General features: G+C 33.7%; 15 protein-coding genes and 4 long non-coding RNA genes across 22 annotated transcripts in view; 9 read left to right on the forward strand and 10 right to left on the reverse strand.

The window, feature by feature from the left end:
* Positions 1-217: 217 nt before the first annotated feature.
* Positions 218-1,106, reverse strand: LOC105769256 (ethylene-responsive transcription factor RAP2-1). The gene has a single exon (XM_012589766.2). The coding sequence runs from the start codon at positions 943-945 to the stop codon at positions 484-486; it is 462 nt and encodes a 153-aa protein (XP_012445220.1). The 5' UTR covers positions 946-1,106; the 3' UTR covers positions 218-483.
* Positions 1,107-4,691: 3,585 nt separating this feature from the next.
* On the reverse strand, positions 4,692-5,669 carry LOC105769258 (uncharacterized). Its single transcript, XR_001125989.2, has 2 exons — positions 4,984-5,669; positions 4,692-4,888 (listed from the first exon to the last, which is right to left on the reverse strand). It is a non-coding gene; the product is annotated as an uncharacterized LOC105769258 (long non-coding RNA).
* Positions 5,670-9,612: 3,943 nt separating this feature from the next.
* Positions 9,613-12,141, forward strand: LOC105769259 (uncharacterized). Its single transcript, XM_012589767.2, has 2 exons — positions 9,613-10,761; positions 11,303-12,141. Exons 1-2 carry the CDS (start codon positions 9,855-9,857, stop codon positions 11,800-11,802), a joined length of 1,407 nt encoding a protein of 468 aa, XP_012445221.1. The 5' UTR covers positions 9,613-9,854; the 3' UTR covers positions 11,803-12,141.
* Positions 12,047-15,232, reverse strand: LOC105769260 (SUMO-conjugating enzyme SCE1). The gene is made up of 5 exons (XM_012589770.2): positions 15,024-15,232; positions 14,830-14,913; positions 14,072-14,224; positions 13,880-13,993; positions 12,047-13,748 (listed from the first exon to the last, which is right to left on the reverse strand). The coding sequence occupies exons 1-5, from the start codon at positions 15,090-15,092 to the stop codon at positions 13,686-13,688; spliced, it is 483 nt and encodes a 160-aa protein (XP_012445224.1). The 5' UTR covers positions 15,093-15,232; the 3' UTR covers positions 12,047-13,685.
* Positions 15,233-28,162: 12,930 nt separating this feature from the next.
* Positions 28,163-36,867, forward strand: LOC105769262 (kinesin-like protein KIN-4A). Of its 3 annotated transcripts, none has more exons than XM_052631163.1 (26): positions 28,163-28,723; positions 29,191-29,337; positions 29,419-29,568; positions 29,953-30,206; positions 30,654-30,838; positions 30,924-31,048; positions 31,436-31,472; positions 31,614-31,705; positions 31,841-31,942; positions 32,132-32,245; positions 32,353-32,443; positions 32,548-32,663; positions 32,830-32,925; positions 33,012-33,125; positions 33,220-33,336; positions 33,456-33,536; positions 33,734-33,805; positions 33,892-33,985; positions 34,129-34,160; positions 34,250-34,347; positions 34,440-34,538; positions 34,841-35,062; positions 35,207-35,363; positions 35,619-35,772; positions 35,857-36,173; positions 36,527-36,867. In XM_052631163.1, the coding sequence occupies exons 1-25, from the start codon at positions 28,598-28,600 to the stop codon at positions 36,075-36,077; spliced, it is 3,096 nt and encodes a 1,031-aa protein (XP_052487123.1). In that variant the 5' UTR covers positions 28,163-28,597; the 3' UTR covers positions 36,078-36,173; positions 36,527-36,867. The 3 variants fall into 3 exon arrangements, with proteins under 3 accessions (XP_052487123.1, XP_052487122.1, XP_052487124.1); XM_052631162.1 differs by having other exon boundaries at positions 28,165-28,723; positions 36,518-36,867; XM_052631164.1 differs by having other exon boundaries at positions 28,166-28,723; positions 32,551-32,663; positions 36,518-36,867.
* Positions 36,868-37,937: 1,070 nt separating this feature from the next.
* LOC105769263 (probable inactive receptor kinase At5g67200) lies at positions 37,938-41,123 on the reverse strand. The gene is given in 4 exon segments (XM_012589780.2): positions 37,938-38,678; positions 39,347-40,075; positions 40,078-40,143; positions 40,146-41,123. Coding segments are annotated over 4 exon segments (1,959 nt in total). The 5' UTR covers positions 40,741-41,123; the 3' UTR covers positions 37,938-38,109.
* Positions 41,124-45,561: 4,438 nt separating this feature from the next.
* LOC105770270 (probable WRKY transcription factor 7) lies at positions 45,562-47,658 on the reverse strand. Its single transcript, XM_012591392.2, has 3 exons — positions 46,654-47,658; positions 46,412-46,537; positions 45,562-46,064 (listed from the first exon to the last, which is right to left on the reverse strand). Exons 1-3 carry the CDS (start codon positions 47,442-47,444, stop codon positions 45,905-45,907), a joined length of 1,077 nt encoding a protein of 358 aa, XP_012446846.1. The 5' UTR covers positions 47,445-47,658; the 3' UTR covers positions 45,562-45,904.
* A 5,687-nt stretch (positions 47,659-53,345) lies between these two features.
* LOC105769271 (uncharacterized) lies at positions 53,346-58,271 on the reverse strand. The gene is made up of 2 exons (XR_008196370.1): positions 58,102-58,271; positions 53,346-53,894 (listed from the first exon to the last, which is right to left on the reverse strand). It is a non-coding gene; the product is annotated as an uncharacterized LOC105769271 (long non-coding RNA).
* A 5,509-nt stretch (positions 58,272-63,780) lies between these two features.
* On the forward strand, positions 63,781-66,877 carry LOC105769270 (cysteine proteinase mucunain). The gene is given in 6 exon segments (XM_012589792.2): positions 63,781-64,185; positions 64,188-64,469; positions 64,940-65,178; positions 65,298-65,438; positions 65,903-66,355; positions 66,469-66,877. Coding segments are annotated over 6 exon segments (1,401 nt in total). The 5' UTR covers positions 63,781-63,995; the 3' UTR covers positions 66,565-66,877.
* A 3,313-nt stretch (positions 66,878-70,190) lies between these two features.
* LOC105770288 (uncharacterized) lies at positions 70,191-72,235 on the reverse strand. 2 transcript variants are annotated; one of them, XM_012591417.2, is made up of 7 exons: positions 71,958-72,235; positions 71,777-71,830; positions 71,556-71,687; positions 71,363-71,471; positions 71,223-71,261; positions 71,061-71,117; positions 70,191-70,976 (listed from the first exon to the last, which is right to left on the reverse strand). In XM_012591417.2, the coding sequence occupies exons 1-7, from the start codon at positions 72,107-72,109 to the stop codon at positions 70,362-70,364; spliced, it is 1,158 nt and encodes a 385-aa protein (XP_012446871.1). In that variant the 5' UTR covers positions 72,110-72,235; the 3' UTR covers positions 70,191-70,361. The 2 variants fall into 2 exon arrangements, with proteins under 2 accessions (XP_012446871.1, XP_012446870.1); XM_012591416.2 differs by having other exon boundaries at positions 71,223-71,264; positions 71,958-72,228.
* Positions 72,236-73,885: 1,650 nt separating this feature from the next.
* On the reverse strand, positions 73,886-75,613 carry LOC105766027 (uncharacterized). The gene is made up of 2 exons (XR_001124955.2): positions 75,286-75,613; positions 73,886-74,069 (listed from the first exon to the last, which is right to left on the reverse strand). It is a non-coding gene; the product is annotated as an uncharacterized LOC105766027 (long non-coding RNA).
* A 1,998-nt stretch (positions 75,614-77,611) lies between these two features.
* On the forward strand, positions 77,612-79,214 carry LOC105769273 (extensin). The gene is made up of 7 exons (XM_012589795.2): positions 77,612-77,707; positions 77,784-77,888; positions 77,999-78,125; positions 78,208-78,279; positions 78,354-78,399; positions 78,488-78,770; positions 78,930-79,214. The coding sequence occupies exons 1-7, from the start codon at positions 77,665-77,667 to the stop codon at positions 78,962-78,964; spliced, it is 711 nt and encodes a 236-aa protein (XP_012445249.1). The 5' UTR covers positions 77,612-77,664; the 3' UTR covers positions 78,965-79,214.
* A 1,927-nt stretch (positions 79,215-81,141) lies between these two features.
* LOC105769274 (mannose-P-dolichol utilization defect 1 protein homolog 2) lies at positions 81,142-84,527 on the forward strand. Its single transcript, XM_012589796.2, has 8 exons — positions 81,142-81,402; positions 81,709-81,862; positions 82,414-82,486; positions 82,594-82,660; positions 82,880-82,939; positions 83,591-83,651; positions 83,738-83,779; positions 84,169-84,527. The coding sequence occupies exons 1-8, from the start codon at positions 81,256-81,258 to the stop codon at positions 84,270-84,272; spliced, it is 708 nt and encodes a 235-aa protein (XP_012445250.1). The 5' UTR covers positions 81,142-81,255; the 3' UTR covers positions 84,273-84,527.
* A 325-nt stretch (positions 84,528-84,852) lies between these two features.
* LOC105769272 (F-box protein At1g47056) lies at positions 84,853-87,060 on the reverse strand. The gene is given in 2 exon segments (XM_012589794.2): positions 84,853-86,397; positions 86,400-87,060. Coding segments are annotated over 2 exon segments (1,602 nt in total). The 5' UTR covers positions 86,680-87,060; the 3' UTR covers positions 84,853-85,075.
* An 8,682-nt stretch (positions 87,061-95,742) lies between these two features.
* Positions 95,743-98,184, forward strand: LOC105770296 (protein DCL homolog, chloroplastic). The gene is made up of 3 exons (XM_012591430.2): positions 95,743-96,141; positions 97,135-97,249; positions 97,745-98,184. Exons 1-3 carry the CDS (start codon positions 95,834-95,836, stop codon positions 97,913-97,915), a joined length of 594 nt encoding a protein of 197 aa, XP_012446884.1. The 5' UTR covers positions 95,743-95,833; the 3' UTR covers positions 97,916-98,184.
* A 6,685-nt stretch (positions 98,185-104,869) lies between these two features.
* LOC105770145 (cyclin-D3-1) lies at positions 104,870-106,956 on the forward strand. The gene is made up of 4 exons (XM_012591222.2): positions 104,870-105,617; positions 105,722-105,923; positions 106,080-106,210; positions 106,310-106,956. The coding sequence occupies exons 1-4, from the start codon at positions 105,138-105,140 to the stop codon at positions 106,589-106,591; spliced, it is 1,095 nt and encodes a 364-aa protein (XP_012446676.1). The 5' UTR covers positions 104,870-105,137; the 3' UTR covers positions 106,592-106,956.
* A 13,393-nt stretch (positions 106,957-120,349) lies between these two features.
* Positions 120,350-122,197, forward strand: LOC105769860 (probable isoaspartyl peptidase/L-asparaginase 2). The gene is made up of 4 exons (XM_012590796.2): positions 120,350-120,601; positions 120,900-121,133; positions 121,315-121,401; positions 121,529-122,197. Exons 1-4 carry the CDS (start codon positions 120,440-120,442, stop codon positions 122,015-122,017), a joined length of 972 nt encoding a protein of 323 aa, XP_012446250.1. The 5' UTR covers positions 120,350-120,439; the 3' UTR covers positions 122,018-122,197.
* A 626-nt stretch (positions 122,198-122,823) lies between these two features.
* LOC105769861 (probable carbohydrate esterase At4g34215) lies at positions 122,824-124,448 on the reverse strand. Its single transcript, XM_012590797.2, has 2 exons — positions 123,734-124,448; positions 122,824-123,237 (listed from the first exon to the last, which is right to left on the reverse strand). The coding sequence occupies exons 1-2, from the start codon at positions 124,331-124,333 to the stop codon at positions 122,944-122,946; spliced, it is 894 nt and encodes a 297-aa protein (XP_012446251.1). The 5' UTR covers positions 124,334-124,448; the 3' UTR covers positions 122,824-122,943.
* An 18,388-nt stretch (positions 124,449-142,836) lies between these two features.
* LOC128041216 (uncharacterized) overlaps positions 142,837-142,839 on the forward strand; it is a 1,763-nt gene continuing 1,760 nt past the window's right edge. Inside the window, exon 1 of the long non-coding RNA XR_008195911.1 lies at positions 142,837-142,839. This exon is cut by the window's right edge and continues 54 nt beyond it. This is a non-coding gene — a long non-coding RNA (uncharacterized LOC128041216).

The raw sequence follows: 142,839 nt of genomic DNA on the forward strand, positions 1-142,839 counted from the left end.
AGCTGGTAGGCCATCGCCCCCCCCCCCCCTTCCCCTTTTTTTTTTCATGCCTATCCTCTTATTGATCACACGCCCTCGGGTCCTTCATCTCTTACTTCGAATTTCCCCAACTTTTTTTGTTGAAAACATATTGATATTAATACAAGGAAATTGAATATAAAGATATTATTAACCTAAACAAAAAGCACGGCTGGAACTGATCAAGGAATTAGGAGTATTTACTAACTCAGCGATATATATCCCTGTTTCATCAATATCCATTCATGTTAAAAGTTACATGCCATAAACTAAACTTGTATTCCCAAAGTAAAACATTCATAACCTTATCAAACAGAGAATCAATCCATTTTTTTATTGATTCTATTCTTTGGGCACTTGCTATTCCGTGAGAGAATCAAAAAGACATAAGTGGGGGAAAAAAAAAGTGGCGAGTATGAACAGTTGTAGGTTTTTGGGTTATGGTAAACTATTATATTGTTTTTTTCAATCTTCACCAGAACTGTCAGGGTACTTGTTCAAATCAGGTTTACGGAAAACTCGAGTAGGGTTCGATGATTCCGATGATGAAGCAGAAGCATGATGGAGTGAGGTCTGTAAAGCGTCGACTTTAGCCCCCACCTCGGTTGCTTTCTTGCGTATGGAAGCGGCTGAGATATCCCTAAGCTCGTCTTCTTGGAATATGAGGTCAGGGAAGTTGAGCCTGGCGGAAGGACCACGCAAGTAGAAAACGGCGGTGTCATAGGCACGAGCGGCGGCTACAGGGGTGGTGTAAGAACCGAGCCAAATCCTGGACCGCTTGTTGGGTTCTCTGATTTCAGCGACCCACTTTCCCCACTTCCTCATCCTTATCCCTCTGAATGGTTTCTCCTTTTGCTGTGTCCTATGCAGCTTTCGCTTCTCTCCGCTTGCTGGACTTGATGTTAAACAACAATCACCTAGCTCCATGACTCAAAAGATAAAAGAAGACCAAAATCCTAAAACTAAATGGATTTTTTTTATTTCCCCTTGTTTCTGGAAACTATTACTTGTAAGCCATAAGAAGAAGGAGAAAAAGAAGGGAACAGATTCTAGCTACGTTTAATCAACGAATACTCTTTGCTCCAAAACCAATTCTCTATTGTTATATATAAGTAGAAAAGGATATATAAATAAATAATAAATAAATAATATATTGAAGATAGAGAGAGAAAGAGAGGAAAGAAGCAGCATTAGTTTCCCACTTGGCTGCTAGTCTGTCGTCTGGGCGCGGCCGCCACGTTGATCGATCTAGCTTTAGATAAATCCAAATTGGGCCGACATAATCCATCACTTCCAATATATCTCTAAAAAAGCCTATACAATTTATGTATTATAGCCATTGCACTACACATGCATATTTCTCTCTCTTGCTCTCGCGGTTATCGGTTTGTAATGGTAAGTATGTGACCAGCCGACGTGGTTCTACTATATTCCAAGCACCCGAACTTCCTTGTTTATTTCCATCTTTAGTCTTCTTTTTTTTTAAATTATTTTTTGTCCCTTTCTTTTTTAACTTCAAATATGCTACTGTTTCATTACAAAATCCTGAATAACAAAGTCGGCATTTCCTACAAACAAATTAGTCTTAGGTCAGTTTCACCGGTTACTGGTATGTAGTATGTACTCTACAATTATTAATTACCTTAAAATAACTTTATGTTTAAACCCCAAATTTTCTTCTTCTTCTTTTTTTTTTTTGAAAAGAAGTAAAAACTGGATATTTGAAGTTGTTTGTTAGTTTGTTATTTAGGATATCTAATAATAATAATGGCCTGGATTGAGGGTTTAGGGTGGGTAGCTAGTTTGGCAAGTCAAGTGGGATCCAATTTGAGAAATGGAGGCAATAGAAAAAAAAAAGTCGGGTGGGGATGGGGATGGTGTGTGACTTTCCGTCCAGTCCACGCAATAAAAATGATCATCCATTCCTTCCTTGGGCTTCCTTTTTGGTAGTGGAATGAATGAATTACCAAATTGGTTTAATTAGTATGGGTGCAAACCCTTGATTCTTTTGGTGTCAAATCTCAATCTTTATCATCTGATTAATGACCCCCCCCCCTTTTTATATTGAAAAGAGTGGTGTTAAGTAATTTCCACATCTTCTGAGTGATAAATCCATGATGTGGTATCTCTTCATTGGTTCCTTCATTTTTCAACACTGTTAAAAGCCAACCCCTCACTTTTTCATTTATTGACTATTAACCCTTCAATCCAACCAGCCGGCCGGCCAGGTTTATTTAAAACCAATTTTTGGGAGGGGGGGAGGTGCAACATTCCAACCGCCATTTGAATTATTACAAGACAAAAAGTTCTATATTGATACAATGAAACAAAAAGTGGAACCATCAGCTATTTTGGCTCCAAACTCCAAATTAAAAATATACACATAGTGCAAAAGGAGGGGAAAATTCAGGGGCAGGCAAGGCATCGTTAGCTTCTTCCACTTGGCTTCTACAGCTCATTTCACCCCGTTGAATCTTTACCTTTATCAAAGACTGCTGCTTTCTTTTTTAAATAATAGATTTTTCCAAAGAGATTGTACAATCTTGATAATAACATACTAGAATTTGCATCGTTTTAATCAAACATTCTTATCATGTGTGCTTAAACTCACCCAAAACTAGATCTTTTTATATATTTAGTCGGCAAATTATTTATATACGTGGATGCAATTACAATGCAACAGTAATATGGAGATTCTATGCAATAAAACAAAACAAGATTAGGTGTATCAGATTTTGATCTAATTATTAGAATTAAAACCCAATACTGAGTCAACACATCACAAAGTTATTATCGATTCCATCCATTTAATTTTCTTTTATTACTGTTTCTGTTTGTAAAAGTATTATGTATGTAGAAACTATCATTAGAAATATACAGCTCATTTCGGTCTATTGAATTTTCAGTCCAAATATGTCATTTTCACTTGCACATATCATACAATAAAATGAAAACATTCCCATAATCTTACCAACTCTACTTGTCAGCCCCAAAATAATAATGATAATAATAACATAAATAACAATGGTTAATATATTAAAAGATCTAGAAGTAATTCTTTCAGGTTTATGATCCCAACCTTATCTTTACATTTCTACCATCAAAAATCATTCTCCGAGCAGAGCTGCAACCTTGGGTTTTTTTTTTTTTTTTAATTTTTAAATTCTCATACGGAGCAGTACACCCTATAGCAGCTGTGTTGGTCCCAAAAAAGATATAGTCAACTGTTCAAACTTGTCTTAAGTTAAGACTGACTTCAAACATGGTGTTAATAAAAGGTAGTAAAGAAAATAACAGGCATATTCAAATATAGGACATCTTAAATCATGCAACAGAACCAGAGATCAAATAATTTTTGACAGTTCAATTGGTAGGTCACCAGTGGAAATCTGAGGTCTCATCCTATAGTTTCAGGTAAAGACGCCATGACAATGTCCCACTATGCCATGATATTATGGATCATGATTGGGAACTAGACTAATTATTAAGCATGCTACTTCTTCAAAGCAAGAGATTCCTATTGGTCCCAATAGCAAAGCTGTCAAATCAAAGATTGAATATCATCAGGAATTGAGGTCTATATTTGATCCGTGAGTGGTTTAGGGCCTTTGTTTAGGTTGGAATATACATAAAACTAATCCTCCTACATTTAGGCTTCTTTATATTAAACTATTACTTATTTACTATTAGAAGCCTAAACCTAATGTTTTCTTCTTGTTTTGTCTAACAAGACTATCTCCATACTATGCTTTAAACCGTATAATATCCATCACCCGAGCTTCAAATAGAACACACACGCCAAAACTATCAAATTGCAACCATAACCCCTAAGCAACGGGTGCTAGAACAAGGCTGCGGCATCACCTAAAAAGCTTTTCCAACAGATACTAGCGACAAAAAAATCTCTTTAAAGGCCCTAATTCTTGTCAAATTAATGAATCATTGTGCAGACCTAATTTCTTGCTTGGACAAAATAACTACCAAGTTCTTGTCAATTTGAGGCAAAACCCATCCCCCCATACTTGTCCTACATAAGCTATGTGATTGGAGGAAGTTCACTGAGTCATTGGACCTGACCTTAATAACTTCAATTGGATGAGCTACAGAGAATGAAAAGGACCTTTGCCAGTCAGGGGCTTTGAACTCCCGGGACGAATTAACAACAATCTAGTTTTCAAGGACTATTGGAGCAGTACAAACTTTTCATCCCATTAAATCTCCTCATTTGCTGTTTCTCGTAAGATGAATCTCACAAAATCAACCTCAAAACCTTCTCCACATTGCATCTTAAATTCACACTACCAGAACTGTAGTCTACATACTTCTTGCGCGTTGAAATAGAGACAAGCACAAACGCGCCTCTAAGAACAAGAACTAGATAATTCAATCAAGAATCAATATCTTCTTATTCTCAACACCTCTGTTTTCTTTCTTTTTGAACACCTTCTAATAACTGTATTTCTAGTTCAACTCTAAGGCTACTGCACAATCATTTCCATCAGCCAAATGATACACATAAAACAGTAATGAAGCAACTTCATTCAGGTAAACAACAATGGGGATAGTCCTTCGACGTAGCAAGGCAACAGAAATTCGATCTTAACACCCTAGAGAAGCACTAATTCAAAGTGGCCATTAGATCATTTGAAGCCTCCATAAGCTAATCCAATCAATTAAAATAAAAAACAAGTCAGCAACCATATTCCACTACTGTCCATTGATCAAGTTCAAGATACACATACAAAGCGGCTTGTCCACCAACATAGATGAGCCACACATACAGTACTATATTGTTGATGAAAGAGAAAATGATTCTAAACCCATTATTGTGCTGCAGTTTCCCTCTTGTTAATACCCATATTACATGCCCCTGAACCACCAAAAGCAAATGATACAAAGGCAATATGAGGCAGATATATATACCCACTTGCAAATCTTAAGACAATGGAGGACCACATTATATACCTTTCCTAACACCGCTGTCGTTTCTTGCCTTTCAACAAACTCTTTCTGTTTCCCTTTTATGTAATTGCTTGAAATGTTATTTACAAATCCAAATTTGTCTTGCATTTTAGACCGCAAACTCCACATGTGTAAGGTTCAGAAGGAGCTACGGCTCCTTTGCGTTCGAAGATGTCGAGGCTTTTCCTCTCCCGACCTTCTTGTAAGATCACTGAGGTAAGTGGATAAACGCGTGACGGTTAGCGTATGCTGACATGTCAACCATACCCCCGAATGTTCGTCCCACTTTTCTCAACTGCTTCTCACCAAGTCGATTTCTACGGCGTTGGCGTCGGATTTGATGGTCAGGTGCCATTGGCGTGGTGGGGATTCCGTTTTGGAGCGTGTGGCAAAAGTGGGAGAGAGAAAAAGAGGGTTCTGGCTTTCTGTGGAGAGGAATCGAGTTTATGTCAAAGGGGTTTTAGAGGATTCATTGCTTCATTCATTTGTAGGCTTTGGTAGGAACTCTACTGATATAGCTAACCCAAGACATTTGGACAACAAAAGCCGAAGGTCTAAATATCAACAACAAGTGAGCTACGGGCCATCTATTGGAGAGCTCATATGTTAAGGCTTTTCAAAAATTTGCAGCTCAAAGTATGATAGTCTATAGGCCTCCGTATTTTGTGAACGATAGATTTGGGCCTACATACTCGACAAAATCAAAACAATCATTCAACTTCAAGTTGAAGGAAGGAATACATGCATGCCTGGCCTTTTTATCATTTAACTAAAACCAATCAAAGTGGATAAACATGTCGATTTTTCGAAATTCTTGCTTAAAGAATGTTGGATTTTGTGCCTGATGCAAAACTAGACACTGGGACATGTCAGCTTTTGTTTGTGAGGTCCCAGGATATCCCCCCCAAAGCAACCCCTTCAACCGATCATTCTCAGTGTGCATGACTGTCTGCGACATCATAGACAGATAAGATGGAAAGAAGCTCTTACTTAAATGGTTTTGCCTCATCAATCATGACAATCCTGCCAAAGAAAAAGCTTTCCTTTAAAAAAAAATTATTTTGCAGTTTATAATCACCATGCTGGCTTTACATTTTCTTCATCCCTTTATTTCAGATTTTTCTTTTCAGCTTTAATATATATATATATAAGCTTTTATCATTTGTGAGAAATTCCTACAAAAAAATAATCCAAATCCAAGCCCAAATTCTACCAATTCTTAAGCTTCGAGTACTACCCTAAAATGGAATCAGCATCCTTCTTTTTATTTTATTTCCCTGTTACCCGAAAAATATGAAAACTTTTTTAATTACTAAAATAATATGGGTTGAGCATGGCAGCTGACGATTTAGGGTAATAATGATACAATTATTCTGTGGGAACTAAATATGATTACATCATAAACCCAAACCGTCAATCATCATATCTATTTTCTCATTCACAATCCAAATATTATTGCAAGAGAAGTGTACACTGACTGAATAGAAAATTTTATTTTTTTTCCTTCCTACTTTTCGAGGTGATTTGAATTGCTTCTTCTTCTTCTTCTTTTTTAGTATTATATGAAGAGAAACTTAAATTAACATGTCGATTAACGGTTTAGGTTTACAATGCTGCCATATTATCATCCCAAATCATCAATTGTCATGCTAATTTGAGATTTTCATACTCAATATATATTATTCGAGTAATTTAAAAATTATTTTATTCTGATAATTTTCTTTTCCAAAAAAACTATTTTAGTTCTGCATTTTGGACAAGAATGCAAGAAAGTATTTGCAAAATATTTATGGTTCCTCCGTAATGATTTATCCCTTGAATTATGGCAATTATCTTATGAATTATGATCTTTACCTCTTGTCTACTATTACCAACACATGATGATTGCCTTTATGTTTTATTCTGATACAGGAATGAAATAAATGAATAAATGAAGAACTAAGAAACCATATTTTTTGCATTGATTGGTAATTGTTAGACCAATGTGCCAATGTGGGCTGATGTAATTTTATTTTTATTTTTTATTAAAAATTTTACTTGTTAGATCTGTGCTTTTATGAAACATGTAGATTTAATCTTTATATTTTAATTTGATTAATTTTAGCATTTTTACCTTTTCGAATCAGTCAATTTTAGTTCTGTATTTGTGAATCTTGAAATTTCAGTTCTCACCCAAAATAGTGGCACTTAAATTCAATTACTAGTCTTGTACTAAGTCTTCGTACTTTTTGAATTTTGTAATTTCAGTCTTGACACAAATAATAATCGTTGTTTCATTAACTAAAATTTTAGGGAGGATTGAAAATTTAACTTAAAAAGTACAGGGACTACAAATGACCAAATTAAAATACAACGACTAAATGGTTGTTTCATGTGCGTCTTACTATCAACGTTGAGAATTTGTGACTATCCCTCCTAATAATATTGTCTGTAAAGTTGGATCATGCATTTTCTTTTATTCCCTTGGGAATGCAATGTACTATCTACACTCAACACTTGTTGATTTTCTTAATCAATATTGTTCATATTGCAATAATATTAAATTTGTAGGTTCGGTTCAAGGATATTTAAATGTGTAATATATAAACTATAGGAATTTGAGGTTATAGAAAAAGAAAATAAAATTTATGTGGCACAGTTTATAAGTTGTCATTTGACACATTAATAGGATGACAATTGTAATTAATGATTTCATTAAAAATTTTATAGGTTACCATAAAGGCAAGTTTTCATATTGAAATAGAAAATTTTAGTCTAATATTATAATATTTATTAAAATAAAAGGTAAAAAAGAAGAAGAAAGATTAAGCCACAGTAATCGAAGATTACATAAATTTTCATAAAGATCGTGCGAGTTTATTTTACAATGTTTATTTCAATCATTGTTTAAAGTAGAGCAAAGGTAAATATAATATTATAAAAAATTTAATATTAATAAAATTAACATTAACATAAATTAATTTAACAATAACTTATAAAAATATTAATAACATTATTTAAATTACAATAAATTAAAATTAATATTCAAGCCATAATGATGTTCTATATTTTTTAATATTAAATATTTTTAACATTAAACAAAGTTAACATAACTGATTCTAAATTTGTTATATATTTTTGAAAATATTTTGAATTACATTAATTTCTCCAATTTTAGGAAATTAATTAACGATGTTAAATAAAAAACATACACAATTGACTCATGCAATGCACGGAAGTACAAATTAATATCCTCTAATTTAAATAAAAACATAAAATAAAATTATAAAATGATTAAATATATCAAAATTTTAAATACAAATAATAATACAATATTAAATGTATAATGTTAAAATGATAAAATATTTCTTGCTTAATAGTAAGAGACATTTTGAAAGGTTAGAGATTTTAAATTTGAATTCATCTTGTAAGTCTTAGTTTATTAAAGTTTTTTTTGTTTTGAAGTTATAACAATTTTAGTAAAATCAATCATTATAAATATTAAATTGAAAAATTAAGTAATCAAAATAAATTTAAAAATAAAATTCCAATCTAAAATATCTAAGATTTCCAAAATTTCAAACTTACCATTAAACTTGAAGGGAGAGTAAAAATGATACATCTATAATGGTGGGTAAATGAATGAGCTGGGATTTAATTCATTGCAGTCCACTACAAAAAGGCCTTTGTGTTTGGTTAATGGTTACCCAAAATAAATGATATTAAAATCTTGTTTTTCTATTGAAATATGATAAGTACAAAAGGGTCAACATAGATTTTCTTTTTCATTTTGCTTCAAAAGGTAAGGGGAAAAAAACAGTTGGTATTTTAATGGTTTTCCAGGAAAATGGAGGCCTCCCACTACTTTGCAAAATGAAACATATTTAATTTGGCTGGCAAAATGACAGGGAAATCACACAAAATCAGAATCCCATTTAAACATTCCCCAAAATACTCATTATTAATTAAATACATATATGGGTTCCTATATTGACACCTAATATGCCTACCTCATTTAAAAAAAAGATTGGCCCTCAAACATATAATCCTATACATGTCCCCACCATGGAAATAGCCTTTTGTTTTCCATGGCCAGAGAGGATGCCTTAAATGAGACAAATATTCAATGTGCAAGTGTCATGTATTTTCTCTCTCAGGACCATATACATACATTTTTGTTAATTGGATAATATTATTTCATTTGTACATGAGATAGAGTGCTTTTTTGAGGTGATAGAATGTCATGTGTAAATGATAATATAAGAATTTTGTAATGAATTTAGACTCTCCAAAGATCCATATTATAGAACAGATTTTACATGGCATTAACAGTCACTCGACACGTAGGTACAATAAAAGCCATGCTCCCTATTTTCTTGGCCACTTCGCCCTTACAATATTCCCCGCTTTGGCGTTTGCTCGACTCCCGAATGCTTAATTGTCTCCTATAGAAAAAGTTTTGAGACTTTCAATGGTTGGTTTTCTAGAAGGGGTTTACAGTTTTACTGACGTCGAAACAAGCAATAAACACACCCCTTCTTTCTCTCTCCTTTGAAAACACAAAATGAAAATGAATTAATAAACGCGTTTTTTAATGAAGAAGGATTGTCGGTTCATATTAATTAAAGAATGGACCATAAATAAAGGAAAAATAAAAAAACGTTAATTGCCCATATCCCCTCCTCCCCACGAAATGGTTCCCTCTTTACTACCATACCATTTTTGCTTATTACCATTGCCTCCTGCCTTTCTTGAACCAGTCTTGGTCCACTCTTTCCTTTCCTTGACGTTTCTTTTATTCTTTTACTTGTTTCTTCATCACCCTTTTCTTCTCAGGAAAAAAAAGGGAGAAACTTTGTTCATTTGTAAACAGGTTGAGGAAATACTACAGAGAGATGCCTGAATGGGTTCAAATAGCGGTAGCAGCGGTGGGCGTCGGAATCCTTTTGATGCTTTTGGTTGTGTTTATACTTCGGTGTTGTTACCGTAAAGATAATATTGACGACAACAGGGCTGTTGTTGGGACTGGAAATTTGCAAGACGGGATTTCTAGACTTCACCAGCCGAGTCTGCATCATCATCATCAGGTTGATTTAGATATCAAGAGAAGAGGGAATTACTATGTTTTCCGACGTGGGGTTTCGGCAAAACCTTTGTTCAATTGGGCTGATCATCCATCTCTCATCACCGATGCAGTTGAAAACGGATGGTCTCGTTTTGGCTTCACAAGATACACGTCGTCTCCATCTACGAGGTCTAGCCTGTTGGGATTATGTGCAGCCGGTGACCATGGAAGAGGGAACGATGTAGAGGTGAACTGGGAAGTATGCCAAGGATCGGCAGATTTCATGCAGAAGATTAGGCTAAATTCCGGGTCAAAGAAAGGGACTTTAAGCCATCATTCTATGGAGGCAGCATCTGTTATTAGAACAGCTTTGCCTTTGCCAGGGCCTCCTTTGGGGAACTCTGCCTTCCCTCAAGAGGCCTATTTCGAGATCACGATTTTATACTGTCCTGGAGATAATCGTGAGTCAAGCGGCAAACTAAGCGAAGGTGAGAAGACAAAACTCATCCAAGAAAACTCGAACTCGAAAGCAAGTTCAGAATCTTTGGTCCATGCTATTGGCGGTCATGATTTTAACACGATTGACGAATTAAAGCTTGCTACTATAGATGATGGGAAAGGTGAAGCAGTAATGTTATCAGTGGGACTAACTGCAGGAGACTCTCTTCCTTTGAAGCTTCCTGGTAGTTATCCAGGATCCATTGGTTTCAATTCGGATGGTTCTGTCTATCTAGATGGTAACTCATTTTTTTTAATTTTCAATAAATTTTATATATGAGAAACCCATTTTTTTAAAAAGATTAATGGAGATTAAACACACTCCATTTACAGATAAAATAGTACAGAAGCTAGCCTTTGTGTTTATCAATAGAAAGAAAAGTGCCAACTCTCCACCAATGAACAAATCTCTCAACTAAAAGGTCTCCAAAATTAGCCTGACCCTGAAGTAGTTGAGAGAAAGGCCCACTGCCACATGGTCATCGTTTATGTATAGAGAAGTATTATTTTATTATTTAGGCTAAAGACCACTGAATTAGTTAATGGTGTCACCCTTCACAGTATCTGGAGTAGGTGTAAGCTATTGACCCCAAAAGATGCATCATTTTCCTCTAATTTATTGCTGTATTATCTGTAACTACAAAACTTTAGGCTAAGCAGTTCAACTTTCTTAGTCACATGCCACTTCTTCATTAAGCTTTTATTATTATTTCTATTTTTTAATTTTTATTTCTGATGAGCACCTGAACTGAACTGATGCTATTTTTTCTCATATTCCAGGGATTAAACTAGTGTTTGAATCAGAGAAAGAAGAGTGGGGGAAAACAGAGAAGGTGATAGGTTGCGGGTTCGATCCTAGGCAAAAGAAAGTGTATTTCACATTAGATTCGGAGCTGGTACGTGTAATAAATTGCAAGACTGAGGAATTTGGATCACCCCTTTATCCAACTCTTGCTGCAAACGATGATGTTCTGGTCCTTGTTAATTTCGGACAAAGTGCCTTCGCATATGGCCCCGCAAATGGACAACGGACACCAAATCCATGCTTCATTGGCCCTCTCGTAAACTCCCCTGCCGCTGCTCTCGGCTATGAAGACAGCAAAGAACTGTTTTCGATGGGAAGAATTGATTCCCAATGGTTTAACAGAAGCACAACCAAAGGCAGCCACAACAATGGAACTAACTACTATTCAACGTCGGAATTCGATGAGGAATCTGAGGCCGATTTATTCGAAATCATCTTGGACAGTAATGGAAGATCCCCCAACTCGGTTTTGTAGCCTACAAGACTGACAATTTTGTTTCTCCAAGTTGTCTGGTTTAGGCGTTGAATCAAGTGTTTCTCGTGAGAGTGACATCGTTTGCCATTGGAAGGATTAGAGTTTCGATAGGAGGTTGATTTATTTTGACTTGAATGGTTGAACCTCTGCAATATTTTTAGCAGCTTGTTCATCTTCGAAAATACAGATACATGAAACTATATGAGGAATTGGGTGCCGAAAATAATTTTAAAAATTTACAATGTTGACTGACAATTGGGCTTTTGCCATGTATATTGCCTTCTCAACTATATGTAATTTACACTGTATAGAATCAAATAACACTTGATCCTTTCGAAACGGTTTTGCCTTTTGGTTTAGACAAAAAAACCTAACGTACGCTATCGTTTAACAGTTGAATTATCAAAATCAAGACCACCAGGAGAAAAGTCAAAAGAAGAACAAAGATAGAAGAAGGGAAGGAAGAAAACAAAGAAAGACCCTGTAATAGAAAAGACAAAAAGGTGAGATGCCAAATGCCAAATCTTAGTCACCGTTCAATATGCTTAAAAAAAAAGGGTGGGGGGATGTTGAATATATATTTGTCAATGGATTGGATTCAGCAACAAAAACAAGTGTCGACAGTCGCGTCAAGTTTTTGTTGGTGTAGGGGTCAATTTTCTAGATTAGATGCTTCCCAATGCGATCGTTGGAAATGCTTCTAACTTGATGCTCCCAATCGCAAAATTCCCAAATCCTAACAAAATTAGTGTTAGATAAAATTTCATGCAGTTTTAATATTATGATGTATATAAATGGTTGGTAATCGAACAAAAACTTGGTGTGAAGGATTGCACATCAATTACGGTCCTTCACACCAAGTCATGGAATCCTCTAATAGATAATAATATCAACAAGTTGAGAAAAGCCTGCACATAAAAAAGTTATTCACATCAAAGGTTGCTTGGTGGAGAATGTCAAAACACACCATTCACACTATCATTGTTTGAAAATTAAGTCTAAGCCAGCAATATTTGGCTGCTGAATATTTTATGTATTTAGACAAACAAAGCAAAGTAACTTTAGATTAAAATTTGGAACGCTGCACGTTTTACTGCTTTCTTCTAGAACTTGAAATGTAAGACCATGGTCAATGAATTTTATGTTGGAATTGTCATAGTAAAAAGAATCGTGCTACAGAATTTTTAGATCAAAATACTAAAATAAAAATTACTGTGTTTGACTTGGGATACATATCTATAAGCATAATATTTGCCACGGACATGAATTGAAGGAAACGTACCGGGGTTGACTTGAATGATAGGACTAGGATTAAGGTACCGACTATCTTTATGATTAACTTGATTCATGGGACACTCTTATAATATATTGAATTCCTTTTCTGACCCATCAAAAAAAAGACATCAATACATAAATCAAGCAAAATTTGCATCAGCTCAATTCTACTTATTGCCTCTTTATATTTCCTTCCTTGCTTCTACCGTGCCTTTTTTCTTATTAGACACTAATCCATAAATATAAACAAATAAACAATAAAAAAAGTGGATGAATCTCTTATTAGACACTTGTCATTCTCAACATTGGGTGCAGCAAGCTCCTGTTAGATCAAATACAAAGGCTGAAAAGGTGTGGCTCAGGATCAAAGTCGAGGGGCATTTGCTTATTATAAAAGCAAACATTAATTGCCATTTAAAATATGGAAGACATTTTCAGCTTGGATTTGTTAGGTAGAAAAGCATGGATCTAATTTCAATAATGTAATGCATACATCACACTGTCTGTAAATTAGTCATAGCCTGGATTGTCGATAAAATTATAGGTAACAAAAGTGAAGTCGAAAAAGCAATATGAGTTATAACAGTTCAATCAGATCTAGCATGTAACTAGAGAGACGGTGGATATTGCAGGACTTGCTGTTGAACTCTTTTCCGGTACAAATCTGGGTTCTGTATTAGCCAAAGGTAGCAGGTCAGTTCAACGAAAACAAAACTATATAACATGCTACCAGCAGCAACAGAAATGATTAAAGGGTAAACTTTTGTAGTTTTTTTTCCTTTAAAAGGGTGATGCTACTTACAGATACATAAACCCGATATCCCTCTGTTTGTGCATAGTCGCTAGCATTAGGTTGATCAAGCAAATCTTGAATGCCCACAAGGATTTGCGTCACTGTAATTGAGGGTCTCCACCCCTTGGGGGAGGAAGACAAGGTTTTGCTTTAGCAAAATAACATGCATTTTAAATCAAAGTTTGGTGTGAAGTTACTTACATGGCGCTCGCTGAGGATAGATAAGCACACATTTCCTGAAGGATAAACATTAGGGTGGAAGAAACCATTTGGAAACTTGCATATAGGGGGTTTGCTAGGGTAGTCCTCACTGAAGTTGATAGTAAGAGGAAAGTAGCCACCTTCCCAATCAGTCTGAAAAGTTCAAAAAAGAAAAAGAAAAAAGGAACATGAATGGACTATATATAAGCTGTTAATGGATAAAAGAGCAGTTTAAAAGTTAACTTGATGAGATTTTGTTTTTTGGAAACAGTGAGTTGTTCTAACTATGATAAAAATGTTGAAAAGTAAACAAGAGAATCCATTAGTGCAAAATATTTAACTACTTCCAAGCCATGTAAATTCTCTTTCAATGTGTTCTTAGTTAAGTTGAAGCATCTAGTTATTCCTCAGTAGCTGAATCTAATGTATTGGCTAGTCTTCCAGTGCAGAATATACATGTTTTAATGCATAAAGCGATCAAAACCACACAACCCTTGATCAAGAGGGAAAAAAGAAGAAGAAAACGGGGGCAGAAATTATTTATACAAAGATTTACACTGCGTGTACTTCAATCAGATCTTTGAACATTGTGATTAACTAATAATTGATCATATAAATTTCAGTTCAAATAAATCGCAGCCTTACATACAACATAAGAAAACAAAACGTCAAAAGCCAACAATCGAAAACTTCAAAAGTCTAAACTTTGCTTAATAGAAAAGAGAGAGAATTTTGTAGTTTAAAAAGTAAAGACTGACCCCTATTTTGCCGGGAATAACACAATGCCAAACCAACAAATTAACAGACCCATCTGGCGCTGACATAGGCTTAGCCACAAAACCCTTCAGAATCACCACCAACAAAAAAAACAATAATATAGGGAAAAAAAAGAGTGAAAGCGACGATATAGAAAAAAAAAAAAAAGAGTGAGAGAAGGGAATAATGTTGATACATGGGGATGATTTTTGCGCCAAGCTTTTCGTTCCTCCGCAAGACGGCTACGCGCGATACCGTCGGACATGATCTTTTAGGGGGGGACTGTTACTTTGTTTCTTTGTGTTACTTGAGACTTTTAAGAAGATCTGCGTCTTGTCCAGCAATCTATCTCTATACAAATTTTTGTTGGATGTAGAGATTGGACTGAATTTGGTCTTTTAAAGCTGACTTGTGAGTTGTGAGTTGTGACCCTCTCTTTCCCTAACCGACCCTTTTTTGTTTAAGGTAATTAATACGAAAAAAAATAAATTATGATGTAAGTTATAATATTTGTATTGGCAGGGGTTTTGAGATTTAATTAACGATTAATAATAAAATTTTTCGGTACAATCATAATTTTTTTTATACAATTATCAATTAACGGTGTTCAAACGATTAACCGAATCAAATTAGTATTAATTAAATTAATTGAATTTTTAATCTTTTAACCGTTGATCGAGTGAAATTTTCAATAAAATTAACGAATCGAAATATTTTGGTTAATTCGGTCGGTTAATCGAATTAACCAAAATTTATATATATTTTGTTAAAAGAAATATAAAACATATAAAAATAAATTGATAATGTTCATTTGACCAAATTAGTAATAGCTTAATACATATAATTTATAATATCATTTATTAAGTTCGGTTAATTCAATTAATTATCTAAATTCAAACTGAATTAATCGTTAATTGAAATTTTAGAAGGATTTTAACCGACTTTCGACTAAACTAGATCGGTTAATCGATTAACCGAATTAAATTGATTCAATGGATTAATTAAATTTTAACCAAGTTTGAATCCTTACTATTAATAATAATTTAATATGCTTGTATGTACGAGGTTTGAATGAAAATACATTAAAATCCAAGTGACTTTTTAGCTTTCCCTTTAATTTGATTTTGCTCGGTTTGTCCTATCTCAAATTCTCGCTATTTTAAATTTTATATAAAATAATTAATATATTAGGTTAAGAAATGTTATACTGAGTATACACATTAATTTTATAAATTTATAATCTCAATAGCTATAATTTATAAAATTTTAAACTAGTAAAGGAAAAATTGTATTTTGACTTTAAAAAATTAAAAATAATTTAATCATTTAAAAATTATAAAGATATAGACTATTAAAATGCTGAAATAAAAAAAGTGAAAATACATTTTACTATGTAAAAATACAATTTAATTCCGCTAAAAAATTTCGACTTTGCCCATGTATAATGCCATACAAAATTTTAATTTTGTGCGATTTAATAAATGAAAATTTGATTTTATTCAAATTCAATAAATCACTAACATCATTTTACGTTGATATATTACATGCATGAATAATTATATTGATTCAATGTGAAAATAAATGTATGTATTTATTTAAATCAAAATTTTATGTATACATATGAACTGCCATTCTAGTTTTAAGTGTATAATTACATCAAATTAAAGTTCATGTATCAAATTATACATTAAACCAAAATTGATGTATAATTTTGATATTTATTTACAACAATTGTAGCCATACACAAATTATAAGATGGGGTAATAATTCTAGGCGGGCTTGACCTGTATAAAATTTTCTAAAGCATAGACGGCCTGTTCCCCAGCCGAGGGTGTAATTGCTTTAAGGGCCTGTTTTAGCCGGGCCTTATGGAACAACCCAATCTTTATTTATTTTCCGGTATGTTTTTCCCAGAAAATAATAATTTTGATAAACATAAAAGGATAATTTAGATTCATTCAATTCCAACTTTTTGGATAATTGACAGATGAAAGAATGCTAAAAGTTTGGTGTTAATGGATAAGCATGATCCCTTTTCTACTAGACAAATCAAAACTTATTTCCCAATTAAATCATTGTAAAAAGGTGTTTAGTTGAACCCAGCTCATTTTCAAGCCCAAGAAAAGAAAAACACTCAGAGATGAATAGAGAAGATAAGAGAGAAAATAGGGCTGGCCCTCAGTCTGGCTGGAAAAAACCGTCTACTTTGTAATGAATCTTGGCAGAGCCAATCATCAATGCATTTGATTGTGATTTATGACTAGATATTAACAAATGGAGCATCTTTCTGAAGATGAATATACCCCTCCAGAGGCCCAAAACCCCACAATCTTATTGCAAAACATTGAAGGCATGCATGCGCATGATGAAGGCCTAGACCCTGCACATGTTTCTGTCTCCAACACATTGAAAATAATAAAAACAAAAACAAAAAAGCTTTTTAATTTCATCATCGAAGTGTTTTTACAATACGAGAGCACAACAAAGATCTTTAGCATTAGTTTTGGTGTTTTATTAGGGACAAAATCATGATGGAGTGGACAAGAAAAACCAAAAAAGAAAAAAAAGAAACACAATTTAGATTTGATTATTGGCTTTCTGGTTGACACTAGTGTATTGACTGTAATAATTATGCCCTCAAGAATCATAACTTTTCTATGAAACCTTAGATCATGTTAAAAGTGTACTTGGAATATTTAAAACCTAGTGCACTGATTAGCAAAAAAAAAAAAAAACTAAGTGATTAGACAGTAGGAGGATAGTCCAAATTAGGTTAATGACTGTGTTAATGATTCTAGTTCATAAAGGGTAAAGATTTATAGAGTTTGCTTGTGAGAATGATAGAATGAAAGGAGACAGAAAGATTGGTGCTTAGATAAAAAAAAAAAGGAAAAGGAAAATATAAAGTAAAAGCTTGAGAATAATTTTTTAGTGATGTAAAGGAGGTGGGAGCATGTGATGCAAAGCTCCACATGGGGTAGAATGAAAAGAAATTAAAAAGAAAGAAAAAAAAGTTGGTGCTGGGGACTTGGAAGTGTGGGAATATTAAAGAATAATGAATGCTATCCGCACAATTGCAGCTATCTAGCTAAGCATTCCTGAAATTAGTTATTAATTAATGAAGTTTTTTTTTTTTTCATTTTTTCATAGGATAAACATATGTGAGAACTTACATAGTTGGAAGCAGATTGGAAGGACCAATTGGTACCGATTCTATTATTTCATGGATAGTTGGTGCAAATGTAATCATTCATTATATTATTATAAGTAGAATAAAGGCAAAGAAGAAAACAAATGCAAGATTTGTGTCCTTTTTGGATGTTGCTGGTGTTCATTGGTTGTATGAAATTTTCTCTATGTTAGATACTATGCAAAATATAGATGAACAGAAAGATAAACTATAGTGTAATTCTTTAATCAATATTCCCTCTCTTGAATGAACATATTGATGAAGTTTATATACTCATATAACAGACTAACAATCTTAACAATCTTTATACTATTGTTTAACATTCACTCAGCTTCTCAATGGGTATGACCCTAAGTAAACTTCGAAAACGAGTAAACAAAGAGACAGATAATGGTTTAGTAAGAATATCGGCAATTTGATCACAGGTTGGCACTTCACCGACAACAAGAGACCCATTAGCCACCTTTTCACAAACAAAAAACAAGTCAAGTTCAACATGTTTGAATTTGGAGTGTAAGACTGGATTAGCTGTAACAACGATCGCACTTGAATTATCACACCAAACTGTAGGAGGATCAGCAGAACTGATTTGTAACTCTGTTAACAGAGATATTAACCACGCAATATCACTAGAAGCTACAGCTAGACTTCTATACTCAGCCTCTGCTGTGGACCGAGCACAACTTGTTGTTTCTTAGAACACCACGAAACAGGTGTATGACCAAAGTAGACATAAAACCTTGTAGTAGACTGGCGATCATCAAAATCAAGACCCCAATTGGCATCAGCATATCCAACCAAAGATAGTCTGTCGGATCGTCGAAAAACTAGCCCATGAGTGATAGTACCATGTAAATATCTCAGGATGCGTTTTAAGGCTATCAAATGAACCGTAATAGGGGCATGAATGAATTGACAGACACGATTTACAGCATAGGTAATATCCGGTCGAGTTAGAACCACAAACTGAAGAGCACCAGCTAGACTTTTGTATTTAGTAGGGTCAACAAGCAGGTCACCGTCATCTTTGGACAAAGTCGATGAATTAACCATTGGCGTATGAACACTCTTTGTATTAGCCAAAGAACTCCTGTCAAGAAGGTCTTAAATGTATTTGCGGTGGCATAAATGAAGACTACCAGTGGAGGGCCTATTGACCTCAATCCCTAAAAAATAATGAAGCTCACCTATATCCTTTAGAGAGAACTTGTTATATAGTTGCTGAACAAAACAATTTATTTCATCGGTCGAACTGCCAGTAATAACAATATCATCCACATAGACCAAGATATAAACAGTGGACGTGGTTGAAACTTTAACAAACAGGGAGGCATCAGTTTTAGATAAGACAAAACTAGTAGAGATAAGAAATTGTTTCAATGTTTCAAACCAGGCACGGGGAGCTTGTCGTAATCCGTACAAAGGGGTATTCATCAGACGGCACACCAATGGCTCACCATTTGGTCCATATTGAACATATCCTGGAGGCTGTTGCATGAACACTTCATTAGTCATGTCTCTATTTAAAAAAAAACATTGTTTACATAAACTTGACGAAGTTTCCAACCATTAGACACAACAACAGATAAAATGGTTCGAATAGTAGTAGGTTTGACCACTGGGTTAAATGTTTCTTTGAAGTCACACCTAGGAACCTGAGAATACCCCTTTGCTACCAACCGTGCTTTTCGACGACTAATCGACCCATCATGATTCTTATTGATTTTGAAAAGCCATTAGCACCCAATTGCTTTCCGACCAGGAGGTAGAGAAACTAGCTCCCAGGAAGAGTTGGCCATTAAAGCATCAAATTCAGCTTGAACTGCGAATTTCCACTCTGTATGAGCAAGAGCTTCCTCAACAGATCGAGGCTCAAAATTTACAACGTTAACTGACAGAGCTTTAGGCTTAAAAATTCCTACATTAGACCGAGTAACCATAGCATAAGTATTTCCTGCAGGAAGAGAAGGAATAATTGGAGACACACTAGATTAGCTGACCAGACTAACTTCTGTAGATGAACTTGAAAGACAATGTTTCCTTATCTTATTCTCACGTTCAACCGGTGAATCAACTGAGGCGGACTCACTGGGATGACACATATCTAGTAACTTAATCGTAACAGATCGATCAGAATTGTAACTTGGATTAGGAGGCAAAGGTACAGCCGGGATGGGACAGTGGTGCTGTTGGGTTCTATAGTAGACTGAACAGAAGAGGTCCGAACAACAAGAACATTTGTGAGAGAACGAGAAGATGACTGAACAGTGGCTAGGGCAGATGAATGAAATAGAAATCGACGTTCATCAAACACAACATGACGAGAAACAACAACCTTACCCTCTATTGTGAGACAATGATAACCCTTATCCTGAGAGTTATACCCTAGAAATGTACATGGCTGTAAGCAAAAATCCAGTTTGTGTGACATAAAAAGACGTAAATATGGAAAGCAACAACAACCAAACACCCTTAAGTGATCATATGTAGCCTCACGACCATAAAGATTCTGATACGAAGACTGACCTTTCAAGACCGAAGTGGGCAGTCGATTAATAAGATGCACAACACTGCAGAATGCATAGCTCCAATAATTCATAGGTAGATTAGTCTAGGCCAAAAGTGTAAGACCAGTCTCCACAATGTATCTATGTTTGTGTTCAGCAACACCATTTTATTCTGAAGTATGAGGCAGGAAAAACGATGAAGAATCCCATAGCTAGCTAGAACTGAAGCAAAAGCACGAAACTCACCGCCCTAATCACTTTGAAATTTCTTAATAGTCTTCCCAAATTGAGTGCTGACCATCTTCTGAAACTGAAAAAAATATTCAACTGCTTGAGATTTACATTTAATCAGATAAATCCAGGTAAACCGACTACACATATCAATAAACGAAACATAATACAGATTACCCCCACAGTCAATAGAAGCTGGTTCTCACAAATCGGAGATAACCAATTCAAACGATTCCATATATTCAGTAGTAGAGTGTGAAAAGGGCAATTTATGTGATTTCCCTTTCTGGCAAGCAACATAAACGTTATCAAGATATTTTTTATTTGAAATAATTTGACACTTGTTAAGCACAAGTTTAACAATTGCAGAAGAAGGGTGACCAAGTCTTTTATGCCACAGTGAAAATACATCATCATCATCCAAACGATAATCTTCGATCCCAGTGTTGTTAATAGAGGGAATTGGATCAGAAAGGACAGATGAGTCGGCCAAAAATTGATGGAGACCATCACGAACTTGGCTCCACAGTAAAATTTCCTATGTCTAGATGTCTTTTACGTACAATAAGAGCGGTGAAATTCAAAAATTACATTGTTGTCAATAACAAATTGAGAAACATACATAAGATTTTTTCGGATACTTGGCACGCACAAAACATTAGAAAGATGTAATAACTTCTTCTTTGTTGGTAGAACAGTATTCCCAAAAGATAAATTTTAGTGGGAGCCCCATTTCCCATTAAAAGAGAAGTACCTATATGTAGAGTGAAGGCTTTTAAATCAGACGTATTCTGACATACATGATGAGTGGCCCTTGAATCTGGATACCATGATGAGGTTCCTATCAGCACAGGAACACATGAGTTAGTATTATAAAAGTTGGAATCATACTGTGTGGCATCCGAAATATCAGATGCATGAAAATCAGGGATTCAAGGTAGCCCAACACACTGTGAGGAATTAAAATCAAATACACGTGCTCGTGGTTTAGTCTGCCACGTAACTTCAAGAGCATTATCTTACATAGAGCCTTTAAGATCAACATAATTAGCATTAGGCCCAAGTGAATTGAGTCTAAATTTTCGGCTAGCATTGACTTGCCCGCTATTCGACCCATTATTCTGTCCACTAACAGGCCCAAGAGATTGACATGCATTCGACCCAAAGTGCTACCCACTATTATGCCCAAGAAACTGGCCTGCATGACTCGGCCTATGTGCCACAGCAGAAGGCCCAACACGCTCAACACAGCGCTGGCTCAAATCATGCCCCACATCACTCTGCATATCATGTCTAGCATATGAACCATAAAAACCAGATGGGCCACCAACAGACCCAAACTAAGCACCATTTGATTTACTAGCAAGCCTAATTCCATAACCAGTTTCGTTAGGGTAAAAATCCTTAGCTTGCGGCGGATAAAAATCTCAATTTTGAAAGTATGGCCAGTCTCTCCAAAAATTACCACTAGATCCAGAACCACCAAAAGAACCAGAATGACCAGAGAAGCCATCACCTTATAGCCATTGTCCATTATGCTTAGAAGAAAAAAATCGCGTCGTAGTAGAAGCATTCAGACCATTATAGGTGCGATTGAAATGATAGAAGTAGCGTTACACCAAATGACTGAATCTGTTACAGATTTGACACTGTATTCGTGACTAGAATCCACGCCCACGCGAACCTACTGTAGCACGCCCTCCACGCACATCGCGTGAAACTGAGTCGACCATCGCAACAACCAAAGGTGGTTCAACTAGATGGGCATGCATCGAAACCTCATGTGCCACTCACATCTGTCAACTTTCAAACTCCATGAAAACGTCGACTAATCGCTGAAAGGGAAGAGGCTCCGTCGAGAATGAGGCCAAGGTCAACACTGCGTCAAAATCTGACGAGAGGCCAGCTAAAACAACTTTCACCTTTTCGGCTTCTGACACCGCTGATCCAAAAGCTGCAAGTAATGCACTAATATTTTCTATTTTTGCGATATATTCTTTTACAATTAAATCACCCTTTTTTGTAAAGTGCATATCATGTTTAATACGGAAAATTTTCGCACCAGTTGAAGCAGCGAAAAGACAATTCTCTGTGCTCCATATTTCCCATGTAGATTTAGCAGATGTAAAACATGATAAAAAAGATGAACTAATTGTAGAAAGGATCCAAGAGGCTAACAACTTATCTTGTTGATTAAACACAGACGCATCTAGATTTGGAGTGAGTGCTCCTTCTGGAGACGCGACGAACCTAGGAGGAGCAGACAACGTGCCCTCCAAGAATCCTTGTAGCTCATATCTCTCTATTATCAACCGGATATGTTCTGCCATTGGACAAAATTTCCTTCCTCTAGCTTCACCGTGTCATGGCGAGGGAAGGATTGAACCAGGCGTGCGCTGGAAAATATGGACTCGTATGATCAGCAGAGGTAGAATCAACTGATGGTGCCATATGCAAAAGCGGAAACACGTACCAGGACTAGGCGACTGATACCATGTTAGATACTATGCAAAATATGTATGAACATAAAGATAAACTATAGTGTAATTCTTTAATCAATATTCCCTTTCTTGAATGAACATATTGACGAAGTTTATATACTCATATGAGAATAACTGCTCCTAACCAACTACATAACAGATTTGATAACAGACTAACAATCTTAACAATCTTTATACCATTGTTTAACACTCTATCCGCAAGATGGGGAACAAAACTTTTTGGTTTTGATATATAATTCTTAGGATCATCTCTTCCTTAACTGTTACTTCGCTCGCAAGAGCAGTTTGGTTTGGATCTCCTCTAACCCTTCAAACTAAATCTTTAAAATGTATCCTCATTTCAAGATGGATTTCAGGAAAACGATATCTCTGCTGTCTTCTCAAAAAGTATATATACAACTATGTCTTGTACCCTATGGACCATTTGGAAAGCAAGAAACAACCTCATCTTCAGAGGCTCCAATCCATCCCTTTGAAGGCAATCAAAATAAGCTTAGAGGTGACTCAAACAATTCTCAACTCTTTCTCAAACAACACCCTGCCCGTTCTTAATGAAAGAACTACGACCTCCTCCCTGGTGTTTACCTCCACCCCACTTCAATGGTCCCTCACCCTTTGCATTATAAAAAACAGGCTAAATAACCTTATTGAAGGAGTTGCTATGGCCCATAACTCTAAGGGATCACAAATTATAAATGTGCACAGCTTCAGAATCGACAACAATTTATTTGTGCACATTCTCATCCTTAGAGTTGCTCTCTTACTCTTCAAATACTTTGGTATTAAACACTACAGGTTGGTTATTCAAATGGAGGAACATCATCATAGGACGCTCCAAACTTGAATAGAAACTACAACGTGCCTTTGAAGACATCAAACTCCTCCAAGAGATCAAGATTGTGTTACAACCATCACGCAATTATCACATGGAGAAAGAAACTTCCTATTAGTCTAGAACTTCTTCAAAAACTCTTATTAGTTTTACGTGGCATTAATTTTGTGTTCTTACCTTGCACCAAAAAAAAAAAAAAAAACTATCTTTGCGGAAGGAATTCGTGTATTGTTCAAAAAATTGTACGTGTGCATCACTCGATTTTCAGCATACTTGCTAAACCTACGTAAGTGTATAAGTCTACAATGGATAATGTAACAAGTGTCCAATCACCAATGAACGGTTGTTACATATATGTGTATTCAGCTTGTGATCAGCTTATGACAAGACATACAAAAGTGCGATAGCAACACAACATACGTACAGAGGAAAACCCAAAAATAATTGGTCGTCGGATATTAAAACATAAACCATCTAGAAGTAGAAACTGTTCCAATCATATTGGCTTGTTCCAAGATATTGCCCTTTTTTTTATAGTTAAGATGTTAAATTATTAGTATTCATAACTGCATTTTTTGAACCCTTTTCAAGGTTGGTAAGATGGGGTTATCGATTTAAAATATAGGGCAAAAAAATCTCAAAGAGTAACAACAAGTTTTACTCAATGTCACGCCATTTTTTTTATGATAAAATAAGTAAGCACCAACAAAAAGGGACAAAAAGAAGTGGGGTTTGCTTTAGTTGCTTGGTATGTATCCAATCTAAACGGTCGAATTGGAAAAAGGAAAGAAAAAAAAAATCCAGTGATATGGTGAGTTAGGTTGAGGAAAAGGAAACTTGGGGTTAGGGTTTTTGCATCAGCTTTTGATATTGGGAGTGCTGTTTTTCCCTGGGTCATTCCTTGTAAATGAAGGTGTTCGACATGTGCCTCAAAGAATTGGTTCGATGACAAGTTTGCTTTAACTTACAGTCTACCGCATCAAAAAAAAGGTAAGCAAGCAAAGCAAACGGGTATGTGTTTGTTTTCTGTTTTGTAATAATGATAATAATTAGTCTCAGTTGTTCAGCCTTAGCTAAATGTCATTTGTTATAACCTAATCTTATAAAATTAAAATTCCAACTACAACTAAATAGGTTTTTTTGAACACCCTTTTGATAGAAATTCATTGTCAAACCACTTTTCTTTTACCAGTAAAACTGATGGGAAATGTTCCTTCAACTGGATTAGTTTGTGCTTAGCTGTTCATGTATCTTTTGGGATGTCATAATTTAAAAAGATTTCAACTTCAAATATGTTAAATAATCAATTTTGAAAATTAATTATCTTATGATAAACTGAATTAAACTCTGAAATAAGAATAAATATATTGTCGACATGAATTTTCAGCTACGGCCCACAAAAGGAGGACTGCGCGGTAGCACGCTACCTTTGGGATGGTGGGGAAATCTTATCAGTCCCTTATCAATTGCCTTATTTTGCATACACATTTTATGAAGCAAGCACTTACAACAGTAAAACAGGGGAAATTATTACAGCAACCCTTTCTTTTTTGGGTATAAACACCAACCCTTTCTCAACTTGATGGGAAGAACCCTTTTCTTTTTTCTTTTTTGTAAAGAAAACCCCTTATAGATAATCCTTTAAATTCATAGTATTCCAACTTGAAATTTGTAAATAAAGAAGTAGCCAAGAATGCATGCCTTGCAAGGGGAACCTTTCAATCCAAACGCTGCCGTCAACCTAATTATACAAGCCCTTAATTTTGACGTTATATTGGTATTGTTGACAACACTTGTTTATCTACAAATTTGTAAAATATAATTATTAATTAGGCAGTACCTTTAATTATTTAACGACTCAGCGATGCAACAACCACCGGCATTAGGTGTGGTACTGTATGTACCGTTTTTAACTAGGACGGCTTCAGCTCGCCAAAGACGCCCAACCGTAATGACATATACCTTCTAATTAAGCCCTACAAATCAAAGGGGTGATGGACTTTTTGTTGTGTCCTTTCGTTTTCAAACATTGGTTATTAGGAATAAAAAGCTAATTTCTGCTTGTTTTGTTGTGTTAATGATGTTTCACTCTAATTTGGTAGCTCAGAAGGTATACGTATTATACACGAAACAAGAAATATAATTAAAATAATGGATACTTAAATATTTTAAAATTTATGTAATATGAAAAGAAAAAACAACCAAGAGTTTCACCATGATTTAAGTTTTGACTTTTAATTTGAAGTTCCTTTTCATATACATATATAGAAACTCAATTTAGCTGAATATTCTAAATCACGTCTAAATTTAACATAAATTTAGTTTCATAACTACCCATGAGGGACTAATATGTCTGAATTTAACATTAAAAAATAAAATCATTTCCTTTTTGTAAGATTTTATTATAGTAGGATTCTGAAATTTTTTTAAATTAACCGTTAAAATAAAAAGAGAGAAAAGAAATATCAATCAACCATTAATCAATGAGTTTCAACACAAGAGGAGAAAACAATTAATTTAACAAGTTTTAAATCACTAGCACAATTTCCTAATTTCTGAAATAATTTGATTAAATGGTTATAGTTTTTCATTTCGTCTTTTAAATTCAATCGTTGAATTAAAATGAATCACATCATAATAAGATCAAAATATTTGGCATCTAAATAAATATTTCATTATAGTGGAGTTATGCGATCATTTTAAATCGAAGGTTGAAATTAAAATAAAAATATAACAATCCATCGTTGATCATATCACATGAAATTTGCATTGAAAAATTAAGTTTGCCTTTTAACCAATTTAATTTGTTTTAGCATTAAAGAAGGGAATAAATTGGTTTTTAGAGAAAAAAGAAACAAGGTAATAAGTTTTTAATCATTGATACTATTTTCTAATGATTATAGTCTCTTCATTTTTATATTTTAATTACTTTAAAAAGAAACTGCGGGGTATTACTATAATAAAATCTCATCACCATTTTAATGGAAAAAAAAACCTCTTCATTTCATAAATATGGCAGCCAAGGGCCAACATGAGCCACACCCCTCAGGAAAGGTTCATGCAAAAGAGAAGAAGAATTAATTAACTGCCACAGAATCAGTAAAAGGTAGGACCATACATAAGTCTGACTAAGTGAAGGTGGGGTCCACTTTAAAGGATTATTATTTATATTTAGACAGACCAAAAAAAGGGCCATGTGAGTGTGGGAGACCACCAGCTGGCTATGTCTATTTTGTGGGTCTTTTTCCTTTCTTTTTTAAATTTATTTTTCCTTATTTTTTCTTCTTCACCATTCACGGGTTAGCTCTCAATATGCAAAAAAACACATAAATATTTTTCTTTCATTTTTTGTCCTTGAAAGAGACTAGCTTTTTGTTTTTGTTTTTTCATGATCAAGTTTATTTCTTCACTTAATTTTAATTTTTAACATATAATGGAGGTGGATGGTGGTAATTTGATTTCATCTGTTTTATCATTTATACATCAATTTATTATTTCAGTAATTATATACAACGTGATCTTTTAAAAATCAAAACTAGTGGCAAAGAAAAGTAACACTATATTAATACAGTATTTATATATGATCACATGCAAAAGATTAATAAAAAAGTACATGTATTGTTAGTGTACAAAAATATGTATGATCCATTTTTTCCCCAGAAAATCGTAGATGATTCCTAATCACGTGGCTTATGTGCTGTGCCATCCCTTTTTCCTACCATATTCTGGGCATAATCATAACTGTTCAGCATCATAATATGTGGTTTTAGGAACACTTACCTATCTTCTTTTTCTTTTCTTTAGGGGTGGGGGATTAAAAAGAAAACCCAGAAAAGATTGGTGGTGAAAAGGATATACTTGGAAAATAAGAACAAAAATAACGTAGAGAGGGTCAAAAAGAAAATTCCATGAACAAGGATGGTAAGGACCAGAGAGGAAGAGAGAGTAAGGGAAAGGGTAAAAAAGGAAAGAGTGTTATGAAAGTTAATTAATTTATATTTTTTACAGAAAGATTTTGTAGTGAAGGCTAAGGAAAATGATAGTGGTGGTTGTCACTGCAGTTAACTTGTTGGCTGTGTATTCTTGTATTGTAGTGCCACCCCACTGCCTCTAATTCCTCAACTACCCTTCTCTTTATTTTCATTTTCTCTCTATCTCCCATTCTCTCTCTCTCTCTCTCTTTTGTTTTCCCACAACGAGAACAGCAGCAACCCTTTGTCTGGAACTCACTCAGCTTTCTAATTTTTTTTTCATCGTTAGTTGTTGCATTACTTTCTTTGTCCTGAAACATCTGTATTTTCAGACAATGAGAACTGTTTTTTAGAAGGGAAAAAAAGAAAATAAAGATTTGATCTTTTTTAACTCTTTAACATAAACTAAAATAAACTTACCCCCCCCCCAAAAAAAATAATAATCACTTTTTCTTTGTTTTTGGGTTTTTTTTCTCCTTCTCTCTTCGTGTTTGGAAATTGTGGAAACATTTTTTCCTTTGTTTCTTAGCTGCTTCCTATGGAAGCTGCTGCAGCTTCTGAGGATTGTTGTGTTAAGGTTGCGGTTCATGTAAGACCGCTTATTGGTGATGAAAAGCTTCAAGGTTGTAAAGATTGTGTTACTGTCACCCCAGGAAAGCCACAGGTAGAGAATGTCGGTGTTTCACTGTTGAGTTCTTGTTCAATGGGTGATTTATTGGGTTAATTTTAAGTATATGGAGATCTGGATCTTCGGATGCTTGAATGCTTGATCAGTGAGAAATTCACTGTCTGGTTTTTGGATCAGAATTTTTGTCATCGCTTACTATTTCTATAATTGGGATGCTATTGGGTTGGTTTCTTTTACCCTGGAAGTTAAAATATGTAAAATTAAGCTGAATTCAGTTGGTTTCTATGATGGTTCTATTTTTTTATTTCCATTTTTGGGGTTATGACTTTATGATCCTTTTATAAGTAAGCTTATGAATTATTAAGTGGAACTAGTTGATGCTGGATTTTATTTGCTCTGAAACTTCTGTTTAGGTGAAGTAATCAATTTTAAAGGAAGGAGGAACCAAATTAGAAAAAAAAATCGTTTTGCTTATGAAGTTTCATGTTGGTTGTACATTGCAGGTACAAATTGGGACACATTCTTTTACATTTGATCATGTCTATGGGAGCACAGGTTCTCCCTCATCTTCCATGTTTGAGGAATGCATTGTTCCCCTCGTCGATGGCTTATTCCAAGGATACAATGCTACCGTTCTTGCTTATGGACAGGTACAGCTGAATCTCCCACAAGACACCACTAAATATTTGCATTTTTGTTTTCTTATGATTGAAGTTCCTATAAATTTGCAGACCGGATCGGGTAAAACGTATACTATGGGCACAGGCTTCAAAGATGGTTGCCAAACAGGAATCATTCCTCAAGTAATGAATGCTTTGTTCGGCAAGATTGAAAGCCTAAAACATCAAATAGAATTTCAACTGCACGTTTCCTTCATCGAGGTTTGTTAAATAACCAATCATTTCTTTTTGTTTCAGTTTCCAGTTATGCTATTTGCAACGTAATGAGCAGTCCAATTGTTTTGCAAGCATAATTTTGGGGATGCATCTCCTGTAGGACTTGTTTTCCAACAAGCTTTTAGTCTGGTCTTTATGTTTTGGTTAAATTAATCTAAGCATTGAATGCTGGAATCTAAAACACCATTAAGGAAACTGTAACACATTTGCCAAAATAAATCTAATTCCCAGATCAAACATACATGTTATGAATGTATCTTCTGGTTTATGTTATCCTGAATTCTCCTTCAAATGAATACAAATATCATACCTGTTTTGAGTGTCTATTTATAGTTTATTGTTCTGAAATATGTAATTTTGGTTTGAAAGATTCTGAAAGAAGAAGTGCGAGATTTGCTGGATCCTACTTCTTTGAACAAATCAGATGCTGCAAGTCCGAATACAGGGAAAGTACATGTCCCTGGCAAACCACCAATACAGATTCGTGAATCATCAAATGGTGTTATTACACTGGCAGGATCTACGGAAGTTAGTGTCAGTACATTAAAAGAAATGGCTGCTTGCCTAGAACAGGGATCATTGAGTAGGGCAACGGGGAGTACAAACATGAACAACCAGTCAAGGTTAAATTCATGTTCTATTCTTTAGTATTTATGCGTTTTAATTTCTTCAGAACTGTGGAGATGCTATCTGGTCATTCTTAGTTCTTTAAATATGGGAAAACATTATCCGCCTAGGATCATTATTTGTTAAACCTGTAAACTATTGATGCCCTGCTATGCTAAGGTAATGTCATTACCTTAGTTTATGACGAAAGGGTCATATATTTCTACAATGGTAAAGTTTTTCCATGAAAATCTCGAAATTTATAGATGCTTTTAGAATAAGGCTTGTCCTAAATTTATTTTTATGAAATTCTTTATCTGATGTTTGTAGTTAATAGTCTTCAAAAGAAATAAAAACTCTGGAAATGTTAATGCTTTCCTGACTTGTTTTGGTTTTACCTCTTTCTTATTTAATATGCTTTTCTAAGTACAAAATTTTGATAATCTATTTATGTGGTTGTATAGTCGCTCACATGCAATCTTCACCATCACCTTAGAGCAAATGCATAAACTCAATCCTGTTTCTGGAGATGGAAGTCCTAATGACATTATGAGTGAAGAATATCTTTGTGCCAAGTTACATTTGGTTGATCTTGCTGGATCAGAGCGAGCAAAAAGAACAGGTTCCGATGGTATGCGTTTTAAAGAAGGTTAGTGACACTGCTTATCCTGTCTTTATGAAAGTATTATTCTCCAAATCAAACATAATAATTTCCATCTTTTTCATCTAAACAGGAGTTCATATCAACAAGGGTCTGCTTGCACTTGGTAATGTCATCAGTGCACTTGGTGACGAAAAAAAGCGAAAAGAAGGCGTTCACGTTCCATATCGAGATAGTAAACTTACTCGGCTTTTGCAGGTATCTTTTTGCCAGGCATTATTTATCCTTATTTTATGCAAAAGTGTTAAGAATGTAAAATTGAATGTTTATTTTGTTGGAAACTGTCTATTTAGGCTTAAAAATCAATTCTTTCATCTTTCTAAAGCTTGATTGCATTGGAAAATTGAGATACATTAAACATTTTACAAGATATTTGAGCACTTAAAGTAGCCTAGCCAAGAGAAGAGATATGCTATCATTCAGTCTTGAACATGTTGTACATTTTGTGCCTCCTTTTTTATCTCAAAGCTCAACTAAGACTTGTTACGGAAAATTATCTCCTCAATTGGTCAAGGACTGTTCCTGCATTTAGTTGTTTGATCATAGTTATGCCCAGGTGTAATAAAAGCTTATTTCTTTGGGCAGGATTCACTTGGTGGCAACAGCAGAACTGTGATGATAGGTACTGCCATTTCTTCTAATTATTTAACCTGCTCAATTATTTCTTTTTTTTAAAAAGATAATAATTTGGCATATTCATGTTCAAGTTCCTTCCCATTTTGTGCACTGTAATCATTGTCCTTAACTCTTTCTTTATGAGCAGCCTGCATTAGTCCTGCTGACATCAATGCAGAGGAAACCCTTAATACTCTAAAGTATGCAAATCGTGCTCGTAACATCCAAAACAAGCCCGTTGTAAGTTGAAGACAAAAATTTTCATTACTTTCAAAAGTTTCCTCTTTCTTTTCACTCCTCTGCAGATTTGGATGTTAGATGATATAAAAGGTAGTTTCCATACTGAACTTTCACTCTTGTTTTCGATTTAAATAGGTTAACCGAGATCCTATGTCCAATGAGATGCTAAAGATGCGTCAACAATTAGAGCATCTGCAAGCAGAACTTTGTGCACGTGGGGGTTCTGATGAAGTACAGGTATCATGGTACTCATAACTACTTAAATAAACTTAACAATTAGTTATGATTGTTTCTTGGGATCTTAAGTTATATGGTAGAACACTTTGTTATATATGTCTCAAAGATTGGTTTGGTCCCGGGTTTCTTCTTGGAGATAAGTTATATAGGATTAGTCCCTCGGGTCTTTTAATAGGACTGATTTTGTAGGTTCTCAAGGAAAGGATTGCTTGGCTTGAAGCTGCTAATGAGGATCTTTGCCAAGAGCTTCAGGAGTTCCGTAGCAGATGCACCATTGTGGATCAACGTGAAACCGATGCTCAAGTAAGTGAAGGAGACCCTTATTTGAAATTTCTTGGTTGATTTACTTGCAAGTTTTTATCATGAATTGTGTTTTCGAATGTTTATTAATGAAAAAGTTCCTACTTCAGGATGGAAGTCCTTGTTCTGTCAAAAGTGATGGGCTTAAAAGAAACTTGCACAGTATAGAGTCTTCTGACTATCAAATGGGTGAAACCATAGGTACAGACTTAACCAATCCACACAAGCTGTATAGCATTTGTCTTCATGATTTATTTATTTTTTCTCAAGGTGTTTTCTTCACTTTAAAATCATGGCTATTTTAGCAGCTGATTCTAGAGAAGTTGATGAAGCAGCAGCAAAAGAGTGGGAGCACACACTTCTACAAAATACTATGGACAAAGAGTTGCTCGAGTTGAATAGACGCTTGGAAGAGAAAGAGGTATATTTTTTATGTCTTCAACACTTTGCAATATTGTTCATAGTTATTATTCACAAGTCATATTCTTAGGGGTCTCTATTCTTGATAAGTATATAGCATGTCTGGTTTTAGCAGACTTGGCAACTTATCCAACACTAGCTAATTCTCCTATTTTATGTTTGAGCAGTCCGAGATGAAACTTTTTGGAGGTGACACAATTGCACTTAAGCATCATTTTGGGAAGAAAATTCAGGAATTAGAGGACGAGAAAAGAGCTGTGCAGGTTTAAACAGACATCTTTTAATTCTCAGACTTTACTCGAAGAAAAAAATGGATTCTAACATTTCTTAACCTATTTCCTCCCTTCAGCAAGAAAGGGATCGCTTATTGGCCGAAATTGAAAATCTTTCTGCCGGTTCTGATGGACAAAAACAAAAAGTACAAGATATCCATGCTCAGAAACTAAAATCCCTTGAAGCACAGGTGACAAGTTTAAGTTAAATGGCATTCATTGTTGGACTGAAGAAAAGGGCTAATTCTGATTTCATTGTTATTGTGTAAAACTTATTTGCTCCAGATTCTGGATCTTAAGAAGAAACAAGAGAACCAAGTTCAACTTTTAAAGCAGAAACAGAAGAGTGATGAAGCTGCAAAACGACTACAAGATGAAATTCAATCCATAAAGGCGCAAAAGGTTAAATCTTATGTTTGTGTTATATCGTTCATATGATTATATATTCACTGTGCTGAATCTCCTCACCTTTCCCCCTGCCCTTTTTTTCTTTTCTTCCCTTGCCTATTCTGTGGTTGTAGGTTCAGTTGCAACATAGGATAAAACAAGAGGCAGAGCAATTCCGTCAGTGGAAAGCCTCTCGAGAAAAGGAACTGTTGCAGGTGCCTTCTTTGTTCTTTCTATCAACTTACACAATTTATAATAATCTGTCAGATTATTAACTATTGCACATATTATTGTGATATTACATGAGCGACAGTCATTTACTGCTTGAATTATATCTTGGATTCAACACTGGTATTTGCATCCATTGTTTGTATAATATGCTTAACTGGCTTGATATTGCATGCACATTCAGTTACGGAAAGAGGGCCGGAGAAATGAGTATGAAAGGCATAAGCTGCAAGCTTTAAATCAGCGCCAGAAAATGGTAAGCATATTTTTGTTTCTTGTGTGATGAGTATCTACCTCTGATTTGTTTGTAGAGAAATAATTTGCAGCTATACTAACTTTCAGGTTCTCCAAAGGAAAACTGAGGAGGCTGCCATGGCCACCAAGAGGCTAAAAGAGTTGCTGGAAGCTCGTAAATCTTCTGCCCGTGATAACTCGGGTAGGTTTTTTCTTTTAAAGGTCCTTCTGTAATGCCTTACGCCAGATAGTATAGTTTTTTATTGAGGGAAACATAAAGTATTCATATTCATGCCTTCAGTCACTGTTATTTGTTCAAATTATTAATGTTTTGGTATCTTCCAGCTATTGCCAATGGGAATGGAACAAATGGTCAGGTAATGTTCTCTTCCTTTTGTTTGGGAGGGGGAGGGTAATTTTCAATATTCACGCCTTTCAACCAGTTAATGTATCTTTACTTCTGCAGACCAATGAGAAAGCGCTACAACGTTGGCTAGATCATGAGTTAGAAGTAATGGTGAATGTGCATGAAGTTCGCTTTGAATATGAGAAGCAAAGCCAAGTGTATGTAACGAAATCTTATTTGTATAATAAACCTGGTGCAGAATATATAGACTATTCTTATGTAACTTTCACTTATCATGCATTACCTCCAGGAGGGCTGCACTAGCAGAAGAGTTAGCTGTCCTGAAGCAAGTAGATGAGTTTGCTTCAAAGGGGCTGAGCCCTCCAAAAGGAAAGAATGGATTTGCCAGGTATTAGTTGTCCAAAAGCACTGTACTTCATTACTAGCAATTTACTCCTTTTCTTACCCTTCCATAATATGGTTCTACGGCCTGGTATTAGTAAAGAAGCTTGCATAAAGCATGCTTGGCATATAACCAACATTTGTACTCAACATGCTTTTCCTTTCCCACACTAATAGGTCATCCGTGGTTGGAAGTTTGAGGAGACTAGTTAAATACTTAAATGCGGTTGTAGATATGATATTTTCTCCATTGTATAAAGTGCTCCAACCTCTCCTAACATTCCTTGTATACGTTTTTCTGCTTCACAGGGCATCCTCCATGTCACCAAATGCAAGAGTGGCCAGAATATCTTCACTTGAGAATATGCTCAGCATATCCTCTAATTCACTTGTAGCAATGGCTTCGCAACTTTCAGAAGCAGAAGAACGGGAGCGCGCCTTCACTAATCGTGGACGTTGGAATCAGTTGCGCTCCATGGGAGATGCAAAGAACCTGCTTCAGTATATGTTCAATTCTCTTGGAGATACAAGGTGCTTTCACTCACCTAATGTTGTATAAATATACATGAAAGTAGGTAAAATGTAATGGCCTAATCCTTGAGTTCGACAAGAGGAAAACGAAAGCAAATAAATTATGGCTCAAAAGAGTCTCTGATGTTTATATGATATAAACAGGTGTCAATTATGGGAAAAAGACATGGAAATCAAAGAAATGAAAGAACAACTTAAAGAACTTGTAGGTCTGTTGCGGCAGAGCGAGCTACGAAGAAAAGAAGTTGAGAATGAGCTAAGAGAGCAAGCTGATGCCATTACATTGGCTACGGCAGCTACGGTTAGTTTTATTTAAACCTTATTAAGGTTTTACAGTGTGGCTTTATTTACGTTTTCATCTAAAGCATACCATAACAGTCTAAACTTATTGGTGGAATCTCTAAAAAGGAATTTCAACTAAAATAGGATTTTCTTTTGAAGCAAGATAAATAGAAATTTAAGTTTATTGTCCTGGATCTAGTTGTTATCACTGTTGCCTGTTTCAACATCATTGCAACTCCTAGCATTGCTTTTGACTAAATGTGTCTATGAGCAGGGGAACTCTCCAAATTCATTGAAACATGTTGCTGATGACATGAACGGTTCATTATCTCCAATGTCTGTGCCAGCACAGAAACAGCTGAAATATAGCCCAGGTATTGTTAATGGCCCAGCCAGAGAGTCTGCAGCATTCATAGGTCAAACACGAAGGTAACGTCATTCTCCAATTTTAATCATAGTGATGCAATATGCTTGCATGCTTAACTAAGGAAAATTGGATTTGCTTCTTGTCCAGATGTTACCGCTTGGGCAGTTACCAATGAAGAAGTTAGTAGCTATAGGACAAGCTGGCAATGGCAAACTGTGGAGGTGGAAAAGAAGCCATCACCAATGGCTCCTACAATTCAAATGGAAATGGCAGAAGCCATGGAGACTTTCAGAATGGATCAGACACAGTGATGAAACAATGATAAGGGCAAGGCCTCGTTCTCAAGCTCTAACACATAGAGTCTGATATTTGATGTTTACCAGATTACATTGGCCATAGTAATCTTGGTTATATGTATGTTCCTAATCCAAGGTGCAGGGTGAAGCCTAGAAAAGAATGCAGGTAATTTCTTCTGCCTTTGTATTTTCATGTTGGTATAACCTCAAATCATGTGCTATTGATGCCCTTATTACAGTTTCTTTTAATTAGCATGGTTTCTAAGTTGTTGAGTAAAGAACCATTAACAAAGCCAGCCATGACTGAAACAATGAGACAGTACTTACAGAACAATTAACAAAGTAAACTGATGGACTGCTAAGTTGTCCACAGGATAGCCAACTCTAATACAAAATGTCCTAGTTGATGAACTGCTTGGTTGAGCTATATTTTCATCTGACTTGAGGGAATTGACTTAGCAAAACCCTGTTTGCCATTGATCAGTGAGCTTTACAGTATCTTTTTATTAGTTAATGCAGTGTACTGGAACTGGCTGTTGGAACCTGCATATGCCGAGTTGGTTTAGTTGATTTTTTTGAGAATGTCAAAGTATAGGTTTGTAATATTCCAATTTTTTGGGGGGCTCTTATTACTGCATGCGGAGCATCTTGTAAAGAAGTGTTGATGCTGCCAATGGGGTTCTAAATACGTTGAAGACATTAGCATGAGATTGTTTCAACGGTGATAAAAATAAGTATATTGGATCTTGCTTGAGCTGTCTCTTAAGGTTTTGGTGTATGTTCCATCAATAACACACTTTTAGGGAAGAAACTGTTTGTAATTCATAGAAATTTGTATGAAAGCTATAGTCTAATTGTAATTTTCTTTTTCAGTTTTCCAATTTTTTTACCCAAATTTATAATTTCTTGGTTCATATATTTCAGCATGTGTGCAAGCTTGTTGTTAGTTTTGTTGAAAGATTGAACTCTGTAGCATTTTCATTTGTTATGCAAGGAAAATTCTCCTAGTCTTTTGGATTCTCATGGAAACTGGTTTTGAGCTCTTTCTTTTTTTATTAATGTGAGCCAATTAAGAGATAAGCACAGCATTTCTTTATAACCCACAGCCAAACAGTAAATGAACTGACAAAGCAGGGACCGCAGAAACTCTATTATGAAGAAACTAAGAAGCAGCTTCTTGTGTAACAAACAGAAATGGAACTGGCTAAATAAAAGCCTAAGAAGGCTTGCCTTGATTACGAACCACTGTGAGAAGTTACCTTCCGTCCTTACATAGTGTTGTACTTGCTGCCGTGGGGCGGCGGCAGCGGCATGTCGGAACTCATAGCAGGTGGCATTTAACCTTTCCATTCTCCGTCGATAAAATAATGCTTTATTCTTACTTGTCTTAATTCACTGGAGGATTTTGGCAAAATGAAGACTGCACTTTTTTTGAGTCAGCTTTTGGGATTCTTTTATCGGGCCCATCCTCCATGGGTTTCACTAAGCTCAATCAATGGTTTTGATTTGGGCCATAATGTTTTAAATTTCTCTACGAATGCCATGCAAAGTGCGAGGAAGAAAGTCGAGAAACTATGAATTGTGGGGTAAATTTCTATTTCCACTTCTATTCATTTAAAGGAATTTAGGAAAAAAAATTATTTGGAAAAGGAGAGAGATACCAATCTCCTTTTTTAAGCTTGGAAAATGGAAATTGACACCGCAAAGCAGCCAAGCATGAAAACGAATTGGCAGAGGCAGCGAGTTAGATACACTTTCCAGCTGGCGGACCGACTACCATTTAATTATTTCACAAAAAAACTTACACAACGGTGACCGGTCATCAGCCCATTAACATCAACTGCAACTGGCAGAATGATGATGGTGATAATGAAGTTCTTGCATATGAGATATCGAGAAGGAAAGCGTGGACACGGAGGCTCAAAAAAGGTATCCATGAAGGGTCCAACACTATGAAACGACGTAAATAATGTCAGAAATGAAGATCCAAATGTAGCAAGTAGCAGCAATTGCATACAGTATATATAAGGTGGTTTTTCATTTCTCTATTGCACATCACTGAAACTATAGTCCCTACAATTACATGCTATTAAAATCATAAATTAACACGTCCTAGAAAGTGGGTCCAATTCACCGTTCTCCATTAATACAGCTTCTTTAATCTCCTGTAACATCTTCAGGATTTGCCACATCGTGGGCCTTTGTTCAGGAGAGCTCAAACTACAAGAAATGGCCACTTCAAGCAGCATCCCTAACCTTTCATCATCCCCTCCATCGTCTTCTCTACAGGACCTAAGCCAATGCATCATCTCATCCGGCGCCAACAACGGATGCTGGGAAGGTGGTTTCCCTGACAGAAGCTCCAACAACAAAACCCCATATGTAAAAACGTCGGATTTCGATGTCGCCTGGTGATTCGAATTGCGAATTTCCGGAGGTTTACGTGCGATGCCATCGGGATCTTCTTCGTGTATAGAAGTAACTAGGGCTGCCAGGCAGTAGTCGGCAAGACAGGCCTCAAAGTCAGGGCCGAGAAGGACGTTAGTGGACTTGAGATTGCCGTGGACAAGCCTCCATGCTTGGTGAATATAGGAGAGACCTTGCGCTACGTCCTCGGCTATCTTCAAGCAGGACGTCCAGTGGAGTGGCTTTGCCCTTGTTGATTTCGATCCTGCACGTGCAGTTTTAAGTTAACAAATTGAGCCTTTGAATTTCTAATCATTTAATTTTAGTCCCCATGATGTTTTTGAGAAAATTTCACAACTCAATCGAAAATCTAAGTGGTGTTCCTATTAAATAGTAGCCAATCGGTATTGAGACACTCGGGACTTTGGACTCTGACGGTACGACTCCGTATGCGGTCCTAAAAATGTTTGACGTAGACCCGTCAATATGATCCAACGATCATGTTACAGTAACAGTGCTTCACGTAGAGACAAAAAGGACAAACCATTAGAATAGAAAAAAAAAAGTGTTTTATTATTAAATTAACACGAACTAATAATATTGACACTAATTAATTGACATCAAAATCATATCAATTCCCCATGTAGTGGGGGTCAGCTAGATTCTCGGTGTTTGCAGGATACTTGGATACCTCATAAATGAAAATTATGTAACGGACCAAAGTATGTATCTTTATGCTTTTTTACTACAAACCCAAGGAATCTGTGATTAGGAAAATTTATTAGTAAGATTAAGCAAAGCATTTTCTCTTACACGTGTGCCTTTCCCTGAATGGGTGGCAACCCGAGTTAACACCGACTGAAATCGCTGCCTATCTCCGAAACAATGCAAATCGTTCAATAATTGAATAAAATGAAAGCATAAAGTTATTACCGTGAATGAGGGAGAAAAGACTGCCATTGGACTGAAAATCATAGATAAGAAGCCTCTCTTCTTTGGCTTGGAAATAAGCCCTGAGGGGGACCAAATTGGGATGCCTTAAACCGCCAACTGATTCCATGTGTTGCTCGAACATTTCCTTCGTCGTGGCTGCTAATTTCCCGGCATCCAGCCTCTTGACCGTCACCACCGTACGATTATCAAGCACTGCCTTGTACGTCGTCCCTACGGTTCCCCTCCCAAGCAACTCAGCTGACGCTCTCATCAGCTGGTCCAGCGAATACAACTGCGCCTCACCCGCACAGAATATCAAGTTTCCGCTCTTGGCAACTTGCATTCCTTGCACTCTCTTTACTTTCTCTTCTAACTCAGTTTCTTGTTCCATTTGAACCACAGCCGCAGCTTGTGCTGCAGCCGCCCCATCATCGGATTCAGCCGCAGCAGCTGATTGTTTTTTATCTGTCTGTTTCCTTACTGCCAAGACGAAGCAAAGAAGTGAACCAATAAGAACAAAGACCCCAGTAGAAAAACCTATAATAATCGCGGTCCTTTTGTGTTGCTTTGAAATTGGCTGAGGCTGAGCCAACTCCACTCCATGCTCTTCTGCACTTTGACCAAGAACCACCGTAGGAGGCGGCGCCACAACTGCGGCTGTGGGACCGAAGAAGTGGGGCCTTGGATGACATTCTTTGTGAATAATCTCTCCACAAAGACCAGGGTTCCATAAAATGAAGAGAAATCAAATCGTTGCAACGTTGGGGTCACTGGAATTGCACCAGTAAGGTTGTTCCTGAAATGTTAAAGGTTTTAAGGGAAGACTGGTTAAACGGAGGAATCGTTCCATTAAACCAGTTCCGGTCCAACCGAAGGTAGTATAACCGGTCTAAATAGGCTAACGAGTTTGGTATGTTGCCAGTGAGGTTGTTGTAGGATAAATCAAGGGTTCTTAATCTGTGAAAGGAAAGAGTCGAAACAGGGAAGGAACCAGTGAAGAAATTATGATCGAGAAAGAGGGTTTTGAGATTGACGAGGGCTGAAAGATCAGGAATCGGACCAGTGAGAGAGTTGTTTTGGAGACTCAAAACCCGGAGCTGGCCAAGTTGGGACAATGTGTTGGGAGCAAAAACGCCACCGAGACTTAGATCTTCCAGAATGAGACGTACCACTTTTTGCTGGTAACATGTGACTCCCTGCCAATCACAAAAGGGAATGCTTGCATTCCGTGAGAACCCGAGATGGTTTCTCAGATCGGCTTTAGACTGAAAACCCAGAAGAGCAGTAGCCTCAGGTGATGTCAATAGCTTTGCAGCTTCACCGCATAATACCAACAACAAAATGGAGAAGAGCCTTTGAAGAAGAAGAAGAAGACGAAGTCTTTCGTTCAGCATTTCTTGGGATACTTGTTAGCGCTCTCTCGGTGGTTTCTACCCTTGGTGAATCTCACTATGTCTTTTCCAAAAGCAATAAGCTTTGTTTGATTAAACTGTCTCATTCCCCTGAATCTGATAGGGCAAAGGGGGCGGAGAGAGATAGAGAAGAGTACTTTGAGATGGCAATAGGAGCAAGCAGAACGTGACAAAAGCATGTAATATAGGTAGCGGGGCAGCTGTCCGACTGCAAGCTCAGAATCACGTGAAGGCAGGGGAAAGAATAGAGAGACATGGGCTATAAAAATATTAATAAATGAAAGCTATCTAGGCATCTCTAATTTCATATTGTGTCAGTAATATATATTTCTGTACGGTTGAAAACTGGCTCTTTATTTGCGCTCTTAACGAACCACTTCCACTCTTTCGATCAAAAAACAAAACAAACCACTTCCACTCCAACTAAACAAGTAAACTATAACTTTCCATACAAGTCTTCCCAGTGAGTTCATTAACATTCAAATGTCTGTAATTGTGCATTTAATATCGGGTTTAACTTTTTTTTACATGTTGTGGTGCCATACAGCTGCCACGTGAATTCACAGTTCTGTAATCTTTGTGATGGCCGACGGGGGATTTGATCGAGCTTTTTAAGGTCAAAAAGAATGTGGTGTGTGATCTTGGGGTTATATAAAGTTATTTTGTCACATTCTTAACACAGGCCTTCGCCTTACTGGATTGCCTCTCATGGAAGAAAGGTACTTTTTACTGTCATCGGGGATTATGATTTATGGGGAAACATTTCCTTTTTTTTCGCATAAGAAACATTTCTTAGCAAAAAAAACAAAATCATTTAAGGTTGTGGATTTTTTTAGTCTTAATCAAGATCATGTTTCAGTAATCAGCTTCGACCTCACCTGTTATTTTTTTCTTAACCACGAGTAATCCAATCGGTTTAGGATAGTTCACTTAAAAATTTAAACCCTATTAAACTAAAGCTTTAATTATTGTTTTAAATATTCTTTTAATAATTGAATTGTATAAAGTAAATTTTTATGCAAATTAGATATTATAGGAGGGCAAAATAAATTATCGAATTTGATTTTAAGTTTAAGAGTGTAAAAAATTCTCAAATTTTTCAAAAAAATTAATTAAGTCTTTTTTTTTCATTCAATTGGATACTTGAACTTTCAAAATGTATTAAAAAGGCCGGGTAGATTTTTATAATTTTTTTATAATGTTTAATCAATTTTAAATATTTTTATATATTTTATTAAAATTTAATATTTTTTATAACTTTTATTGATTTTTATCCTTTATAAATTTTTTTTGCCACATGCCACGCCGTGGTTGTGACACGGGGTGGTTTTAACTGAAAAAAATTAGAGGCAATTAACTTTAATGGTCAATTGTTAAAATTAACGATCGAAGGGCTTTTTTGATGCATTTTGACCGTTTAAGTACACAATTGAGTGTAAAAAAAAGAAGTAGAGGCTTAATTGCTTTTTCTGAAAAATTTTAAGAGCCTTTTTAATTTATTTTTGAAAGTTCAAGCACTCAATGAAAAAGAAAACAGTGACTTAATTATTTTTTTGAAAAAGTTTGACCCTTAAGCGTTAGTTTTATTAAAAATCATGATTATATAAAACTCACCGGACGGGTTTAGCCTAATTATAATTTGGGCTAACACGTTAACTCGAAAGTTAAAAGCCTTTTATGGGTTCTGATAAAAGTGGAAGGTACATTCAACATGAATGCAGAGCCCAAATAACTGTAGCTGTTGAATGACCCCAATTAGCACACAATAGAACAGAGAGAGGGCCCAAGGCCCCAAGCCTTGATTAGCATATTTCAACCGCCATGAAAGTTCAGAAACAGTTATCTGTGACAAAATTGAGTGTTGAAAGGTACGAAAATTGTGAGATCGAGTGTTGTGTTTTCTCCTATTTTTTCATCTTTGAACAACTGTCGTCTCCTTTTGCGCATACCCCAAAGTTCATCGAAACAAAATGTGAGATGGGTTCACCTTTTTCCTACAGAATTTCAAAGCATTACTTCCCGTATCGGTCATCTCTATAGTTTTAACTAAAGTGTGGCAATGGTGTGTGTGACTCGGTACAAGTACCGCTTAAATATGATCCAACCAAGTTCTGCTGCAGTAATAAATGCATTAATTTACGAAGAAGAAAAAATAATACAAAGAGCCGATCCAACGTCACAATCTTGAATGGTAAATGCAGTGCAACGTCAAAATAATGCTTATCCAAAAGGGTAGATGAACGCTTCGTCAACATTAAAGCGTAGGTAGCTAGCTAGGGCGAGACGAAGAAGATTTATTGCAGCAATCAAAACTATTCTGCTTGTGTGAGACGAAAGAAATATATGGTCTTAAAGTAGAAAAGGACCCAAACAGGAGAATGCATGGCTAAAAGTTAATGCTGCATAAATCATGAATGGCCATAGGCCATGGCCGGGGCAACGGTTATTTCAGCCCATAAATTCGAATGGGCTGTTAAGGTTAGTTGATGAATGTAATAAATGGAAAATAAGAAATGAGAGAAGCAACTTTAATGGAAGAATTTAAAAGCTCAACTTGTGTTACAAGCATCCTTCCAAAGGATGAACATATTTTTTCTGATACAAAGAGCAATACAGTAAACTTTATTGCCCTGTCATATTGAAACATAGTACCTAATGATGAGTGCAGATATGCAAATGATACAAGTTCAAAAGCGCACCATATCCTTTCAGAGCGGGATGTATTCATCTTTAAAGTAATTGTATCACAGTTGCATATATAAACCCATAATCAATGCGCACAAAATAGTCTAAAAAGGTCAATTAATTCAATTGAACTTACATAATTCACTAGGATTTGCCTGATATTTAAAACATTATGGGAAACCTATCTACTTGAAGCCTGGAGATCCAGTGAAATACTCTAGTAATTCATAGCTATCATCGTAAATTTGTAGATAGACTTTAATTTTATCTGTTGATGTAATTTAAACTGTACCATTAGATGTAGAAAAACTCAACTATAAATAGAAGTATTCCTTTCATTTGTATTCATTCATTCAGTTTTGTTTAATCAAATTGAGAGAACATTTACTTTAAAATTTTCTTGAGCCTTGGAAACAAAGTGATAAATTGTATGGTAGATGATAAGCACGTAACTAGGAAACAAAGCTAGTGGACGGGTGACAGGCTCCGAATGGTGTGGTGGTGCTGAAGTTGGAGGAAGGCGACAAGTTTAGATAAAGAGGAAGAGAGCCGCTAGCTTTATTCCATCCTTCTATTATTGAAACAATTAAGGTTTGAAGTTCATGTGAACACTGTACCTTAGCTACAACGTCTCTTCACTTTTACAATTTGGTTTGAAAACGCGATGCTGCTAGCTTTAGGGATAAGGAATAGTTTACGTACAAGTGATACCCTAACAAAAAGAAATCAAAGTGCTCTGTTTGCAGCGCTTTACTCTTTCTTTATTTCCTTGGTTTCAAAGTAATGTTTTTGTCTTTGACATTCTAATTACTTGGTAGACCAAATTTCTAAGGTTGTTTGCAAAATCATAACCCAACCTAGAACAAGAATAACTTCAAATTGATATTGTGCGCATCATTTTTCTGACAAAACTGGTGTTTGAATTGCAATTGTAATGTCAAAGTTTTAAACGTTGAACAACTCTACTTTGAGTTTTCAAAATGAACCCTTTCACCATAATCGTAATTGACAGCTTAACTGCTCAAATCATAATGGCAAACCTAAGCCTCAAGAATTTTACTTGTGAACTTATCTTCTTTGGCTTTTAGCTTGTGACAGATTAACACAATTTCCACTTAAGGTTGTGTTGTTGGTGAGTGGAGATTTTTGTGTTGTTGGTGAGTGGAGATTTTCATTTCAGTAGGAATAATGAAGGAAAAAAAGGGGGGAAAGTTGACTTAAAACCAATTAAATCAATGATTCAATCGTACCAAATGGAGAAAATAGTACAAGGAAAGCTCTTATTAGAAGTGAAAATAGGCCAACTTTGAGGAAATGTTCCTTGTATGGTTTAAAAAGATAGCAATGGCAAAGAAGTACCCTTAGTCAAGCAATCTAAATATGGTAAAATTACGTTCAAAAAGAATATCGTAAAATAATTTGATACAGCTATAAATGAAGAAATTCAACATCCCATTTCTAATTTTGACTAAATGCCAACGTAAATTTCAAAAGATTAGTTGTAACATTAAAACTTAGATCCCTCCTTGAAGCATAGGTAAGCAAAGGGCAGTTTTGTGAATAAATAGTAGAAGTTTGACCTAAATAGTTTAAAGCATGTAATAACAAGAACAAAAGAAATGCTATCTGAATTTTCTCATCTGAAAAACTTGGAAAAGCAAAGAATTTAGACACTAGCTGATGATAACTGAGAGCAAAAAGAGGGTGGGTGGGGGGAGGGGGGGGGGGGAACAATAATCAACATGCCAGACCAGCTAGTTTGACTTATTATTATTCTCCAAATTGAAAATGGACATATCTCCCAAACAATAATCAACAATATAGATTCTCTACCACTACCAAATCTGACTATAAAATCCCATGATTGCAACTTGAGTCTACAAAACGAACCGAAATGTAGCTTGGGGAACAATCACAAGCTAACAAAAGAACCACCCACACCATTCTCTTTTTTATTTTCCTCATCAAATCAAACTCCACTCAACACTAATTAAAATCAGCATCACCATCCATTGTTAATAAAGTAATGAAAGACTCTTTATTTGTTTATTGACTGCAACACTCATTTGCCTTCAAATATAAAAATAAAGTTATCAGAATTCAGAGCTTTGGTGGTCATTGGAGCAAATTAAAGTGATACTATCCTCGACAAGATCCACCACCATATTTGTATAATATTATATATGAAATGAACAAAAATTCTGGTAATCGAGTATAACAACTTTAATAAGTAGAACGATGAAAAGAACCCACCCCCTACTAGTCCTACTTAACATTGTCTTTTGGCAAAACCAAGAATGGGGAATCCTATATTGTCCTTTTAAACAACTAATATTCCCACTAATCAATCTAATTGTCTTGTTGGACAGTTGACTATCTGAACAACCCTACTTGAGGGGCTGGCTCGATTTAGATGACCATTGAAAGGGGGGGGGGGTGCGTCCGATGGATCGTGACGGGACTAAGATGACTCAAGAACCAAAGGTGCTGGGGAATCCGAGATGTGGCTATGATTGTGATCTCCTTCATAGGTTACAATCAGCATCATTGGGTCGTCCATAGCTCGCTCTACATGTTTCCTTGCAGGGCAGCCTCTTACGCTGCTACACTTATAATAGCCCCTGAAATTGCCCAAAGAAACGGGTAAGGGGAAACTCGGGTCTGAGTTAAGTGGACTGAAAAGCCTAACTAAATGAACTAACTCAGTGGGCAATTCAATGTACGATGCAAAAAAGTCAAATGAGATTTAAGGCCACCCACAATATGACAATTGCAGTTGAAAACAAAAACATTCAATGCAAACTTGAATTAGTTTGGAGGCTTTTGGTCAAGACGCAAATAAGTGAAATATCAGTTAATAGCCCATGATAAAAAAATAAAATAAAAAAACTTGAAAGGTAAAAAATTGAATGCAAAAAGAGAAGATATTAGCTCTTTGATTAAACAAAAAGGACAAAAAATTACACACCTTGGATGAGGAGAACCTTTGATTGGTTTCTGGCCATACTTTCTCCAGGAATAATCATCAGGAGGAATATCAGCCATCTTGGTGCTAATAGCTGGAACTCTAATGACTCTCTTCACTCTTGATTTCCTATATATATACCAGGAATTCAATCGCAAAGTTAAAACTTGAGAAGGGAATCGATTAAACCATCCAAATTAGTTTACATGAAGAATTTGTATGGATAACAAAGATGGAAAACCAACCTTTTTTTGGAGCAGTGGCAACGGCTAGAGGAAGATCCACACTTGAGAGCAGCATCGTCCTTGGAATTACACTTTCTCTTCAAAGAGGAAGAAAAATGAGGTTTACCAGAACAAGGGATATGGGAAGGACTAGTGAATTGAAAACCAGAAGACAAAGATGGATGCATGCTATCATTGTCCCCTGTTAATGAAGACATAAAAGAATTCCCATCAGACAAAGGCGGCGAAGATGAAAAATTGATAGCACTGGCCGTTTCATTTCTCTCCAAAAGACCAGTCTTTGGCACCAAAAGAGAACTGCTTTTACTCTGGTGGTGATTGTGAGGCAGAGGAGGCAACCTATGACCCAGACTTGAACAAAAAGGCTTAAAAGCAGACACCTGATTTTTGGCTACTTGAAGAGAAGAATCCCCTGACTCTGGTATCTTTTGCCGAGGTTGTCGTGCATCTTGTTGCTGGTGTTTCACCTCTTGGTCGAGATGACTAAGAGGAGCACGTCTAAATCGAGCATGTCCGGTTCTGGGCTGCCCCAATAAAGAAATAACCTTCTTGAAGGACTTAACAGTCTTATCTGTAATAGCTTGGAGTTCCGTCGCCGGCTCCGAACCCGACGGAGAAGAAGTTTTAGAAGAAGCATCTTGATTGTAAAGCTGTTGACTTTTGGACATCAACCTTATCAATTCTTCAACACCTTGAATCCCAGCAGTTGTAGCTTCATTCAAAGCAGTTTCCTCTATTCTCCTTACAAAACTATTACCACCATCGTACCCCATCATCAATTCCACAGCCATCTCTGTTCATCCAAGCAGAAAACAAAATTCCCAGCACCCCACAATTTCGACAAACTCAAAAGCTAACACAGTTTTATAGATAGAAAGAAGGGAATAATACTTGATAGAGAAGAAGAGGGAAACTGAATTGAAATAACGATGAAAAAGAACTGAAAAGGCAAACAAAAGAACGTGAAAGATGATAATGTTGCATAAAAAGGAAGGGAATGAAGTCAAACAGATGCCCTCCCTAATGCAAGGGCATTGGTTGGGTCACTGACCTGTTGCCTCTGTTACGTATTGCCCGTCAACCTTACCCTCCAATCAGATACTCCCGCGTATACAAAAATTTGTCAGCACGTTGACAAGCAGTTTTTAAAAGTGGGGTCCACTAACAACGGGCTAAAACCGGTTTGGAAGACCGTGTCGAAATGATGAAAAGAAAAAAGAGAAAGAGAGGGGACATAAGGTCAAAAGGTTGTGATTAGCCGTTGGATTAAAATCGTGAGTTGGAGACAGTGAGGTAGAGTTGACCTTTTGCAGGTTTTTCAAAAATAAATATAAGAAAGTCAGTATGGGCTCCAGTAGGAACGGCCCCACCTTCTTTTACCTGAAACCGAAAGCAACGTCAAACTCTCGTCCCACAAGTCACATTGGATTCTTTTATTCTTTTCAATAATCAAACAGTTTTTAATTCTATTATTAAAATGATTGTAATTTTAGTACCTACGATTCTAATACAAAATATCCAACCTAATTGATATCCGCCCTGTTGGGTCACATCACTATAAAATCTAAGAAACAAAGGCCCAAGCAGCCCAAGACAATTACCTTAGAGTATACCCAATAAATGGCAACCAACCATGAATTGCCAACAAGCCGAGGACAGGTATCAGAAAGAAAAAATGAAGCAGAAAGGCCTCCAAGAATCTTCACAGAGTAAATTTTTTCACTATTCATCATCTTCTTTTATACCTACAAGATGACTTTGGTTTAACTTAAACATCGAACAATAATTGGAGTGTTAACTCTTACGCCTTATAATTTACTCTTTCTTTCATTTTGCAGGATCTCTCATTTTATAACCCCAAACTCAAATCTATATCCATATCGAATAGAGCATGCATTTTTTTTTCCACTAAAATGTTAATTGTCACTAAACTATTAATTATCGTTAATGGTATAACGGTAAGCTGATGTGGCACGTTAAATCCTCATTCCAAACAAATATTTTAGGTTATATTATACAATTGGTCCCTATATTCTCCCATTTTGAACAATTTAATTTTTCTTTTTTTTATGTTCTTTTAACTTTTTTCATTCTCTTTTACTTCTCCTCTGTTTTCCTCGCTTCTTCATTTATTTTAACGTAGTTTTCTCAATTTTCGATTTGTTAAAAATAGTCCTTATACTTTTTTTGAACAATTTGGTTTTTCTTTATTTTCCTTTTTTCTTTCCCTTTATTTTTCTTTCTTCACATATTCTTCGTCAAAAAATATAATTTTGCCCATCAAATAAACCAAGTTATTGTTTCATTCACATGATTTCTAAATTGAATTTCACTCAAAATCGAATACCAATAATTTTTAATCAAGTATCGATTTGAATATAACCTAATCAAATATATAAAAAAACACATCCTTAATCAAATCTAAACATAAATTGAATTATTTATATTTTTAAAAAAATATGTTACCAAATTTTACAAAATCGTGTAAATTATTCCTTTCCATTTCTTTTATTTTCTGACGAATAAAATTAAACAAATGATAAAATTGATTCAAGCCTTTTTAGATATTCTCAAGCAAACTTGATTGGAAGCCAAACATGGATGAATCGAATAGAGAAAGGAAGCATGGAACCAAACTGGTTTGAGTAAAGTTGAGGGTAAGTTTCATATAGTGGTCGTTTTACTCATTGAGAGTGTAGAGCTCGTTTGAAGAACCCGTGAAACAACATAGTTTCAAGAGGGCGAGAATGTTGTAGGTAAGGTAGATAAGGTGGGCGTAGGGGTTGCTTAGGAGGTTGAGGGAACAGGTTCAATAAACTTTGTTGATGGTGGACTGCCATAAGTCACGACTAGCGAGGTCTTCGAGTGAGGCGAGCTTATAGACTAGGTCATTGAGAAATCCAATTTGATTTGTTAAAGCAGTGATAGACAATTAGAATTTGTAATTATGGGGTGAGAATATGCAAAACAAGTTTTGTTTTGGTTTCAGCTTTTGTCTTTTGTTTTTCATAAACATAAAAAAGTTTTAACAAATGGAAAATATAAAAAAAATTATGTTAAAAGAGATGGAAAAAGGAGGAAAACAGATGAAGAAGCAGAAGAGAATGGAAAAAAAAAGTTAAAAGAACATAAATGAAAAAAAATTAAATTACTTAAAACAAAAAAATATAGGAACCAATTTTATAACTTAGCCTAAAAATTTTGTTTGAAATGATGATTTAACATGCCATGTCAGCTTACTGTTACATTGTTAACGACACAATTAGAGGCTCGATGACTAAAATGTTACAACACGATAACATAAGTGACTAAAATGTAACTTGAGAAAAAAATAATTATTTTAGTAGTTAACCCAATTTAAAATTAGTATGCATAGTTAAAAATGGAATGCATAACGGTTTTTCTTCTTTACAAACATTTTTAGAACGATAGATGTAGTTTCTCAACACCTGAAAAACAAAGAAAAGGAAGGACAATGGAAAGAGGCTAAGCCAAAGTGGCCCATTCAGAAACAGAATTTGTATCCAAAATGAACAAAGAAATAACACGAAAAACCAAATGCCAAGCCCCAACCCTAAGTGCTGCGAATTCGAGGGACTAGAGAAAAATATTTAAAAAATGTTAAATTTTTCTATTAATCATTATACTAATAATATGCATAAGTTATTCTATTTTAATTTAATCACTTTATGTACTTGTAACTTTTAAATTTTAAAATTACAACCCTTATCAAACTTGTAGTTATTAAATTTTTAAGTTCAATTATGCTATTTTCAAATTTCGATGCAAGAAATATATTACTATATGTGCAATGCCATGTCAAATTATTATTTCTACATATTATTTATAAAAAATTCAGTTAATGTATGTAAATGTTATCATTTGCATAAGGATTGAAATTTCAAATTAAAAAGCATAAAGACTAAGAACGATCCAATTGAAAAACATGAAGTAAAACTTTAATTTTATACATAGCATAAGATTAATGGTAGAATTTAACTAATTAGATTTAATTGCTACCATGTGGATCAGGACTAAAGTTTTAAATTTTTAAAAATATAGGAACTAAATTTGACTAATTTAAAAAGTATATAGACTAAAAATGGTCAAATTAAAGTATATGAATTAAATCCATGACTAACACAAGGTATAAGGACTAGTAGCAAATTTTAACCAAAAACCCATATAGAAAAACAACAATGCCCAAATGTAGTTTCCCTTTTAAGTCAAAATATTGGTCCGAGAAATCCACTTAGGCTCTACATGAGTACTACACATTTGAATGATGATAAAAGTAATTGAGTAGATCTTAACTCCCATTTGGGCAGGCGATGAAATTGAATCTGGCGGGATTCGTTATTATAGTTATGAGTTTGAATACTGTAGTGGGAAGATTAAAATAATTATCACATATGCATTTGGATGCAAACATAACGATGGCAATAAAATGATAAATAATAATGAAAAAGTAAAATAACTATTAAATGCGTTAAATTTAATATATATTAAAATATAATATTAACATAAGAAATTAAGTACATAGATTATTTTTTTGTAATTAATATTATTTATAAGTATTTTATTTATATATTTTATATAAGAAATTAATATTATTTATATATTTGTAATTAATATTAGCAATGTATTTCAACCAAAAGATAAAAACATATAAATTTTTGCTAATTCGATTAACTGATCGAATTAATTGAAATATTTCGGTTTGATCAATGATTAAAATTTTTACATTTTGAGTATTTCGATTTAGATATTGACCAAACCGACCATTCTAAGTGACGGGAACGAGAACGAATATATAAACTGTGTTTTATTTCTTATGTTTCTATAAATTAAATAAATACTAAACATGTTTTCATTATTGAAAATATTTTTTTATTCTTATTTATCAATGGTGTTTTTAATTTTAAAATAAAAATGAAAATTGTTTTTGAAACAAAAGATATATATATTTGATGGTTTTTGAGCATTGAAAATCTGTTAAAGAGTGCTTTCCAAAACTGAACTCAACTTAATTTAATCGTTTTACCCGATCTCTTTGATGCAGACATGTAAGGAACAGTATCCATGTTATACGCACCACCAACTTGCATTGAATTTCCCAAAATCTTGAATGCCATTCAAAGAATAACTAGCAGGGAAACCCACGTTTGAGAACCATCTAGGAACAGCTGAACCAAACAATGATACGCAGACCAAATCTCAATTGCAATAGAGCACTCAACTGACTTCCGCGTGAAGACTGGGTTCAGATCATAGATGACCTAACAAATTCAAAAGTGTCACCCATCCATTTTTATCCAAAGAGATTCGATTCAACCCCACATTTAGTTAACCCCGTCTCTTAACCAATGCAATTAAAATCGTTTTAATTGATATGATTCGACTTTTGCACCCCTAGTTGCGTAAGTCAATAATTTCAAGTTTTTTTGACTGACAAATTATTCCCAAGGATATTGGTATGAGCAAATGGGAAATTTGAGAGGCTGGTTGGATGGACATTTTGTTTCTTTAATTGGGTTCACGCCATTACTAATTTCAACATGCCTTATGCAATGAACTAGGATGTGGTAGGGAAGTAAAGTTTGTATAATTAGTTAATTTTTCTTTAAATGTGAAATGGAATCAACAAGTTTCTCATTTTAGGACTTAAAAAGTCCGAGGGGCAACAAAACTCCGTAACGATGTTGAAACATAAACAACAACGGAAAAAAAATCAAAGTCCAAACAAACAAAAAAGAAAAGGGATCTTGCAAAAGACATAAAGAGCTCCCTGGGGAGATCCTTGCCCATATATGTCAGCACATGGGCCAACTGGCTGGAAGTATGGAGGTTGAACTCAGAAAATATCCTCTCCTTGATTGCATCAGATTCACTTCTCTATTATTATTATCATCAGCTTTACGAAATCCCTTTATCCAATTGGACTACCATGCATTGCATTTGGATCTGGTTGGGGAATCTCCTCTTTCTTATTATCTTATCTTTCACTATATCATGTTCTCTGATTTGTCCCAAAATAATAATAAACGGATTCTGTGAAAAAACAAATTAATGTAATTTAATATGTTTAATTTTAAAGTAATGAGATAAATTTTAAAAAGGAAGGGGGTGATAAGTAAATTCATTTATATGATGATGTGAAAGCAAATTATTAAATACCGAGCAACATCCTTGGGTTATTTGTCTGATGTGGTTAGGACAGTTCTTTATTGCTTTTGAAAAGTGTTTTTTAAAAATTTGAGTGTTTGGTATTACTGTTAAAAAGTGCTTTTGAAGAATAAAATGTCCATTTTAGACATGATATTATAAAATAACAAATATGTATTTAAATAATGTTCAAATTAGTTAATATTATGATATTTTAGCAAAAATATAAAAAATAATTTATTATAACTTATTGTTAATATTTTAATATATAATATTAATTTTAAATATTTCTAAGTAACTAATATTAATTATTTATAAATTTAATTAGAATATATAAACTATATTTAAATATTTAAATATAAAAATTAAATATTTGTAATTAGATATTGACACAATTGTATTATTATAAAATTATTTTTATTTTTAATTAATGCTTTTAACACATTTGTATTATTTTATTTTAAAATGTATTTGAATATATAACTCATATTATATATTAACATAACATAGAAAACATAAACCTAACAAATTAAAATATTACATATATTTGGATTAAAGTTTTAAAAAGGGATAATATTTATATACCAAATATAAATACTAAAAATTTTACAATAGCATTTACAATTTAAAGTGAATTCATTAAACTAGAAGCTATACCATCTCTTGTTAATTCCATTTCAAAACCACTTGAATTGTTTGATTCACCGTCATCATCACCATCATCGTCGTCGTCGTCGTCAGCATCACTTTAAACTTGCAAAAAAAGAAGAACAAAATCACCAAGGGTTGCAAAAAAATAAACTGTCATTGAAACTTACTTTGAAGAAAGTTGCCTCACTGTAAAGCAATCAGTAAAGAATTTATTATGACCATGAAAAGAGTTTCCCCAGCATATCTCACCCAAAATATTGAATCCACAAATAGAAAAAGGGATAGAAATGACATCCATATTTAGACACAAGTAAAAGTGTACAAGCTGCAGTGTTTGCAAAAGCCAATCATGAAAATATTGGTCAACAGATTGTTGCAGCACATCAAAATCTTGTTGCAAATGTTTTAGTCGTTCACATCTGAGCCTAAGAACCAAAAGAAGTTTATAAGAAGAAACTCATTAATAGACATTACAAACAATAGGCTAAAAACAAACAGATCTAATAATATGGGTCAAACCATCTAGCCAATGGAACTGATTGGTCAAGAAATTTACATTAGAAGTTTCTAACCTTATGAACTTTGAACAATGGATGAGGACTAGCATTTGCAACTCCATGACACCATGATATTTTACCATTATAATAGGGTTTAAAATTTTAATCAACATCTTGTGAAGTGCATTGATTCAATTATGTTAACCATTGTATCAAATATCTACTACATGAATGAACTAATCCACCCAATACTAACAAATTCAAGAACAAAACAAACATTTTCAAGCCCAGTCCAAATACAAGAAGAAATGATTACTTCAGATCTCATCATATGAAATAGGGATCAAATAATCAAAGAGCTGAGTTTTAGTTAAAATTCGTTTTCTTTCCCTAAATGAACGAGAAAAACAAGAACCCAAAAAATCTTTAGTAACAAACAATCCCACATTTCTTAAGAAAAAAGAAGAAGCAAGAAATGGAATTGATTGGGGAATTTCAACAAACAGAAGGATGGCAAAATAAGACAAGGAGAGAAAGGAAGATTGAAACAAGAAAGCAAGAAAGGAAGATTGAAACAAGAAAAAAAGCCATAGTTGAAATTATTTGTCTCAAGAAATACTAGCTTAAATCAACAACTTCAAAATCTTAATAAGATCATAGATGAGCAGAGGAAATTAAGAAGATGCTACCCTACACATTATATGCCTGTTTAGGACCTTTATTCCAGTTCTTCCATAAACACATTCCTCAAAACTGAGAAATTTGTGAACCCATGATATATTATTGTGATAGCCCGAAATAGGGCCTAATCGGAATAGTGGTTTCGTAACCATAAATCCGAAGTGAAATAGTTTAATTTTATAAATTTTTATTAGTTACTGATTGATTGAAATATTGTGTGAAAATATGGATAGAAAATTTTAATGATTTAGTGCCTAATTGAATTTTTAGGACTAAATCGAGAAAAATGCAAAGTGTGTCTAATTAGTGATTAAATGACTTAATTGAATTATTGCATGAAATTGGAAGTGTTTATGTGGCAATTAGACCATAAATTAGTGTTATGGACACAAAAGGGTATTTCTAGAAAAATATCTAAGTAATGGGTCAAGGGCATTTTTGTCCAAATTGGGAAAAAGACAAAATAAAGAGAAAATAAGTGTCCATCTTCTTCAAAATCAGAAGCTTGCTGCCGAAAGTTTCATGTTACCATAGCTAAGGTTCTTGATTTTTCTAAGCTCAATTGTAAGTGATTTCTTGCCCCGTTTTTAACTATTTTCGTATTTTTATGCTTATTGATGCTTGAATTTCATGTTTCTACTATTTAATTTAAATGAAATTAAAGTTTAAAAATTGACCCATTCATGATATAATTGTAAATTGATTAGTGATGTTAGATAATGAATGTTTGAAGTGTTAATTACAAGTTTTACTAGATGAATTTTGATGAAAATGTTGAAAAAGGGCTAAATTGTGAAAGATGGTAAAGTGTGCATAAAGTTGTGATTTTGTGAAATTGAGGGCTGTTATGAGCATGAAATATGATTTAGTGAATTTTATTTTTACGAGCTTAGGGACAAAAGTGGAATTTTTGAAAAGTTTTGGGGAAAAATGTAAATTTGCCAAAATGTTGTGTATGAATTGTATTTGAATGAAATGTTGATAAAATGTATTAAATTGTGTTAATATAGATCAAGAAAGAAGAAATAGTGGAAGTGATCGGGGAAAAGAGAAAGTTATCGACTAAATTACAAAAATAGTCATTTTGCATCCGAGGTAAGTTACGTGTAAATAATAGTTATATTTTTATAAATTGTGAATTATATTTGATATGTGAATTAATATTCAATGTGGAAGGAAAATTATTCATGAATTATTCAAGTGTTAAAGTGTTGAAAATAAAGTGTTAAGTGTAAATTCCGGTTGAACTTAGGAATAGAAGTGGATACAAGTGACATGTCACTAGAGATCGATGTTACAGATGTTACAGATGAGTCCCGGTCTTGGGTGATCTAGCATGTGTTGTAGACACTGACGACTTGTGTGAGCAGGCCCGTGGACATTTCGGTGTTATTGATCGGTGGTAGATTCGGCTACGTTTGGTGGTAGCTTGGCTACATAACATGGTAGCCGGCTACATTTCGATGGTAGCCGGCTACATAATAGTGGTAGCTTCGCTACATATCGTTGTTGCACTTATGTGCTAAATCTCTACGATCTCTGTATATTCCGAGTGTTCAACGGGATTAATAATGAGTTAAAGTGAATATGAAATGAAGTGTGTATGCAGGTACATTTGAAAAGAATGGGCATAGTGATAAAGATTAAGTGTGAAAATGTATATGCAAGTGAATTGGTAAGATTGTGCATGTATAAGTGATTGAAATTGCTAAGAAATGTTTTGATTAGTTATATGTTAAAAGTGTTAATTATTAAATGAGTAATTATTATTTACATGTAACTTACTAAGCTATTAGTAGTTTACGCCTTTCTTCTTTTCCTTTGTTTTATAGTGATTTGAACTTGGTCGAATTGGAGATCGTCGGAGCTCATATCACACTATCATAATCATCTCGGTATTATGTGCTTTTCAGAATGTTTAAAACTATGGCATGTATAGAGTCTTAATCATTTTGAGCATGTTCAAATGATATGGCTAAGATTAGCTATTGAAATAGTTAGTAAAAATTATGTTTTGGGTGTTATGTATGTTAAATAGTAACTAATTCAAAGAAGCAGTTTCTTTGACAGCAGTAGTGACGTGAATGTTAAAATTCACCATAAATAGTAGAAATGGAATTAGAGAGTGAATTATATATGGAATTAAATCTTATCAAGTCTATTTTTATATGAAAGAAACGGTGTAGGCAAAGGAATTCTGTATTTTGATATATTTTAATTTTAGTGAGACAGGGTCAGAATGGTTTTTGAAGTCCCCTGTTCTGACTTTGGAAAATCATTATAAATTGTACAGGAATAATTATGGGTAATAATTTATATTTCTAGATTCCTTAGTGAGTCTATTTTCAAAAGAAATAAACGGTAACCTTATATGAATTCTGTACAATGAGATAATTGATTTTTAGTGGCAAGAGGTCAGATCTGTCGAGCTGTGAAACAGGGGATACTTTAATGAATAAACTTTACTAATTGGATAAGTAAAAAATTCTGAAAATTATATGGTAAGTAGGAATATGAGTCTAGTTTCAGGGAAAATTTACGGATTTAAATTTTGAGTTTCGTAACTTGAGTTATAAGTAAATTAGTGACAGTCGCGCAGGTGGACAGTTTTGTTGTAAACAGTGAATTTAATTTTAAAAGCAAATTTTTATGCTCTGAATTGGTAGTTTAAATTGGATAACATCTCGTACTCGATTCCGGCGACGGTCTCGGGTAAGGGGTGTTACAATTATTTTGTCAAAATGGGATGGTAATGGCATAGACAAATTATGCACTATGCTTTCCACTTTCAACTATTATTGAAACCAAATGTGTTTATTTAATTATTTTATCACACATTCAATCAATACAACAATTTATTATTATGGTTTTTTTTTTCTGGTTCTTACGAAATAGAGTGTGTGCTGGGGTCATCTCTTTGATCCCAGCTACTGTATAAGTACGATAACACAAATAAAATAAATCCTAAAGCCAAACACGTGTATGCCTTGTGAAAGCTACGACTGTTATTTTATTATTAGGTGATGAAAGAATAGAGTATTTAGCTACTATCATAACAGAATCTAATTCACAGATGAGACATATAAATGGTCATAAATTCACATATTTGAAGCAATTTATGCCCAACCTAGGTATCATCCCTAAGAGTATTTTATAATAATGAAGCATAAGATGGCAATCAAATTCATGGGAAGGACATATTAAACACCTGCACTAACTGATTGGTGGGGATCTAGCAATCGCTAAAGCAGAGCAAAGTAGCAAAGGCACAAAGCAGAGCAAAGCAGTAAAGCAAAATAGGCATAGCAGAAAAAAGGAACACTAATTCTGAAAGAATTACAACACCATAACCTGTTTCACCTTCATTAACAACGCTCATACTATCAGCAACATGATGTGCATAAATAAACATAAATTCCAAAATCTAGTTTGATGGGGAGGGGGAGAAACCTACTCTTTTCAAAGTTTGCCTTAGAGAGGTCACCCTGCTCTAGTGCATATCTGTCGGGACGTAGGTGAGAATCATATGCCAATAACTTCTTCGGAGCAGTATCAAAGCTGTTAATCTTATGCACAAAATGTGTGTACTGGAATTTATCATTTTTTAGAGCATCAGCAAGTTTCCATGCCCGCATAATGACAACAGTAATGACAAGCACTTCAAGATCGGGGCATAATCTTTTTTGTACTTCTTAAAGCGTCACAAATTATTAGCAAATGTAAGCATATTAGTCCTCGACTGCTTCAATTTTGAAATCAAAACACTCATCATGTCAATAGACAAAATGTTATAATATGTAAACAAAACTTTCAACATCGCAAATAAAATACTACTGAAACCAGGCACCAGGGCTCTCTTGTTCATTGTTAGAAGCAACACCGTTTATTTAGCATATCTGAAGCTATTGAGAAAAGTAATACGTATGATACTTGGAAAACAAATTTGTTTTCACCATTCTGACAGGAAATCTTGTCTCAAAAGTCCAAAGTTAATAACTACGGGGGAAGGCTCAACATGAATAAATTGCTTTCTGATTAAGAATCCCATGTAAAGAAACATCATTCTTTGTACTGGTAATTTTTTGACAGGAAAAAAAGAATATTCCAGAATACAAGCATCAAAAGAACTAAGAGAGTGTTTCCGAGAAGAATAAAAGATGAAAACAACTCAGAGATGCTGAAAAAGACTAACCTCCTTTAGTTCAGTGCCGAGAAGTGGTTCCCCTTCACTATCACAAGGTTGATAACTCATTGACTCATTCCATTTCCCGGTCATCAATATCTTTGGCTCCTCAGCGGAATTATACACATATCCATCAATCTCATACCGGCCAGCTCTGTGAACAACCAAGACCTAATGTTAAATTGTGAAGTGAAATCCTTTCAAGATTAGGAACAAAGAACAGGAAAGAGCTTTGAAAGCCAAAAATGTGAAAAAAAAATAGGTATACAGCTCCAAAGAACCAACAGAGGGGAAGGAACGTTTGGGGGGAGAAGACAGGTTAATTTGGTCAATTATTAGCCAAAAGCACTTCAAGCTGAAAAAAAGGAGAAATTTTTAGCTTTTTCATCTCGAGAAAAGTCATTTTCTGATGGTGGAATTTTTAGGTGAAAGGAGACTATTCTTCATTCGTTTTAAGAGAAAAGAACTTTTTTCTGAAAAAAGTCCGTCTAAAACGTGCAGAAGAACGAACCCTTAATGTATTATACATCATCATTGTCCAAAGGCACATTAACCATAAAAAAAAAGTCTTGGTCTTATTTGTCCATATCCTTATCGACATTATTGGTAGGTCTAATTAGGAGATAAAAGCTTATACAACATGTCATTCGTTGTTGGCATCTTGAGGATATTTTTAGATTATTTCAATTCTCACTATCGGGTTTGATTTGATTTAGTTGCTAATTTTTTCATGTTAATTTTAAATTTTTGAATTCATTTTCATAAATAAATTTTGTTTTCAAAAATATTTTAAAAGTTTTATAGTTTTTCAAAAATCATAATTTTTATAATATTTATATATCAAAAAATATTTTAATATGTTTTAATTTAAAATAAATAAAAATTAAACCTTTATAATATAATTAAATAATTTAATGACACGTTAACCTCCATGTCATCAATTTTTCATGTGAATGGCTACATTAGCTATTAATTCAATTGCCACATTGCCGCTTAATGATCTGTTATGAATTTCGAAGAAAATTATATTTCAAAGATTAAATTAATCACTAATTTTCGATTAAAAACTCAATTAATTGATTATAATTTTTAATTAAAATTTAATTAATTTTTTATTTACTTTAGTAGGAAGATTTTTGTTGACATTTAAACATTATTTTGTTTAAAACTAAAAACAATGTTTCAACTTTTTCCTAAGCATATCTAAAAAAAGCATTTCTAGATTAGTTAATATGGTGCAGATATATATTTATGTTAGATACAATAATTGATGATAAAACTATTATTTTAAAGAATAGAGACTATATTTTTATCCATTAATTTGGCATATTATCTCAACTTGATATTTATAGGTTTTTTTTGTCTATTCGATTTTTTATTTACCATTTTGATATTTTTTTATAACACTGTTAAATTTTGATACGTGTCACATAACAATAATGACATCATCATCTAAAATATTTAAAGTTATCCAAAAAATGTAAGTAATAATTTTTCAAATAAATAAAATAAAAACCTAAACTTTTAAATTAATAAAACACGAAAAATCAATTTTGGCCTTTCTTTCTAAATTAAATTTCTTCAATTTTTTATTGAAAATAAAATTCAAATATTTTTTCCTTACTGGTTTTCAAAAATCAAACCCTAAAACAATTTTTTAGGAAAACATTTCAAAGACAAATTAAAACTGATTTTCGAAATCCCTTCTTAATCTCCCATTCAAACTAGTTTTCAAAGGACTAATTCAAAAATTTTCAAAGCCTTAATCCTCAAAATCAAAACTTAAAAATATATTGTTTTTGCCGATTGTGTCTTAACTTGATTAGTTCGATTGAGCCTTAATCCTCAAAATCAAAACTAAAAAAACTATAAATATTAAATTGAGAGAATGTATTAAATTCAGGGGCCAAATGACTATTTAAGCTTTTTTTTTTTTTTTTTAAGATGGTAACTTAAAAACTGTTTTAAAATTTGACAAAAAAAATTTGATTTCATAATAATATCAATATTCGCATGTGCTTTTGAGGAAGTAGTCGACTACATCAGAGAAGTAAGTTGGCACGTGTGACAAATTACGTAGAGAAAAAGAAAACTAAAAGTTTTGATTTTTTTTAAAGGAATGTAGGAAATTACGGGCCAGTTCTTTATTGCTTAAAAAAAGTACTTCTGACTCTAAAAGTACTTTTGAAAGAATAGCTGTGAAGAACAGACTGCTTTTGGCTGAAATTTTTAACTTTTCAGAAGTGTTTTTCAAAAGCACTTCTGAAAAAGAGAAGCTAAAAATTTTAATTTTTCCTCTCCCAAAAACACTTTTGGTGCTTAATTACTTTTTCACCCTTCCAATAACATAGTATTTTCCTTTTTTTTTGTGCTTAATTACAAATGTGTTAAAATCATTAATTAAAAATAAAAAATATTTTTTAAAATACTAATTACAAATATTTAATGGTTATATTTAAATATTTAAAATATAGTTCATATATTCTAATTAAATTTTATAAATAATTAATATTTATTGCTTAAAAATATTTAAAATTTATATTTCATATATTAAAATATTAACAACAAGTTATAATAATTTTTTTATATTCTTACTAAAATATAATAATATTAACTAATTTGAATATTATTTAAATGTATATTTGTTACTTGATAATAACATGTCTAAAATGAACATTTTATTTCTCAAAAGCACTTTTTAACAGCAATGCTAAATACTCGAATTTTAAACCAAACTTTTCAAAAGCACTTCTCAAAAGTACTTTTCCACAGCACTTTTCAAAAGTAATGAAGAACCGGCCCTACGTGTGAAAGTTTGATTAATCTCCTACGTCTAAATTTAACGTTGATCAATCTCAAATTAAAAAATTGATAATTCTAATTATATTAAGGTATAATGATTAGTTAGTGGCGAAGTCAGAAAATTTTTTTGGGGAGCCAGAATTAAATTGCATATTTTTATGACAGTAAAAATGTAATTTCACCATTTTAATACTCTATATCTTTATAATGTTTAAAGGGTTAAATCAAATTTTTATCATTTTGGGGGGCTAAAATACAATTTTACCATTACTAATTTAAAAGATTATAAATTATAAGGGGCCTAAATTAAAATTTTTCTATTTTAAGGGGGTTGGGCCTTGCCATCCCCTATCTCCGCCAATGGATAAGTTTAATATTTAATATTTATTTTTTTATCAATTTAATATTTATTTTAAACTAAATTTAGTTATTAATCATTTTTAAAAAGTTATCTCTTTCTTTTAACTGAAATAATGGTTAAAATATTATTTTTAATAATATTGGCTTGGTAGCATGTGTGATAATTTATGTGTATTTTGTGCTAACATGACACTACTTATCTTACATAACACATCAATTTAAAGCTTTTACATACTAAATGCCTGGGTCGAGGGTTTTTTCATCATGTAATTACAATTGTTGTGAGAGTTGCGTGGCAGGGAGTACACTTGACAGAATATAAATAATATAAAAGTTATAAAAATATTCAAAAATTTAAAAAATAACATGAAGTATATGTAGACTTAATGCATGATATCAAGTTTAAAAATTTAATATTTTAGTCAATATTTTCATTAAAAAATAACGATCGCGTCTTTTTAAATGGTTTATTGTCAAATTCAATTGTTTTAAAAAATGAGAGCTAAAATTAGCTAAAATAAAAAAATTAAATTGGTAAAAGATATAAATGTTAAATTGATAAAAATTATTAAAGTATAAGGATTTTTAACCTTACAAAAGTTGCTTAAACGAGAAGGAAACTTGGCAAATTAATTTTATTTTTCTTGTTAAGTTGGAAAACCAGTTGTATATTTAGAAATTGTTAATTAGGTTAAAATAGTGGATATTTAGTCGTTGACAAATATATGTCATTGTCACAAGAAGTATAAGTTATTATGAAATAAATATTAGGTAGAAATTCCAGAAAAGCACATTTTAGAAGTAACCAAAATCATGTGATAAAAGAAATGTGTTGATTTTTTCAAATGTGATTTTAATTCGAGTTACATTAATCTTAATTCTTGATATCTATGGTTTTAGACAGATTCAATGAATCTTAGCAAGAGCTTTTAGTTATTTTTAAACTTGAGAAAATTGTCTAAACGTCAATATATCATCTTCTATATTAAATATTTTTTAGTAAAATTTCTATTAAATAATTACATATTCAGATTTTCTGATAAAGGAATTTCCACTTGACATTTGTTTAGAATATAAAGGAAGAATCCTTGTCCTTCTGTTAAAATTTAGATTTAGTTTTTATGCTTCAAATCTTTATACTTTTTTATTTTTGAATTTAAAATTATAATTTAGTTATTAATATTTTGCATTTTTACATTTTTTATCAAAGTTATCAATTTTACATGTTGATTAGATTGATTTAATATGATATATATATATATATATATATATATATATATATATATCTAATTTTATCCAAATATAGGTACTGGAATTATTGACGCAAATACTAAAGCCGAAACCAAAAGTCATTCATCCCTTCCAAACACTCCGACTTTGCGTATTGGGTTATACCAACTAAGAAAAGGTCCCGCCCAAGACTCCCACCCGAACCATTTAGTTTGCCAATTACCATTTACCATGCCAAGGTTAAAAACAATATTCTTACCGCAGTTATAGCAGCAGAAGTATTATGACGAGCATTTCAAAATAAGTTTTTTTTTTTTTTAAAGTAATCACGTGAAATACTATAATTATATGAAACATTATTCTATTACATAAATATTATACGAATCATGTAAAAACGTTTTTTTTAATTATGTTGATTATAAATTTTTGTGTTAAAAAAACAGCTGTTTTTAGAATTTTCCGTCAAAGCAGCTTTCAGGATTTTATTACAAGAGCTCCTACTTCCGTGGGCTGGTGTCTTTTTCTCAAACCCATCACGTTTCTAACTCATCCACATGCTTCTTTGATGTGCTGTTCTACCTTGTCACTCCCCCTTCCGTTTCTCAATAAACAAATAAATAAATTAGTGCCCAACTAATCCTGTTGGGGTATTTCTTTTCTATTTAGATTTTTATATTGAGTTTACCAAGTTCATTCCTTTATAAATCCTTCATCATTGCCCTTTCTTCTCCCCACACATTCAAAATCCTCTCTTTTACCTTTTTATCAGAGACATGGGTTTACAGCGATCAACTATGGCGATGCTCTTGCTGATGATGTTCACTTTATCATCAGCTCTCGACATGTCGATCATATCCTACGATGAAGGCCATCCCGACAAGTCCAAGTCCAGTTGGAGAACAGACGACGAGGTTATGGTCATGTACGAGGAGTGGCTTGTGAAGCATGGAAAAGCGTACAACGGCTTGGGGAGAAAGAGAGGAGGTTCAAGATTTTTAAGGACAATCTTAGGTTCATCGATGAACATAACGTCGATGAGAGCCACAGTTTTAAAGTTGGGTTGAACCGGTTCGCTGATCTGACCAACGATGAGTACCGAGCCATGTACTTGGGAACTAAGAAATCCAGCAACAAAGTTTCCAAGAAGAGTAATCGTTACGCGCCACGTGTGGGTGAGGAATTGCCGGCATCCATTGATTGGAGGGAGAAGGGGGCAGTGGTTCCTGTCAAAGATCAGGGAAGTTGCGGTACGTGTTCTTTAACTCCTATTGGGTTTTGAGTATTGAACTTTGTTTTAATTCCCAGATCATTAATTTTAGTTGGGTCAATGTTATTCTTATTTTTTGTCTTTGATGGATTTTTGTTTGTTTAATGAAAACTACACCAAGTATCGTTTTGTGTTTTGATCTTTATTACCTTTTATATGTCGACTGGAAATTATTTGTGTCAGTTGTACTTTCGAGGAAACTGTAAAAACTGAAAAAGACATGATCGAACAGATCAGTCCACATGAAGGCTCAGGGCCTACTCCATCCTGAAAACTGAAGTCATGGAAGAGCAATTGTGTTAGGATAAGTTGGCTGGATGTTTGTAGTTTGTACGTAAATATGAAATAATCGAATCCAGTGTATTCTAATTGAGAGAATTTCGTATATGTTAAATTGCTCATAAATGTTCTGGTAAGATGTATTTACTGACCACCCGGTTTTGAATGCAGGGAGTTGCTGGGCCTTCTCAACTGTTGGAGCGGTGGAAGGGATAAACCAGATCGTTACAGGTGATCTCATCTCACTCTCCGAGCAGGAGTTGGTGGATTGTGATACTTCCTACAATGAAGGATGCAATGGAGGGCTCATGGATTATGCCTTTGAGTTCATTATCAAGAATGGTGGTATTGACACTGAAGAAGATTACCCTTACACAGGTCACGATGGCAGATGTGACTCCTACCGGCAGGTAGGTATTTAGTTTCAGATTCTAAAGGGAACAAAGATGGTGTTTCATCCGGAAAGGATATGATTGCAAACTATAGATTTATCTTTCCCTTCCTCATGTCTTGTTTTCTACACCTGCAGAAAACTGCCAAGGTTGTTACAATTGACTCTTATGAAGATGTTCCACAAAATAATGAGGGTGCATTGAAAAAGGCACTTGCGAATCAACCGGTTAGCGTTGCCATTGAAGCTGGAGGCAGGGCTTTCCAGTTGTATGCATCAGTAAGAATAATGTCCTTCAAAATTACTAGTTATTGCAAAGACCATATGTTTAGATTAACACCCATGATCTCCATATCGCATTCGGTCGTACTTAATGAAACCTAGAAATGATGATCTTCTCTAGTTGATGTTGTTTTTCGTCACCAGCTTGTCACTTATTGAAACCAAGGATTACAATATCGAATGCTTTGTGGCTAATTACTCTTGACTTTGTCAAGCCTGAGTGACTATTTAGTTAATTTCATAATTGATCACGAATGAAACCTAGAAATGATGATCTTCTCTAGTTGATGTTGTTTTTCGTCACCAGCTTGTCACTTTTTGAAACCAAGGATTACAATATCGAATGCTTTGTGGCTAATTACTCTTGACTTTGTCAAGCCTGAGTGACTAATTGATCACGAAGCAATAATGTCTTTGAAAATGGGGTTTGAATAATGTATTCTACTGTTCTTTTAATGTAGGGTATTTTTAACGGAATATGTGGGACACAACTAGACCATGGTGTGGTTGCTGTCGGATATGGCACAGAGAATGGTAAAGATTACTGGATCGTAAGGAACTCATGGGGTAATCAATGGGGAGAGGAAGGTTATATCAGGATGGAAAGAAATCTAGCCAATACAGCAACAGGCAAATGTGGAATTGCAATTGAGGCCTCTTATCCTATCAAAAATGGTCAAAATCCCCCTAATCCTGGCCCCTCTCCTCCATCTCCAATAAAGCCTCCTACTGTTTGCGATAATTATTACAGCTGTCCCGAAAGCAATACCTGCTGCTGCGTCTACGAGTACTATGGCTACTGCTTTGCTTGGGGGTGCTGCCCACTTGAGGCTGCCACTTGCTGTGACGACCACTACAGCTGCTGTCCTCATGACTATCCTATCTGCAACTTAAATGAAGGCACCTGCTTGATGGTATGATGAAAGGATGATTTTGCTGCATTTTGTTGTTTGAATAGCATATGATCATATGTTTTTGGCCTATAACTCATTAATGTTTTTGTTGCTTGCTTGAATTCGTTTTGCAGAGCAAGGGTAACCCAATGGCAGTGAAGGCACTGAGGCGCACTCCTGCTACGCCTTTCTGGGCCCATGGAAGTGTTGGCGTAAAGAACAATGCTTAAGGAGAAGCCTGGGATTTTATGCAGAAAATGATACTACAGGGAGAAGGGAACAGTGCTTGACCGATCTCCTCTGTTTTGTCAGACTGCAATCCTTTCTTTCATTCTCATTTCAGCAGATGGATGGTTTATAAATGTTGCGCAGATGCCAACTATGTATATAGCTTCCTAATTAATCCATGCTGCATTTCTGAAACAGACAGAACATTGTCAATTTCTATTGTTTTCTGTATATCATGTCATTCAGCAATAACTTGCAAGAATTGATCTGTCAATCTTATCCTGATCTTATGGTTAGTTCATTATCATTTCAATATTTTGACAGTCCTGCATGATTTTAAATTTGAAGTGGAAGATATGACAGCATTGGAAACCCTGGTTGCAGGGCATACCTCAAAATTTGTTGAATCCTTTTATTTCAATAACATAGTAGTATAGATTGATAAGTTGGAGGACAATTAGAGGCTGAGCAGGGTATAGTGCCTCGAAACATAGAGTAGAACAAAGCTTGTTACTTTTGTTCCCAAATTGCTTGTCACATTCAATTAATTGTTTCGTATAATGCAGGTTCTTTAATGATACCGGTAGATCGCATTAGTTCTACTGGTATTCATTTGAGAAAGTAACTGATAATTGTTACAATTGAAGCATTGAATATATTTATGCAAGATCAATGTCGCCTATGTTGCAATAAGTACTGCATATTTAGGTATGCCTGTGTTTTTTCATCTTTTTAAAAGGTAATGACATTAAGAACTCAAGATCAGTCCTTCAGAAGTTGTTCAATGCAAACAATCTATCTACAAAGTTCTGCCTTCTCTCAAGTTTTCTTTGGCAAGCCTCCTCTTTTTTTTTTTTCCCCTTTCCTTTTGTTTCGTAGAAAAACTGAGGCCCCTTCTCTTTTTCCTTGTGGGCTTTTGCTGCTGGAATGGTGGGAGGCGTGGCTCCAGGCCTCCTCGTGGTCTTCCACAATTCTTCGGAGCTGGTCTCCTTTTTTCGAATAGGAATTTCTTGGATCTTGTCTCTGTTTTCGTTGAAGCCTTTGTTCTCATGGTGGTTCGATTTCGGTGCCTCCCAGGACCTTGCCGGTCTCGCATTTCGACCATCATTAGTGTCACTGCATCAGACGTTCTTCTGGTGGGCTATATTGCCAATGTTTGGTTTCCTTGTCAGCATTGTGGCGATTTGGACGTCTCTTTCGGGCTTCACAATGGCATGCATGCCGTTTGGCCAATTGCGGTAACCTCTCACTTTTTACCGAAGCCCTCTCCCTCTCCTCCTTATACTGTGACGGCGGCGTCGAACGGCAGCAGCTAGTGGTAATTTTTTGAGACTAGTTATTGTTGGGCCAAACCTTGGGCTTTGTTATATTTTTTGGGTTTTGTGCTTTTATACTGTATTTGGCTTTTTTTTTAGATAAATTATATATAAGGTGGCTAAACTATTAGTAAATTTAATTTTGGTTATTCAAGTTATAAAATAGTCAATAAACTATCTAAAAGTTTTAATTTAAGTCATTAGGGCTGTTAAAATCGTTATTGTATGATCTCTGTTCACACAATCTGCACTAATTGAAAGTTTTCATTCCTTTTCTCTTCTATAGTTCATTTTTTTCATAAAACAACTTTAAGCGTCAATAGTTTGCAAATCAAAATCCAAACAATTTTCTCTTCAATTTCTGGCACTGACCCTCATATTGTCTTAAACCTAATGTATGTTCTTTTACTCTTTGATAGATATTGATCTACCATACCAATTGTCGAAATGTCGCTTGGAGCTAGTTGGTCGGACTTTAAAAAAACTTAACAACCTAATAGTAACTTAAATAAAAACTTTCGGATAATTCAACAATTTAAATAAAAAACTTTTGAATAGTTTAGTGGCCATTTTGTAACTTTTTAAAGTCGAGTGATCAAAATATAAGCTTACTAATAGTTTTGTGACTTTAGTGTAGTGTACTTTTTTTAATGAATCTTCTATATCTATATATAAATATAAAAAGAAAGGATAAATCTTAAAACTATACATCAACTTTGGTTTATCGTGCGCTTTTATATATAAACTTTAATTTTGTGCAATTTTATATAAGAAATTTTGATTTGATCTAATTCTCACAAATTATTAACACAATTATTGATATAGCTTCATTTGATGTTTATATATTGCATACACAAATATTTATATTTATCTAGTATAAAAATAAATTGGTATATTTATTTATTGAAATGTGTGTGATTAAATCAAAATTAAAGTTTGATGTATCCATTTGAATCGTAATCAAAGTCTCATGTGTATAATTACACCAAATTAAAGTTAATGTATCAAATTGCATATTGAATTAAAATTTATGTATAATTTTAGAGATTTATCTTGGAAAAAGAATCGTTGAATGCAAATATTCCCTAGCTAATGGCTCACTGTAATCTGGGAGTAATCTTCGGTTACAGAAATTAATTTGCCAAATTGGCAACTTCATAAAACATAACAACAGAAAGAACATGACATAACTAAAAGTTAACAGGTCAAAAAGCATTTTTTTTACAGGTAGCACCTCTAAAACATTCTGATCTTGACCTTACTGTTTTCCAGACTAAACAGTGCAAGCTTGAAGAAGCAATTATTGTAACTGATTGTTCACATTTGCTGCAGACTCAGAAAAGGTCTGAACTCTGAACGAGGACATGAACATGAACATTCCAATTTCACAACCGTGTTGATAAAAGGACAAAAAAGGCAACCAACATAAAAAAAAAATCTAAAGCCTAGAGCACAATCAACTATAGCTAGAATCCTCACAATCAACTGTCTCCATTGTCGATGATGGTACAGCCCTTTAATCAAGCGAGGAGGTCATTTCAACTCTTCCATTTTATCACACAAATGGAAGCGAAGATTAAGAGGGCTGCTAGCAAAACCTCAAAAAATGTAGTCTGCAATTAGTGGAGGCAATCTCCGAAAGTTTTTCTCGACTCAAAATAATGGTGTTTTAAGACTAAGTTACTATCTTACCTACTAAAAAGGGACCCTTTGCAACATAAATCACAACTCATTTTCCCTAAGAGTAATATAATAAGACCCAAAATATTGAAAAAGCAAAGGGGATTGGGGACCATCCACTGTGTAAGGTGGGAGGAGGGGCCAGACACCAAATGTCGTACACAACTCAATTCCAACCCCAACTCAATTATCCGTTGTCATTTGATATTTCTAGGGGACCATTGCTGGAAGGGACAAGGATTAGACCATTGTGGCTGAACCCCACCCTTGCCCTTATTGTGAGAGGAGTTGCCTTCAGCAATTGGCATAACCCATATAATATCTGTCTTGATTATGAAAGCACACAATCGAAAGCAATACGTTCGGAAAATTATATTAACTCCTAAGCTCGCTTTTTTAAATCTAAAAGCTCAATCTTGTTTTGTTTAACTTCTTTCATATCACTTCCTTGCTTTTCGTTCCTCTCTTTTCTTCTTCTTCTGCTTCTTAAATCTCGGTTTGCTCGGATAAACACCATTATCATCAACTTCATCACCCTGACCCTGCAACTGCACATTCGTGTGTATAAGGGTTGTTTTTAGTAGTAAACTAATGGAAAATCATACTGGGTTAGTTGGTAAGTCTATACAATATAATCAGCCAGCTTATTACATTTTATTAAGTATTTCTAATATTTTATAGACATGGGCATATGAAAGGGGTGCAAAAACAACTAAGTGAGCAAAAAGAAGACCAATCATATCTTTTGATAATAGTATAGTTGATTGTCCTAATTACTTCAAGCTTTAGAATGTTTTTCCTCATCAGCCTTTGAGAGGTCCAAATCCTAGTTCTACTACAGCATCATCTTGTAGCACTAAATTAGCTTTTACAGTTCTTGGCTTCTCCTCATCAGCAGCTTCCAATTGATTTGAAGCTTCTATTTTTGTCTCAGCAATGGGAACTTCACCTAACGAACCTCCATTATCGGCCTTCCCTCTTTGGTGTGTATTGTTGGTGTGGTTGATGATGTTTATTTCAGGAGGTTCGCTAACGCTATAAGATGGGATGACAGAAGGCAGCTTGGATAACAAAGCTCCAAGACTGCAAGACACAGTAGGAAGAAGGGGTGGAATTGACCAAAAGGGTGGTCCTATAATGCCATTTTGTGGGCTGTTCCAACCTAAGTTGATGGACTTGATTGCAGAATCCTCGGGTCTTTCGTCGATCAATCTTTTTGTTCCGCCAAACTGGGGTTTGTCATCAAGACAGATAGTGGTTGTTTCATGGTGTTCTGGCATCTGGTTATTTGGTTTAAGGGCGTACGGATGTTGTTGAATCGGCAAGTATGGTCTTTGAATGGCGAATACACCAGGTATACTCTGGAGATAGCTGAATTTCCTCTGTATGCTGATCACCAGATTAAGATCTTCCACCATCTGAAAAACCCCATCACTCATTGACTGACTTAAAAGCCAAAAATAATATATCCAAAGAAAAAAAATGGAAAAAGAGAGAGAGACCTTGTCCAATGAACCAAGTTGAATGATCCCTTCTCTGACAGAAATGATGGCAATTGTCTGTAAATCAACAGAAACTTTAATGAGCTTTTGAATGGAACTACGGAAGCGGTTCTTACAGTTAGAATTCTCCTTTCACATTGTTTACTTTCTGTAGTTACCAACCTGAATGCCTGAATTGAACTGTGATGTCCATGCCTTTGGCTGCTGCATAAAGGTTAAAAAAAGAAACTGGTAAATCAGATTACAAGAAAATGTACATTCACTTATGAGGACAAAAGAAACTAGTAGACATGTTATCTTACAGGTTCAATAGACATATTCCAGGAGGAGATGAAGCCTGGATCATTTTCATTTGGGATTTCTTTATGCACCCATTTGTGACTGTTATCTGCTGCAATTTTCCCTACTAATCTGTAATCAAGGTGCCATTAACTTCACCATTCAGGTCTTCAAATTGCTATAAGGAATTTTAACGATAATTAAAGTAATTCTCACCCTTCTCCATAGTTATAAACTTCATGTGACATTTTGAAGAAAATATCAGCTCCGAACCTTCCCTTTACATAACCACTTCCAGCACGCTCACATTCATAGAAATCACAAAACCCATCTTCCCATACAAGAATCCTATAACACAAAGCCATTCAAGAATTTAAAATTGAACAAAAATCAAACATGGCTTGTACAACAAAAAAGAGAAAAATAACTGAGTTGACCAGTTTCTTTTGTTTCCTTTGGAACGATCAAGTGCACTCCCTCCATAATCCCACCTGCAAGAGAGCAATTTGATTACCTAGTGAACGTTAGCCAAATTTGTTATCACTTGATTTCGACATTAAAGACTCTGCTGAAGCGATCAACCATGTTGGCACTTGACATTTACTAGTAAGTTCTTACTTTGGTGGTGGATAATTTCGAGGCAGTATCCTCCAAAACACTGCATAAACCCACTTTGATGAAGAAGAAGAAGAAGAAGAATCTGAATATGAACACAAGCTCCGTAGCGTGTGCTGCAAGAGACAGTTAAGCATTGGAAGTCCAGCTTCCATTGTCACTCACAAAATTAGAGAGTGAGAAGAGAAAAGAAGAGAAGAGAGTTGCCAGCGGACAAAGAGTCTTAGTTAAAGTTGCACATATAGAAGGCAAGAACAAAATAAAAGCATAGCCACATTCCAAACGCAGGACAGTTCAGTGTAAGCAACACGCTCCAATTAAAGTGATTTTTATGGAGGGACCGGTTTCATTTATGGTTTGATTCAATACTTGAAATGTCAGAGAAAGGACAGGTTTCAACACACTCAAAACCAAATTGTTGGCGAGTTTAATACACTCTCCCTACTAAGGGTAAGGACTTGGGGATGGGATTTCTTGAGCAGACAGGTTCCCCACGGAAGCTTCTTTAATTTTGTGTCTTTCCTTAAGAGAGCATAATGGACAAATATGAAACAGCATCAAACAGTTGGTTTTAATAATTCTGTTGATTAGGAAATGATAATGTCAAGAGTCTTTTTGTGGGATTATCTCACCATGCAAACTCCGGTAGTTTGCAACTGATAATCATAATACGAGGAATGAAGGCAATATGAGAATTGGGATCTTCTTTCTTTCCATTTTCCCGGAAACCAACCACCATCTTTTATTTTCTTGTATTTAGGATCTATTTCATTAAACTGAAAGCAAGAACATTCAATCAGATGGACTGAGCCAATGCTTTATCAGCCTCAAATTGAAGTGCCAAAAAAGTCAAAGAAAAAGATTCCCCATTTGTGTTCTCGGATAGCTTGAAATTGCTAGATGACTTGCAGTTCATTTTGAAAATGTTTCTTCCACAAATATATAAGACAAGAATATACCCCATTGTAACAAATCTTTTGATTCTGAAAAGCTTCAAATGCTTTTCACAGCTAAAAATTACAGTTCATGTTCATTTTCAAATTAACAGGTTAAAAATAAATCCACAGTCTAAATGATGTGAAGATTATGCTACTGAACAGCTAGAAAACTTTTTAACATTTCTTCTTAGAAATTTATAATTGATTTTCTATGAAAGGCACTTCATTTGGTAACAACCCCAAGGAAAATAATGTGTTTGTTTAATTATAAAAGCCTTGCTTACCCTGAAATTAGAGCTATGATGAAGTATGAATCTATTTGAAGGGTTAAAGAAAGTGATGTCGCAACAAGCATTTCGAAACATCTTTGAAGTGTCCTTTTTTTTTTCTACTTTTATTCTAACAATATTCGATATCCCTATACATGTTTGTCCATCGTTGTAGTTGGATTGATACTAAAAGGTTGATTGATGGGTCTTATGAATCAATAATGCTAATGACAGGATTATTGACCTATCAACTTTTTAACCTTATAGCTGGCTATGTTAAATGGCCATGAACCTGAACCTGGCCCAACATCCCAGTGGATGGAAAATGATACAAGTAATAGATCTTCAAGCAATAAAAAAATATCACTGTTCTGATATATGGAATCCAGGTTCTTATATGTCATAACTACAGTGTTTCTCTAGTTCTAAGAGCCGAAAAAGTTTCAAGCTTCATCTTCAGCAAGGTCATCCAAAATGGCATCTGCAAAGACCATAATGATAAATATTGCAGGTTTCCGATTGAAGATTTGTGTTTTACTGAAGACAAATTCCTTTAGTTAGCCATGGTGCACCATCAATATAGCTAGTAAAGCAGTCAAGAAACCACTTCATGCATTTTCTTAAAACTCTGGCAAATTATTACAGATGATCCAAAACGCTAACAAAGGTTTCAATTTCAAAGTCCTAAAACAAAAAGAAAAAAAAAAAAAAGAAAGAACAAATCTGAATAAAATCTTATTTATTATAACTTTCTGTAAATAAAAAAAAAAAGTGGTCCTCTACCAATCCTTTTTAATTACTGAGAGTGCTACATCATGCTTCATGAACACGATGAATACGTCCCACTCACCTTTTGCAATGTCCTGGTGTAGCGCATCAACTTGTTTAACTGGACTCCATTCACATTGCTGCGCTCCATCAAAAAAGAAAATTTACCCACTGTAATTTACATATAGCTGCCGCGATATGTTGGTTGAAAGACGGGAGAGTGATTCAAAGTGAGACAGGAAGTTAATGGTTTTTCATTCAGAAATTGAAGTAATAATTGCAGAGGATATTGGATCAAGTTGAATAGGGGTGGTGGCATGCACGGTGGGGGCAGGTAAAAAGATTGACAGCTACAATTAGTAAGGCAAAAGAACATCCCAACTCTTTCTAAAAGGACATTTAAGGCCATGGCCCTGCCCTCTCCACTCCTACAATTATCACTCCTTTCCTTGCCTTGCCTTTGCCTTGCCTTTCATTATCTCTTTGGATTGAACAGTCCAACAACCCACCTCTCATTGTTGCAAACCCACTGTCCTAAATCTCATCAGAAGTATGACTCCACCAAAAAAAGATTTTTACTATTTTTTAACCTCATTCTCTATGTTCCTATGCACTGCCACACACTTTACTGAAAAATTTGTTAGTCGCTTACTATCACTAATTGACCACCACAATTTAAAGCTTCAACAGGTTTAAGGTTGCACCAGGATGTAAAGGATATGCCAAGCTTAAGTACTTATAACAAAATAAGTAATAACCTTTCCTACTGTAGAAATGGTTGTGATTCCAGCTAAAGCGTACCTGCCCAAATCTTTTGTTGACTTTATAAAATATATAGACCGGGACTTGGGTTTCTTTTAATTATACTCAAAATCTGCAAGTTTTTCAATGTCATGAATGCTTAATTTCCAACCTAGGTCCACCTCTGCATATGATCAAATAGAGCCAAAATAATATACTAATAAAGAAACTAAACCTCAGCAGCACCAGACAAAACTGTGTTTGTGCCCAATGCCTAAGCAGCATCTTTGGGTATCAATAAAAGCGACCATTCATTAAAGAAAGGATGTAGAAACGTAGAATTAAATGCTGGGGAAGTTCCAAAATTTGTAGTTTTATGGTATCTACAATGCTTTACAGAGTATTCGAATTTCATCAAATAACAAACTCCAGCTATTCATGATGGACTACAGTGCTTTATTTTCTCCTACATGCAGCAGTTTTTTCTTTTCTTTGAAAGAAATGACCTATCACATACTTAGAAAAGTTGCTTCTCTCGTGGAGAAATTCCATTGAAAGTGGTATTAAAAACTCAATAACATCTTAAAGACTTGAACATTAAATGGTGTAACCTACCTGGGTCCTGGAGCCTCCCGTTTGGGGGGTAGATAAGACTAGAGCCACTTCCACTCCAATTTACAACAGCTCAAAACAGAGAAAGAACCGCAATGACTTGAAACTACGTACAAGGATGCAATTATAACAGCTACAAGTACTTGAAAGGAAAAAACATCTCCAAAGGCAAGATAAGGATTATTAAATGATTACTTTAGAACGATGTTGATTCGGGAACTTGCTTTCACTGGGATGAGGGGGGGGGGAGATGAGTTATACTAGTGTATCTAAAATTTATAGATGGTTCATAAATGTCACCTCATAGTAGTAAATCATTTAACAGGGGCTGCGAGATGTCAAATCGAATGAAAATTTTGTGCAGAAAAATAGGACACTGTTGTCTGGTTGACAGATCATGGAACATGGCTTATAGGTAACCGCTTAATTCTTTTTGACCTCGAAATCTAGCAGCCTAGCTTGAGCCAATGGCAATATAGGCTGAGGAGAAGTGATAGCAAAGTATTGGGCTTTTCTAGCTTTTTTTCAGCCCAGACAAGAATGGCCGAACTCCGAAAGAAACCGCACAGATATCCGATTAAACTTAGGCCCAATGGCAACTTTCAGCCCGGATTTTTTGTTGAGACTTTAACACAAGTACACAACTATGGAAATTTGTAGAGTATATGAATATATTTTGCCTTTTCAACTTGATAAAAAAAATTATTTTAGCTTTTTATTTAATTTTTTGTTTTAATTTTTAGATTTATGTTGCTTATCAATTTATTCCAAAATGGATGGAAAAATTAATTTGTTGACATGTATTGTCACATAAGCAATTAATTAATTTTTTAAAATTAAAAAATTAATAAAAAATGTACAAATTATTTTAAAAAATAAAAATATTAAAAATTATATAAAAAATTAAATACTTTTTAATTTTTAAAAGGTTAACATGGCATACACCTAGGCTACCACCTGGGTGCCATGTCAGTAAAGTTAACATCCGTCAACTTTTTTCATCCATTTTGGGTGATTTAACAATTCAAGTTTAAAGGCTAAAAGAAACAAAAAATAAAATAGAGTGCTAAAATAATTTTTTTTGTAAAGTTGGAGGACCAAATCAGTCATTATGCCTATAAAATATAAGCATAATGTCAAAATTAGCCCTTAATGTTTACATATTTTATTAATTTGGTCCTTTTTTTCGATCTAAATTTGGCGCAACGTTTTTTTAAAAAAAAGTTGAATTTGGCTATTAACCTTTCGAAAAGAGTTGAATTGTTGTTTTTTTAATGAAAATGCTAACTAAAATATTAAATCTATGAACTTGACAGCCAACATGGCAATCCGTACATGTGTTTCGTACTAATTTTTTTAAAATTTTAAATTATTTGTTGACGTGACTTATAATTTAAATAATGTCATGTCAACATGAAGTACATGTGGACTATCACGCGAGTTACCATGCCAATATCATTGAAAATTTAATGATTTAAGTAGGGTTTTCGCTAAAAAAACGAATTTACTTTATTTAAAAAGTATTAATGATCAAAGCTAAAAAAAATAATGACTAAATTAACAAAATATATAAATATTAAAAGGCGCTCCGGCATATCTATCAACTAGAAATGGTATCATTTAACATATGTGGTAGTAGATTGAAAAAAAAAACATATGTGGTAGTAGTTAATTTAGAATTGATGATAAGTGCAATAAGCTCTTCTCCAGGAATAATAATATATTTCCTTGGTCAATGATGCCAATTTTATTTGAAGATAAGGGAACTTTGGACGAGTTAATGCCTACCAACACCCCTCAATCGACAAACAAAACTGAGTTGAGTTGGCATGCTGTTTTTGACAATATGGCCATTGACTTCCCCCGTTGGAACGAGTTTACCCGAAACGCTTCATTGTCAACTTTGGAGGAGGAAGATAACAAGCAACTGCACCCTTTCACCCGTTGACTTTCCCCGCTTTGCGACTTGCAATAGGATTTAATCATTAAATGGTTATATTTGTAATTGTGAGTTCAATGGTGTTCTTGTTTTTTTAAACTTTCCTGTTGAGGGTTTATTAATACTAAAGTTTACTACATTAGGCATTTTTTAATCTTTCATGCAGTGGAGATGCTTCTTCTCAATTAACTCCTCATAGCACTCGTTTATCCTACACGCTTTGTTGGCTTTTCCCATGAAAAGCGCCCCTTGGTTAATATTTAATACAACTAACATGAATGACCAAAACAGTTTCGTCAACCCTTAGCCAAAGGAGGTTATTTCCTCCAACCCCTATAAATATATATACCAGTAGTAGGAAGTCGTACATTTTATATTTTCATACTAAAACGCAGGGTTCGGTTCAGTTCAGTTCAGGATACAGTAGTTTCATACTTGCATTCATGTCGATCTCTGGAATCCATGGCCTGCCTTTAGAGGTTACAGGTATGATGCATATGATTTACCTTGTTTCCCAATCGGCATTGCTATTAGCTTCTTATATTCTCATATCACTTTGCAGTTGTTGGATGTTACAACTTGGAAGACAAAGAATGGGTATCAAGGCAGGATCCTTATGTTTGTCTTGAATATGGGAGTGCCAGGTACCGAACCAAAACCTGCACAGGTAAATTAATCCGTCTCTCTTTGGTGTTCGGTTTGCTAATTAAGCATATGACAGCAAAGTCAACATTTTGCTTCGAGTAATAAAGGTCGTAAGTCAACGAATGTTGTTAGATGGAGGGAAGAACCCTACTTTCCAAGAGAAGTTCATTTTCACACTCATTGAAGGGCTAAGGGAGTTGAATGTGGCGGTTTGGAACAGCAACACTCTGGTTGCTGATGATCTTATTGGCACTGGAAGGTAAACCTCACTCTATACTGATTTAATTCAGACCTAATACAAAGTCCCTAAACTCTTAAACCAGTTGTTGCGTACTTCACAGGATTCAACTCCACAAAGTTCTTTCCCAGGGTTTTGAAGATTGCAACTGGCCTCTTCAAAGCAAAACCGGCAGGTTAAATGGAAGCTTGTGTATAGGGTTTATAACCATGTCAAATTTACATCTCTGATAGATTTCTTTTGGTACAGGCATTCAGGAGAAGTCAGACTCATAATGCATTACCCCAATGCCCAAGTAAGTTCCATATATATTTGTAAAATCCTATTGAATAATGCAAACACAAATATAAACCTGATCAAGTAACCATGGTTTTCAATTGTAGCAACCCCAAAAGTTCAAGACAAAAGGAGCTCCATCGTTTCCTGAATATGCACCATCAGCCCCCTTCACCCAGGTCTTACCATACAGTCATCCACCAGCAGCACTGTATCCGAGTACGATGCCATATGCAACCCCTCCATTGTCTTACAATTCATATCCTCCGCCTAGTACAGCAACGTATCCACCATCTCCATACGCTGGTTATCCTCCACAGGCCCCTCCTGCGAGCTATCCTCCACAAGTATACCCACCTCCCCCTCAGCCTTCAACTTATTATCCACCAGGTACATTTTTGTTAGCTATAATACTTGCGCACTTTGTCTTTCTAAGCTGATACGAATCCCTAAAAGTAAAAATATTTTCAAGAGCTTGAAGCTTATCCCATTCTCATGTTTTTGTCTGTTGCTTTATCTGAATTCTTTTTTTATGGTTGCTTGCTGCAGCACCGACTGCAAGCTATCCTCCGCCGCCCTATTGAGCTCTTTTTTCACTAATGTCATGCAAAGCTGAGAGAAATCATTGCGTTGAGCCACAATGGCTGTGTAATTGTACGTGCTGATTTCTGCGGAGAATTCCATTGCGTTGTATGGAAATAATTCCCCTTATTTAAATCTGTATTTCAAAAAAAATCTCTCGGTCGTTATTGAAAATTTGGTTTCTTTGAAGTCACTGCTTGTCTGCAATTCCAGATAATAAAAAGCAGTTTGAGCTTCCTGGTTTTTCTCCTACGTGAAGTTTGCTTTTTGTTATTTTTGACAAACAAAGATGGTTGCCAAAACCAAAATAAAAACTCAAACCCGACTTGATTAATTCATATTTATCCTTTTTTTTATTTAAAAATAAAATTTTTAAAAAATATAATGCACTAAAAAAGATATTTTAAAAAATAATTATATTAAAAACTACTACCATAAATATTTTATTATATTAAAACTTTAAAAGAAAATTTAAGTTATGGTTATTGGATTAAAAACTATATTTGCAAAACGCCTCACCCAGGGCTGCCCACGAGAGGTTGTAAGTACAAATAGAACTTCATTCCTTCAAAGCATAGGCTTAAAACAAGAGCTTGGAAGTTGGAAAAGCCCATGGATTGCAGCAGCTTCACTAAATATATAAATCTTCACTTATTAAGTTGGAAATCATTTATTAGTATAATAATTCATCTAAAATCATATATTAGTATGCAATTACATTTAATATTCTATTATTGTTACAGATAATATTTTAAGTAAGCACTGTTTTACATTACATGTTGTCATCAAACGATTTCCCTCAAATTTTGCTTTTCTACATTTTAACCTCAACAATTTTAAATTTTATATTTAAATTTTAAAAATGAAGTGAATATTTTATTATTTTTAGTTTTTAAAGGATCTACTGGACCAAGTCCAGTGACTATATTATATTCATTTTTAATTAAAACTTGAAAATGAATAATTGATTTTTTATTTAATTATAAAAGTGTATATTTAAAATTTAAAATTAAATTTAAGTTAAACATGAAAATAAAAAGGGATTTTAACGCCAAAATAATAATTTTAATGAAATCATAATAATTGTTCAAAAAGTAAAAAAATGTGAAAATATATTTTTAAAACTTGAAAAACAATATATTTTAACCAAAAAAAGCGTAGAATATATTTATTGTTCAAATAATTTAGTTTTTAAATTTTGGGAAAAAAGTGAAGTGAAGTGAATATTATATTAAATTTTAATTAAAACTTGAAAAAAAAGATAAAATATTGGAAAACAAACAAAAGATTTTAGTTAATTTTAAAATACGTTGATTTCAAAAAAAATGTTGAACATTCTATTAGTTTTAATTAAAACTTGAAAAGAGAGAAGATTTTAATGTCAATAATAATAAAAACTCAAAAAATGTGAAGTATATATTAATTATTTTTTCAAATATTTTATATTTTAAATTTTGAAAAAAGAAAGTTGAAGTGAAATGAATATTATATTAAATTTAATTAAAACATGAAAATAACAAAATTAACGTCGACAACAATAATTTTCATGAAATCATACCAATAAAATTATTTGATAATTTAATTTAATAAAAATAAAAGTAATTACATATTTAATAATTATTTCAAAGAATTATCAAGTTTGTATATGTCATTTATTATTTATAATTTCGAAGTTAATGTTTTTATAGATAAATTATATGAAAGTAATAAATTTACTTGACATCAATATACACGTGTTAATATGTTCACAACAAAACATTTTGAAATATAACGCAAGTCAACTTAACGAATATCTAAATTAAAATTAAATTCTCGAAATTAAAATAAATCCCAAGTTAAAATATACCATTAAGTTATTGTATATTTTAAATTTTAATTTTATACTAATTTAGATGCTTTACTTTTTAGATTTTAAATTTTAGATATTACTATTAATACTGTTAAATTTGTTGGTGTGAGATTTAAAAAAAACTCACTTGGTAATCATTTGAGAAAGTAGAGGTACTAAAGTATAGGGATTAAATTCCAAATTTTGGAAGAGTCCAGGGACTATGGCACATTTTAACAAAATCCAACTATGGATTGAATCTGAAAGTTATACATAGTACAGTGAGTAGTAGAAGAATTTAACCTTTTTATTTTCCTACTAATGAAAGGAAAAGCAAACATTGGATTTCGCACTAGATACCTACTCTGTTTCCGTATTGATTAATTAAGGCGGCCTTCATTAAACTCAAAGAAGAAACAGAGAGGCTGAAAAAGCATAGCGAAGGAGAAGCAAAGACAAAAAGAAATGGATTACCTAGGAATCGATCTTAGCTGCGCCATTGGATCTCTAAAAGATGGCAATTTCCCTCCCAAGGACTGTTTGTTGCCTCTCATCTCCAAGCTCCTCGGCTACGCCATCGTCGCCGCTTCCACCACCGTCAAACTCCCCCAGGTCTCTTTCTCTTTTTCCCTTCCTTTCTTTACCTTACTCTTCTTTTATCTGATTGCCGGTTTGGGTTTTTCCCTTTCTTTTTAAAGATCAATTTTTTAGTTAAACTTTCCGAGGTTTTTTTTATTGCTAAAAATTTATTGAGATCGTTTAGTTTTCATGTAAAGCAGTGATCTTGTATGTAGGAATGAAATCAATAAACCAATCTTATGTGCTTTCTGCACAGAGATCAGTTACTGTCTTTGCTTATAAAGCGTTGCTTGATCTTTTCAACTTGTAATAATGCTTTTATGGTTGTAACCGTTGCAGATATTGAAAATTGTGAACCATAAAAGTGTTAAAGGACTTAGTCTTATAGCCTTTGAGCTTGAAGTAGTTGGTTATACCATTGCTTTGGCGTATTGCCTTCACAACGGACTACCCTTTTCAGCTTATGGGGAATTGGTATTTCTTTTGATCCAAGGTAAATCTAGCCTCTCTTTTTTTCTGTTGTTGTTACTGTGAACTTTGCTTGCGAGTAGAAGAATTTAAATATTCATGGTGATCTCTTTAAAAAGAAAATGGGAACTGGAGTCATGTTTCTTATTGACTGTTAGCTTTGGATGATATGCCATTGGTGCATGCTAATGAAAACATGATTTGATTTGATTTGTTTTGTGTAACATGCATGTTAATTTCTTGCTGTCACAAACTAGTTTCATGTTGCCTTACTCCCATTTTCCCCTGCTGCTTTGCGTCTTGTGGTACATGTGCATGCTTGTGGATAAATTAGAAGTAGAATTTGAGAAATTAATATGCCATGCGGGCATTATAATTGAAACCAATCCGTATATTTCCCGAACTTGTTAAGCATTCTATTTCAAAGGTATGGTAGCAAACTTCATATCTTCACATCTTAACAAACATTTTCTTTTTGGTTTGTTTGGGTTTTTTCACCTTCATGCATCCTTTTATATTCGATAAAGCCAATATTGCATCTTGAAAATGTTTGATCTGATTTTTCTTCTGTTACAGCCCTAATCTTAGTTGCTGTTATTTACTACTATTCAAAACCCGTGGGCATCACGACCTGGATCAGGGCACTGCTGTATCCTGCTTGTTTCTCTGTTAAATTTTCCTTTTTCCTTCTGTTTTTTATTTTTTTATTTTATCTGCAGGAAATATGTATGTTCTCTTAACATGATGGTATTTCAGATATTGTGCTGTAGCACCAACAATCTTAGCTGGCCAAATTGATCCTATTCTTTTTGAAGCTCTATATGTGAGTAGCATCTTTCACAGTCCATTTTGTATCTTGAAAACATTGTTGAACATGTAGCGTCTTGTGTTCCTTTTTGTCCTTTACCTTGTTTCTGTCATCAACTTATGGTTATGGGTATACTATTATTAGATCATATTCATCTCTTAATATTTAGATTTTAGAAGCTTTAATATGGCTTTGCAAGGCTAACACTAATAATGTGGACATAACCTGCTACAGGCATCCCAGCATGCAATATTCTTCTTTGCCAGGGTGCCACAAATATGGAAGAACTTTTCTGTAAGTATAACTTGAATTCCATATTGGATTTTTTATCCCGCTCTTGAACTGTACAAATTTTTCCATAAATTTCCATATCAATTAGGCAGAAGGAATCTGTAAACCTTTATCTGATATGTATTTGACAACCATCACTTGATATGCATAAGGCTTTGATTCTTGTCATTCCCGTTTTTGCATTTGCATGCTTTGTCTGCTCATCATGGGGCTCACTACTCAGGGTTGGTATGAAAGATGGAAATGAGTGAGGATGAAAATTTTGTTAATCAAATGGATAAGACTTAGTTACATTCTTATTTTGTAGCTTAGCCATTAGATTAACAAATTCTCCATCCTCATTCCTTACCATCCTTCATATTGTGCAAAACCTAAATGCTGTAACAGTTATAACCTGTAAAAAGTAGTTGCTTGTTTTTGCTCAAAGTGATCTAGTGTTTTCATTTTGAAAACATAGTGTGTAGAATGATGGGAAATCATCTATATCAGTTCCTGTTGCACAGTTGCATCACGCTAATTTGTGTCAGTTTCCACAACACTTCAGCTTACTTTCTTTTTCATATCCCTCAGCTGTAACTTTGTTCTACTTTTAAGCAATCTGTATATCCTTTTAGCTAATTCTTTAGTTTTGTTAATGAATTATTGTTTGAGCAGAACAAAAGCACTGGGGAGCTCAGTTTCTTAACATGCTTAATGAATGTTGCTGGCTCGCTTGGTAAGTACATATTGTTCTCAGAGGTAGTGTTTTTGTAACCAATGGCAAGGCAGAAGCAAAGCTCATTCGATGTGTTTCTGTTGCAGTGAGAGTATTTACCAGCCTCCAGGAAAAAGCACCAGCAATGGGTATCCTTTTTCTATTATACTCGCATATTCTTGAAAGATTTTTATACACTTAATTAAAACATTTCCATGATTTCTTGTTTCTTCTATTCTCCATTCTCCTTTGGCTAAATGAGTTATCGGTTATTAGATTTCATAACTGAACTGACTGACTTAGCATATATTATTTTTTAATTATTTTAAAAGTATTTATAATATAAAATATAATTTTAAAAGGAATTTTAAAAAATAAATCAGTTAGGTCGGTTAAGTATAGAAACCCGATCAACTTAACTGTAGGTCATTTTAGTCTTCTGTTTTTGGGGGGCATGTGGACTCATCAGTAGACATGGTATGTTATGAGAAACTGTGAGGTTGGTTTGATGCATTTGATGCCCTTGACTCCCTTGAAGTTCTTTTGGGCTCTGTACTTGGTATTGCAACAAATGGCGCACTCCTGAGTCAAATTATTCTGTATTGGAATTCACAAGTCCCGAAGGAGAAGAAAGCAGAGTAAATTGATATCATGTCAGGGTCAGAAGTAGGAGGAGGTTAAGATTGGTGCAGTCGGTGATCATCGGATTATCATCAACTTATAGTTGACACTATGAATTGGCAAATCTTGTAGATGATTCATTTTAGATATTAGTAAATGGGATTCTTCTACTTTTATGTGCTTTCTTTAGTAGTTGATATGAATCATGCTGCATTTGCCTGTTGGTTAGTATTATTTTCATTTTATGTTGAATATTTGATATCCATTTGTTTTTAATTACTCTCTCTAACCATATTTTATATTCCCTGTAAAGCAATAGAATAGACCAGATGGAGTGGAGAAGTATTTGAAGCGTGAATTCTATGCCTAGGGGCATGCCCTTCCCCAGGAGTCAAATGATCATCTAATAGATACTGTTAACACCTTATTATATTTGAGAGGTGATCAACCAATGAATCAGTGGGCCTCTGATTTAACATGTTCTCATTTGGCAAGTTCAATACAACACATACGAGTTGATCATCTCTGCAATATGGAATTCATACACAGCCAAAACCAGAAATTGCAAAAGTTTTCAAAAACATAATATGTGAAGTCAATATGCATAAAAAGAATCGGAAACTAAACAAATACACCGATCTAACAAATGTATTAGGGTGCTGCCGTCAAAAGAATATATAGGAAAAAAAGAACATCACTTCTGAAGATGAAGATTCAAATCAACAGCACAAATCATTGAATTTAAATTTCTTCAAACATTGGATCCCATACTACAAACGCAAAAGAATGTAAACAGTTCGATACGCCGCCTCCTCCAATCCAAATCAACTCTGAGAACTGCCATTACTGTTTCCAAACCTTCTCAGAGTACAAGCCACTAAACTCATCCCACTCAAAAGCCCCAACAACTTATGCGATGTGGATCGGCCAGTGCTGCTGGAAGCAATACTAGGGGCACCAATTTGACTGGCTACCATTGGAGGAAATTCGACTCCATTATCTTGTGCACCACCACCATCACTGGCACTTGCATCCAACTGTTCCCCTGTATCCAAATTAATTACGAGTGATCCTCTATTCGTTCTTAACCATTCCACCCCCTCCGAAGTTACTCCTCTACATTTCTTCACCTTCACTTTAACCAAATTCGGGCAACCACTAGCTAGGGCTTCCATTCCTTGGTCTGATACAGGGCAACTCTTAATACAAAGCTTCTTTAAAGCTATGCATTTCAAAGCAATACAAGATATCTCTGCATCACCAACTGTATCACTACCGCATAAAGCTAACCGTTCTAGATTCTGACAATTCGAAGCTAACATTTCCAAACTTATTTTCGTCGGATTAACACCAATAAGAACTAATTCTTGTAAATTAAGGCAACATTTCGCGACAGCAATTAATCCTTGGTCACCTATTCGATTGGCCTTCCATCCATCAATGTGAAGCTTCCTCAACAATCTACATTTCTCAGCAACAGATCCAAGTCCGACGTTCGTGCACTCTGGAGTCTTAACGAGGTGAAGAATTTCTAGGTTTAAACAATTGGAAATTGCCGTGAGACCTATGTCGCTTACTTGGATACGTTCCATGTGAATTTCTACTATACCCGTGACCCGATCCACTATAAGAGGAAAAAGCTTATCCCAATCACCAGAGCACCTAAAAAGTTTTAAGGATCTCAGATTCTTAGCACCAACAATAAGCGGACCAAAGCACTGTCCATTGTAAAGCTCTTTTAAGCAAATTGATTTCAACGATGCCGCCGCCACCCCTGGTCCTATCGGCTCAGCTGCAGCTCCGTCGGTGATGCCACGAAGTCGTTTCACGGAGAGTTCCTCGAGAGCTGGACAGTAGTCGAGCACGGCGTTCATGCCTTTAGCTCCGAAAGTGCAAGATCCACACGAGAGTTTCTTTAGACACTTGCAGTTTTTAGCGAACGCCAACATCCCTGCATCGGTTAAGTCACGACATGCTCGGAGCTTAAGACGAGTCAAGTTCCTGCAGTGCTCCGAGATTTGAGCAAGCGCTTCGTCGCCAATGCTAACAGATCTACGGTCGCATTTCAGGGCCAGTTTCGTGACAGCATCGAAGCGAGAGAAGATGGAAGGAATGTGAGGGTGCAGATCTGATTGGGCGTTGAGGAGAGTCGGTGACGGCTCTGTCCTTCAATCCTCAACCACCGCCGGCAAACAAGAGAACACCGTTTCCGGTCACCAGGAGTAAGAGACTGGAAAATGCAAGCCAAACACTCGTCGGGTAGAACCGAGATGATATCCGATAACCCATCAATGCTATTTCGTTCAACCTCTTCCGCTTCCTCAGCCTGCATCTGACCGATCAGAGCCGTTGATTTCGACTTTGAACGTTGGCTACGGTTACAATCCCGACGGCTCGTGAGTTTGGCCGTCGAAACTGATTGGCCCATCAACAACAACAACAAATAAGTAAACCCTAAAGAAGCAAAAGATTAAGAGACAGGCGGAGGGTTAGTATCCTGGGAGAAACCGTAGAGGACCAAGGACCATGTTTCAGGCTCTGCATCTGTTTTGTTCTCCTTGGAAACGACCAGACCAACGGACTTGAAAATGGGATTTCATTTGGCTTTTTGTGTGAGCTTTGGCTGGCCTTGTCTTTCTTTTTGAACCAAATAGCCCTTCCCTATCCTATTCCTACCCTCCACTCTTAGGTTTCTATACGCCTTTCCCATCCGCATAATAAATACTTTTCTTGAGCCCCACCCCTGATTTTGGGGTCAAACAAAATCAAAAGATGATGATCAACGGTAGAAAACAAGTTGGAAGGGTGAGGTTGGGCACGGGTGATGCTTCCTTACTCTAAAAACAATTGATCAGTGGTAATGTATTGGGATTGGGGCACAAATCTTAGTGAAGAGAAAATAATAATCTTTGAACCACCATGCTCCTCTTTTTAATTATTGTCGTAAAGATTTCGCGAATCTTCAAAAGCTTCTATTAATCTTCTTCACGTGTACTTCATTTTGTTCACATTTTAGTATCAATAATTCATTATAGGATGATTGCTCAACCATTCATTTATTTTTGTTTAATTTTAATCCTAAATACATCTTGTTTCGAAAACTAATCAATTATTTGATTTTCAAATTCAAATTTCCAAGTCCCAATTTTCGAGTTAAAGCCGACACATGGCCTTGCCCAAAGTTCAAATGCAATTAAATCTTTTCATCTATTAATATTTTGCAACTCAGACACTCTATTTTTATGTTTTTTTCAGTTTGGTTATTCTAACCTTAACAATAGTTGACTATACACCTCAATTTATGTCTACACTCTTATTTTGGTCACTTAACCTCTAGATTACTTTCATTTTGGTCACCAATTTGGCTTCAAAAGAATAATGTATTAAAACTCGTCATTTTGTACTTGTTTATCTTTTTCCAATATTGAAATTTTAAATATCAATACATCAAAATCAATTAAATAAATTATATTGTTGAATTATTATTCCTTGATAATCTCAATTGATTTGTTACTATAATATTGAATTTTATTAATTTAATCTCCTAATTTTAATTTTATATTATGTTTTCAAATTATCTTTAACGAAATCAACGTCAATAATTGATTATATAATCTTGAACCTTTCATACTAAGTTGAAAGTTAAGAAATTATACTTACAATTAATTAAATTAATTACTTGTTCTTTTTTAGGTAAATAATTTTTCTTTGCTTTTAGCTTAGCATAGAAAATTCAATATCATATAATTAAAAAAATTTGAGTTTCAGATACAATTATTAGAGATGGGTTATTTGATCCGGCTTTAATTTGGAAACATAAAATAAAATTTTAAATTTTAGAAGGAGTTTAAATTAATTAATTTCAATATTATAGTAACAAATCGACTAACACAACAAAGGGATAAAAATTTCAACAATTTATTTAATTGATTTTGATATTTTGATATTTTGAAATTTAAATTTTCACTATTAAAAAAATTAGAACTTTCAAGAATGGAATAAACAGATACAATACGACAACATTTTCAATGCATTATTTCAGTTTCTACCTTTTTTTTCACTTTAATCTTTAATTTCTTTTTTACCTAGATCAAGACATAAAAATATATATTTTTTCGATGACCAAAATGAAAGTGACCTAAAAGTTGAGTGGCCAAAATGATAATTTAAACATGATGTAGTGTATGCAGTGTGTAACACCCCTATACCATGTTTGACTCAATGAACCTAATATAGGAATATTACATTTGGTGCCAAATTAATTCTTGGCTAATTACTAATATATTTGAATATAAAAACAGACACTTGGAACATACTTAATATTTTTCCTAAGTATATGTCATTCTATTCAAAATTTGAAAACATACCCTATTGTTGCTTGAAGATGTGATGAGATGAAAGCTTGCAATCTCAAATTCAACTCTTCAAAAAAATTTATGTATCTAATCTGCGCACGGAAACAAACCCTACGCTAAGTATATACCTAGTGGTATTACTACAATTCAAATACTTAAGGTAAAAACAATATATATACACATTAAATCTTACCACTATTTTACCTTTAATAAATCATTCATGCATTTAAACTTTAATTTTATTTTAATAATATGTATTTTAAATAGCTTCTCTTCATTTTAACTTATATATCTTCTTACTATATCAATATCCATTTCATGCATTCCATCAATAACCATTTCATAAAATCATTATTTCATATATTTCATTTTCACATCTCAATTCAATATCTCATTTCAAATCAATTTAGTTCAATTCAAATTGCTTTTAATTTCCAATTAATATACCTTCAAATATTCACATACTTCATAATTCAATATCATTTCTTACTTCAATTCTTTTATTTTTCCTCTATTAACATGACTCAGACTTTGGCAGATACACGAATCCAACCAAACACATCAGTACGACACATTATGCCTAAAACGGTACATAGTGTCTGATTAGTATACGATACATAAGTGCCTGAAACGACACACAAAGTGCCTGAAATACGACACATAAAGTGCCTAAAATATGACACATAAAGTGTTTGATCGGCAGAGTCGATAAATCTCGTACTCTTCCAAATCCTATGGCATGCCAACTATATCCGACTCAGCCTGACTAGTTAATAGTGTATTCAATATATATAGTTCTCAATTCAATTTCAATTAATGCCATTTCAATCACAATATCTCATATTTTTCATTTGATTCAATTTCACATTTCATTCAATTTCGATAAGCAAATTCACTCCCAACATCAGTATCACGTATCAATTTCCACTTTCTCAATTCAATTCTAATAAAATCCATATCAATCACCAATTTCAATATTTCAGTTCAATACCACAATAGTTCAAATTATTGTAACGCCCCTAACCCGAATCCGTCGTCGGAACAAGGTTACGGAGCACTACCGGAGTTTACAAATTAATTATCAAACATTTCATTTCATCTAGCATTCATATTTGAAACCAATCAAAATCAAAACATTAATGAGCCATCGTTGGCCAATTTAACTTATACATGCCATTATAACCAGAATCAAATCATCCAAAATTACTGATAGAACCAATGGATAGTGTGATATATCTCCGACAAGCTTCTAACCCAATCGAGCTTCCAATAATCTAAAAAGTAAAGAAAAACAAATACGTAAGCAATAAATGCTTAGTAAGCTCGTATAAGCTTTAATCAGGTCCATTCATTTCAAATATGAAATTCATAAATATCAATAATAATTTAATATTGATACCACAATACTCATGTGGCTATATTCATCAACTCACAAGGTAAATAAATCCACATCATCATTTGTACATATTATCCCTAGCATAATAGGATTTTAAACAACTTTATACTCTTCCAATTTCTTTATTTTCACTTGCATTTATTTACTTTCTACACTCATTCCATATGCATTTAAACATAGTCTTTTTTCGAATTAATCATATAATAAGTCTTTTCATAAGAAACTACATAACTTTAAACTTACCACTCTTTCATGAACACAAGCATATTTTCATTTGAGCACTTACCATTTCAACCAATAGCTTGGCATTTGCCTAAGCATCAAACAACAACACTTGTTAGCGTACTTAAACATATTTTATATAATTTCAACATCGATAACCTTACTATCTCAACATGTTACACTTGAATTTATTACTTGTCTCCACTTACATAATTTCCATATACCAACATATCAAGATATTGATATAAATACATATCATAATACATATCATTATCTTACCATTTCTTCATATACATATATATATATCATTCAAGACAACTCCCGATATTTTACCTTTCGAAGAACGACTTACGGATATGAGTACATCGTTTTCAAAAGCCCGAAGGCTGAACAGAAGCTCATGAGATCTAAATAGATAGTAAACACGAAAGTCTGCAACAAATTCTGAACCTTAGTTTACTTGGGTAATTTGCCGTCAATTAATCCTTTACATTCGTAGTGCCATAATCCAGTTATGGTGTTATCATCAAAATGCCATAGCCCATCTATGGTCTTATATATAAACACTGCCATGGTCTAACCATGGTCTTACGTTCATAGTGCCATAACCCAGTTATGGTCTTATCATCAGAATGCCATAGCCCAGCTATGGTCTTACATATAAACACCGTCATGGTTCAATCATGGTCTTACGTTCATAGTGTCATAACCTAGTTATGGTCTTATCCGTCAATTTATCCTTTGGCACAGAATGATTGTACTCAATCCCGCATTCAATCTAAACTGAGTATTAAATTCGATAATATATTTCCAATAATAATTCAATTCCAACAATATAACACACACATATATATATATAATATCCATCACCAAATAACATTCACTTTAATTAAAATTATACAGAGTATGGTTCATACGAACTTACCTGGCTAAATTGTAGCAATACCAATATACATGGGCATTGTGGTATTTTTCTATTTTCCTCGAATTTTCACCCGATCTTGATCTAGATTAATAATTTCATTCAATTTATTAATTTAGACAATAAAAAAATTTATTTCCTGTAATTTGGTCATTTTTGATATTTTTACTAAATTGCCCCTAAAATTTTACTTTTATTCAATTTAGTCCCTGAGCCCAAATCATGCAAATTAACCATTTTTAATTCAAACCCATGCTAGAAGAATATTCATGGCATTCAATACAGCCCAATTTTGCAATAATTTCACAATAAACCCTTGTATTTTTACTATTTCAACAATTTAGTCCTTAATTGGGAAATTCATCAAAATCACTTAATAAAATACTTTTAATTAACAACTAATATCTCAAATTCATCATTTAACATCAAGAATCATATATATTCATCAATGGTAACATTCAAAAATTTTAACAAAATAAAAAAAAAGGTAAAATTTGGTTGAATTTAATTGTCACAATCTCAAAACATAAAAATTATTGAAAACATAGCTAAATTTAACTTACATGTAAAGGAATAAAGCCAAAACAGAAACCTCCCCATGGCTATGGTGTTCGCTGGAATGTTGGAGAAGAAATGAAATAAAAATGTTTTACTTTCTCTTTTATTTATGTTAATTTCCATTTAATTACAAAATTGCCATTGGTTTTATATTATTTTATCATTTCCATTCAAGTTGCCATCCAACTATTTTATTTTAGGTATATTTACCACCTAATCCTTCTTTATTTATTAATCATGCCATTTAATCACTCAATTATTATAATTAGCAAATTTTGTATTATTTTCAATTTAATCCTTTTAAATAATTAACTATTAAAATGTTAAAATTTTTCAACAAAATTTTACTACCACCTTATTGACACTCCGTAAATACTTATAAAAATATTTACGGCTCGATTTATAAAAACGAGGTCTCGATACCTCATTTTATAAAACCACTTGACATTGGATTTTACCCCTCAAACCTAGTAAATCATTATAAAATATAAATTACTAATTTGAAAAATATTTTTAAATCATATTTGACTTGTAAATATTAAATAATAAAATTTACGAGCTTACTCGCTGATGCGGTTGTTGAAAGCACCAAAAATATCCTATCCCTAATAAATAATGAAAAAGAATACGTTATTCTAAAGTGCTATCACTCGCCGAATTTGGTGGCCTCAAACCACTGTTTCTGATATCACTGAAAATTGGGCTGTTACAGATTTAATGCTTAAATGACTAATATAAAAACGTTTCCTAACAGCTGAAATTACAAAATTTCCTTTTGAAGCACCCTAAAATATCAAGTCTGCCCTCAACATTTATCTTATGGGCCATTAGGAGATAAAAGCCTCCAACCCAAAGAGTTAGTTCCATAAAAATGCTGTTTTCGCAAGGTTTTTTCCACGCTGACATGTTGGGGAGCAAGCGAAAACATCTCATTAGCTAACGCTGAAGTAGAACATGGAGAACCCACACCCAACGGTAGCAGAACCCCATCGAGGTTATTGTTAGAGGCCAAACAATTGGGAGGATATGATGCTTCGTCGTAGTATTGAGCCATCGAGGGACTGAACAGTTTCAACTCTTGGCGGGCAGAGCGTGGAAGTCCAGGCCTGCAAGGTGTTTACACCTTTATTTTTAAGATGTAAGTAGGCATGGATATAGATGGATTGTAGGTAGGTTTAGAGTAATTTACAAACACACGAAAATCAATCAGGAATACTTATGAATCTTTTGGGGTAAGAGCTTTTTAGAGTTCTAAAAACATAATCATTTTATATTTTTTATATTTGCTCATTCTCTTAATTGTTTTTTTTTTGTTTTGCTAATTATGAGTTGTTTTTTTTTATATAAAAGTGTCAAGATCACCTTTGCAAGACTCTGCGTTTGTTGGTTAAAGTGACTTTGTTTAGCATGGTTGTGTCTAAAAATTATGCAATTGTTATTTTGTCATTTATTTTATCAGTTTGTAATACTTATCTTAAAGCGTTAAGTGCAGTTTTACAATAAGTAATTATTGAGTTTGGATCTTTTGGGCAATTTGCTCTTTAGGCTTTGTTGTCTATTTCGTGGATTGGGGTGACATAAAAAGTTTCTACTTTGATAAATTTTTATTTAAAAAATTACAATTATTTTTATGTATTTTTTTAATAATTTTTAATATTTTAAGAAAAGGATTGCATTTTTATGTTTTTTTTTGAATTGGTTATTTTAGATTTTAATTTTTTTCATGTAACATTGTTTGATCGGTAGCAATAATTTTTAAATCAAAATGCTAGATAGATATGAAGTAGACAAAATGATAATCCTAAGGTTAAAGTCACCAATAAGTTATTGATGTATCAAAATATAGTTAAAATATTACTTAGAAAAATATATCAAATTTTCGAAGAATTTGATTTATTAATTATTGGTCTGAAAAATCCAACCAAAATAATTAAAATTAAAGAAAATTAAAAGAACATCATCGAGGAATTTAAAATTAAGACACATATTTTAAAGTCTTAGCACTGTACAAAAGTAAAATTAAGTATATAAGATAATATCTGAAATGCAAATTCAAAACCATATACTAAATTCACACATTACCTTCGAAAATGCAATATTCATTAAACCAAAATCACTTTATTTTAATGTTTTTACTATAAAAAAGTTTGTCGATTGGTACAGTTTTGTCTGCTTATATAGCACCTCAATTTTGATCTAGGTTTATTTTAGTTTCGTCTTCAGTTTTTTCGGATTGACGATTGGAATTTTACAATTCTTATTTTTCTTTCGGAGCTGTTTGACATGTTGATTATCCCTAATTTAGGGTTTTCAATTTCTGTTTTTCAAAATTTTAGTCACATGGAGTAAAACCTTGATCTAAGGTTTGGGTTATCGATTGCACCAATCTTTATAATCCACAACAAATTGATGCCTAAAAACTCATCATGGAAGAGGAATTAGTGGGACTCTAGATCACGAATGGGGAAGAAAAGGCCTGGTAGCTATACGGGAACTCTGGCTTGCAACAACCGGACCATGATCTATGTCTGGTCAGGTATTTTCTTACGGCTAGTGTGGTTCACTTCCCAGCATTGCGGAATACGCTGGCAAATCCATGGCACCCTCTAGTGTTACGGGGCTAGACCTTTCGTCTCGCAATCCGTACAGCCTTAGGCGATCTGTTTGCTCCAAACTCGCCTGAGTCAGCCTTTACGCCCAAAAGTGAGGATTTTTTTAGAACTCCTCTAAGGCACCAATTTGTATAGCAGAAGCGATTATGCCAAAAGAAGCTACCAATGAACAACAGAAAGCCAAAGAAAGAATGCACACAAAGTGTTTGAGTAAATGCTCAAAGAATTCTATTACTCTTAAGAATTCAGCTTACAATGGATGAGTACAAATGATGGGGAGGCTCTCTATTTATAGTTGAGCTCCCTCAAAACCAACGGTCAAGATACATTTACATCAACGGACGAGATTAACCATATCCCTTGATTTTAAGGATTTACAAGATACGTCATATCAAATTTAATCTAATCTTTACAAGATATGATTCCCTCAATCTTCTAAGATTAATTACCAAATTACTATTAGTTGCCATATCTTTATTATCGGGCCAACCGAGCTTCAATCTAATAGGCTTCTCCAACAATTCTTTGAATCGGGCCAGTTCTCGTGGGCAAAATGTTCCCCATCTAATTGATAAACCTCCATGGGGCGCATCTTGTGCTATAGTCACGGGCTTTACACTTTGGCCCGTGACACTAGGGGGTGTTCAATTTTCAGACATGTGTGAGAAAATATTCTTGTTCAAATTCCGATGGCAGTTGTCATCGCTCAACAAAAAGAAATCCTTTTCGCCGGAGGTAAGAATACTTTATGAAACCAAATGACAACGACAATATGAAGTTTGTTGGGTCAGTTGGCAACCAACATCAATTTACAAAAGAAATTCTTTTTTGTCGGTTGCGAAAAGTAACCAAACAAGAGAGATCTGATAGCGGCAAAAAAAGACATGGTACCACTAGAAAAAGAAGAAGAAATAAGGATCGAGCAATAGAGATAGCAAATAGGAAATCATGATGCCACAAGAATAAAAAAAGAAAGAAAATAGGGGTTGAGTACTAGTAATAGAAAAAAGGAGGCTAATCGAATCAGGAAATGCTTAACCGAAAAAGAGTACCAGAAATAGCAGAAAGGAGGCTAATCGAATCAGGAAATGCTTAACCGAAAAAGAGAGGCGATTGATCTTTCAAGAGAGGCCCATTCAACTTCTCAAAAGTAGTCTTAAAAATGAAAATGTATTAAAACATTATGAGGAGTTAAGGAAGGCCACATACCAAATTGAGATACCAATAGTCAAGGAGATTAGGTTTAGTTTAGGTTTTCATTTTCCACTTTATTTTTAAACTATTTTGTGGATTGTTGGGTCTTAAGCCCAAAACTATGCATAATTTTATTTATTTTTTGGTTTTGACCCCTTAATAAAACCCATCAAGTTTCTACTACAATATCCTAATTTAATATCTACGGAACCAATCGCGCCCAGACATCCTCAAAACGGCGCGTTTCGATTCCCTTCCAAAAAGGTGAAAAATGTGATCAGTAAAGTGATCCTCAGTTCCTCCACCACACTTCACTCCCGCGTATGGCTGCTCCTCTGCTTCTTAAAGGCATCCCGCTCCTCCGGCTTCGGCTGCAACGGTACAACTGTCTCTCCGCCAGAATCGTTTCTTCTCCGTGCCGTCCTTGGTGCGCCGCCGCAGAGCCGACTGGGCACCAGGACGAGGTATCCTCTTCGGAGAAGAGTAGTGTGGTGCTGACCGTGAAGGATCCACCGAAGTACCATAGGTGGGATGATCCTGATTACAGGAAATGGAAGGATAAGGAGGAAGAGATGCTTCGAGACATCGAACCTATCATTTTGCTAGTTAAAGAGATTCTTCACTCTAGTAGGTCAGTCTCTTAGGTCTTAGCCCTATTGCTTTTAATCTCTACTTTTGGACTCCATCTACGTAATTTTTTAATAATAGGATTATGCATTCGACCATTCACTAATATGATTTCATTTCTGCATGGAATAATTACGGTTGAATTAGTTTTGCCTTCTGGTTCAGAAAGGAAAAGGTAATTAAAGTAACTTGAATTTCTGAAGTCCTAAAGTGCAGTTTATATGAATCATTTTTATATACCGCTGACGATGGTATACGTTTAAATTAGATTATGCTTCCTGCTCCTGGTCATATTTAAGAGTTGTTTTAATAGAAACCTTGAGCTACTAGTGTCAACAAAAGAGCACTCTGATGTTACCTTATCAGTTATCATATTGTATGTCCCTTCCAAGCCCCGCTACTCCCATCAATAACCCACGTTATCCTCTATAGTCGAGGACAGAAAAGACAAAAACTGAATTGGACATGGTATTGGTAGGATATGCAAGCATCATATCCAATTTTATATTTATGAATTTCCATAATTGTTAGATGCCCATGTATATATTAAAGAAAAAAAAATAGATGGGGTGCATGGAGTTCCTCTATTTACCAATGTTTTTATGAGGGAAAGAATAATAGAATTCTCTCTCTGGTTTTCTTGTCAATTTGCTAGAAGTGGTTAGACTGGAAAGCAACAACTCTCTAAATGTACTTGTGTTGCTAAAAGACACGAATATGTTGTAATCTATGCTAACCATCTTCTGAGGTTCTTATGGAAAAAAATTCTCCAGAATTGTGATCAACTATTTCTTTTTTCTAAATTACTAATGAAATTATGTTTTATCTTAGAACCTGTTATTTACACCACTGGTAGAAAGAAAGCTAACTGATGATTTTGAGATACTTTTTGGAAGTAGCAGCTAATAAGTCGAGTAAATCAGTCTGTGCAGTGCGACACTATTAAATTTAAGTCAGCTTAGTCATTATGATTCTTCTATTTATTTCCTAATGTTAGGTATATGGATGGGGAACGCTTAACTGTTGCAGACGAGGAAACTGTGGTAGAGAAGCTTCTTCGTCATCATCCACATTCTGAAGATAAAATTGGATGTGGATTTGATTGTATAATGGTGAGTTTCTGACGGCATCGTCTTTTGCCGGGTCTTTCAGTGTTTTGGTCTTGTTGCTATATAATCAAACATGTGGTCTGGGTAAATTTCACAGTATTTCCATAGTAAGGCTTCTTTGTAGGCTACTATAGAGCCTGTATAGTGAATATCTACTTTAAACTTAAAAGAGTGAAGTTGATTATTTTGTATGTCCTACTGTCAAAAATATTTCTTAACACTATATTAGTTAGCCTGATTCTTTATCTAAAGTTTTGGAATTTGTTCATCCAAACTTTTATTTTTCTAATGAAATGCTCATCTAAACCTTTTTAATCTGCCTGCTGGCTTTTCTTACATATGAAAGTGAATACCGTTTTATTGTTCAGTAGCTAGTGGTTGGATGCAAATAACCTGGCAGTGCTGCCTTTCATGTGTAGATATATTCTATGATTGTCTAGCTTAAATTGATGTTGGCTTTCTAGAACAAACTAATAATGTGCTTAATCTCCTTTGAAGGTTGATCGACATCCTCAATTTAGACACTCAAGATGTCTCTTTGTTGTTAGAACTGATGGTGGATGGATAGATTTCTCCTACCAAAAGTGTCTCCGAGCGTACATTCGAGATAAATACCCATCTCATGCAGAAAGATTTATTAGAGAACATTTTAAGCGTGGTAGTGGCTAAAATGTGAAAACATAATGTTAATAGCGGTGTGTGAGTACGGTTTTGGTGTCACTGGAGATGTTTTAAGATTTCATTTGAGTAGAGACATTGTGAATTTGTATTAGCGACTTATATAAGCCTTGAATTATAGTTGTCAATGTAGTAGATGATCCTTGACTGACGCCTCATGTTCGTTGTAAATGAGGACAAAGAAAATGATTATTTTGTAAGAAGCATTTCTTGAGATCCTCAGGTATTGGCTGTTATATAACGTTACTAGGATTTTCGAAGTGCTTTATTGTACGTCTGGAATTTGTCTCAAGAGCTTGTTAGACGGTTTAATCCCTTTCCAAGAACTTTGCGGTATCTTGATTCTTGATATTAAAGACGTAGACGTAGAGTACATGTTAGAAGAAAATTGCTTCAACGTTCCTGCTAGTTTTTCTTACACTGATGTGAAATAAATCCCATCTTTGGTGGTTGATGAAAGTGATGAATTTGTTTTCATCTTCACAATGTCTGATGGATTGCATCAAATGGTAACAAGGGTCTTTTACTATCGCTGCTCAGTATGTTTGGCATAATAGAAGAGAGTTAAAACAACCTTGAATCACCTCACTGGTGGTAGAGATAAATGACCGACTTTAGATGGGGAGCACTTAGCGCGGTTGGCCTTAAGCTTTATGGCAATGGAGGTCACTGCTTGCAACCAGAACGTTTCCACCTCCTAGGATTCGGATTTGAAGTTGGGATTTCGACAACTAGTTACCATCAACAATTAAAAGCAGGTGCAAGCTATGGTTTGAATCGTGATTAAGGGATCAAAGTGATGATTAGATTTAGACAGGCTACCCTATGGCCGCTGGATGGAGAAAATCCACATGGGTTCTTGCTTACCTATTATAGTGTTTTCATGGTACATATGGGAGCACAATCATATGTGCTAAACACTCGAGTCAAGGAAGAGAGATGATGGAACATCTTCTTTCTATTAAAAGCCCCTGAATATTTTTGTGATCCAATTAGCTGGCTTGCGCTTACACAGAAGGTTTGGTGGTGGCCTTAAAGGCTGCAAGCTATTGGGTTTCATGAGTCCCAATAAAGGGAAGTCTTTGCTTTCTGTGGTGTATGATTTGAGTGAGATGGCAGAACAACTCAAGCCATACTTTGTGATTCCCAAGTTGGTGCGGCCGTGTCCGACTTTGACCAGGCTTCCCTACTTACTTTAACCCTCTGTTTTTGTTTTTAGGATTTTTCAGAGGAAATTAATACTATATGTAAAATAGACTATAAATATGAAAGAAATAAATTTCAAAACTCCACGGAATTATGAAGCTTGATTTCTCACATTTGTGAATGTGAATTCTGGATTTGATTCAATATTAACACTATTTTATGTTTACATATCTTATTCATAGATAATTATCTTTATTTAACATGAGATTATTTTTGAAATGCTGAATCAAATAAAAGTTTATGCATAATTGAGTTAAATTAAAGTTGCATGTATCACACTGAGTCTTAGTTCATAACATTTTATACTTTCCAAAGAAAAATCAAATAAAGTTTTTATTCAAGTAAACTTGTAGATAAGTTTACAACTTATTATTTCTAGTGGGTTATTGGGATTTCATACTTTTATATAAATAGAGTATTCCTTTTAGATTTTATATTCATCCAACTCAAGACATACGCTACTTTTTTCAGATTTCTTCTTAAACTTTTATTCAGTTTAAGTTCTACTCTCTAAGTTATGTCTAAATTTAATTTGATTTGCGTTCAAATATATTCTAGTTTTTGATGAGTTTTCTTCAATTCTAATTTGTTTTAACCTCACATGTGTGGGCATGTTATGTTCTAATTTATTCTAACGTTCAGTGTAACAACCCAATTTTTAGTGGTGTCGGAAATAGTAGTTCGAGACCACTTGAGTTAAAAAATTTTATTATTTCGCAATTATGATTTAAATGTGATTTTAGAAAGATTTATGAAATAGTGATTTGAGTTTAGAAGGAATTATTAAGTTAAATGGTTTTAAAAACAGGGTATCGAGACCTCGATTTTATAAATCGAGCCGTAAATATTTTTATAAATATTTACGGAGTGTCATTGAGTTAGTATTAAAGTTTTTTCGGAAAATTTTAACGTTTTGATAGTTAATTAATTAAAAAGGACTAATTTGAAAAAGGTGCAAAACTTGTTAAAGTGATTAAATAGCATAAATGGTAAATAAGGGAGGACTAAAAGGGATATTAGACACCCAAGGAATGGCTGAGGCGGCATAAGCAGAAAAAAATCTTGGAATTAGGTGATTTAAGGGTAAAATTGTAAATTTTGTGAAATTAAGCTTAAATAAAAAGAAATCTAAATATTTCTAGGCAATTCTTCTTCAATTCTCAGCCAAAAACAGCCATTAGATAGGTTCTCAAGCTGGGTTTTATATTTTTACTTCATGTAAGTTTAATTATTGTTTTTCTCTTGAAATTTTTATGTTTTTGAGACTTTCATTAGTTTTTAATTTTATGGGTAATTTTGAAAGTTACCATGGATGAGTGCTGGATGTTTATGATGACTTAACATGGAATGGAAGCTTTAATTTTGTTATATGATGATTTTATCAAGTGATTTCAATAGAAATTGATTTTAGGACTAAATTGTGAAGAACTGAAGAATTAGGGTTTGCTATTAAATTTCTATGTATAAAAGGCTGTAAAATAGCCTAAAATAATTAGATAAATTGTCAATTGAGAAAAATTAGCTCAATCGACAGGATAATTGGTGAGGGACTAAATTATATAAATTATAAAAGTTGGAGTAATTGTGTAATTGCAAAATTTTAAGGGTATAAATTATGAAGTCGACTTAAATTGAAATATATGCTAATGAATGAAAAATTTTACATTCTAGATCAAGAGCTTGTAGATCAACGAGAAGAAGGGAAATTAGCCGAGTAGTCTCTGAACTATTACCAATTTTATAATCCAACCCAGGTAAGTTCATATGGTTAAACTTTCATGATTATGTGTTAATTTAGGAATGACATAATATATTTATTTATATTTTGTTGTTGAAACTAAGATTATTGTAAAAGTATAAAAATTGAATTGAATGTTTAAAATGAGTAAAACGCAGGATTGAGTACGATCGTTCCGTGGCAAAGAATGAATTGATGGATAAGACCATGGTTGGACCATGGCAATGTTTAAATGTACGGCCATAGTTGGGCTATGGCATTTTAATGAAAAGATCATAACTAAGTTATGGCACCTTGAGCATAAGACCATGGTTGGACCATGACAATATATATATGTAAGACCATAGCTGAGCTATGACATTCTAATGATAAGACCATAATTAGGTTATGACACTACAAATGTAAGACCATGACAGGGACATGGCAATGCATGTGTAAGACTATAGTTGGACTATGGCACAAAAAGAACGATGTACTCATATCCCTAAGCCATTCTTCGATTCAGAAAGAAATAGTAAAAGACTTATGTGATTGAATTGAAATATTTATAGATTATTATTGATATTGATCTGAAGGAAGTGTGTTTATTGATTATATTATAATTGACAGGGGAAAATGTATGATTTATTTACAATTTAATTTATTATATTAAGTTCGGTAAGATCAATGTTTAACCTATTGAACTTACTAAGCTTCATTAAGCTTACTCGTGTTGTTTAATGTTTTTGTAGATTAACGTGTAATCGGGAGATCAGATCAACACATCAAGTTACACTATCCAGTTTAATCTGGTAGTTTTTGCAATGTAAATTTTGGTTTATTTGGCATGTATAGGATTGGTTTGGCAATGAAATAGTTTGAATTGTGGCTGTGAATCTAAAATGTTTGTATGTATGTAATTAGTAGTAGAATTTGATAAATCAATGAAATGAGTTAAATGGGTAAGAATAAGTAATTGAAATATTTGTGATGTTATGTTATGTGGAGAACACGTTTTAGCTTGAATTGACTGTTTGGTTGGGATATATTGGTGTATGTGATTATTGAGTGCAGATTGATGTCAAAATAGGTGAGAAAAGTGGCATTAAAACGACCTATTTTCGTCCACACGGGCAAAGACGCGGGAGTGTGTCTTAGCCGTGTGTGACACACGGCCTAACACATGGGCATGTGACTTGGCTGTGTGTCCCCTGTACCTTAAAATTTCAAACAAAATGCCCAGGTTTTTACACACAGCCTAGCACACTGGCGTGTGACTTGGCCGTGTGACCCTTGCACCTTGCACATGGCCTAGCACATGGGCGTGTGTTTGGCCGTGTGACCCAAGTCAAAGAGTTACACAGGTAAGGACACGAGCTAGGACACGGCCGTGTGCCTCATATCGAATGCCCACACGGCCTAAGACATCAGCGTGTCACACGGCCGGTCACACGGGCGTGTGTCCCTTGCTTCTAAGAAAATTTTTGAGATTTTGGGAAAAATTTCCTGAGTACCTGGTTTAGTCCGATTTACTTCTAAGGTGAATATTGGGTCTCGAGGGTCTATTTAAAGGACAATATGAGTGTTATATGATTGATTCTTAATACGTGTAACAAAGGTTGTGAAACAAGCGTATTTAATTCATAAAGTTTGGTAATGCTCTATAACCCTGTTCCCGTGACGGATAAGGGTTTGGGGTGTTACATTCAGTCTATTTGTATGTTGTAATAACTTAATTCTGATTATAATTATTTAAATATGTATTATTTGTGATTATACTTTGCTTACTTTGAATTTTAGTGAATCTTTTAAGTTATTTTGGATATCTTATCATTTTTATGAAAATTTCATGGTCAATTTATAGATTTTAAAATTTTTAATATAGTATTTGGTATTTGAGTTTGGGTTCAAGGTTCAATGTTTAATTTGACACATATGCTCGATAAAAAATATTTATACTTAATTGAGACGAAAAAATAAATATAAAATTAAACATCGAAATAAAACTCAATTAGACTTCATGTACCAAATTAAATATTAAAGCTACATTAAAGTAGGTTAAGATCGACATAAAATTTATTGAATTTTAGTATTCTCATATAAAGGTGTAACTAAGTCTGATTAGTGAAGAAGCATAACATCGACTCACATATTTAAACAAATTAAACTGATAATCGCATTTAGTTATGAACATATATATTATTTTGATGTTAAATCATGGCATTGCCTCTGTATGATGGTTTCAGCATTATAGGTAATATCAATTTATGCGGTGGAGACCAAAGACACCCACCACTGCTATCTACCATTTCCGTTCACATCCTCCATTGATTTTCGTAGAATGGTATAAGAATTTACCAAAAAATTACATATATAAAAGATAGACCAATTATCATAGCCTCTCCCTCTCTCTCTCTCTCTCCTGCTTGCACTAAACACACACCGATCTTTCTTTTTTGCTTGCTGTCCTCTCAATAGCTTCATTTATAGGGGATCGAGCCCGTAAAGAAGGAAAGTGAGGGTGTAGTAGGAGTAAAAGCGAAGCAAAGAAAGCAACGCATCAAGCCCCAACATCCTACACGCGTCCTCACCTATACCCCCACAGTGCGATACATTTTTTGCGATTAGCCATTTTCATTTCATTTACCGCACCTTCCATTTTGCATGGCTGAAAGGCAAGAAGTTTTTCTTTAAAAAAAGAATCTTGAAGTTGAAGACAAAAACAAAACGCAAGCAGGGTCTCTTCATTATTCTAGAATTAACCCACTGTTGGTACCCCCAAAACAAAAAACAAAAAAGGTAAAAAGGAATTGAGTTGTCGTGCTGGAGAGCAGTAAATTGCATGGGGAACTGTTCTGTGCTTTTAATTTCAAACTTTATTTTTTTTTGTGGATTTTCTCCAACCATGTATGTATGTATATATATATACTCTGCATAGTAACTTTCACTTTACAATGGAGGCCGCATTAATCAGCCCAAAAGGAACACCCTACTTGGAGTTATATTAATTGGGTATAAAACAGGGTACAAAATAAAAGCTCTTACACCCCTACCTAGAAAAACTTGTAGTAATGTGTAAAACAGCTAGAACCTACTTTAGAGTTTAGAGATACCCCAATTTATTTCAAGAATAAAACTGTGCTGTATGGTTAATGATAAGACAATGATTTATTTATATATTTATTTTCATGTTTGGAATTAGAAAACAACCCTTCATTCAACCTTCAACTAGGGGACTTAATTTTTTATTCCTGAAGGAACTTTTAATCCTCCAATTGTTGATTTTTTAAAAAAATATTTTGTTCTACGGAACAAAACAGTATGACAGTGCAACCATAAATGATATTCCTCTATACATCTTTCCCAGAACCAGAGAAGTAAAGGAAGAAGATTAAGTAGTAAAAGATTGTTTAATTAATATTGATGTTCTAAAGTTGTATCTTGTATCCAGGTCCAACCACTGAGAGTTCCAAAACACATCCAGCTCATCATCGTGCATGCATCAAGATTTTACTTGCAGTATTTTTTATGAATCGGTGGAGATTTTTAATTTTCCCAAATCATGTTATGAATACATTGACAGGCTTGCGGGTTCAAAATATATCCGGTGCTATTATTATAGATATTAGATATTAGAGTTGCCCAGCCCCGAACCTCTCACCAGTTGTTTTGCTTTGTCTTTGGGTTTGGGGCACTGCAATCACAGGTTACTTTCATGTATTGGGTTTTGTGTACAAAATGCCAATTCCATCCTTCACCCTTTTTTCTTTCTCCCCAAATATAAATGCCAAAAAGGCAAATTTCAAATATAAATCCCTTGGTAATGAAAAAAGAAAAATTGTAAAGTCCAAATTGGCATCGGAAGGAGAAGGGATCGGTTGGACGGGGGTCCAGAGATACAAGTTACGGAATGTCACGTGTCGAGTAAATGTAATGCATGGCCCATGCCATGATTCAGGTCTGGATCCGATAGGCTTGCAATAATTAAATAAACAAAAACAAATCCATAAAAGAAAATTTCAACTACTTCCTGCTTTCTAAGTACTAACCCTTTGTTTGCTGCAGCTGGGCTGAGCAAACCCACAAAACACGTCCTTTTGCTTACACTGCTCACTTCCCTCCCAATCCTCTAGTGTTTCAGATAGAGATTAGAGAGAGATGCCTCAAGCTCTGTCTTTTGGCCTCTCGTTCTTCGTCTTCTTATCTGTTCTATAATGAACCCAACATAAACATTTTTAGAAAAGAAAGAAAAAAAAAGAGAGGAAAAAAGCTATTCTTTGGTGGTGAACAATGGCTTTGAACTCTTCTTTTGTTTTTGATGCACTTTATTGTTTAGAAGAGAATTGGGAGGAAGAACCCAGAGAAGGCTACTTTGTGGAAGTAGAAGAAGAAGGAAGTTGTTACAATCATGGGATTAATCAGTCGAACTCTTTTCCCACTTTGTTAGACCAAGACTTATCCTGGGAAGGCGATGAACTTTCCTCTTTACTTTCAAAAGAAGAACAGAATCTACTGTATGATAGCCTTCAAAGCAATGGGAATCTAGCTGGGGCTCGCCGTGAAGCTGTGGAATGGATGTTAAAAGTCAATGCTCACTATTCCTTCTCTGCTCTCACTGCTGTTCTTGCCGTCAACTATCTTGATAGATTCTTGCTTACCTTTCCGTTCCAAAGTGAGAAGCCATGGATGTCTCAACTAGCTGCTATAGCTTGTCTTTCTCTCGCTGCCAAAGTGGAGGAAACCCAAGTGCCTCTCTTGCTGGACTTGCAAGTATTTATCCATGTTACTTTGTTAGCTGAGTTTTCTTTACTTTTTCTTATTTATTGGTCATTTGATTCGGCCTATTAATCTTGTTTTGTTGTCGATCTGTTTAGGTTGAGGAGAGCAGGTATGTGTTTGAGCCCAAAACCATCCAAAGAATGGAGATTTTGGTACTCTCCACCCTTCAATGGAAGATGAACCCTGTTACCCCACTTTCATTTCTTGATTACATTGCAAGGAGGCTTGGATTAAAGGACCATCTCTGTTGGGAATTCCTTAGGAGATGTGACCGCACTTTAATCTCTGTCATTTCAGGTTAGCACCAAAACATGAACCATTCTCCTTTATCTATCAGATACTATTGATAAGAATTGAATTGAATGCCTTTTGTGTAGAAGAATAAATAAGATGAATCCCATTGCTGTATATCTGTTTTCTGCAATTCTCATATTTCATTTAATTCATCGGCAGACTCTAGGTTTATGTGCTACCTTCCTTCTGTAATGGCCACTGCTACAATGCTGCACGTTGTGGATTGCGTAGAACCTAATCTTAGAGTTGAATACGAAAACCAGCTATTAGGCATCCTGGGAATTGATAAGGTATTGTTTTATCTTCACTTATTCTCTTTCATCACTAATTCTAATTCTCTAGCTTTTGCCAAGTATTAGTCTTAAATCTCGATTCTTCCTTTGGAACAGGAGAAGGTAGATGAATGCTGTAAGCTGATAACAGATCTGGTAACAACAATAGTTCAAGGGAACCTATCAAAGAAACGTAGGTTTAGTAGCTCAATTCCACGCAGCCCGAATGGCGTAATGGATGTGTGGTTTAGTTCCGACAGCTCGAACGATTCGTGGGCGGTGGCATCATCCGTGTCCTCTTCACCCGAGCCTCAATCCAAGAAGAGCAGAACTCAACAACAACAGCTTCTGGAAAAGCTAAGCCATGGTCCTTTAGATTTTCTCAGCATTCCTCGCTAAATTTCCATCTTCAATTTCCTTAGACCATAAACAGTCTTTTGGAATAATAACATTCCTCTTCTTTTTGTATTACGATGCAAGTTAAATTGCTTACCATCTCTGCATTTTCCTATACCAATTGAGCCTCATCTTCAGATTCTGATGCTTAAAACCATCTGCTTAGTCTGAATGGTTTTGAAATTTGCAAGCAGAGATGGTTTGCATTTTATCCGGAAGAAATTTCTTTTGTTTTTTCTTTTAAAAAAAAATATGAACACAGCAATGCAGAGTCCTTCGCATTAATGCTTTAGGCCTTTTTGTTGTTTTATCTTTTGTGAGGAATAATGTTGAAATTTTCTTCTAAAAGAAATGGGACATTTATAATATACTACGTCCACATTGTCATGATTGAAATACATAGGGAATTGTGTATTTATATATCAGAATACATGCAGAATAATATACTTTTGTACGTATATATATTGAAATACAATAGCGAAATCAAATATGGGGTGGAGTTGGGGATCAAAAAACCAAAAGTGCGGGACGTTGAAAGTGTCCACATAACTTGAGTTTTTGTTTGCATGTGAAGGGAGGAACATGTTGTCGGCCACCCACAAATTTTGGGTTATATTTTTTGTGACCATAATTTTGGGGTTTGACCTCGTTGGAAGAGCTCATCTTCGTTTGAATTTTGCCCCCTGCTCTGCTGAGTGAGTGGTGTCCAACTGAGTGAGCCAACAGCGTTTTCGAACCATGATTTTTTAATTACTCTTCTTTGCTTGCCTTGATTTATCATCTAAACCCTAAACCATCCCATTAAAAATGCTTCTCCTTGTTTACCATGAATCACAGTAGCGTTGTAGATAGAAACTGGTTGAAGTCATTGCAAAGACAATGAGAGCTACCCTTTGACAAGGCAATGCGTATATATATGATATAGTCCCTTAAAGTTAAGTTGGTCTCGAATTTGAGTGCTATAAAGGAAGGAAAAACAGTAGAAGAGCTTTAATTCGTTTACAGATTCGACTTCAAATAAGAATTTGATGTTGGAAAACTTTGAAAAAGAAATGAGTAAAGAAGCAGGGCATTTGATTAGAAAATACAATATAATTTAAGAAATTTCCCTCACTACCTGTCCAAGTTAAAATCCCATAGGGCTAAATGGATCATAATACAAAGTTGTTGACGATTTCAGAAAAAAAGACAGTGCAAGAAGGTTGGCATGTGCTTTCCTTCCCACCACCTTTTTTTTTTTTACTAAAGGGGGAATCATGACTCATGGCTTGGCTTTATTCACAACTTATTATATTACAATATTTACTTGTCTCTAGAATTATTTATTTTACTAAATTGCTTCATCTGGTAATTATATGTACTCTTTTTGATATAATATATAGAATTACTCATAGTCTCTTTCTAACTCTTATATAAGAGGATAATGCGTTTCAACGCACTCAAACTCATATCTCCATTCACTGACAATAATCCGAATACTAATCGAGTTAAAACTCAACCGGTAACTCTAATAATTGTTTTATAACCTGTTAAGGGCTTAATATATAATATAAAGTTGCTTCATTTCCGCCCATATTGACCGTATCATTAATTCTTACTCTTGTCTACTTGTGGTCCTAATAATAACGACGTGTATTAATCTAAAATAAATCAGACTTATGGATCCCTTTTCTTTTATTAAAAGAATTATAACAAAATGATGAAAACTAAACTAATTGAAATGAAGATTTTGAGAATCTGCACATTTATGGATTATCAGTAAGTGTCTAGTTATGAAATAATTTACTTAATGAAATTTGGATGGTCTAATCATTTTAGGTGTATTAATATCGACCCAAAAAAGAAAAACAAGGGGTTAAAGGCAAAAAAGAAGAAGAAATAAATCAAAAGATATTGTTTGGTTGTCATGAAAAAGAGGGAGAAAATTGGTGGTGCCATCTTCTCTTCTTTTATGGACATTGTGATTTGCTGTTATCATTTTAAACTCCCCAAAGTTCAATCTCATCCTTTTGACCCATTGAGCATGAATGAGTTAAATTTTTTTTAAAACCTTATAACAGGGGAAGCAGCTTCATTTCCATGGTTATGTAAACTGATCATCTCCTTTCTTCGAAGCCATTGACATTGACTCATCACACATACCCCCTGCCATTTGCCTGCCTAAAAGATTATGTTTCATTTCCAGGCCATTGCATATTTGTGATAGTGGGGCTAACTCTGCACACCACAGGCATTCATTTATTCTACTTTCCCTTGCCAATAAATAAATGAAGATCAAAGTCTGGAAATTTAATAGGAAAATGGAACTGTGCTAAAGGAAGAGTCTAAAAAGTATTAGTGAGCAAAGCAGTGGAGAATCAAGATTGACAAAGTAATTTTTTCAAGTCTGGCAACTTCAAAAAAAAGAAAAAAAGAAAGGAGCAAATTGTGGTTAGACATTGTTAATTCCGATAATATTTATTGGCCCTGTGATTTGGTTCTGAGAAAAACAGAGGCATCCACCCCTTCTAATAATAAAACAAAAGGACTTTCTCCATAAGGCTTAGAAAAATTGGATTCTGACATGGACGGCCTTTAGAACACTGGAGGAAACTGCAAATCTGCAAGCACATGCAAGCAACATCTACTGCTGTTATCAGTCCAGTAAAAGGGCCTTTGTCAATTGTAGGTCTGGCCCTCTGTTTGTTGCAATTAATATTTGCCACTGTTTCATTGTTAAGTCAATAATTGACTATGTAGGTCGATTATATTATAGAACAGAACACACTGTTAAAGTGAACGGCTCATTCATTATTTCGTTATTTTGCATAAATTATTGTAAAACAAAGGTGATTCAAACCAGCTAGCATTAGTGTGTCGACACAGATACGGTTGAAATTGGGAGACCTCGAAACTTTAGCCAAAAAAATTATACAATGAAGTAAGGTGGCAAAAATGACTGATATAACACCCATTAAGCCTCACCATATAGACAGAGAGGGACCCTTAATATCGATGGAGGAGGCCCACACTGGGGATATAAGATTGTACATTAATTTCAGCTTGATTGGGAAGAGGGTTGGGGGAATGGAACCCTCTCGGCCTCAGGGGATACACATTCCATGCGTGACTCGTATTATAATTTTGATTCTGTCGGCCGAAAATGGTGAAATAAAGTTGGTAAATAGCGTGGTATATTAAAAATTAACTTGATCTTTTGTATCATATTTTTTTCTATTCACATCCCCTTAATATAAAAAAATATTTAAAATTTTTTTATTGAGTTTTAGTTTAATTGATATTGGTATTGTTGTCAATATAAGAGTACATGGATTCGAGTGCATTAAAGCGTGTTATTCTCTTGCTTAAGAATTGGGGAGGGACAATGGATAGTTCTAAGCATTGTATCAGAAAACAAAGATTAAAAATCGTGATGCTACGACAGAAAGTATGTTAAAAAATATATTTTAAAAAATTAAATCATGCATGTTGATAATTGGGCCCGGCCGAACCCTTTGTAGTTGATGTAAAGTTTTTTATAGATGTTCTCCTCAGCCAAGCCCAAACCTTGAAAGGGTGGGGGTGTATCTTCTCCATTGATAAAAGAGGGTATGTTCACTGCATGTATTATTAAATTAAGTTTTTATATACATGAATCGGTTTTTGTTAACGCAATTTCCAATATTGGAGGTCTGATTTCTTTAATAAACAATGAACCCTTTTTATTTAAATTCTGAATTTCCCTTCTGCAGATCTTGAATAATTTAAAACTAGTTTATTGATGTTAAGGAAAAAAGACAACGTATCAAACACTTAGGCTAAAAGAACCCAAGAAGAAGTATTGTTATATAAGATGTGAAGAAGGCTAAAAAAACATTTTAGAAAAAGAATAAATCCTATTTCTACCATATTCCTCGATAAACGTAAAATGGTTTTAATGACATGTGAAAAATAGAATAAAATTAAAGTTTTACAGGTATAGATGAAAATCTTCCTATCACAAGTAATGGTGAGATCAATAAGCAGATGTAGCACAAATGTTAGCTCCCTTTTGTTGGGATGATTCCATGCAAACCAATCCTCATCATCAAATGCCAACCGGAGGAGCTCTCTTCACAATCATTCCCAAACAACACTTCCACTCACCAACTTTCCTCCATATGAAATTAAAAGAAAAAATAATTTCGGAACCAATTTCCTCTTTTAAGATGCTATACTGCTTAAAATTTTAGCCAAAACCATTTTGATCCACCAATTTAACATCCACATGGGGTCGTCTGCAGAATACACAGCAAACCCTACCATTTGTTACAGCCAGCTCAGCCAAGAGATGGGACATGTTTACATTTGATTGCCAGTTGGCCATAAGATAACTGATTAGTATAATTGTTAAGAAGGGTTGATATCAGTTGTCTAAGACTTGGTTTTGGTCTTCAAATTTTGGTGATTGTGTGGCAGCTTGTTAAAGGTTGGAAGACCACATCATGCAATGTGACTAATGAAATGATTAGTACAAAGGGGAAGAAAGTAGAGCTTGCTATTGACTGGAGTGTGAAAGTCGAGAGAAGTGTTGAAACGAAATTAGTAGGAAGAGAAGAGTAATGGCAGATGGGATGGAGCCATCCCAAAGTTTAAATGTACACAAGCGAGAGATGTGGAGATCCCGAGTGAAAAGCCACCCGTGACGCGAATCTATTGGAGCGCACAACCCTCTGTCCTTTCTTACTTTCTATTGTGGGCTATGTATTATGAGGTGAAAAAAGCAGCCACAGAAACAAAGTATCTTCAAGATTCCGTGAATTGTGGTGAAGTGTTGGATACCCGTCAAATTCTCAAAATTCATCTTTTTGACCGCTTTACTCTCCTTGTCTGCGAGTCGTTTAATCAGTCCTTACGATTAATGATTGAATACAATTTTTATTAATTGAAGTTTTAAAATTATTAATTGCTAACTAAATTGTATTTCGTTAGGGCAGTTTGAAAGGTCTCATTTGCGAGTAAATTTTCACATGAAAATATTTTAAGGATGTCACTTATTCATTGCCACGCTACACCACACCATATCATTCTATAGTGTCACCCTATCTAAAATCTTTAACATCAAACCACTTGATCACTTATTATTGGTTCACTAATAGTGACCTCACACGTGACACCTCGGCAAAGAGATGGCATATAAATAAGGATCAAGGCCTAAGGTCGAAGACAAGCAACTTACATCTCCTCTTCTACTATCTCACTCCTAGCTCCACCTTCTCCTTCTTACTCTGTGACTATCTTATTAGATTGCTCTACGTCTTAATCTAAAGGAGGTGAACCATCCATCTCCATTACCTATCATTCTTTATATCAAAATATCAAGATAATTTCAATAACCAAAATAGCAATCAAATATTAAATTTCAATTAACCCAACGAAATAAATTAATGAGTAATATTTAAAAAAAATTGTTTTCATTAATTAAACTAATTTTTTTACGATTAACCAATTAATCAAACTTATCAGCTAATTCAATTAAAACCAAATCCCATCACATTGGAGGTTTTGTGGAACGAATATGGCAACCCTATCTTTCTGAAATTTATGAACATCTCTTTGATAAGAGGAATTAGCTCCCGACAGAAAATGGAAAAAGAAAAATATAACGTATAAGATTAAGCCACCCGAATCTTATTTATGGTAGGGAAAATTGTGATTGAGTACGGAGAGGCAAATATTAGGAGTACATGAATTTTTTAAGTACAAATCACTATCAAACTTTAACACTTGTGTTGGCCAGCAGTCTACCACTACGTTTGTCTGTTACTTTTCCTTTTCCATTTGAATTCATTTAATTCGTTGAATAAGCATCTTGCTCCCCGCAATAGCCACGTTTGGTGCCTCTGCGTCGCCTCATCACGCGATAAAATGACCTTTTGCATTTACCCAAACACCATGTCTTTCACACAGGGCCTGTTACAGTTAGAAAAGCAATTTAATTTAGGAATGTCTTTAATTGATGATCAAAGCTTGTTTACAAAATTTATCAATTGGATTATAGGTAAATTAGTATCAATTTTAGGTTTAATCTTTGTACAATCTTTACCTATTCTCTTTATTAAAAGAAGAAGAAGAATGGTTTAAAATTTAGACAATTACATAAATATATTTATAAAACACAATTATATTGTTGACCCTTGATGAAGTTAAAATTTTACATATGGGATTAGGGCATTCTCATGTCATTGTCCTATACTAATATATATGTATATATACATGACAATTATATTGTTGAACCTTGATGAAGTTAATATATATATATAATAAAAGCAATACGAGGTTAGAGATGTAAAATTATTTAAGCTAAAAGTAACCTTTTAAATAATTCATTTATCATCATGTGTGTAGCTGAATGTGCTTAATTGTATATATTTTGGAGGGAGAGGGACCTACTCTACAAGATTCAGAATTGAAAGGATAAAAGGAACAACTGAATGGAGACAATTAAGAATGCTATTATTGGCCGATAGAGTTTTAGTTCGGTTGGTATGTGTATTAGAGGATGTGAGTTCGAGTCCGTTGAAACGTGTTATCTTTCTATTTACGAATTAGGGAGGGGCTATAGATAATTTTAGCTATTGTGCCGAAAAAATTAGATATGACCAGAATCTATAATAAAATTTACCAACAAATGGAATTTTATTGATCTAACAACAATTTCTCTATAAAAACAACTTTTGTTTTCAAAAGCTTTACCAACAAATGGAATTTTAAATATTAATAGATTTATAAAGTTTAGAAAAAGCTAGAAGTTACTGACAATCTCTATCAATTATTTTTCAAATGATAATTAAATAGTCTATTTATCTAATTTAATAAATAAAAATGTGGTGATGGTGATTTTATAGTTTCAAAAATAAAATACAGACTATCATCTAACACAATCCATATTGAGAGTCCATGGGCATTGCCATAATGACACCTGCCCAGAGAGGGAATGGGGATTTGATGAACTGGATAATGGGTTTTGATTATGCAATCAGGTCTCTATTTGAATCATTTAGCATGTTCAATTAGGTCCATAGCTTTAATTAATTAATTAAATTTTTTTACTAAATTTAGACCAAAATAAGTTATATTTGCTCATAATAATAAAATATTATGTTTGAATAAAATTTATTAATTATTTATAATGTTAATCATTTAAACAAGATTTATTAATTTAATAATTTAAAACTATATTTACAAATTTAAAAGATAATAACTTGAATTTTTTTAATTAGAATTACATATTTATATATTAATGTTATATCATTAGAGGTTCTAATTGTATTGGTTCATTTTGACATAATGGTTAAAACTATCCATAGTCTCTCTTCAACCTATAAATAGGAGGATAATGCGTTTCAGCGCACTCAAACCCATATCCTCCTTCATTAATAGTAATACGCATGCCAATTGAGTTAATACTCAATCGGCTTATGATATAATCAAGTTGTGTACGGAGAAAATTATCAAATTTAATTGATATATTCCAATAACTCTCAGCTTTAAGGTAAATATTGTATAATGATTGGAGTTATAATATAGCTATATTATTATCTTTTACCTTTTAGAATTTTATAATTCTTGAAATCAAACGTCACCTTAATTTTTTTTCAAATTTAATTTGTGAAGCACTCATTTTAATAACATGAATCAATATATTTTACCGATTTAACATTAATTTGCTAGAAGTAGGTTTAATTTCAAGAGCTATACCAACCAATAAACTGAAGTTTAAGTTTTAATAATTATGATTTCAAACAATGAGAGCCTAATCTGAATGGCTAAAGTCATGGCTTAATGAAACCAAGCTTAAGAATAATTGGACATTGCAGCAAAACGCAGGCATCTCCTAGTAAATTACAGCTGTCCTCTCGGAATAGGTGCAGAAGTAGAAAGGAAGGGGCAGGGTTGAGGAGTGAATGGAGCACGTGAACTACAAACATCCAGCAAACTTTGAGTGTGCTTTGAGTCACCCAACAGCTTTTACTGCAAAATGCAGTGCCACCAGGCCAGGCCAGGCCAGGGTTCTCCAATTTTACGCCGTAGCTTCGATGTGCATTCTAATTTTAAAACCAAAGCATCAATTTCTATAACTGTAACCATTTACGTACAATCTATGAATATACTCCATGCAACCTTAACTCCATTATTAGATTATGATGAAGATTTTCTATGTATTTTGGTATTAGAAATTAATCTCCAGTCAGACACAGGGGTCCCCAGCCTTTTGTTCATATTTTTTTATTGCCCGCCGCCTGTGCTCAGCTACCCTCTATCTAACTTTTGGCATTCATTATAATTAATCAACATTAGGCACTGCGCAAAACTATGAAAATCTTTTGGTGCGGAACTAAGTTATCAATATTTTAATGTAATTTTATCAATTTTATATTCTATATTTTATATATTTAAAAAATATAAAAGTATAATTTTATTATTTACTAATATAAATTTTATATAAGATTTAAAGAGGTAAAAAATAAATTTCACGTTTTAGGGTACCGGCCCCTATCAACCCTCCCCCAGTTAGCACCAAAGTCAAACTGGATTAGTTTTCTAAATATAAGGTAAAATTCTTCTAAGGAATTCTTTTTAGTTAATAAGACTTAAACTTCTTCAAGGGTCAAGTAGTCCGTCCAATTAAGTATGTTTGTCTCAACTTACCAGGTTTAGATAAAGATTTTTTTCACTTCGGGGCAAGCTGACCTGAACTCAATTTAAAAAAAAAACATTTTTAAATTAAAATTTAATTATAAAATATATAAAATAACAATTAAAATATATTTTTAATATTTTATTAATTTTTAATAATAAAACAAAAATTTTTAGACGACCTAACCCAAAAACAGACTTAAAGTTAATAAATATTTTAAAATCGGACATCAACCTGATTTGATCCGGTCCATGAATATTTCTAAAATCAACAAACATTAATCTTGTTTTCATAATTTTTTTAAAGAATCTTATTTTCGTTATTTAATCATTAAATTAATGAAACTTTAATATTTATTTAATCCATCCTACCAAATAGAGCTTAAAAGTTTTAAAACCTAAAACCAGGGCTTCTTGTTGGCAGACTTCAAAATCAGAGTTGCACAATCTGCACGCCCGTAAGAAAGCCTAATAATGGCCATGCCCTTTCTATCCTTCCTCTTTTCTTTAAAGGGATTGTATGTAGTTATCCTTAAATTTGTCTAAAAAGTATATAATTAGTATTTAAGTTCTTTTATTTAATTGCTATTTGAATATGTATTTCATCATACATATGTCCCAATTTGTTAGTAACCTTGAAATTTTAAGGGCTAACATATTGTTTGCCCCTAAAATTGTCCAAAAGTATTAAATTGGTATATGAGTTTGTCTAAAAAAATATATTTTTTAAAATTAATTTATATTTTTTAAAAAGATTTCTAACTTTTAATTTATGTATGCCACATGTCATATTGAGAGGTTGTCATATGTTACTATAAGATTGGTCATTAACGCTACATCAATACAAACTAACGGTGTTAGTACAGAGGTGCCAATATGAATGATGGAATACAAGTTTAAATACCAACTAAATACTTTTGAATAAGTTCAAAAGACAACTTTTATCTCTGATAACAAAATATCAAAATTGTATACATATCTTAATTAAATATATTATACATACGCTACATGATTCAAATTAGGAAAAACAACATTATTCAGCATGCAAAATCCAAAACCAACTTTGAAATGTTTAATACATTGTCTCTCCTGCTTTTATTTATTTATTTATTACTTTTCTTTATAATTTTGTGTTCTGTTCTGTTTAGGTATTGTTTTAGTAAATTGTTTATTATGTTGTCGTATTTACTTCAAATACGAACAAGAAGTTGGATCTACTTGAGATAAAACCAATGACGTCTACTTAATTAATTCGTGCATGATTGTACAGGCATACAACAGTGTTTCAATAAGTCTATATTTTTTTATTCGAGTTAAAAATTATATATCTTTTAGGTATAAAAATTTTTTGGCCCTCCAACTTTATAATAAATATCATTTTAACTTTTTATTTAATTATTCGCTCTTACATTGATTGTTAAATAATCTTAAAATAGAAAAATAAACATTTTGGGATATGTTGAATCACTAGAAAAGGTCCAAGTGACTTGTTATACCTGGATATGGTGAATCATTGTTAGCCACCACTAGCAGGCTTCCTCTTTAAGCAATGAAACCGTGTATATGCCACGCTCGGGCGGTGTATACTCCAACTGATCTAATAGTCACTCTATTGTTTCTAGGCAATTCTCAGCAATTTCGGGTTCTGTACTCTAACTGATCTAATAGTCACTCTACTGTTTCTAGGCAATACTCAGCAATTTCGGGTTCTGTGCCTTTCATGACTTTTAACTTCAGTGGTATCAAACTTTCTGGCTATTTAATTGGAGCTTTTCGGGCTCCAATCGAGGAAGTGGATTGGGGTGCAACTCTGACAGCCCTACGCAGAACATCCATGATAGTATGTTAAGAGTGCTTCATCTCATTGACCTTCACGTCACGGTCTCACAGTTCTAGATGTATGTCGCGCACTTGGTTGATCATTATCAAGCATCGTATGTTCATTCTCGTCTCCTTTCTCTACTCGAGAAGCTCTCAACTCTATTTTATCACTTATCTCATTTTTCAATTCGTCAGACATCCTTTAACTATAGTAAAACAAGCAATAACATAATTAACATCCAAACTTAGCTCAGACTTAATATTGACAATGTAGTGTACTTTTAGACTCAATTTTAATGCTCAATTTAGTTCAATAATCAACTAAACTCTAGCTTTAATGCCAATAAATGTGACACTCCACATCCAACTTGATCGTCAAATCCAAATATGTGACATTACATTGTTGGAGAAACTTAGATTAATTCACCCTCAATTAGCAAATAATGTGGCATTCAAGAAATTAGATTCTTATACATACTTATTATACACACACATATAATTTAATTAATTGCCAACCAATTGTCTTATTAGCATTCAAGAGTTGTATGAGGTTAAAAGCATAGTTAGAATTTGAATCCAAACTCATTTACCCAAAATCTATCGAGGGTCTCGAGACATAACCTTCATGTCTCGAGACATTATAAATTTTATTTCTCATTTGATGTTGAAGTGTCTCAATACATTAGAGTTTATGTCTCGAGACTAAATCCTTCCTGTCCCAAGACTAACCTCGAGAAATACCTTCTATGTTTTCTTAACTTAGTTTTGATGTTTAGATGTTTCAAGACAGTAGATTATTATATCGAGACCTAGAACAAGGCAAAACTATTTTAGCTTCAATGTGCCACTGTCTAAAGACATAGGCCACTCTGTCTCAAGACCTATGTGAGTTTGTCTCGAGACTTGCTTGGTAAGTTTCGAGACTTTACATAATGAGATGCAATAAATGGTAAATTTTGTTATTGAGTTCTTGAGATATATTCTTACTGTCTCGAGACTCAAAAGTAAAATGACCTAAAATATACGTTTCTATGTATTCAAACCTTAACTAAGACAAACTCAAACTTACCAAATTTCATCACTATATCATATAATCATATATTTCAAATACCATTCTAACACATATTCAATAAGTCACCACCTAACAAGGTAAATAGCGTAAAGAAACACATATAATAATGCATAACAATCTACTTAGTCAAGCATCAAAATCCTTCATTTAAAGCATCATGAGTCAAGTTATCAAAATATACCAAAACTACCAAGATATACATTAAACCATAACACTCAACCTAGATATATGTCATAATTATATACATACAAAACGAGCACAAATTTGGTCCGTGCTGAGCTGCTAAGTTTTGGATGCTTTTTGGCTTGATCTACTAAATCTATACGAAACTTGTGTTGCAAAAATTTAGTTTAAAAATGGTTTTCTATCATAGTGAAAAATTAAAATTTTGAAAAAACGAGCTGGCTTGTAATATTTATAGCAATAAACTTTCTCGAAAAGTACTTGTGCTTAGTGCGAAACGGATCCTAAACGCTTCCAACTTTCAACCAGACAATCTTGTTCGCTATTCTCGTACTACAAATCACTTCGAGTGTGGGCTTGAACAATCACTAATCAAACACAGAACCAAAAACAATCACTTTTAGTAGGAAAGTAATTCTCTCCCAATAGAAACCGATAGAATTGTTATTCTTATAAAATATAATTTATACTTAGAAAATAAAGTATCACTATTTTCGGGCAGAATAAAAATATTTGAAATTGTTGTATGAAGCTCATGTAAATAGCTCTACTAGTACCATCTATTTATATTGAGAGATATGAGAATTTGGTTGAATTAGTAAAATACAAAGAATATCCATTTAATAGAAAAACTAGTTTCCTAAGCTAACTAGAAGAAGGGGGTGGCACACCCTAATTAAGTATACTAGGGTTGTCGTCCCTCATATGTATTATGAGGGGTTTTAGTTCTCTTATGTATTGGGTTCAGTTATATAGACTTTAAACCAACATTTTATAATTTAATCTAACCTAATGCACATTTTTTATTTCAAAAATAAATATTATTTATTAATTTAATTAAATTAATAAATTAAATTTCTAATTAAATAATTTTCTCTCCCTGGGATCCAACTGTTCACAATATGGTTGGCCACTGATCCTTCATTTATTGTGTAATGATTATTTTTGAGGACTTGACAATACATGGACCTATTCTGAGACTTCAATTAAACCTTCGTATTTACTTGTCAATGTATTTTTTTTATAGAAATTAGCTGAATCGATTTATTTAATTAGTTCTATTTAATAATCTATCCTAAAATTTCATATTTGACTAACTTAATTTTAAAAAATTATCCTAAAAGTTGATTTTTTTATACAGTTTAAAATCAAATCGTTACGAAAATGGTCTGAGGACAATCTTGCTATCCTAAAAATTCACGTGTCGGTTGGCTAACTATTCATGTGGGGTTATCAACCAAAGACAATGATTTCTTGGGGTTCGTAAGTTAATCTTGTTTGTGTGTTGTGCAATATAGAGGTGGAAATTAGGAACCACATCTTTTTTGGGAGGTGGTATTGAATTTTATATTTGTATAATTTTATTATTTTAATAGTCTATATTTTAAAAGTTTAAATAAAAAATTTTGTTTTTGGAGTTGACAATTAAAAATTTTATAAATTATAAAAGAAGTTAAAAGATGAAAATTTTCGTATACATAAAACTCTAATTACTATTATAAATTTAAAATTGATCTAAAATTCTACCGAAATTGAATTAACTAATTTACTAAATTAATCTATACTGATATAAATCTTTTAACAGCGTTTAATCTTAATCGACGTAGTAACCGGCTAATACCAACTCAACGGGAAAACTAACAAAAATAAAATCAAATTTAATTATAATAAACTTGTAAAATAGGGATAAAAATTTAAAACCATAGAAAAATCTACTATTAAGGTTTTTTAAATCGATAGTAATAAATAATTATTACTAAAAAAGTATTTATTTAATTTTTAAATTTTAAAATAATGATATTTGTAGTAAATAATACTATAGTGACGCATAAGAGGCAAGTGGTGGACCGTAAATATTCCTTCAATTCTTTTCAAAAAATATTTAAGGAAGAAAGCGCGAGTCACCCAGCTGTGATTTTAATTTTACCGTGTAATACGAAATGACAATGGTGTCCTCAGAGGAAGTGGGAGAGTACAACAGAAATGGAGATTTGACGAAGTCTATAAAAGCAGCCCAAAGGATCGAGTATTTTGTTCACGTAACAACTTCAACTAACGAAGAGGGCTTAAAGCGAGGCGCTAGGCGAGAGCGAGAGTGAGAGGCGGAAAAGGGAGGAATGGGAGCCTGGGCTATCGCTGTTCATGGTGGCGCTGGTGTCGACCCTAATCTCCCTAAGGAAAGACAAGACGAGGCTAAGAGACTCCTCACTCGTTGCCTTGATATTGGCATCTCTGCTCTCCGCTCTAATGTCCCCGCCATTGACGTCGTTGAACTTGTTGTATGTCCATTTTGCTTTCTTCCTTCCTTTCCTTTCCTTCCCATTAACCAAATGCCAATGTCGTCAGAAACAACAATTTTAATCTTGCTTGCCTATTCATAATATAGTAACTAATAAGTAAAGATAACATCTTTTAATAATGAATATGCAGACATCATTGAAAACGCTCTGGAAACTTGATTCGTATCGTTGATTGTTCTTAATTTAGATCATTCGAATTTTAACTATTTTGGATACAATGGGGAGTTTTTATTTGGTTTTTCATTTTTTAATAAAAATTTGAAAATTGATTTGATAGGTGAGAGAACTGGAAACAGACCCGCTGTTCAACTCCGGGCGTGGGTCTGCTCTTACGGAGAAAGGAACAGTAGAAATGGAAGCCAGCATTATGGACGGGCCTAAAAGGAGATGCGGTGCCGTTTCTGGCTTAACCACGGTTAAGAACCCAATCTCCCTCGCCCGACTCGTCATGGAGAAATCACCGCATTCTTATTTGACCACCCCGGGAGCCGAAGAGTTTGCCAAGAAACAGGTTTGTTCTTTTACCTGTTTAAAACCTTCATTGTCTTGGATCTTTGATTCTGCTTTCATGGACCCACACGTGATGTGAGAGTTTATAATCTTCAGTTACGTAAGGCTCTTTGTTTCCTTTTTTTTTTTTTTTAAATAAAATAAAATTTGAATTTAATGTAATGGCTTGTACTTTTGTTCAGGGCGTGGAGATGGTGGACAATGATTACTTCATCACAGAAGATAACGTGGGGATGCTTAAGTTGGCTAAAGAAGCAAACTCAATCCTGGTACGTTCGATTTTGATCTACTTTTACCTGAAACGATATTGATTAATTTGATTGATGCAGCCGCGCGCTAATCACCTGGTGGGGGATTATCCATGCCTAACCTTTTCTAGTTTTGAAATTTGAGCAGTTTGATTACCGTATCCCGACGGTTGGCACCTGCGGTGCAGCTGTGGACAGCCATTTGCAGATGAACGGGCTCCCGATCAGCGTCTACGCACCGGAGACAGTTGGGTGTGTGGTGGTTGACAAGGAGGGTCGGTGCGCTGCAGGCACTTCAACTGGTGGGCTCATGAACAAGATGTCAGGAAGGATCGGTGACTCGCCCATTATAGGTGCAGGGACCTACGCATGTGAGTTGTGCGGGGTGTCGTGCACAGGGGAAGGAGAAGCAATCATCCGAAGCACCCTGGCAAGGGATGTAGCTGCGGTTATGGAGTACAAAGGGTTGAATCTTCATGAGGCAGTGGATTATGTGATAAAGAACAGGTTGGACGAAGGTAAAGCAGGGCTAATTGCTGTGTCGAAGAATGGTGAGGTGGCTTGTGGGTTTAACACCACTGGGATGTTTAGGGGCTGCGCCACCGAGGGTGGGTTTATGGAGGTTGGTGTCTGGTAAAATAAAATGTTATTATTAGGATTGCATTACAATTTTTTCCTGGGGTGTTCCCCCAAGAGGGTTTGCTTTTTTCGTGATTTCAGACATGTGCTTCATGCACCTGGTTTTGTTTTTGGGTTTCATCCATGTAATTGAGATGTCGAATAAATATTTAGTATCTTCAAATCTTTGATTTTGTAATTTTCCGGTAACCATCTATCCTACAACTTCTGTTTTAGTTGGTTTTAGACTAAAAGTTTCAAATATTGGGAAATGGAATTTAAACCTATGTGATATTGCAGATACTAAAATTTATAGTCTCATAAGTGAAATCTGCAAGAGTACAAATTATGTGTATACCAACAGCAATCATGGTGTGGCCCCTAACAAAACCCCAGTTCGACATATTGGAACACCGTAGTCACTGATACTACATCGGATACAGCACAGCGGCTAAAAATACCATATTTGCTATCCTGGAAGCAGCAGAGGTTATCCTCTAAAACTAAAAAAGACCAGTTGAGTGACACAATTTGGCACCCTGAGAAAATTACTTTGACCTTGAGAAGGAGCATTTCCCATGGACTAACTATTTTATTATTATTACTTTTTTAACATGCAATGCTTACCAGGAAAAAGGAAAATATAATTCCACCTGCATCAACTTCCCTTTATTTAAGTGGATTTAATTGACCTTCTCATCAAGGGGTTAGACGAAACCTAACTTGGTATATAAGTCGAGTGGTTTTGAGTAATGTTGGCAAAGTTTCAACCAAAAGTTGAACTGGAATTGACTTGTTATTCACATCGTAATACCACTGCTAGTATTGAAGTTAGAATCATTTTAATCATCAAATCTTTCAATTTTGTTTTATATAAAAAAAAATTTTAAACTCTTATACCTATGAGAAACACTCCAATATTTAAAACCCTCTCTCTACACATACCTATGAGAAAGTGAGAATGATCCAGAGAAATTGAGCAGTTATTATAAAGAAAGGAACAAAATTAGAACAAGGGGTTGGGACATTGTTACTTTGCAACGACCTGGGCTTGAACCGAAGGTATGCATCAGCCAACATCTCCCCGAGTCTCACTTGGGCTTGAGTGGTAAGATGTAGGTCATCTGGTTCCAATGGTAGTCCCTTGGCGTCCACGCATTTCACATTTGGCAGGCCTATATTTAACTGGGCTTCTCTCACTTCCTCAATATAAGGTCCCTCTCCTGATGCTAGAATCACCTACCAATTAAATTTACCATTATTTAGGGCTATTGAAAAAGAAAATTTCTTTGAAGAAAATTTTTGTTTGATTTGCTCAAATAATGATTTCAATGACAAAACCCAAAATGTTTTACACATTTAACATTGTAAACTGTTTTTACTTTCAAAAGTTTGGGCAAATAGTGATGATAAATAAATCAACATGTGCCTCCCAACTAGACTGTACAGTTGTAATCTTTTGAAGCATTTGAATAATGGGTTTCTCTCCAGTAATCTAATCTGTCCATCTTTGTCAGCAAAGCTTAGTTCTTTAAACCTTAAATCTGAAATACTTGTTCTAGGACAAATGACAACTCATGATTCAATAGTAAGGTCCGGTTAAGTCAATTCGATTCCACCAAATTTGTGTAGATATTTAAAAGTCGTTTATATTCAGATGATTATGATCTATTAATCATGGTTTTAAAATAAAAACATATGAAGAATAAAAATCAATCAAACAAATGGTACGTACCTGGAATATTGGGAGCAAAGGTGCGTGCAGATCAGAACGTAAATCGTCGAAAAATGTCTTCAATCTACCTTTATACAATTCAACATCTTCTTCATTGACTGTATCGGCCTCGCCTTGATACCAAAGCATTGCTCTATAAACTCCTCCGCTCTGCTGCGCCATCTCAGCTCTCTTCACCAACTGCTCATAAAGAAACTCCCCTTTCTGCCATTGGCTTATAGTAGTCCCTCCAACCGCACAAGGCACCAACCCCACCACCCCAAAGTTGGGGTCCTTGGTCAGCACCGCATTGGCAAAAGACATCCCAGGTCCAACCCCATCTGTCTTCCTGGCGTCAATGTCAGAATGGATTGGCTCACGGGCTTTAACCCACGCCAGGTCCGCACTCAGCCGGAAGATGGAAGGGTTAGGTTGGCACTGTGGAGGAACAACACCGTCCCATGTCCCAATGCCGGTCGATGTTTCGTTGGCTACACCTCCACGACCGGCCATGTTGCTTTGTCCGGCCAGGATAATTATGTTCAATTTATGTTTAAGTAGATTTTCACATTCGATTGGTAAGGCGTGAGCCAGAAGAGCCAAGGCAATGAAGGAAAGCATCAGAGTGAGAGAGAGAGTTTGCGGCGTAGTGTGGCAAAAAGGAGGTTGATCTTTCCGTCTCTCAATCTATTTATGACTGAGGAAGCAGAACCATGTTCAAAGCAAAGATAATGGTTGGTTGCTTGGTTTAGGGTTTTCCTCTTAGATTTCTTGTCTTTTATTCCAATGTTCCATGTTTGTCAACTGTGTCATTCATATGGGATTTGCATTTTCTTACAAGGCTTGGATGTAAGTATGTCATTTTCATGATTTAAATATCTATGCTAATGATGTTTCACCAGTTACAAACACTAATTTATGTATGTCTTATTATACTAGAATGAGAATCACATGCTTGGTTTTATATTTAATATTTTCTTTTTGGGGATGACAGACTACCAATAGCTATTTATACTTTCTATAGAAGAGAGGTTGAAATGACTTCATCAAATTGTTTTGAAAATGTTGACCATAGGAGCAGTATGGGGTCATGCTACTCATCACTTTTCCATTTCCTTTTTAATTTCCAAATTGCTGCCAAAATTTATCTTTTATCCTAAAATGTTGGCATGGTTGTTGGGTTCTTCGACTTCAATTCAGTTTAATTTGATCTTTTTTTTGGAATCAAGGTATCTTCATATTTATTTTATAACTGGTGAAGAAAAATCCTTTCGAATTTATGGCCATTCATCTCAATAATTATTATATTTTACTCGTGATTAATTTCTTTTTCTTATATGTAGTTATAAAAGAGAATCAAGTAATCTCACGATAAAACAGTGAGGCATTGGCAGCAAGTATTTGTATCTTTTCACTTAAAGAAGAAGAAGATATCATAGATTAACCAAAGAGCATATGAAATTAGTGGAAACTTTATTCTACAGTGGCCGGTTGTGAAGAAGTCAGTGCTTTAAATCGTATAAGGAGTAAACAATATACCCGCAGTTGAGTTGCATAGGGGCCGGGGTAGGGAACATTAACGCCTAGTACGCTCATCAGGGAAACGGGAAAAAGAAGTGGGGAAATGAGCTTTTCCTTTAATAGGCTCGCCTCCAACTATCTTCAGTGTCATGAAAAACTATACAAAATTGAAAGCTGAAGCATTGATTTCTGGATCAGTTGGCTGTGTAGATAATTCCCCACTGCAGCAGCTTGTACACGAAAAGTCCTCCTAAAGCATCTTGATACATTAGCTTCAATCATAATCTGGTAACATAGAATACTATAGCAGCTTGTACAGATTGTAAATGGCAAAAGAATTGACCTTCCCTTGAGAATAATAACAATGCTGTTTCAGCAATTGTAACTCCTAAATGATGCTTATACAGGTATCTTTTGCAAAAAAAATCTGAATGTTAATTCAATGGTTATAGGATATAAAATTCCTACTAAGATAACTAGAAGTTCCAATTAATAAAAACTTTAATGAACAAAAGGCCAAGCAAAAATTGCTGTTCAAGATTCCACTATGAATTCTATCCATATAGATTTTGATAGCCAACTCATACATATAAGATCTAGTTGCATTTTATTCGAATTGAAAGAATAACCAAAAAAATTTGACTTTACTTTTTTTTGTTTCCGAAGTAACTCTCATCAAGAGGACTAACTAGAAAGGATTTTTTTTTTTTCAATTTGGGTTTTACAAGCAAAATGGTGAATCTACTTTAAATCATGGAAAAAAAGATTAGGTATTATTTCTTATTTAAATATTAAAGAAAATCATCCTCACTGATAAAATAATTTGCATTTAGTTGTATTCCACTTATCGAGTGTTGTTTGAGTGAATAATTAACAGAATGAGTGGAGACAAATTACAAAATATATGTGGAAAAACAGTAAAAAGTAAAGTAGAAAACCTGGGTTAGATTTCTTAATGGTGCCCCATATCGCGAAAAACACAGTAGATATTGTGGAAAAAGAAGGCCAGTTTTAATGCAAAATCTAATAAAGATGTACTAAATTTAAAAATGATACAAACACGTTAGTTTTGTTATAGTACTCGCTACCAATCCGGTCTTGACTCGCATTTTACATAATTCGTATTTTGAGTTCGCACATTTTTATGGGATCGCAAGGTATGCGAATAGATTTGGGTTCACACTATTATGTAGGCGAACTTACATCTAAAAAACACGTACTAACCTTAAAGTAAGGTACGTGTTGGCATATACAGGAACCTACTTACGATTTCACGTCCATAAATAATGATTCTATCATATAAATATACAACTTAACCCTTTTAAAAAGTGCATACACTCTGAAATACTTAACAAATTTCATGGTGTATGTTTATACATTTTCAATGATATTTTTGAAGAAGAAAGTTGAATGGGCTAAGATATTTCTAGACTTTTATAAGACAAACTAAGTTTGGAAGCTTTTAAGCTTGTGATTCCATTTATTCTTTGATTCTTAAATTTGTACAAGTATTTTTTTATGGAAAAAGTAAAAGGTTTCAACTTAGTAAAAGAGATGAAAATAAAGAGAGAAGAGAGAAGCAAGTAAAATTACTTGTTCAAAATCTTTTTCTCAAGGATTGATCTTGTACTAAATTTATGTAACAAATGTGTTTTTAAAAAAAATTATGTAATAAATAAATCCTTATTTGAAATAGAAAGGAGTATTTTTTGGTAGAACCAATGAGAAGTCAAGCGCTTCACCTGTTCGATATTCGTGCACCATAGAACATAATATAACATAACATAACATAACATAACATAAAGTAGCTCACTTGCATTAAGGAAGATCCTTCAACCAGCCAAGGTGATTGGGAGGTGTAGAGCCGACAACTATCACTACCCCTAAAAAGTATAATAGCTTTTATAGCTTTGCTCCTAGGGAATATTAAAATGTTTGAAATGTAACATCCTTAACCCATATCCATCATCGAAACAGGGTTACGAAGCATTATCGGAGTTTACAGAACAAATACAGTTAATTCATGGCATTTACTATTTATATCTGAAACCAATCATACTCAATCAAATTGTCCCTTAAATGGAACCTCGAGGCCCAATTTATGTGTTAGAAACAAATCGGGACTAAATTGGAAACTCAGAGAATTTTTCGTAAAATTTCAAAAATTTTTCTCGGTACAGGGGACACACGCCTGTGTGGCCGGCCGTGTGAGCCACACGGCCAGAAGACACGCCCGTGTCTTAAGCCGTGTGGGCATTTGATATGAGGCACACGGTCGTATCCCAGCCCGTGTCTATACCTATGTAACTCTTTGACTTGGGTCACACGGCCAAGTCACACACCGTGTGCTAGACCATGTGTAAAAACCTAGGCATCCTGTTTCGAAATTTCAAGGTGCAATGGACACACAGCCAGACCACATAATGTGCTAGGCCGTGTGCCACACATTGTAACACCTTTAACCCGTATCCGTCGCCGGATTGGGGTTATGAGGCATTACTGGACATATCACAATTCAAAACAAACATTTGTTACATTTATTGCTTCATAATTTAAACTCATCAAAACACTTATTACATCCGATTTTAAACTTAAAATTTCTATATTAATATCATAGGTATATTTAAGATTATTCATATATATATATATATGTCATTACACAACATATACCAAACATACATAAAAAAAATACAACATTGATTATTAACCATTATGGCGAATATAGTAATGATTAGTAGCAACCATGAGGTGCATTTAAATTCACTCAATATGAACCATATCACATACTTAATTATCACTCATTTAAGTCGGCATTGCACACTTTTAAAATAACATAATTTAAAACTGAGCATGTTTCTTTACCAATCATAAAAACCATGCACATATGACCTTGTTATTTTAAGCAAATTGAGCACAAATAATAACTAAGATTACACATTATTCGCATACTAATTTATATACATTAGATAGCGTTAAAATTTCATACATACCAAAAGCTAAGTTAATCCACAATCGACAATCAATATAACATAATACATAATACATAATACATTTATTTAAGTGTTTTAAATAAAATATCATGCTTATCATTTTAATATCATATCATATCATTAATCTTATAAGCATATTCACTTTAATTATCAACTAAAGTAATCATGTGACATATTCATTATTTATCTTTTACCAACCGTACCTAATTAGCCAATCATTCAAGCATAATATTTGTGCATACATTTCCAATACAAACCAAATCAAAATAACCTATACACATTCGAACTTATATACATTCTTTTACTCCATTACTAAGCCAAATTATAAATATACATCAAACATCACAAACATTTATATATTCGGTATTAAACTTACTAATTTAAACTATAAGCATATATTAAGCACACACACATGTATGACATGCATACTACTTAATTCATAAATTAAAATTTTATACATATCATTTCTCATTTTCCAAACTCAAATTCATACACTCATTTATAACATAAAACATACTTCCGAATTAGGCCTAAATCATGACCTAATATACCTATTACTTTCGATGCAAGCTTAATCCATGACTTAGTTCAATCGATCATTAACAAAACATATTAAACATGTCACACATAATCATACCATGATCGAATCTAAATAACTCAAGCATCAAATAAATCTATTATAATCAAAGGCACAAAAACTAGGCTTAATCAAAAGAAATAAGCCATTTTCACATGGCCATTTATATAGATGTTCCAAAACTAACCAAAAACATAAGCAAGCCTATACATGCCATAATATCGAGTTCAAAAATTTATCAAAATACCCAAAAGATGTCGATAGTGTGATATACTTTGCTGACGATCCCTGAGCTCGTATTGTGACTCCTAAATCTATAAAACAGAGGTAAACAAAAACACATACAGTAAGCTTTTGCAGCTTAGTAAGTCAGCTTAGTAAGTCGTAAACAAACATTATTCATTTTAACATTAATATCAAACCACTTTACCAAGCCAACCAAATCAAATATAAGTAAACATTTAACTTTATAAAGCTTAATGCACAAATACTCAAATACTTGTATACTTAACATTTTATAATTTAAGACTATAATAATAGGCCAAATCTTCTTATACCACCAAATCACTTATAAGCACGAACATGCTCACACATTATTCACATATCAATTAACTTTGAATCATCAATTCAATATACAACTTACCTTAATTTCATAGCATGATATAAATACATACCTGAACACTATTATTTCGATTTCACATTCGGTCTTCACTTATCATTGCCCGTTGAACCGTTCGGAATTAAAAAGGATACACGAATAATCAGAAAGCTCGTACAATGCCAACGTCCTAGACGTGGTCTTACATGTAATCACATACTGATACCATTGTCCCAGACAAGGTCTTACACGTAAACACAAGTCGATGCCGACGTCCCAGACGTGGTCTTACACGAAAACACATATCGGAGTCCTATGTCATGACATAAGTATCCTATCTGTTCCTAGGGTTCGTACGGGGCTTTTAGGCGTTGATTATCGATCGAATCAAACTCGAAACAAAATTTCTATATCAATAATCACATTCGGCCAAAACATATAACAAATAAAATAATTTAATTTATCACTTATCATTTATATATTCTTGAATTTAACAACATTTAAATGCTTATCGACTTACCTCAGATATCGACGGACGAAATCAACTACTCGACTACTTTCGACTTCCCTCGAACTAATTCTGTTTTCCTCCGTTCTTGATCTAAATAAGTTCAAATTTAACTAATTTAACACACATTCACTCAATTTAATCTAAAAACACATAAATGGGAAAATTACCATTTTGCCCCTAACATTTCACATTTTTCACAATTTAGTCCCTATTTCACAAAATACAAAACAAACAAACTTTCATTGCACAATAGCTTGGCTAAATACGCACTAAGCTCATATAAGTCCATGCATGTCATTTATTTCACATTTTAGTCCCTCAATTTATTATTTTTGCAATTTAGCACTAATTACTCAAAATCATCAAAAATTCAATTACAACATATGTTTATCCATTTCATATCTTTTATTTTCTATCATTTAACAACAAAATAACAAGCTTTCAACAATGGCAAAATACAAAATCATCATCAAATTCAAAAATTCAAGCATGGGTCGAGTAGTATTCGAAGCAACGATCTCAAAAATATAAAAATCATCAAAAACCGAAACTGAAACATACCTCAAATTGCTTGAACAAGTGCCGAATACATAGCTTCCTTATTTCTTTTTCTTTTCTTTTTGTTTCGGTTTGAAGAAAGATAAAAAAAAACATGGCTTTTTAAGTTATGTTTATTTAATATAACATTATATTATACTATTATTATTTTTAACTTTTATATTTAATATATAAAAACTATATATTAACCATCATGCCGTCCACTACCTTTATTATTGACTAAATTACAACATAAACCCTCCAAATTATAAAGACAACAACAATTAGGCACTTTCATATTTAACCACTAAAATTTCATTTTACGCGATTAAGCCCTTTTCTCAAATTAAGCACTCAAACAATAAAATTAATTCACGAAACTTTCACTCATGTAAATTCACACATAATAAATACAGAATAAAAATATTAAAATATTTTTCAGACTCGGATGTGTGGTCCCGAAACCACTGTTCTGATTTGGGCCAAAATCGGGCTGTTACACATATGGCTGAGACACACACCCGTGTCTCTACCCGTGTGGACGAAAATAAGCCATTTTAAGGTCACTTTTCTCACCCAATCTTGGTATCAACCTAAGCACAACAAATTTTACACTCACAAATCATATAAGACCTTGAATTCAAGCCAATACCAAGTTCTTAGAACTAACACATCATCACATATAATCAAATATCTTAACTTACTAAATTAACAACTTACAACTAGGTGTATATGCAACCATGCATCAATAGACCTATTAATTTTCCATCATCTAAACATTTCAAACATGCTTCATACATGATTTATCCTTACTCATATAAGTTGGGTTGAATTGTAAACAAAATATAACTCTTAATATTTACACAAACCATTATCACCTTATACATGCCATATAAACCAAAATGTACATTGCAAAAACTACCAGAACAAGTTAGATAGTGTGGCTCGATGTGTTGAACCGATTCCCCGACCTCAGTTTAATCTACAAAGACATTAAACAAATACAAGTAAGCTTAATGAAGCTTAGTAAGTTCATTGGTTTTAAACATAAATCTTACCAAACATTGAACATACTATAACCAAATCAAGTAAATATATCATTCAAATTACATTTCCTACCAACCACAACTTCAATTTATGAATTCACTTAATTCACATCAAAACCATCAATAACTTTAAGTCATCATATACTAATTTCATATGTCACTTACTAACCTTACCGAATCTGAGAACGACTTACGAATATGAGTACATCGTATATAGAAGCCCAAAGGCTGCACAGAAACACATAAGTGCTAACAGAAACCTGTAAGGGTTGAACAGAAGCTCGTAAGAGCTGAATGGAAACCCATAAGGGTTAAGTTGAAGCTCAAACGAGCTAAACGGAAACCCAATAGGGTTAAACTGAAACTCGTATGAGTTAATTGAAGCTCACGAGAGCTAAATGAAAAGTAAACACGAAAGTTAGCAACAAATGCTAAACCTTAGTTTACTTGGGTAATTTGCCGTCAATTCCTCATTTGCACTGAACGACTGTACTCAATCCCGCGTTACATTCATTCCGAACATTCAATTCAATTTCATAACTTTAATAATAATTTTATTTTCAACAAATGATATGAATAAATACAATATACTATTCATCAATTTAATATATAATATTAAAGTTTAACCATACGAACTTACCTGGGTTAAATTGTGGAATTTGTAGTAGTTCAGGGATTATTCGGCTATTTTCCCTTTTTCACATTTGTCTACGGGTTCTTGATCTATAATGTAAAATTATTCATTCATTAGTATATATTTTAGTTTCAATTCACTTCACGATTAATACCCCTTAAATCTTTAAATTACACAATTACCCCAACTTTTATAGTTTTTACAATTTAGTCCCTCTCCAATTAGACTATCAAATGAGCTAATTTTTCTCAATTGAAAATTTATCTAAATATTCTAAACTATCATACAACCTTTGATCAATAAAATTGTAGTATCAAACCCTAACATTTAACCTTTCCACAATTTAGTCCTAAAATCAATTTCTATTGAAATCACTAGATAAAATCATCATATAACAAAATTAAAGTTCAAATCCATGTTAATTCATAACAAAAATCTAGCACTCTTCAATGGTAACTTTCACAAGTACTCATAAAATCAAAAACTAATGAAATAGATAATTGGACCTAATTGTAAAAGTCTTAAAAACACAAAAATTTCAAGAAAAGAGCAAAAATTGAACTCACATAAAGTTAAAATATGAAAACCAAATTTAAGAGCTCTCTTATGGCTGTTTTTGGCTGAAGATTGATGAAGAAATGTCTAGAAATTCAATTTGGTCATTGTTTTAATTTTCACCTTAATTTCCCAAATTACCATTGAGCCCATAAATCACCTAATTTCAAGATTTTTTTTCTCTACATATGCTGCCCAAGCCTTCTAATAGGTGTCTAATTGCCTTTTTGGTCCTCCTTGATTTACCACTCAAGCTATTTAATCATTATTTCTTTAATTAGCAAGTTTTGCACTTTTTCAATTTAGTTTTTTTTTTACTTAATTAACTATCAAAACATTAAAATTTTCTAACGAAACTTTAATACTAACTTAATGACACTCCATAAATATTTATAAAAAATTTTATGGCTCGATTTATGAAATCGAGGTCTCAATACCTAGTATTCGCAAACCACTTAACTTAATACTTTCTTCTAAAACACAAATCACTATTTCAAAAGTCTTCCTAAAATCACATTTAACTCTTAAATACTAAATAAAAAAATTTTCGAATTCACTCGTCGAATTTAGTGGTCTTAAACTACTGTTTTCGACATCACTAAAAATTAAGTTGTTACATGAAATATGAACACTTTTTCTTACCTAGCTTTCCAAGGCCATTTTAAGGTATTCATTCTCCAAGTACACCTAACCCACACTTGAGCCGTTCATTGCCTCATCTCACTGTATGAGATTACTATCCCCTTGGTCTCTTCCACTTATAGTTCACCACCATGTTATTTGCTCGTTGCTTGACTTTTTGGGCTCACCATTTAGGGGGATTTCCTATCCCAAAGCTCAAGTCCTTTCCAAACCACCTGTCCGACATTGTGGCACAACAATGTTGGACATAACATCCCGCAACCACATTCACACTCTTTTAGACGCTTATGATGGAGTCATATAATGAAAAATTATGATACATGGGTTAGATGAGATGAATCAATCCCAAACCCTAAACCATATTTTTGAATACCGCTTGTGTGATTCCCTTTGAAGCTCGGGTTAGTACCTTTTAGCTCACATGTCTTTTCTGTAATATCCCGTCCGACGAAGTCTCCGTATTTGGTTATTGTTTGATGTATAAATGTTAAATTAAAGATATATTTGAGTAAGTAAAATATTTGTTCTAGCTAAGTATAAAATTTTGTGTAATACGCCTGTAACACCCCGAAAGTCGCTATAGTAAGAAAGTGAGATATTATCTTTGATACAGTAAAATAAAGAAATAAAGTGACAAAAAAAGAAAATTTGAGTTATGTCAACAAAATTCATTTAGGAAATATAGTATGATGTATTAATTCAAGAAAGGACTAAATCGTAAAAGTGAGAAGTTTTGTGGCCCAAGAGTAAATACTTAAAATTTGAGGGGTTAAAGTGTAAATATGAAAAGTTGAAGGACCAATAGTAAAAATATTTTAAGGGTGGAATGATCTAGAAACTAAGGAAAATGGATGAATTAGGACCAGATTGAATAAGTGGAAAAAGTATATTGGGTTAAATTGCAATTTTACTAAAATGAGTGATGATTCAATGGAGGAATTTTGAAGGATCATAAGGGCAAAATAGTCATTTAGCAATGAAGATAAGTTTGAAGAGTAATGATGATGTTGGTGATATTTTAGATTAAATAAATAAATAAATATTAGTTTATTAATATTTTGATTTGATATTTAATTATATTTAATTATTATTTTATTTAGTATATAATGAAAGAAAGATGAATAATTCTCTTCATCTTTTCATGGTTCCAACGTGAGAAGAAAAAAAGAATTTCCATAGCCATCAAGAGAGAAAAACATTAAGGAGACTATGGGGAGCTGGAATATCAAGTTAGATTTAAGAAAATAGAAGTTAGAGGAGAGAGAAAGTCAAGTTAAAGTTTGGTTTCAAGAGAATAAGATATGGATGTTAAGGTTTTATGTTATTTTTAAGTTTAGTAATGATAGAAAAGCATAAAAATGATGTTAAAGTAAAGATTTCTCCTGAGGAAATATTGTGTTTTTGACATGTTGATGAAGAGAGAAGTTGAGTAAGTGAATTAAGTGGTAGGAGAAGAGAAAACAAAAGATTTTGATAGAAAAGAGGTAAGTACCAATGAACTTCCTTGTTATTTAAGGATTAAAATGTGATCTTTGTAAACTAAGTGGTAATTAAGTAAATAAAAATAAAAATAAAAATAGTGTGAAATAATTTACTATGTGAAGTAGGAAATTATAATAATAGTATAATAGTTGGGTTATGTGTTAGTGAAAAATATACAAAGTATTAGATAAGTGAAATCATGGGAAAATGTGAAATTTTATGGAAACAAGGACTAAATTGAAAGACTTGAGAAATACATGTGGTGGAAATAATACAAGTGAAATACATAGAAATTTGATGTGGAAAATGAGATAGTGGAATTAATTATGTGAATTGAGTGAGTTTTGAAAGAAAAATTGTTTAATAATGAATAAAGACTTTTTTAAAAAAGTTGCCATATTGGAAAGTTATAAAAAGTTTACAAGGAAATATTGATAATAAAGCATATAATGCAAAATAAAAGAATATATGAGTTTTCTAATCCAAACTACAATTATTTCCTAAGTTGTGGAAATTAAGGGTTAAATCATAAATTTGAGAAATTTTATATTAGAAATAGAAAAGTGAAGTGCATAACACTTAGAATGAGAAACATTGATGTTGTAGTGAATTTTGGAATATTAATAAGTATTGAATTATGTTATATGTGTTATTAAAAGTAAAATATATTGCTACATGAAATTTTGTGCTAAGGACTAAATTACAAAATATATAAAAGTGCCATGTGAAATACATGATAAGGATTATTAGTGAATTATGGATGAATAATGAATTTAGAAATACATTACATGTATTAAAGATAGTGAAGATATAAGTATACAAATTTTTGGTACAAAGATTAAATTGTAAAGTATGTAAAAGCATTATGTGAAAGTGTAAATGTGATATGTGTGCATGATATAATTTGCCCAAGTAGACGAGATTAGAACTACTAGGTTATTAGTGGCATGCCATTAAAGGACCCTAGCGCACTCTCCAATTATTAGCACATTAGTGCTCTCTGTATAGTACTTTAGTGTTCTTTGTATAGCACTTTAGTGCTCTCTGTTTAATAGTGCATAATAATGCACCTTTGTATCAGTTCAGTATATCCTAAGTGTTCTGTTTAGTCTACTGGGTCTCTGCTAAAAAGATTAACAATTTTCGTTACAAGGTAAACGTTTATCTATGATTCATGTTTGAAATATTGAATTAAAAATAAATTGTGAAAGAAATAGTGAGAGAATCATGAAAATTTACATTAAAGGTGAAATATGATACATGTATAAAAAGAGTAGTAATTTTTATAAGTTGATTTGAGGACTTAAGGACTACATTGTGAAATAAGAAAAAAGTTACAAATGAATATGTTAAATAAACAAAGAAACGAGATATTGGAAATTAAGAAATTTAATAGAATTTAAATATCATGGGTACTTATTAAGTCTTAACCGACTTAACGTGTTTATTTTCAACACGTAGGTACAGTGATTTTGAAGAGTTGTAATTGAGGTTGTGAGCATCCATCTCATCGCATCTCTAAGTTCCAAGAGGGTATGTTTTAAAATTTTGAATAGAATGGCATGTACTTAGGAAGATCAAGTATGTTCCAAGTAGTAGGGACTAAAATATAAGTTATGAAAACTTTATTTTTTTTATTGTTCAAACATATTAGTGATTAGCCAAAATCACTTTGGCACCAAATGTAATATTCCTATATCAGGTTCCTTGGGTCAAACCATGTAACAGCCCGGTTTAGACCCTAATCGGACAGTATTTTCAGGATCACAAATCCGAGTCAAAAAATATTTTAATATTATTTTCCATGCTTATAGTATGTGAAGTGATATTTGTAAAATTTTCGTGATTTAATTTATTCGTTTGTGTGCTTAATTTGTGAAAAGAGCTAAACTGCATAAAAAGTAAAAGTGACATTCTCATTGTTAATATGCTAATTTGTTATGATTTGATTTATGGGAAGTCCTTAAAAGGTTATTATGCCATTATAAGGTTAGTGGATATTTATGATCATGATTCAAATGACTTAAATTATGATTTTGTTAAGGTTAAAATAGTAAAAAGGTAAATAACATGAAATAAAATAAAATAAAACATGTAAATGGCCATGCATGTTCATTATTTTTGGCCGAAAGTTGAAAAAGAAAATAAGCTTTTGAGCTTTTAGGTATTCGGCACTTTGGAGCTTAAAATTAGGTATGTTTCTTGTTCGGTTTTTGATAATTTTTATGTTTTTGAGATCGTTGCTTCGAATACTAGCTAGCCCATGCTTGAATTTTTGAATTAATTGTGGATTTTGTGATTTGGTATTGTTGATAGCTTGAGATTTTTTTTGTTTGATGATGGAAAATAAATCTTTGATGTTTGATTATCATGTTTAATTAAGTTATTTTTTGATAAAAAACCAAATTAGGGATTTATTTGTGTAACTAGAAAATTTAGGGGCTTAAATGTGAAATAAATGAAATAAATGGGCTGCTAGGGACCTTAGGAAAATTTGGCTAAAGCATGGTTTTGATGAATTTTGTGTATTTTGTGATTTAATGAAATAGGGACTAAATCGTGAAAAATATGAATTTTTAGGGCTAAAGTGCAAATTGCCCAAATTATGTGTTTGTGGTTTAAATTGAATGAAATGTGTTATTAAATAGCTAAATTTGAATTTATCTAGATCAAGAACAAAAGAAAACAGAATTAGAATGGGAAAAGTCGAAAGTGGTCGAGTAGTCGATTCCATCCATTTGTCTTCGTCCGAGGTAAGTTCATAGTAATTAATTGTTGTTAAATTCATATAGAAATGTATTTAATTGTGCCGAATTGAATTATAGTAATTATATATGTGTATGCCGAATTGATTTAAGTATGGGAGAAGTAACTACGAGCTTGAATCAATGGATTTACGATGTCCAAAAGCCTCGTACGAACCATAGGAATAATAGGGATATATATGTCATGACATAGAATTCTAATATGAGTTATCGTGTAAGACCCTATCTGGGACGTTGACATCGATTTGAGATTTACGTGTAAGACCCTGTCTGGGACGTTGGCATTATACGAGCTTTCTAAGTTATCCGAATATCCTTATTGACTCCGAATGGTTCAACGGGCAATATTGGGAAATGAATGATTATGCAATAAATGTATTCGATTCTGGTACGTTCGGTCTGTTAATATAATTCGGAAATGAAAAGTGAGTATGATTTAAATGACTATATTGAATTACATAACAATGAATGATGCCTATGTAGTAAGTGAATATATATATGTTTGAAATGGTTGGTATTCGACCTATTTGAATTGAATTGTTAACAATCTCAAAATGATTTATTTTCTATGACTTACTAAGCTTTTTAAGCTTACTTTGTGTGTTCATTCGGTGTTTTATAGATTTTGGAAGCTAGTTACGAGCTCGGGGATCATCGAGGAAATCCGTCACACTATCGAACACTATTTTGGTATTTTAAAAGCTTGAATTATGAACTTATGGCATGTATAGGCTAGCATTTGTTTTGGTTTGTTTTGAAAGTGTATATAAATACATAAGCCATGTGAAAATGACTTTATCTTTATGCTTGAGCTTGGTTATGTTTGATTATAATTTAAGCTTATTGTGGTAGTATGTTTCATAACTTGCTTGAATGATAAATTTGGTTATATGTTTTGTTAGCATATCATGAATGCCTTGTAATAGCTCATCAAATATGCTTGTTACATGGATAGATTTGCATTTTGGGTTAGTTATAATTCGACTTAAAATGAGGTAAAATAAAGACTTTATATTTGTTTGTATTGATTAATTTTGATTCGGTTTGGAAGTAAAAGAGTATGCATATATGTTATGCTTACATGAGTAAATCATTAGGTACGAATCAAATTAGAAGTAGTACAAAATTTTGGAGGTTAAGTTCGATGATTGTAAGTAAGGTTATTTGTTTTGGTATGTACATGAAAATGATACGAGATTGAGGTTATTTATAGAAATGCAAAAGCTATAAGGTTTACTCAATATCTTGACTAATAGAATTATAAAGCATGATAAAGAGATATGTTTAGTATAATTATTCTAAATGGCTCAATTGATGTATAGTTGTTTTAGGTATAGATTTAGTATGTAATGCACATGTAAAATCGGCTAAAGTTAGGTAAATTGATTATATATATAATGCGATATGTCTTTGTTGTTAATGTTTGATTTGATAGTTAATATTAGTTGAATGAGTTGTGTATGAATTAAGTATAGTTTTTCTTTTATATGGTTATTGCTAGCGAATTAGAAGATAGAATAATTAGTAATGAGTGTATATGATCTTGTTTAAATGGTTTAATTTGATATGGTTATATGCACATAAACTTGTGACAAGAGAAGAGATATGTAAAATTAGTTGTGAAATGAGGCTTTTCTAGGTGTGTTATATATATTTGGATATCTAGTATGCCGTGTGATATTGATTATTAAGTTTAATATACAATTATATTGAAGTGAAATATTGAATATCTAGTTTATGAAATGTATGTTTTATAATATGCTCGAGGTATGTCGTAAAGTTATAAGCTTGAAAGTAAATTTTAATATACAAATGATATGATCATAGTAGTATTAAACTTTGAAAATTTGAATAGATGAGTGTATTATTGAGAGTGATTTATGAAGTATAAAAAAATGAATGCTTGTTTTGAGTCGTGTTCTGTTCGGTAATACCTCGTAACCCTAATCCTACGACGGATACGGGTTAGAGGTGTTACAAACCGGGTATAGGGGTGTTACAACGCCATTTAACAAAATCCTAGTTTGGCGAGCTCTGAGGTTTGGCAGACTCTTTAGTTAAGTACTTGCCCAACCTAGATGCTTTGGGCGAACTCGTTAAGTTCGCAGTTGTTTAGATTTGTTTATTATTTTTTATAGTGATTTAGTTAGTCAAGTTGGGGTCTAGTTAGAACAGAACTAGACTACTGTAGATGATAAGGTCTAAATTTTTTTAAGTGCACTTAATCACGTGAATTAAGAGAGTTAGTGGAATTATCTGATTTTTCTACTAAACCTTGCCTTCATGCTTAAGCATATAAAGATAGTAGCAATATTTTTGAACACCTTTTATGTCTTCTTCTTCTTTCTTGATTTCTTATGAAAGTCTTTGAAAAACTTAAGTTCAGAAAGCTTCTTCAAATTGAAGGTTCGCAGTATCTAGCTAACTTATATTTTAGTACCAGCTCACTGGTAATTACTGATGAACCCTTAAGTTATCATTAAGGTTATTTACGTGTTTTTCGTATTGCATTCATAGATGTTAGAATGGTATGTGAGAAATGAAACTTCTTGATTCTGGATTAAATATTGTTGGTTCTTGCATGTTCAAATTTGATAGATTAATGATTTGATATGTATAAATATCTTTATTTTAGCTCAAGAAGCTAACGAGGGTCCATGTGATAAAGGCAAATGACCTGTTTTGTAGATTGTGCTAGAATTTCTGGTGAGTTCCTTCTTATTCCATGTGTTGTAAATTTCTTGTTTATATAATCCATATAAGGTAAGTAATCCTTCTCTGTAATGGATGAAAGGTGTATATATGGATAATGATTATCCAAAGTTGTCAGTCTGATTTTAGTCTGTCTGTGATATGAAGTAAGTGTCATTCTTCATGTTTAAACCACTACCATCTACTTCTGATATGTATGATATGATCTGATATGTGGTGGTAGAGATGAGAGATATGTTTGTGTAGGCTTCGATAGGGCAACTATATTGCAAAACAGATTGCCAGATCACGATAAAATATGCTATTCTGAATGAAAATGATATGATGAGTTAATGGGGAGAATGTATCTGAATGAGACTGTATGATATGCTTCTGATTCTAAATTCTAAGTACGTGGCTGGCATGAAGATGAGTTGTCTAAGTTATGTTAAGTTGGCATACAATATACGCCCATGTGAAAAGTAAGTTGGCGTACTCAGTCTGTTTGTGTTTTGTATACACCAATTGGCATACTATGTTCATCGTGTGTAAGTGTCCCTGAAAGGTTCGATTGTGTTGTAGGTAATATTATGTATGATTTCTTCTTGAATTTGATTCAAGGAAAACTTTATTAGAAGGACTATGCTATATTGTGAGTTGATTGTTTTGTTCTGTATCATGCATGACTCTTGGGGTGACGTATAAATGCATTTTGAAAATGATCTGTATAAAAAACAACTATTTTGATAAGACTATGTTTTTACAAGATTTCTATTAGGTTTCAACGTCTGGGTTTGAATTATTGCAATATTTTTAATGAACTTATTATAATTGAACTTATACACCAAATGGCTTGAGCGTTATTTCAAATTGTTAATGATTTCATTCAAACTTCAGTAAAACCACAACTATCATATGTTTATATGTATAACTTTTGAAGAAATTTTATAAAGCTTATGCCAAATTGTTTTGTTATAAGCTAGTTCAATTTTGAGTAATGACACATCAAACTCAGATCCTATCATAGGGTCGGATTTGTTTGGTTACATTCTAATTCCCCTGCACCTGAAGTTAGGTCTGTTTATTGCCTGCTCAAAACCATGCTCGACACGTCACATCAAATCCTAACAAATACACCATCAATTCGACATATGTGGCTCAGTATGCTCCTAACATTTCAAGATTAATTTTTAGACTACAATTAGCTAATTGTTATGAATACTATTAAATGGATGTTCATTATAATCAACCTTTTTCACTTTTCAGTTTCCTTAACTCTTCACATTTTATCTTATTGTAACCCATTTTCTATTTATGTATTAGAAAATAAGGAGTCTAATCTCCTTGTATATACATATAGGAGTATACTATTTGTAATAAGAATGAAAAAGAATAGAAAGGCAATAGAAATTCTCTTTATTCTTATATATTATTCTTGTGTTATTTGCATTATTATTATTTTATAATACTAATGATAATTTTAATCTTTGTAAATAAATTCAATACTTGCTCTAGTTGTAGGCAAAACAACCTAGCTTGGCTAGATGTGAACCCGTCCGGGGGAGTGCTCGATTTTCATCAAGACTTGTCCACATTTGCCACACCAATAATTTAAGGAAGAGAGACTTCAACAACAACAAGTATCAATCATTTTTCGGTAAAAAAGCCATGCTTTTGTTGGTGAGTGGGGATAAAAATAAACTTATGAGAAATTAACATGTGTGTATCAATGCCACTTTCTTTAAGGTTCTATTTTCCCCCACCTATATTATAGTGTGCAAAAAAGTTATTTATTTACAATGAAGCCCAATGACTACTAACGCTTTGCATTGACGGAAGCAATCCATTAAGCATTGAGTAGAGCATAACAAGAATTTCAATTTCTATAAAGAATTTCTGTAATAATTCTTTACAGAATAATCTAGGAACATAAATTATGGTGGAAGAATAGAAAAAAACTTTTGATGTGTTTCTTGGTGTATCATACAAATGAAATTTTACTCCTATTTATAGGAGGTTTCATGTCTTTTCATAGCGATATAACTACCCAAATGGATAGTCACATATTTAGCCATAAACATATTTATTTAATAGATATCTACTTGAATAATTATGACTATTTGTTAATAATAAATTAATATAACTATTGATTATTTATAATTATTCATTTACATGTAATGACCCAAATTTAAGATTATCGGAACAGTGGTTTTGGGACCACAAATCCGACGAGAAAATTTTATTTTTCTTATATTTTTATGGTCTATGATTTCAAAGAATGATTTCGTGAAAATTTCGTTCGAAAATTTCGACGTTTGGGCACTCAATTTAGTCAAAAGGACTAAATTGTAAAAGTGCAAAAGTTGAGTTCTACATGTTAGAGGTGTCCAATTGTTATGAAACTTTAAATTGAAGGTCCTTATATGATAATTAGACCATTGATAACTTGGTAGACAAAAATGGACATGAAATAAGTGAAATAGAAAATTTTTAAGTTAGGGGCAATTTGGTAATCTAGTAATAAAAAGAATTAAAAGGGAAAAAGATGACAAAAATCATCATCTTCTTCATTAGGACA

This window comes from Gossypium raimondii, chromosome 5 (genome assembly GCF_025698545.1).
Source record: "Gossypium raimondii isolate GPD5lz chromosome 5, ASM2569854v1, whole genome shotgun sequence".
In the NCBI taxonomy this organism is placed as follows: domain Eukaryota; kingdom Viridiplantae; phylum Streptophyta; class Magnoliopsida; order Malvales; family Malvaceae; genus Gossypium; species Gossypium raimondii.

Coding starts and splice junctions, on each gene's coding strand:
- LOC105769256 (XM_012589766.2), bottom strand. CDS start 945: ATGGAGCTAGGTGATTGTTGTTTAACATCAAGTCCAGCAAGCGGAGAG.
- LOC105769259 (XM_012589767.2), top strand. CDS start 9,855: ATGCCTGAATGGGTTCAAATAGCGGTAGCAGCGGTGGGCGTCGGAATC. Junction 10,762..11,302: donor TGGTTCTGTCTATCTAGATG/GTAACTCATTTT, acceptor CTCATATTCCAG/GGATTAAACTAGTGTTTGAA.
- LOC105769260 (XM_012589770.2), bottom strand. CDS start 15,092: ATGTCCGACGGTATCGCGCGTAGCCGTCTTGCGGAGGAACGAAAAGCT. Junction 14,914..15,023: donor GGCGCAAAAATCATCCCCAT/GTATCAACATTA, acceptor GTGATTCTGAAG/GGTTTTGTGGCTAAGCCTAT. Junction 13,749..13,879: donor GATATCGGGTTTATGTATCT/GTAAGTAGCATC, acceptor TGGCTAATACAG/AACCCAGATTTGTACCGGAA.
- LOC105769262 (XM_052631163.1), top strand. CDS start 28,598: ATGGAAGCTGCTGCAGCTTCTGAGGATTGTTGTGTTAAGGTTGCGGTT. Junction 32,246..32,352: donor AACGTGAAACCGATGCTCAA/GTAAGTGAAGGA, acceptor TTCCTACTTCAG/GATGGAAGTCCTTGTTCTGT. Junction 34,161..34,249: donor GGAATGGAACAAATGGTCAG/GTAATGTTCTCT, acceptor TTACTTCTGCAG/ACCAATGAGAAAGCGCTACA.
- LOC105770270 (XM_012591392.2), bottom strand. CDS start 47,444: ATGGCTGTGGAATTGATGATGGGGTACGATGGTGGTAATAGTTTTGTA. Junction 46,538..46,653: donor TGCCACTGCTCCAAAAAAAG/GTTGGTTTTCCA, acceptor GTATATATATAG/GAAATCAAGAGTGAAGAGAG. Junction 46,065..46,411: donor AAAGGTTCTCCTCATCCAAG/GTGTGTAATTTT, acceptor GGGCAATTTCAG/GGGCTATTATAAGTGTAGCA.
- LOC105770288 (XM_012591416.2), bottom strand. CDS start 72,109: ATGGAAGCTGGACTTCCAATGCTTAACTGTCTCTTGCAGCACACGCTA. Junction 71,118..71,222: donor AGTTCAATTCAGGCATTCAG/GTTGGTAACTAC, acceptor GTTGATTTACAG/ACAATTGCCATCATTTCTGT. Junction 70,977..71,060: donor AACTTGGTTCATTGGACAAG/GTCTCTCTCTCT, acceptor GGGGTTTTTCAG/ATGGTGGAAGATCTTAATCT.
- LOC105769273 (XM_012589795.2), top strand. CDS start 77,665: ATGTCGATCTCTGGAATCCATGGCCTGCCTTTAGAGGTTACAG. Junction 78,126..78,207: donor GATCTTATTGGCACTGGAAG/GTAAACCTCACT, acceptor CGTACTTCACAG/GATTCAACTCCACAAAGTTC. Junction 78,771..78,929: donor TTCAACTTATTATCCACCAG/GTACATTTTTGT, acceptor TGCTTGCTGCAG/CACCGACTGCAAGCTATCCT.
- LOC105769274 (XM_012589796.2), top strand. CDS start 81,256: ATGGATTACCTAGGAATCGATCTTAGCTGCGCCATTGGATCTCTAAAA. Junction 82,487..82,593: donor ACCTGGATCAGGGCACTGCT/GTATCCTGCTTG, acceptor ATGGTATTTCAG/ATATTGTGCTGTAGCACCAA. Junction 82,940..83,590: donor AAATATGGAAGAACTTTTCT/GTAAGTATAACT, acceptor TTGTTTGAGCAG/AACAAAAGCACTGGGGAGCT.
- LOC105770296 (XM_012591430.2), top strand. CDS start 95,834: ATGGCTGCTCCTCTGCTTCTTAAAGGCATCCCGCTCCTCCGGCTTCGG. Junction 96,142..97,134: donor GAGATTCTTCACTCTAGTAG/GTCAGTCTCTTA, acceptor TCCTAATGTTAG/GTATATGGATGGGGAACGCT. Junction 97,250..97,744: donor GTGGATTTGATTGTATAATG/GTGAGTTTCTGA, acceptor TCTCCTTTGAAG/GTTGATCGACATCCTCAATT.
- LOC105770145 (XM_012591222.2), top strand. CDS start 105,138: ATGGCTTTGAACTCTTCTTTTGTTTTTGATGCACTTTATTGTTTAGAA. Junction 105,618..105,721: donor CTCTCTTGCTGGACTTGCAA/GTATTTATCCAT, acceptor CGATCTGTTTAG/GTTGAGGAGAGCAGGTATGT. Junction 106,211..106,309: donor GCATCCTGGGAATTGATAAG/GTATTGTTTTAT, acceptor CCTTTGGAACAG/GAGAAGGTAGATGAATGCTG.
- LOC105769860 (XM_012590796.2), top strand. CDS start 120,440: ATGGGAGCCTGGGCTATCGCTGTTCATGGTGGCGCTGGTGTCGACCCT. Junction 121,134..121,314: donor AAGAGTTTGCCAAGAAACAG/GTTTGTTCTTTT, acceptor ACTTTTGTTCAG/GGCGTGGAGATGGTGGACAA. Junction 121,402..121,528: donor AAGAAGCAAACTCAATCCTG/GTACGTTCGATT, acceptor AAATTTGAGCAG/TTTGATTACCGTATCCCGAC.
- LOC105769861 (XM_012590797.2), bottom strand. CDS start 124,333: ATGCTTTCCTTCATTGCCTTGGCTCTTCTGGCTCACGCCTTACCAATC. Junction 123,238..123,733: donor CTTTGCTCCCAATATTCCAG/GTACGTACCATT, acceptor TTTAATTGGTAG/GTGATTCTAGCATCAGGAGA.